Below are 144,179 nucleotides of genomic sequence, written 5' to 3'. Positions count from 1 at the left end.
CATAAAAATGAAATCTCAAAATGGTGGGAATACAAGTCCCTCACGAAATACTTGGAGATAGGGAGGATCCCCAGAGGGTTGCGAGTATTAATAGCACCGACCTATGAAAATACAAACCCTGATATGCTTCGAGAATGGGTGGAAAATAATGCGGAAACATCACAAATAACATGGAAATCCTTATCAACTATGGTAAAATTGATAGAAGTAAGCTGTTGGAAGAAATAGAAGCATTAAGACAAGATCTGGGCAGCAGTACAGATAAGGAAATTTTAGAGAAGTTTGATAAGGTAATTAAAGTGTGATTGTCTGAATATGAACAAGTAATCAGAGATCGAAAAGCAGCTAACTTTAGTCGTGATGAACAAGACTATCTCAAAGGACAAATCTACTAATTTTCCAGGCGATTTGACAATATACGAAGGCAAAAGTTGTTTGAGAAAGCATTGGAAATTCTAAAGGTGTTCCGACTCTCATAGAAGCACTTGGTTTTTTATGATTAGACAGAAATCTGAGGCCCTGTCCAAATCGTACGGAAAACACAAAGGACGGAGGAAGTGAAAGAACCGAAAAAACAGACAGAGCAGAAATAGAGCGAACCCTGCAAGGCAAATAAACTTACAAATCTAAACAAACCAGTATGTGAGGAAATAAAGCAAGAGAATGATTGAACCATCATCAAGTTACCAGATGTTGAATTTTCTAAAAAGGAAGAAAATGTATTATCTTTAGGACTGTCATTCTGTGTGCCTTCTAGTTTAAATTACAGTCAAACCAGAATAGATTTGTTTCAATTTGTCAGAAAAATTAAAAATATAAATATAAAACAACAAAAAATAATTAAAAAAACAGTGACACCATCCTTGTGACCGAGTGACAGACCTCCTTTCAGTGTAATGTAACCCTTGAAACACATATTCAAAAATAGAAACTAAAATATAAAACATATTGATTTTTCAGAAAGACACACATTCCCTGGATGGTGTCATCAGTGATGTCATGAGTGATGTCACTGACCATGTCATGAGTGATGTAATATGTGACGTCATCAGCAGTGCATTGCAGGCGCGCAAGTTATAGTGAGTCCAACTAACTATAACGTGGGAATTTCAATGGTTTTATGTCAGTAAAATTTCCAGCTAACTATAACTGGTGTGAAACCTATGGTTTTTTCAGTGAATTTAATAGGTTTTTTAAATGCTAATTCCTAACTATAACTAGTGTGAAACCTATGGTATTTTCAGTGAATTTCAAAGGTTTTTTTAAATGCTAATTCCTAACTATAACGTGTGTGAAACCTATGGTTTTTTCAGTGAATTTCAAAGGTTTTTTAAATGCTAATTCCTAACTATAACGTGTGTGAAACCTATGTTTTTTTCAGTGAATTTCATAGGTTTTTTAATAGCAAATTTTTGGGCTACATCTGGCTGATATTTGGGCTACATTTGTTTTTTTTTTGTCTCTGGTGGCCATCTTTGGGCTACATTGGGCTACATTTGGGCTCTAACATGTATATAGCCCAATGTAGCCCAATATATATTTTTTCAAAGTTAATTTTCGTAAAAACCACTGGAGCATATATCTTGAGACATAGCAAAGGCACATCGGGGTACCAGTCCCTACAATTTTGCCAAGTGTGGTGGAAATCCATTCAGCCGTTCGGGCTAAAAGTGAGTTCGACCGCCCTATGGAAATTAACATGGGGAAAACACGTTTTGGGACCCCCCTTTTATCTCGGCCCCCGCTTGACAAATCCCCCCCACATTTTCAGGGAAGGAGTGGAGCGGGCCACGAACTTTGAGAAATTCGCGAATATTCGTCCACCGGCGCCAAAGTTATTCCCAATAGAATGTTGCGGATTTCCTCTGGAAAGTAGATCCTAACTATAACTACCTACTGGCGACCGCCAGTAGGTTATATATATATATAAATATATATATATATACATATATATATATATATAGGTTCCAAGTTTATTTCGGCAACCCACCACCTCCAGAACGAGTGGTGCGTCGACGTGAAGGGACCTCCGAAGCCCGCTCCTGATATAGAATTGTTCTTCCAAACAAATGGGAAGTCGACGCCATGTCAATTCTCAAATTATTTATTTATCAGCTTGTAAAATGCTAGACGCGTTTCGCCTGCCCAGCTATAAATATATATATATATAGACAGCTGGAAAGTAAATATATCTTGCTGCTTGACACTAGGATTCCGAGAGGATTGAACACGGGGGAAGACCTGTATTGTTTTTTATAAACATTTGGCAAAAATTATGTACATGATGATATTACATGTTCTTAGTGGCCATTTATAGACATGTATACTCCTGTGTCATGTTATCTATATAATGCACTACTAGTGACCTCCCGAACATAATAAAAAATAAGTCCACACGGGGTGTGGCTTGCAGCCGAGCATTGCGGCAGCTTAGAGGACGAGCTCCGTTGTTAGAGCGGCCTCTCCCTAGATCCGAACACCCATCCGAACAAATACATGCCTCTTTCGGGGCGTACCTGAAGCCCAGGACCGGGCGGTATCGAGGGCAGTGACTCCGGTGGTAATCGAGTGCCGGGAGGGTCGAATTATCACCGATAACTCCCAAAGCCTGCGCGACGACTGAAATCCGGGTGCTCAAGTAACCGAAGACCCCGACGATAAGTGAAGGGTGCAGGGGCAAACCGGACCGGAAGTGCCCGATCATCGGATAAAAGAGCTGCAGCGAGCGGAGAACCAGCCGACGGACAAAGCCAGAACATGGCAAAAATTCAGAGACGATAACGGAGCGGAATGCGGGGGTGAAGGCGCCATGGATTGAGGCCGGACAGTGGGATCAGAGAACCCGACAGTGACGCCGCCATTTTAAACCCAAAAATCAACCGCCATTCCTCCGGATCGGCGACCAGCACAAAAGGCGTACATAACCTACAAACAGTGTTGGAGGCTGGTGTAACTTGTTCTTCTGCAAAGGGGCGCAGCGTTCAGACTACATGAAAGCGAGCCTCGCCGAACTAGAGAGCAGAGTCCGAAGCTGAAGATAGCCATAGACGAGGCCACGCGACCTCCCCGTTGCCGCAGCCAATAAGGGCGGACATGGACGCCGAGAACCCACTGTTTGACCGCAACTTATACAAATTGAAGCCACATTAACACGCGGTGTGACACCAGAGTTAATGGGTTGGCCTAGCAAATTTCATAACGCACCAACAGGCACAAGGCCCCGGATGGGGACTGGGACAGTTCAGTTCGCCTGAGAAATATATGACAAACTGCACTTGAGAAGGGATCGACAGAGACTGGATACGACTACGTCGGCAAAGAAAACTACGTGTGGAGCACACCGTGTTGGACGCCAAAATGGCCGGGAAGGGATCCAGAGGGGGCACGACGCAGGCCCGACTCGAGAAATATGCCTACGATAAGGGTGCATCGTCGCCACCGGAGGGACGGCAATCCGGCGGGAAATCAACAGATGGAGCTGGCGGGGGTAAAAAGGCGACGCTGGATGATGTTATGCGCACATTGACACAGGTGCAGACCACAGTGGGCTCAATCTCCACCGAGATCACCTTACTAAGAGCAGACCTTCATAAAATATCGGAAAAAGTAGGTTCGCTGAAGGTGGTCACGAAATCTCTGATAGAAGATGTATCGGAGCTGCAAACAGCGATGGAACGTGTAACAGCAGAGAACAAAGCACTGAAAGAAGAGTTGGATGACCAGGAAGGGCGTTCTAGGAGGAACAACGTAAGGATCCTGGGAGTGCCGGAATCAGAAGGTACTGATGCGACAGACTTATTCGTTGAAGATCTGATAAAAATGAAATTAAAACCCAAGGGACTGTCTGCCTTCTTCTCGGTGGAAAGAGCACATAGAGTACCGGGGGGTCGACCGAAACCGGGAGCTACGCCAAGACCCATCCTAGCACGTTTGTTTAACTTTCGAGACAGGGACGCCATCTTGCAAGCAGCCCGGAAGTCTCTTCCAATTAAGATACAAAATGCGACACTGGCCTTCTTTCCAGACTACACGGCGGAGGTAGCCCGACGCAGAAGAACATTCCTAGATGTCAAGAGAGAACTGAGGCCAAGAGAAATTCAATACTCTATGATATTCCCAGCCAGGCTGCGAATAGTAGCGGAAAAAAAACTTGTTTTTTTGACACTCCTGAGATGGCGCGGGACTGGCTGGAGGGTTGGAGGCCAGCCACTCAGCACCGTAGATCGGGCAGGACACAGGGTGAACGCAACACAAAGGATCACGCAGGCTCATGGACTCCAGAACATGAGGAGAGGGAGCAGTCACCAATGACCGACAGGGTGGAAGAAAACCCTGGACTGGGATAATGACCAACCGGTGGACAATGAACAATTGTAGCAGGAGGTAGCTGCCTAAAGAGACGGCCATTGGACACTGGGCGGAGGGCCTCCGAAGAGAATATGAGAGGTCGCCGACTGTGGGGTATTCCTCACCTCAACGAGCAAGTATTTTGTTTGGGGAAGGGATTAAGCGCTCTGCTAAGTTGGGGGGGGGCGGGCAGTTGTGAGTCCGTGCGGCATGAGGGCAGGGTGGGGGGGAGTTCATGGTGTGGTGGTTACAGAAGTTCACACCTCGATACGGGAGGTTTTGTTTGTTGACAAATTGACTCACAGTAGAAGAACACGATGCAAGGTTGCTATAAATACAAACACTGTCCTGTTCAGGCGAACATGTGGGAAATCCCTAGCGGCAGGCAAGGGTGCTTTACTCCAAGATATATATGGCTCAAGAAGTACAGGCTGACACCCCAGGGATAGACCCCCAGATGCTACCAGTGACGCCACTACAGCTCATGTCCTGAAATGTGAGGGGCCTGGGGGATAAAATTAAGCGGGTCTAGTGATGCAGGGCATTAGGAGAACGAATCCAGCATTGGTTCTTGTCCAAGAAACACACCTAGTAGGAACTGCAAGTCAGGCATTGGATAGGAAAGGCTACCACATGATAGTACATTCTGACTTCACCTCGGGATCACGGGGAACAGGAATTCTACTGCGGAAATCATCCCCGTTCTTGCTTCAAGCTACAAAAACAGATGATCAGGGCCACTTTGCGGCGGCGAGTGGACAATGGGGGGGTAAACCACTGACTATAGTATCGGTCTACATACCACCAGCGTTGCACATCATTGCGTTTCAGGACCTAGGGAAGCTTCTACTGGAACTTGCGGAAGGTGATCTAATCATTGGGGGAGATTTTAATGCAGTCATACATAACACACAGGATAGATTCCCGGTCAGAACACATACTCCTGGCCCCTCCCGTTTCAGTGAGTTTATAGAGGCACAGGGATTGGTGGATATATGGCGAACCATGCACCCCAATGAGCTGCAGTATACCTACTACTCAGCATCACACAATAGTCTATCCCGCATTGATTACTTCTTCACTCTTGGTGAGGGCCTCCTCAGCATAGAAGACATACAAATTAAGCCAAGGGCTATATCTGATCACTCACCAGTGACTCTTACATTGTCATGTCCGGAAAGGGCCTATAAGAGACTGTATCAAATACGCCCGGGCTATCTTGCTATACCAGCGATCAAAAAGGAGCTGAAAAAAGTGACCAGGTACTATTTTAATGAAAATACAACATCGGTAGATTCCTCCACGACCCTATGGGAAGCGTATAAAACAGTCCTCAGGGGGCAGGCCATATCGACCATAGCGGTGTACAAACGCATACAAGGGAAAGAACTCATACAACTAGAATTAAGCCTGGCAGAGGCACACACAGCACATATGTCAGACCCGTCAACGGACACCCTACATTCACTACAACTATGTCAACAACTGCACGAGGTTCACCTGAAAAAGAGGGCTATGGAACATATAGCGACAACGGCACATACGATTTATGACGTAGGGGATAAGGCCAGCAAACTCCTGGCATGGTTGGAAAAGAGAAGGGAAGGAGGAAGGAGCATATTGCAACTGAAAGATGCGAGAGGGATGATACACACACGTCCGGCGGAAATTGTAGTAACACTGGTGGACCACTTCCAAGCGGTGTATACCCCGGAAGTCGAAGTCACGGAAGAGATGGCAGTGGCGGCGCTAAACAACGTGCCGACACTGACCCTGTCACAAGACGCAATAGACAAGCTTGATTCAGATCTTACAGTAGAAGAAGTGCAAGAGGCCATTAACAAAATTCACTCTGGGAAGGCAATGGGCCCTAGCGGCATTCCGATCGAATGGTGCAAGGCGATGTCGGAAACGCTGAGCCCACACCTATTGGCTATGTATGAGGATAGCCTAGCCATAGGGATCATGCCCCTAGATCAGCGACAGGCCATTATTGTAACAATCCCAAAGCCAGGCAAGCCACCTGAGGAATGCGGGTCTTACCGCCCGATATCACTTCTTAATGTAGAGGCTAAAATATTAGCGAAGCTTCTGGCCACCAGGTTGACTCCGTATCTCACCTAACTGATTCATCCAGATCAATCGAGCTTTATGCCACACAGAAGTACAGCATTGAACGTCCGCAGAGTTCACGGAGCAGTGGCGCGCGCTCATATGCTGACTGAACCAACGGCCATTCTGTCCTTGGATGCCAGGATGGCATTCGATATGGTGGAGTGGCGCTACCTCTTCGCAGTGCTGGCTCATATGGGCTTTGGCCCTAAATTCATCTCATGGATATGGCTTTTGTATAATAATCTGGTGGCACGAGTGACGGCTACCGGGCACATCTCCCGTGAGATACCATTAAACTGAGGGACGAGGCAGGGATGCCCACTCTCGCCGTTATTGTTTGCATTAGTCTTGGAGCCTCTGGCTGTAATCCTCAGGGCCACACCATTGCTCAGAGGGATTACATGGGGGAACAACTGGGAATACAGAGTATTCCTGTACGCAGATGACATGCTGATATATATTACTGACCCGGAAAAGGGCATCCCAGTACTCCTTGCACTGCGCGAAGTGCACGTACAGGCGTCTGGATATACGATAAACTGGACTAAATCTGTCATATACGAACTGAGGGGTCCCTCTCCGGCTCTTCCACATGACTGCCCACTGGAAATGGCGGGCACGTCATTCAAATACCTGGGTATACACGTCACACGTGATGCTTCGACCTTCTATGAAAAAAACCTATTGCCACCGTTGACTAGACTGAATGGGGATGTCAGACACTGGAAGACCCTTCCTCTGACGCTGTTGGGGAGGGCAGCATTATATAAAATGATGGCACTGTCACGATTCTTATATGTGCTGGAGAATGCTCCGAACTTGGTGCCACTGGGCTATCTAAAGAAGGTGACAGCAGTGGTGAACAGCTTATTATGGGACGAGCATCCGCCACGAATTGCACATATAAAACTTAATAGAAGCTGGTATGACGGAGGGATAGTCCTGCCCAATATACAACTACATTATTGGGCACCTCAACTTAAGGTCATCAATCATTGGATACATGCCCCACAGGATGACCTGGCCTATTTAGCGGACAGATCACAACTGGGCACGCATATTTTGCTGGTGCCGTTATACCATAAAGGTTTGGCAGGAAAGCTAATGGGGCCAACCAAGCACACAGTGGCGCTCTGGCATAATGCACAGGCAAAGCTTAATTGGAAGGGAGTCATAACGAAATTAACACCTTTGTGGGACACCAAGGCTTTGGGACACCTACGCCGCTCCAAAGGATTCACCCTATGGGATAAAATAGGTATTTCCACAGTGGGGGACATGTGAGCATCAGATGGGGTGGTTTCCTTCTCACACCTCCAACAGACTTATAACCTAGGCCCCAATGAAACGTACAGATATATTCAAATTAGGCACGCACTTATGACAGTAATACCCGCGGGAACTAAACTCCCGGAGTCCTCTCCGCTGGAGGACCGATTACTGACAGATTATATGCAGACTAGCGCCACATCCCTCACTTACCGTAAGCTGATAAACAACTTGACAGATCCCCTAGTCAAGCTACGGGAAAAATAGGTATATGAAATAGGAGATATGGATGAGACAGACTGGAATGCAGCACTAGCATCCCCGAGGGAGGCTGGCATTTCAGCAAGGTTCCGTCTAGTGCAACTGAAGATCCTGCACCGAATATACTTCACAAGGACCACCCTCCACAAACTACACAGGGTGGAACACCCGAATTGCTTGAGAGGTTGTGGCAGGGAGGGAACATTCCTACATACACATTGGGAGTGCCCCAGTATCTCATATTTTTGGTGACGGATACTTCGCACCATTTCGCAGACGCTAGATATTACACTGGTACCTGACCCATGTATGACCTTACTACATATATGGGGTCCTACCGAGCTGACACGTCAGGGTCAAGTATGGGCGATTATAGGATTCATGGTTGCCAAACGTGATATAGCTCAGAAATGGGGGGCGGTGGAAACTCCAACTCTGGGCCAATGGTGCAGGAACATGGATACGATCATGGTGACAGAAAGGGCGGTGTATGAAAAGAGAGCAAACCCGCGTAAATGGAATAGAGTGTGGACACCCTGGAATAAGTGCCGGGGGGATATATGTGAACCACTGGCGGAAGACAACATTGAAAGTTCGGAGGACGAGGATGAAGATCAGTGAATTGAGGATACTACAGGTCTTTATGGTCTGGGTGATAGGCAATATGCACTAGGGTTAAGCATGGGGGAATTTTGCGAATCTCGCGTTCGCGAATTTGCGGATTTGCGAACTCGCAATCCGCAAAATCCGCGAATTCTTGCGAATTTGCGGATTTTTTTTTTTTTTGTGTTCGCAAGGATTTCTGCCAGTTCGCGAGGGTTTCGTACCAGTTTGCAATTGCGAACTTACATTTCGTCCCGCAACGGTCGCGAATTATGTTGTTTCTACGTCTGGTTCATCATCACAGGTTCCCAGCACCCTCTGTTTCACCACTGCAACCCTCTGTTACATCAATGCCACCCTCTGGTTCATCATTACTGTAGATTATGGGGGGGAAAAGCAAGCACACCAGCCCTGCTTCAACTGAGATGAATTAATTTGGGGTTAGTTTATTAATGTGTCACTGTCTGGCACCTGCTTCCTTATCTGTAATTTTGCTTTCTGTTGCAGTGCATTTTTTTTCCCCAGGACCTTCTTTGTGGCCTACTTGTAGCTATTGTATGAGCCTGCTGTGAGGGTCAGAGCAGGGTCATACAATTGTTGCAACTAGAAACTGAATTCTGGAGGGGCCCCAGTCAGGAAGCACTACCGGGAATTGTTACTAATGATGAGTTTGAACTCTTGCCCCTGCCGAGTGCTTTCACTTTTGAAAAACTCGTTTTTCTGCAATTTCGCGGGGTTCGCGGGGTGCGAACACTCGCAAGATCGGATTCGGAAGCCGCAAATTCGTGCGAATATGCTATTTGTTTTTTTTGCGGCGTGTTAGTTGGCAAGGTTTTGTGCGTTTTTGCGAGCCGCTCGTAGCGCAAGACGCGAAGTTACCCTCGCGGTCGTTCAAGGGCGCAGCCATCTTGTTTGCCTGACGTATTTCCGTTTCCGGGCGCGAAGTGTAATCTCGCAAAGTTTGCGGCTTGCCAGTACAGTCTCGCGCGTGTTCGCAAGGAAAATCTCGCGCGAACTTACCCGCGCGGTCGTGAACGGGCGCGGCCATCTTGTTTCTCATTCATTGCTATGGTTCTGGGCATGGTCTTTGTATCCTCTGTCAATCTCTGCCATCCTTTGCTTGTTTGAAGTTTTTTTTTATCTATTTTACTTATTATCTATCCCTCTATTTTTCTAGCCCTATATTTTTGTGTTTACTGCTACTTTTGGTTAATTTTAAACTACTTTTGTAAACTCTTTTCTTTTCTTCTCTTCCCTATTCTATTTTCTTTATTCCTTTCCGCCCAGACCATGGTGAAGGGAGCCGGGAAGCATCCCGAGAAGGGGAAGGGTCCCGCACCCCGTGTCCGGCTCCCGTGCGGGCGTTTGAGGGGGGAGCTAGTGATGCCACGGGAGATCTTTACCCCGGAGGAGGTGGCCCAACTCATTTTTTATGTTCAGCGCCGCCTCCCCAGGACCATCATGGGAGGCGGCAAGATCAGTGCCGGGTACGGGGCCCGGGAGCGCCGGAAGCGGTGGGAGAAGGTGTGCCAGGCCATTTACCACCACTCTCTGGTCTGGCGCACCTACAACCAGGCCACCCACCGCTGGACGGATGTCCTGACCCGTGAGCGAGATCTGCTCGACCTCCTTGGCCTTGAGATCCCCGGGCTTGGTGAGTAGTAGTAGCTATGTCTTTACTACTATGTTTTCTCCTGCTGTGTTATTATATTGCAAATTTTTGTTTTTTACCAAGAGCAATAATGCTGCTCATTACATTGTAGGTACATTTTATTTCAAAATCTTCTGTGCATTTCAGGTACACTGCTCTCCTTCTCAGTAGTGTTGCTACTATGCTTATTTGTTTTAGATTTTGTGTTCATTTCATTGGCCTGTGAAATTATGTATGAGTGTAGTTGAAAGAACTGCGCAATGCTACACACTAAGGTTCAGATTTTTAATTACCGGCGCATCCCTGCAAAGTTGCAGGGATGCGCCAGTAATTGTGCGTCACGCCACCATCACCCATGGTGCGCCGTATTTACAATGCGGCGCGCCATGGGCCCAAAACGTCACCAAAGCGTTACGCATCTGTGCCGTAAAGGTGGCGCATTGCTGGAGTTGCGTCGCAACGATGGTGCAGCTCCATCAATTCTCTGGGGTGCCCTATCTCCCCAATGCTGCGTCAAGCCGTACGTCTGCTTCAAGCAGGCGCAGGGTTTGAGTCACGCATCATTGTCCTCAAAGTGACTGATTGAAATCTTGTAGATTTCCCTCAGCCACTTTTAGGATGCGTTCCTGCGCAGGAACGCCCTCCCTTGCGCCGGAACACCCCTATTGGCGCAGGGCTTTACAACGTGATGCATCTCCCAGATGCGTCACGTTGTTAATATACGCCGCACCATTGCGCCTCTTTTGTGCTGTCGCTGCGTCACAAAAGTCACGCAACAATGGAGCAAAAGAGCCGCAAGGGCCTTATAAATCAGCCCCTACAGACTCAAGTCCAGTCCTTCCTTTGTACACATGGCGATAAGAAGAAATAGTGGTGGTGGATTAATAGTTTGAGTATTTTAATGACTGGTGAATGTAGTAGGAAACTTTAGTGTTGTCGCTGATCTTCAATCACGATGGACTTTGGCTGTCACTTTGCGTGCTGCGGACTGCTGCCTGCCAATCCTAGGCAAACCTTTTTAGTACTTTGTTTAGTGAGTTACATAGGGTAGTTTCCAATTCGACGGTCCGCAAATCAAGCAATACTAAAGTAATGACGTAGTCGACCACATGAGATTGGTCAATAATATATCCCGTGGAGTCGTTCCCTATTTGCTATTTCGCAAAAATATTTTGTTACTTTGTTAGTTCTTTTTTAAATGTTTGATTTGGTTGAGAAATATCATCCATGTTTTCTGTTTTTCTTTCTTTCATGTTGTACATCAGCTTCCCCCAGGGGCAAGAGGAGGACACAGGAGGAGGAGGAGGAGGGTGCTGTTGTCGATGCAGGCCAGGACCGGGCAGTCGAGGGCTCCTTTGCTGGCCCCAGTAAGTTTTAATTTTAATATAGAGTACTTATTTTTTCCTAGCGTTCCTCATTCGATTTTTTCTAAATCGTCTTTGATCTTCTTGTAGACAGGATCTAAATTCTTATCCTGCCTCGACTATGACTCCGTGTGGTATTACTAGATTATTCTTATTAGTCTGTCTGTGTAGCTAACTAAGATTGCACATTTGGCATTTCCATTGGACTCCCATTCTAGTCAGCAATAGCTCTATGCACTGAGTGTAGTCCTCTGGGATTGTCCATAATGTCTTTTCAAGTATTCTAAATGTTTATGCTTTGACCATTGCCAACAATAAAAAGGTGAATGACCACCACCAAGAAATAATAAGATACTACTTTACTTTTGGTTTGGATAGGAGGACAATCCATTCGACTACTGTTGCAGGGACAAATCTGCACAAACAGAACTATGGACACTAAATAATGCATCGCTTAGCTTATCAATTATAATAGGTGCTGTAACTGTTAGACTTTCCACATACCTCAGTGATAACAGACTTTGTAGTTGAACCCCCAATCTCCTTACTGACTAGATAGTGTGGCAGAGTCATTTAGCTCCCAAAGTCACCGATGGCAGAGGCACGGACTCATGCTTGCAAAAATTCGAAAACCTTTAGCTCATCCACTCTAGTCTGGAGGACCAAAAACCACAGAGTCTATTTAAGTTTAAAAGCTTTATTAAAAGTAAACACATTTATTAAATTCAAGTTTGTCATAAAAGTGAACGTGTAACTGAAAATGGAAAAGTGCTTAGTGCTGACGATTAATTGGACACATTTCTTGTGGTCGAGCCGAGCTCTCACCTGGTTTGAACTTGATCCTGCTCGTGTTCTTAGAAGTCAAGGTTCTGTCTGTTAGGAGAAAAAGTGGTGCGTGTTAAAAAGTAAAAAGCAAACATTCATCAGTTGTGCCAAAAAGTGCAGCAAGACAACAGCCTTCCCTGGAAAAAGGGACATTTTTACTCTAGAGTACACAGTCAAAAATTATTAAATTGTACACTTTTTTTCACATTTCTTTCTTCCTCCTAGACCAAATATTATATAGTAGTGAGTGGTGTATTCTAACATTATTAAATGTACTTTGTAGGTGGAACATCTGGAGACGGGGCCAGCGCGGAGGTGGTGGCATTGGACGAGGAGGACAATTCTGGGGAGGAGGCGGTGCAAGTGCCGGAAAAGGACATGCCTGTGAGGGTTCAAACGGTGGTGGCGGGCAGAGGTAAGCTATACATTCCTTAGTCATTGAGATTGAAGACTGCAGAGTGTGCTTTCTGCACGGGTGTATTATAAAAAAAGCAGGTAGTAGCCTCCTCTAAATGTACTTCGACTTAGCTGTGAAGTTTTTGGCGAGAAGAATCCCAATCAGATCTGAGGTGAACTTGATGGATGGGATGAACGAAAAGCGAAAGAAGGGTGTAAGTAAGTGTGGAAGCACGAGAAATGTAATGATGACTGGCAAAGAAGAATGATATGTGTTTGCTTGGTCCCCGAGGTGGCTGGGAAGGTAAGAAAATGGTATGGTGCATGGCTGGGTGAATGATGAAGCAAGGATGGGTGGAAGGAGAACAGCCTGGGTGGGTGAGACAGAAACTGTATGTGTGCAATATACTTTGAATGGATGGATGCCTGGATCATTCATGGTACTATCTGACTCTTAGATAGCATATGTGAATCTAGAGAGAGTAGACGGTCACTGGATGAACTAAGTGTTACTTTGAAGAGCATGTAACACCGCACCCGCACGTCCGTTCCAGTGTAGGAAAGGCAAGGAAAAGAAGTTGTAACGTTGTCCAAAGACTACCATGAATAGTAGCAGTAGTTTGTATTGCAACTGCAAGCACAGCATATATCCAGTTATTACGGTGGACACTCCCTACCTCCCTTAATAACTTTAGTTTAGTAGTAGTACGTCATTCATGTGTGGGGGTATCACTGTTCACTCAATAATAAGCAAAGCACCTAAAGTCATCCCATATGTCATCAAATACATCCCATGTGAAGTGATAGATAATCAGATAATTTAGCTTCTTCATTTTCCTTTTCTAATACTCATTTGCACTGTAGGGTGAAAGCTAAATTAATTAAGCAGTAGCCCTTTTAACAGAGTATTCTCAGTGCCACCCGTAATAGAAAAGTAAGAGCTTCACCACCTGCATGTACTGGACCGGTACAGTAACGCAAGTCTGTCTCACTCACCATGGTGTGCGTCTGTTTTTCTCGGGTGCAAGTTCACTGCGCTGGCATTATGCCGGCTTGCATAAGATAACGTACCAATTTTCCTAAACAAGAGAGAAGAAGAAGAATAAGAGTGGTGTACTGTCATAGTCGACTGTAATAGAAGTCCATAGTGCTCGTAGAATTTGTTCCTTAAACTCCCACTAATGTTAGAGCAAGGATGAAGAAGTCGGAGGTTACATAGATACTGTCCTCAATAGTTATGCACTGTGCTTTCAATTTGCTACTTGTACTGTGACAACTTTCTGCTCAATCATTTTGTGTTAATCTTAAGGAGCATTGGTTACAGACTATGTCTTTCTTTTTTCATGTAGTTGCTCCTTCCAAATCCAAGACACCATCAAGGAGGAAGGAGCTGGCTCGAATGGCCCGGCAACGGAGGCTGGATGCCACTGTTGCTGAATATCGGCGGCTGGTGGCCCTGGAGGAGGAGGAGACACAGTCTGGAACAACAACAACGTCCACTGGGACAGCTGCATCCTCCTCCGTGCGGGCTGCCAGCCAGCGCAGTGCTCCAGCGGTACGGAGCCGGGCTACCAAAGCCAAACACCACCGCCCAGCAGCAAAGAAAGCAGCTGCCCCTCACAGGATTTGCAAGGCACACCGGCGCCGCTTATCCCTCAGACTGTCCTACCTGGAGCAGGAGGTCCATAATTATAAGAACGTGGTGGAGGGCCTCCGCTTCGAACTTGCCACCCTCCGCAAGGAGCATGATGCCCTGGCTGCTAATTCCAACAGCACCCTGCCATAGTGTCCCTTGCCCCTTTTTTAGAGACTTTTGGGGGGTGGGAATTGGGAGTTGTGATTTTTGGGGACTTTTGAAGGACAATCGTTGGGGTTAGGGAGGGTCTTGCGGGAGATTCTTTTGTTAGGGCTATAAAGATATACTTTTTGAAACTTTATCTGACCATACCTGTTTTTTACTGCTTTTGAGTCTGGTGGGTGGGGGTTTAACATAACAGTAAGTTTGTTTTCCTGAATAGTCCTAGGACTTTAGTAGTACTACCGTCAATCAAATCTCTCGTCTCTCCTAATACTCCATTATACTACCTCCAACCAAACGCCTATCTTACCTGTAATTTCTGTTTGCAAGTAGGGCTAGGCCCAGGGCTGGCTCCACGGAAAAAAGCAAATAAGGTTGGCAATCCTGGGCGGATAAAATTTCCTCATAGCGGTGGTACTAGTGGTGTGACACAGTGGCAGTTGCTTGCCTATGAAAAAAAAGAAAATGAAATCTGGTTTGTCCTCCTGAGCAATACAAAGGTACAATACAGAATATAGCAGGTGACAGAAGTACACTAGAACAGTGCCACGTTGTAGCCTAACAAATGTTAAAGTATAACTAATTCGGTTGAAGTTCTTTGACATTAGCCATGGGTCTTTGTCAAGCAGAGTAAGAATATATCCTCGGATTTCTTCACCAGCCTGTTGCTATCACCTTATCCTCCCCAGCAAGTGTGTGGATTTATTGCTGTAATTTAGTCACACATCAATCAAAACCACACAGCCCGGGGGAAGAGGGTTAGGGTTTGAAAAATGGATGGGTACAGGGGTTTTTGGGAAAGGTTTTGGGAGACAAGAAAAAGTAGCACAGCATGGACGAACAATTGTGAACATAAACAAATCTTTGGGTACAAACCTATCCATCAATCTTTGAAAGTGCATACACTACTGCATGCATGTCAGTTAAAAGTAAGTAGTACTTTCGACAACTGTGGAAGAAAGAATGCGACAGTACAGGGCGTGGGTGGAAATATTGATAACTATATTCAACATAAGGTCTCTGTAGCCAGATACCCGAGAGCCTTGCTGGTCACTATAAATCCATTCACAACAACACTCAATGGGGTTGGTCTGGAAGGTGTCAGGTTTACTCCCCGTGATCCAGTCGATGCAAATATGGTTCCACCTCCAAATGTCACCAACACCCAGAAGTGTAAACACAGGGTGTTCGAGGCATTAGGCGGGGGAGAAAAATAACAAACTAAAATAAAAAATGTGGGATGGGTAAAGGTAGGGTCAGCAGGGAAAGGATACCTGTAACAGAAGACAAGACAGGCATCAGTGAAGTGCTGTCCTAACATACAAGGGTACTCTCATATAGTCTCACTAAATAGTCTGCAAGTCTCCCGCCTACTCATGGGAAATGTAGTTTCATAGTACGGTAGGCGCTTAGGGGCTGCGTAACCTGACAGAAGGTATAGTAGATAGAAAAGGAGAAATTGCTTTTTTTCTAGGTGTCCCCTCACTCACCAGGGTTGCCCCTTGGTGACATGCTTCATCATTGGGGCCATCCCAGTCCTCTACGGGCTGGGGCATGCTGCGACTTGCGAATTACGTAGGAGCACTTACAAATGACTATGTGTGGTGCAGATGTGATAGTGGAGTGGACTAAGTGATGTGTTAAGGGATCAATGTAGAAGCCGAGAGAGAGGCAAGAAATGCAGTCACAGTCAGAGAAAAAGGCAAGGGATACTGTATCTATGTGGTTGTAGTGGTCCTGTTGGAAGTGGTAAGTAAGTTGCCCGCAGAAAAAAAATCCTCCTATTAGCGGCACTCCTCCATTGCAGCCGACGCTTCGTCCATCGATGTTGGTCACCAGAAGACACCCTGTCCACTGCCTGCCTGATGCTGAATTGTGGCTCGCTACTGTGAAGCCTGACTCCATCCTTTTTTCCCCATTGCAGAGACTGAAACCCGGCCTGTAATTATTCAACGAAAAACAGGAAGTGATATAATATTACAACACCACTGATAAATAAATATAAGGTATGTAGGCTGTGGAGTGCAAAAAGTCACAATTTGTTTTTCCTAGTAGACAGTACAATGTTTTTGAAAGTGCGTACTCTGAGTCACCTTTTGAAGGATAAATAAGTATGGGCAAATTAATGTAGCGGATCTTGCCCCTCAAGCTAGGTGTACTGTAAACTGTGTTTTAGAACAAAATTAGATCTTCCTAGCAGTGCTCCCACCCAGACCCTTACTAAAGCCAGTCGCAAAAATGTAGAAGACCCCCAATCAAATCTCAAAAAACGAGGCCTAGCAGAAAACTGGTGACAAAACTTACTTTGAAAGTAAAAGTAGGCCGAAGTACCCTAATTACCCATTACCCACCGTGGATTGCATTCAAACCACTTGCAAGCAACCAAGCAAAAGTAGCCATAGCCAGCATCGCTCCAAGACTCGAAATCCCCCCCACTCAAACACATGCAATAGAAATACTGCTAACCCTAACGAACCCTAAGTTAAGAATAGTGGCAAAGGCTTTCTTTAACTATGCCAAATCCCCCCTTTCCCACCATGGATTTTCTTCAAATGACTTGCAACCAAAATTACACATTCTCACGAGTGCTCTAAGACCCCAGAACTCTGTTTGAAAAATCTAGAACACCCCGAAACACATGCAATCCTGCTGCTAGGGCTAACCCTAACGAACCCTAAGTTACAAAAAGTGCCAAAACTAAAGGCTTTTCCGCGCGGATTTTGTCCCAACCACTTCTACCCGGTATTAGACCTTCCCAGGAATGCCCCAAGACCCGTCAACCCACCCGCCAAGAAGCATAACACCCCCAAACAGGCCAAAAGCAAAATCTCATACTTGCAATATTTCTGGGCCTTCGGTCCAAACGCGCTGCGTAGCTAGGCCATAAGTCGGGGTTGGCACGACGGATTTCCTGAAAAGCAAATGCAATCAAGATTAGAGTGTCCCAGCAGTGCTCCCAGACCACGAAACTCACCCGCAAACACCAGGAAGCCCCCCTAAGAGCACCTCAAAGGCAAGCAAGTCATCAAAAACACAAAAAAAATTCCGCCTGGGATTTGGTCCAAAACACTTTTATCCGGTATTAGAGCTTCCCAGCAATGGCCCCAGAGCCGTCAACCCAGGAGAAGACGAGTAGAAGACCCCCAAACAGCCAAAGAGCAAAAGTACAAAAATGGGGACTTAGTCAATTTTTCACAAATTTCCCAAATCACTCCGCGCGCGCTCTGCAGCTAGGCCCTAAGTCCCCTCTGCCACCATGGATTTGCTTCAAACCTCTTGCAAAGTAAAGTATATATAGCCAGCAGTGCTCCCAGACCACGAAACTCACCCACAAACACCAGGAAGCCCCCCAAACAGGCCCCCGAAAACGCTACATAGAGCAAAATGTCAGAAATAGCCAAAAAAAAAATCGGCCTGGATTTTGTCCCAACCACTTCTACCCAGTATTAGACCTTCCCAGGAATGCCCCAAGACCCGTCAACCCACCCGCCAAGAAGCATAACACCCCCAAACAGGCCAAAAGCAAAATCTCATACTTGCAACATTTCTGGGCCTTCGGTCCAAACGCGCTGCGTAGCTAGGCCATAAGTCGGGGTTGGCACGACGGATTTCCTGAAAAGCAAATGCAATCAAGATTAGAGTGTCCCAGCAGTGCTCCCAGACCACGAAACTCACCCGCAAACACCAGGAAGCCCCCCAAACAGGCCCCCGAAAACGCTACATAGAGCAAAATGTCAGAAATAGCCCCAAAAAAAATCGGCCTGGATTTTGTCCCAACCACTTCTACCCGGTATTAGACCTTCCCAGGAATGCCCCAAGACCCGTCAACCCACCCGCCAAGAAGCATAACACCCCCAAACAGGCCAAAAGCAAAATCTCATACTTGCAATATTTCTGGGCCTTCGGTCCAAACGCGCTGCGTAGCTAGGCCATAAGTCGGGGTTGGCACGACGGATTTCCTGAAAAGCAAATGCAATCAAGATTAGAGTGTCCCAGCAGTGCTCCCAGACCACGAAACTCACCCGCAAACACCAGGAAGCCCCCCTAAGAGCACCTCAAAGGCAAGCAAGTCATCAAAAACACAAAAAAAATTCCGCCTGGGATTTGGTCCAAAACACTTTTATCCGGTATTAGAGCTTCCCAGCAATGGCCCCAGAGCCGTCAACCCAGGAGAAGACGAGTAGAAGACCCCCAAACAGCCAAAGAGCAAAAGTACAAAAATGGGGACTTAGTCAATTTTTCACAAATTTCCCAAATCACTCCACGCGCGCTCTGCAGCTAGGCCCTAAGTCCCCTCTGCCACCATGGATTTGCTTCAAACCTCTTGCAAAGTAAAGTATATATAGCCAGCAGTGCTCCCAGACCACGAAACTCACCCACAAACACCAGGAAGCCCCCCAAACAGGCCCCCGAAAACGCTACATAGAGCAAAATGTCAGAAATAGCCAAAAAAAAAATCGGCCTGGATTTTGTCCCAACCACTTCTACCCGGTATTAGACCTTCCCAGGAATGCCCCAAGACCCGTCAACCCACCCGCCAAGAAGCATAACACCCCCAAACAGGCCAAAAGCAAAATCTCATACTTGCAACATTTCTGGGCCTTCGGTCCAAACGCGCTGCGTAGCTAGGCCATAAGTCGGGGTTGGCACGACGGATTTCCTGAAAAGCAAATGCAATCAAGATTAGAGTGTCCCAGCAGTGCTCCCAGACCACGAAACTCACCCGCAAACACCAGGAAGCCCCCCAAACAGGCCCCCGAAAACGCTACATAGAGCAAAATGTCAGAAATAGCCAAAAAAAAAATCGGCCTGGATTTTGTCCCAACCACTTCTACCCGGTATTAGACCTTCCCAGGAATGCCCCAAGACCCGTCAACCCACCCGCCAAGAAGCATAACACCCCCAAACAGGCCAAAAGCAAAATCTCATACTTGCAATATTTCTGGGCCTTCGGTCCAAACGCGCTGCGTAGCTAGGCCATAAGTCGGGGTTGGCACGACGGATTTCCTGAAAAGCAAATGCAATCAAGATTAGAGTGTCCCAGCAGTGCTCCCAGACCACGAAACTCACCCGCAAACACCAGGAAGCCCCCCTAAGAGCACCTCAAAGGCAAGCAAGTCATCAAAAACACAAAAAAAATTCCGCCTGGGATTTGGTCCAAAACACTTTTATCCGGTATTAGAGCTTCCCAGCAATGGCCCCAGAGCCGTCAACCCAGGAGAAGACGAGTAGAAGACCCCCAAACAGCCAAAGAGCAAAAGTACAAAAATGGGGACTTAGTCAATTTTTCACAAATTTCCCAAATCACTCCGCGCGCGCTCTGCAGCTAGGCCCTAAGTCCCCTCTGCCACCATGGATTTGCTTCAAACCTCTTGCAAAGTAAAGTATATATAGCCAGCAGTGCTCCCAGACCACGAAACTCACCCACAAACACCAGGAAGCCCCCCAAACAGGCCCCCGAAAACGCTACATAGAGCAAAATGTCAGAAATAGCCAAAAAAAAAATCGGCCTGGATTTTGTCCCAACCACTTCTACCCAGTATTAGACCTTCCCAGGAATGCCCCAAGACCCGTCAACCCACCCGCCAAGAAGCATAACACCCCCAAACAGGCCAAAAGCAAAATCTCATACTTGCAACATTTCTGGGCCTTCGGTCCAAACGCGCTGCGTAGCTAGGCCATAAGTCGGGGTTGGCACGACGGATTTCCTGAAAAGCAAATGCAATCAAGATTAGAGTGTCCCAGCAGTGCTCCCAGACCACGAAACTCACCCGCAAACACCAGGAAGCCCCCCAAACAGGCCCCCGAAAACGCTACATAGAGCAAAATGTCAGAAATAGCCCCAAAAAAAATCGGCCTGGATTTTGTCCCAACCACTTCTACCCGGTATTAGACCTTCCCAGGAATGCCCCAAGACCCGTCAACCCACCCGCCAAGAAGCATAACACCCCCAAACAGGCCAAAAGCAAAATCTCATACTTGCAATATTTCTGGGCCTTCGGTCCAAACGCGCTGCGTAGCTAGGCCATAAGTCGGGGTTGGCACGACGGATTTCCTGAAAAGCAAATGCAATCAAGATTAGAGTGTCCCAGCAGTGCTCCCAGACCACGAAACTCACCCGCAAACACCAGGAAGCCCCCCTAAGAGCACCTCAAAGGCAAGCAAGTCATCAAAAACACAAAAAAAATTCCGCCTGGGATTTGGTCCAAAACACTTTTATCCGGTATAAGAGCTTCCCAGCAATGGCCCCAGAGCCGTCAACCCAGGAGAAGACGAGTAGAAGACCCCCAAACAGCCAAAGAGCAAAAGTACAAAAATGGGGACTTAGTCAATTTTTCACAAATTTCCCAAATCACTCCGCGCGCGCTCTGCAGCTAGGCCCTAAGTCCCCTCTGCCACCATGGATTTGCTTCAAACCTCTTGCAAAGTAAAGTATATATAGCCAGCAGTGCTCCCAGACCACGAAACTCACCCACAAACACCAGGAAGCCCCCCAAACAGGCCCCCGAAAACGCTACATAGAGCAAAATGTCAGAAATAGCCAAAAAAAAAATCGGCCTGGATTTTGTCCCAACCACTTCTACCCGGTATTAGACCTTCCCAGGAATGCCCCAAGACCCGTCAACCCACCCGCCAAGAAGCATAACACCCCCAAACAGGCCAAAAGCAAAATCTCATACTTGCAACATTTCTGGGCCTTCGGTCCAAACGCGCTGCGTAGCTAGGCCATAAGTCGGGGTTGGCACGACGGATTTCCTGAAAAGCAAATGCAATCAAGATTAGAGTGTCCCAGCAGTGCTCCCAGACCACGAAACTCACCCGCAAACACCAGGAAGCCCCCCAAACAGGCCCCCGAAAACGCTACATAGAGCAAAATGTCAGAAATAGCCAAAAAAAAAATCGGCCTGGATTTTGTCCCAACCACTTCTACCCGGTATTAGACCTTCCCAGGAATGCCCCAAGACCCGTCAACCCACCCGCCAAGAAGCATAACACCCCCAAACAGGCCAAAAGCAAAATCTCATACTTGCAATATTTCTGGGCCTTCGGTCCAAACGCGCTGCGTAGCTAGGCCATAAGTCGGGGTTGGCACGACGGATTTCCTGAAAAGCAAATGCAATCAAGATTAGAGTGTCCCAGCAGTGCTCCCAGACCACGAAACTCACCCGCAAACACCAGGAAGCCCCCCTAAGAGCACCTCAAAGGCAAGCAAGTCATCAAAAACACAAAAAAAATTCCGCCTGGGATTTGGTCCAAAACACTTTTATCCGGTATTAGAGCTTCCCAGCAATGGCCCCAGAGCCGTCAACCCAGGAGAAGACGAGTAGAAGACCCCCAAACAGCCAAAGAGCAAAAGTACAAAAATGGGGACTTAGTCAATTTTTCACAAATTTCCCAAATCACTCCGCGCGCGCTCTGCAGCTAGGCCCTAAGTCCCCTCTGCCACCATGGATTTGCTTCAAACCTCTTGCAAAGTAAAGTATATATAGCCAGCAGTGCTCCCAGACCACGAAACTCACCCACAAACACCAGGAAGCCCCCCAAACAGGCCCCCGAAAACGCTACATAGAGCAAAATGTCAGAAATAGCCAAAAAAAAAATCGGCCTGGATTTTGTCCCAACCACTTCTACCCGGTATTAGACCTTCCCAGGAATGCCCCAAGACCCGTCAACCCACCCGCCAAGAAGCATAACACCCCCAAACAGGCCAAAAGCAAAATCTCATACTTGCAACATTTCTGGGCCTTCGGTCCAAACGCGCTGCGTAGCTAGGCCATAAGTCGGGGTTGGCACGACGGATTTCCTGAAAAGCAAATGCAATCAAGATTAGAGTGTCCCAGCAGTGCTCCCAGACCACGAAACTCACCCGCAAACACCAGGAAGCCCCCCAAACAGGCCCCCGAAAACGCTACATAGAGCAAAATGTCAGAAATAGCCAAAAAAAAAATCGGCCTGGATTTTGTCCCAACCACTTCTACCCGGTATTAGACCTTCCCAGGAATGCCCCAAGACCCGTCAACCCACCCGCCAAGAAGCATAACACCCCCAAACAGGCCAAAAGCAAAATCTCATACTTGCAACATTTCTAGGCCTTCGGTCCAAACGCGCTGCGTAGCTAGGCCATAAGTCGGGGTTGGCACGACGGATTTCCTGAAAAGCAAATGCAATCAAGATTAGAGTGTCCCAGCAATGCTCTCAGACCACGAAACGCACCCACAAACAGACGGAACCCCCCCTAAGAGCACCTCAAAGGCAAGCAAGTCATCAAAAACACAAAAAATTTTCCGCCTCGGATTTGGCACAAACCACTTTTAGTGCTTCCCAGCAATGGCCCCAGACCCGTCAACTCACCTGCAAAGAGGTAGAACAACACCCCCACAAGTGCTGAGTCTTTCTTCATTGGGCGTAAACCAGCCCTCTGCTTTGATGGAAATAGGAGTCTGGAGGAGGAGGATAGAGGAGCATGTTCTTCTGAACTTGTGAACCTGAGGAATGCAGACTGCGGCACCTTCAAATAAATTAGCAAACAAGTGAAGACAGTTCTGCTGATGGGCTTGTTTTTGTGATTATCTGATTAAAGTTTGAATTATATTAACTGTGCACAACAAAGAAAGACAGACACACAGGAATAAAAGTGAATAAGGATGAAAAAGAAAGTTATTGATTCGTTGTCTCATTTTCAGGGCTCGAAGTCGGTATCACGGTCCAGGAATAAGAATAAGGCTTCGTCATCATACTCTGCGAATTCAGCCAGGGTGAGGTCAGTGCCACCTGACAGAGTAGAAATTCCCTCATCTATGGTGCTGGCCACCTCCTCTTCATCCGGCACGCTCTCTCGTACTCTTATATCTGGTGGTATGAGGTGCTGATTCATCTTGATCATTGTTAACCTCTCCACATTTTTGGGCGAGAGGCGGCTCCGTTTGGGAGTTACAATCCCACCAGCCGCACTGAAAACCCGTTCAGAAGACACACTTGCGAGTGGGCAAGACAAGTAGTTTAAAGCCAGGTTGGTGAGCTGTGGCCACAATTCTTTTTTCCCATGCCAATACGCCAATGGGTCAGAATTAACATAGACCTCTGTGGAGTCATTCAGATAGTCCTTCACCATCGACTCAAGGTCCTCCTCCAAGGTTCCTCCACTTTGCGTAGCTCTTGCTGTGCCTCTGACCTTTTGAGAACCAAACCCACGCAGAGCTAGCCAATCCTCTTCAGCCTCCAATGTTTCTGTTGTCTTTCGTGCAGATGATCCGGTTGCCGGTGTCTTTAACGGCTGAGAGGTCACTTGTGCCACAGCCACAGGTGCAGAAGTGGATTGTTTTGACTGGGGATGGCCTGCTGATGTACTGCCATTTCCTTCAATTTCCAGCCGTTCTGTTTCAAACTTCTTGGCTGACAAGGCTAGCCAACGTTTGTACTTTGTAACATCTTCATCACCAAAAGGAAAGAATGCTCTGCCTGCCAGCGCCTTTTTGTAGCGTGGATCCAGAATAGTAGCACAAATGTAATGCTGTTCTGAGTGGATCTTTTTAAGACGTTCATCACCTTGTAGGAGCTCTAATAATTGCTCAGCCAGAAGCAAAGAGTCTTTCTTTTTGTCATCTTTTCCAAACACAGAACACCCCTCCTTCAGTTGGTCCTCCAGCATGTACAACAATGGGATAGCTTTTCCCAAATTAGAGTCCTCCTTGCTGACTGCACGCGTGAAGACCTCAAAAGGACGAAGCATGCGTGTTAGGCTTTCAACTATGTTCCATTGCGGCCCACCCATCCTCAGCTCCTCTATACCCTCTTTCAAGAAATATTGATCGAGTTGCGTATACTGCTCATACAGACGCTCAAGCATGTAGAAGGTTGAGTTCCAACGTGTTACCACCTCCTGGATGAGTGCTTTCACTGGCATTTGACATTGATATAGCATGCTCCTCAGCTGCTTGCGGGCCTTAAAAGAATGCCTGAAATGCTTGCAAATTTTTCGGCAGTTCTCCAATACACTGTACGCTGCACTGCGTTTATTACCCAAGAATTTTTGGACAACCAGGTTTATACAGTGCGCCAAACACGGCACTCTGAAATAGTAACCGTCCCTCATGGCCTTAACTATATTGGAGCCATTGTCCGTGGAAACATAACCAACCTTGCGTTTTAGTGGGGACAGACAGTTAAGGACCTTTGTGTTAAAGACATCCAAAATGTTTTCTGCTGTGTGACGTTTCTCCAAACCAAACATGGCTAGTGTTGCATGTTTCCGAGCACCTTTAAAAACAATGTTAGTGTCAACACCTGAGTTTAGCTTTGCTTTAGCCCCTGAAAAAGAGACCCAGTGTGCAGTGATGCACATGTAATCAGCGCCTGCGCCACTGGTCCACATGTCTGTTGTCAGATGTATAGTGTGAACAGCACTCTTCTGCAAAGCTGCCCCAATCACCTTCAGAACATCTTCATGTAGTGCTGGAACCGCAACTCGGGCAAAATAGAACCGGCTAGGAACCTTCCATTTAGGGCAGAGCGCTGTCACTAATTCTAGAAAACCAACCCCTTCTACAAAAGAAAAAGGGAGAAGGTCCAGAGCTAGCATTTTAGCCAGCTTAGTGTTATACAGACGGGTCATTGGGTGGTTGCGTTCATATTGCGCTTCTGTAAACAACATCTTTTTAATGTTGCCCTGGACCAATGATTTACGGGATGATGATGATCTCTTCGACCCAGTTACGCTCGCTGATGAACTTTTCCGCATTGATGTCTCACTCTCTCCCACACTCTTAGTGTGGCTCCCATGGGGTGTGCTGCTGACATGGGAACTGGGTGTAAGTGAAGTGTTTGAATCGTCTTCTTCTACCTCCTCGTCATCAGCAGATGACAAATCAACGTTTTCATTACGTGCAATTCCGGCTTTCTTGACCGCCTCTAGGTGCGGAAACCATTCGACAGCGTGCCTTCTCTCAAGATGACCTCTCTGGCCTCCGGTACCATAGTTAGAACCAAGCTTACCACGACTAAATCGAAGCTTACAAAGGCTACAAATGGCTACGTTTTCCTTTTTTGGGCAAACACTAAAGAAGTCCCAAACTGGAGACTTGAAATGTCTTCGGGGGCCGGAGGAGGCGGCGATACTGGTGGTGGTGGTCCTGCTGCTAATGACAGATGAAGTGGAGGATGTGGATTGCCGAACTTCAGTACGTTTTGCACTTTCACCACCACGAATTGAGGTCGAGGACGAGGTGGGTACCTTCTTGCGAAGAAATATGGAAGCGGTAGGTTTTGGTGTACTACTTAACTCCAAATCTAATGATTCCATTTCCATTGCCTCCTCGCCGACATCATCATCACGCTCAGCAGCTTCTCGGGATAGGGTCAAAATGTCTCTTTGCTGCATGCCCGGTGGGGCTGCAGTGACCTTTGTGATGACTGGCTCGTCGTCATCGTGAGAGGCTTCATCACCAGCAGTATCTGCCACTTCTTGTTGAGCCTCATCACACTCCATAGGTTTGAGTTTTTGGACGACCTTCCTTTTACGCTTAGGTTCCGGTGTCAGATCATGGTGTGCCTCACTGTCAGACCGCAGTTGTGGTTCCCAAGCTGGATCTGTATCATCAGAAGGAGGTGGGCTTGAAGAAGATGTAGACACCCCCCTTGATCTTTTCCTTGCTAGGGATGTGGAAGACAATGAATGATCATCGGGAGGAGTGGCTTCCAATGATACCTCGGCTTCATTGTCGATTTCCTGATGTGCCCCTACTTCGGGAGGAACAACTATTGTGGGCACTTGTGAACCTCCATGCACCTTTGCTTGCGCATCTCCTTTTGCTGCCTCTCCTTCCACATGTACTTGGGCGTGTACTTGCACATGGTGTTGTTGTTGCGGCTGTGTTGATTCAGGGACATTGCTGCTACTTTCTTGCGATGAGCCAACATCACTGGTCGATGGTGATTGGAGAAGTACACTGACTGCCTCTGAAGCACTCAAGGGCTTTGACTTAAGTTGGCGTGGTGGTGGAGGCACTGAACCCAATGGAGCAGGGGTGCTGCTCCCAGCTTGGTCCCCAGCAGAACCTGCTGCAGCAGGCGTACTTTTTTTTTTGCTCCCAAAAAACGTGGCGGGTGGCACACCAGCCTCCTTGGTACCTTGCTTCTTCTGCTCCTTACTAGCAACTTTCTTGCTAGAGGAGCTACGGAGAACTTTCTTTGGGGGCGGGGCCATCTTCTTCAGAGCAGGTCAGAGAGCAGGCCGCAGTTGCACGAATTGTAGAGTTGTCTGAGGCCAGACGTGACGTCGCGTGACGTTATGCTGCACACACACACCGCTGCAGGACTTCTTCCTGGCACTGGTGGTTCTCTTGAGTCTTGTGCACCTAAAAAAAATGGAAGACAGAGGAACATCAGTTCAGTTATAGAGCACAAAAAAAAATCGAAAAACACTGCAAAATCAGCACAATCCCAATCCATCCATGCCCTCCATAATGTTTAAATTCAAGACAACCCACAGAAAGACTAGGCCCATGCAAGACTCACTAGTACCCCTGGGCATAAATAAAGGTTGAAAAGTAGGCAAAATGGTTGGAGGCCTAACAACAAAGCCTGCATTCAAAATGGCCACTTGCCTGCCAGCACATGGCCAGTGCCTGTAGCTGCACTCAAAATGGCCACCAGCCACATGGCATGTCCCTCCCCATGAACACACCCAAAAATCGAAAAACACTGCAAAATCAGCACAATCCCATTCAATCCATGGCCTCCATGATGTTTAAATTCAAGACAGCCCACAGAAAGACTAGGCCCATGCTAGACTCAAATACCCCTGGTGAAAAGGCCACAAGTACAGGCCCAAAAATCGAAAAACACTGCAAAATCAGCACAATCCCATTCCATCCATGGCCTCCATGATGTTTAAATTCAAGACAGCCCACAGAAAGACTAGGCCCATGCTAGACTCAAATACCCCTGGTGAAAAGGCCACAAGTACAGGCCCAAAAATCGAAAAACACTGCAAAATCAGCACAATCCCATTCCATCCATGGCCTCCATGATGTTTAAATTCAAGACAGCCCACAGAAAGACTAGGCCCATGCTAGACTCAAATACCCCTGGTGAAAAGGCCACAAGTACAGGCCCAAAAATTGAAAAACACTGCAAAATCAGCACAATCCCATTCCATCCATGGCCTCCATGATGTTTAAATTCAAGACAGCCCACAGAAAGACTAGGCCCATGCTAGACTCAAATACCCCTGGTGAAAAGGCCACAAGTACAGGCCCAAAAATCGAAAAACACTGCAAAATCAGCACAATCCCATTCCATCCATGGCCTCCATGATGTTTAAATTCAAGACAGCCCACAGAAAGACTAGGCCCATGCTAGACTCAAATACCCCTGGTGAAAAGGCCACAAGTACAGGCCCAAAAATCGAAAAACACTGCAAAATCAGCACAATCCCATTCCATCCATGGCCTCCATGATGTTTAAATTCAAGACAGCCCACAGAAAGACTAGGCCCATGCTAGACTCAAATACCCCTGGTGAAAAGGCCACAAGTACAGGCCCAAAAATCGAAAAACACTGCAAAATCAGCACAATCCCATTCCATCCATGGCCTCCATGATGTTTAAATTCAAGACAGCCCACAGAAAGACTAGGCCCATGCTAGACTCAAATACCCCTGGTGAAAAGGCCACAAGTACAGGCCCAAAAATCGAAAAACACTGCAAAATCAGCACAATCCCATTCCATCCATGGCCTCCATGATGTTTAAATTCAAGACAGCCCACAGAAAGACTAGGCCCATGCTAGACTCAAATACCCCTGGTGAAAAGGCCACAAGTACAGGCCCAAAAATCGAAAAACACTGCAAAATCAGCACAATCCCATTCCATCCATGGCCTCCATGATGTTTAAATTCAAGACAGCCCACAGAAAGACTAGGCCCATGCTAGACTCAAATACCCCTGGTGAAAAGGCCACAAGTACAGGCCCAAAAATCGAAAAACACTGCAAAATCAGCACAATCCCATTCCATCCATGGCCTCCATGATGTTTAAATTCAAGACAGCCCACAGAAAGACTAGGCCCATGCTAGACTCAAATACCCCTGGTGAAAAGGCCACAAGTACAGGCCCAAAAATCGAAAAACACTGCAAAATCAGCACAATCCCATTCCATCCATGGCCTCCATGATGTTTAAATTCAAGACAGCCCACAGAAAGACTAGGCCCATGCTAGACTCAAATACCCCTGGTGAAAAGGCCACAAGTACAGGCCCAAAAATCGAAAAACACTGCAAAATCACCACAATCCCATTCAATCCATGGCCTCCATGATGTTTAAATTCAAGACAACCCACAGAAATACTAGGCCCATGCAAGACTCACTACCCCTGGGCATAAATAAAGGTTGAAAAGTAGGCAAAATGGTTGGAGGCCTAACAACAAAGCCTGCATTCAAAATGGCCACTTGCCTGCCAGCACATGGCCAGTGCCTGTAGCTGCACTCAAAATGGCCACCAGCCACATGGCATGTCCCTCCCCATGAACACACCCAAAAATCGAAAAACACTGCAAAATCAGCACAATCCCATTCAATCCATGGCCTCCATGATGTTTAAATTCAAGACAGCCCACAGAAAGACTAGGCCCATGCTAGACTCAAATACCCCTGGTGAAAAGGCCACAAGTACAGGCCCAAAAATCGAAAAACACTGCAAAATCAGCACAATCCCATTCCATCCATGGCCTCCATGATGTTTAAATTCAAGACAGCCCACAGAAAGACTAGGCCCATGCTAGACTCAAATACCCCTGGTGAAAAGGCCACAAGTACAGGCCCAAAAATCGAAAAACACTGCAAAATCAGCACAATCCCATTCAATCCATGGCCTCCATGATGTTTAAATTCAAGACAACCCACAGAAATACTAGGCCCATGCAAGACTCACTACCCCTGGGCATAAATAAAGGTTGAAAAGTAGGCAAAATGGTTGGAGGCCTAACAACAAAGCCTGCATTCAAAATGGCCACTTGCCTGCCAGCACATGGCCAGTGCCTGTAGCTGCACTCAAAATGGCCACCAGCCACATGGCATGTCCCTCCCCATGAACACACCCAAAAATCGAAAAACACTGCAAAATCAGCACAATCCCATTCAATCCATGGCCTCCATGATGTTTAAATTCAAGACAGCCCACAGAAAGACTAGGCCCATGCTAGACTCAAATACCCCTGGTGAAAAGGCCACAAGTACAGGCCCAAAAATCGAAAAACACTGCAAAATCAGCACAATCCCATTCGATCCATGGCCTCCATGATGTTTAAATTCAAGACAGCCCACAGAAAGACTAGGCCCATGCTAGACTCAAATACCCCTGGTGAAAAGGCCACAAGTACAGGCCCAAAAATCGAAAAACACTGCAAAATCAGCACAATCCCATTCCATCCATGGCCTCCATGATGTTTAAATTCAAGACAGCCCACAGAAAGACTAGGCCCATGCTAGACTCAAATACCCCTGGTGAAAAGGCCACAAGTACAGGCCCAAAAATCGAAAAACACTGCAAAATCAGCACAATCCCATTCAATCCATGGCCTCCATGATGTTTAAATTCAAGACAACCCACAGAAATACTAGGCCCATGCAAGACTCACTACCCCTGGGCATAAATAAAGGTTGAAAAGTAGGCAAAATGGTTGGAGGCCTAACAACAAAGCCTGCATTCAAAATGGCCACTTGCCTGCCAGCACATGGCCAGTGCCTGTAGCTGCACTCAAAATGGCCACCAGCCACATGGCATGTCCCTCCCCATGAACACCCCCAAAAATCGAAAAACACTGCAAAATCAGCACAATCCCATTCCATCCATGGCCTCCATGATGTTTAAATTCAAGACAGCCCACAGAAAGACTAGGCCCATGCTAGACTCAAATACCCCTGGTGAAAAGGCCACAAGTACAGGCCCAAAAATCGAAAAACACTGCAAAATCAGCACAATCCCATTCCATCCATGGCCTCCATGATGTTTAAATTCAAGACAGCCCACAGAAAGACTAGGCCCATGCACCACTCACTACCCCTGGTCAAGGCCCCAACAACAGGTCAAAAATCGAAAAACACAAAATTTTACAACAAAAAAAAAATCGAAAAACACAGAAAAATCAGCACAATCCCAATTCATCTATGGCCTCCATGATGTTTAAGTTCAAGACAACCCACAGAAAGAATCAGTCCACCCACCACTGGGCAAAAGGCCCCAAAACAGCCCAAAAATCGAAAATCCCAAAATTTTAGTTGCAGCAACTGTAATGCCCCAAACAAACTTACTTGTAAAATTTCTAATCCAACAGTGATCCAAAGAAAGTCAAAAAGGCCTCAAATCCAAAGATCCAGCAGCATCCACAAAAAGTAATCCTTCCAGGTCCACATCCAAATGAAAAGTGACCAGGAGATGGACAAAGCACTGGGAGGAGCCTGCTGAACAGGAACAGGAAGTTGAAGACTATGGGGCACTTCCTTCCTCCCACCCCCCTGCCCCCCTCCCCAAAATGGACTCCTCGCTAAAAAAGTGCAGGCAAATGTCAAACTAAGGAGTTATTCACATAAAAATCATCATTTCTAGAAGGTTTATGCTGCTTGCTGGTGGATTTCTTGCGCAGAATTGCAAATTTATATTTTCGCTCGCCGCATCTCAAATCTCGCAATTGCGAAGTACCGCAAGACGTGATCTCGCCGTACTCGCGGTGACAAGCTATCGCTGGCAAGCCGCGATGACGTAATCGCGCTCGCCAATTCCCGCGGGATCACACAGCAAGATCCAAAATGGCGCAGCACTCGCAAACTATCGAAAAAAACAACTCGGCAAACAATGATAAACGCCGCGCGCCGCAAAAATTGTATCACCAACGCCGCGCGCCGCCAAAAAAATCCGCTGCGTGCGAATTTGCGGATTTTGCGGGAAATCCGCAAATCTCGCGGATTGCGGATTTCCCGAAAATCCGCAAAATCCGCGAGCGGAACGGATTTTCCGCCCACGCTTAACTAGGGTGAGAGTAGGGAGGTGCGATCTGAACAAAGACATGTAATGCGGGCACCTGGAGGGACCGCTAGGGGGATCATATGCACGAATAGGGCAGAGAAATAAGATGTTTCTTACATTACTGAGTCAAGGAGTCGGAAGTTACGTTATAAAAAAAAATACAAAAAGTAAGAGCTAATGTGATTTTGTAATAAATAAGGTGTGGCATGTGGGCCATTTCAGATATTTCGCTGCCGGACCGTTGGTTGTCAGCCAAACAGCTGTGTAAAATGAGTTTCTCAAACATGTTTCTGAAAAGCAGCCGGCCTCAGGGTTGTAGGCTTAAATCAGTGTTAACTTGGCAATTTTTAATAAAACTCTTACGAACAAAAAAAATAAAAAAATACGTCCACAGTTTTGTTCTATCTGAGACACTACATCCCTTGAGATTGAAATCTGTTTTGGTACTTTTATTCCAGGCACTGGTCTAGATCTCAGTATTATATTGAGTATATACAGTTCTTCCAGTACGAATCTAAAATTCGTGTTATGAATTACAACATTTATTAGCCTTCGCTGCAATACTGAATAGAGATTTCATTTTGCCGAACAATATTATGGGACATGACTTGATTATATAATTAGCAGATATTTATGAAGGTTTTGCTATAACATGGTTGCCCATCTATGCGCCCATTTGAATAAGATTTTTTAACCTAGTAAACAATATGGTGTAATCCTATATCTTATCATCCAAGTTCATTGAGACTTTGCACTTTTTGCACTGATTTGCACATATGCTTTAATTTTTCACTAGCACTTTATGTTTGTTTGGGGCTGGATTCAGAAGGGAGGAATGTGCAGGTTAGGTGTGGGCGGAAAATCCGTTTCGCTCGCGGATTTTGCGGATTTTCGGGAAATTCGCAATCCGCGAGATTCGCGAATCTCCCGCAAAATCCGCAAATCCGCGAGCAGCGGATTTTGCTCGCACTGCTCGCACTGTTCGCAGCTTCCCAGTACAACTTCGCGCCCCGCGAATAAGTGCAAAATTGCAGAAATACGATCTAATCAAAACTGAAACTACTTACCAGGTTCAAAAGTTCAGGCTCATCATTAGTAGCCATTTCCTGTAGTGCTTGCTGAGGGGCCCCTCCAGAGTTCAGTTGCCAGTTGCAACTATTATGTGACCCTGCTCTGAACCTCAGAATAGTTACACGTATGCCACAAAGGTCCTGAATTACAGCTAAGGGAGACAAGCAGGAGCCAGGCTGGCAGTTCAAATCCATTAATCAGCCCCTAATTCATTATTGTCAGTTGGGGCAGGGCAGGTGTTGTAACTAATTTTGCAACAATGAAAGCACTTAGCAAGTGCAAAAGTTCACTAATCAGGAAGCACTAAGGAAGCAGGTGCCAGCTAAAAAAATATTCTGTGACACATTAATCAGCCCCAAATTAATTCAGGTCACTTGAGGCAGGGAAGGTGTGCTTGCGTTGCCACAATAATGTACACTGACTGGACAACCAGAGGGTGCTGTGATGAAACAGAGGGTGGCATGGGTGGGCCAGAGGGTGGCATGAGTAGTCAGAGAGTGGCAGTGGTGACAGAGAGTGGCAGTGATAAAGAAGAGTGTCCCAAACAGGCTGGACACGTAGAAACAACAAGTTCGCGAAACTTGCGACCCGACAGGTAAGTTCGCAATTTGCGACATTGTACAAAACCCTCGCGAACTGGCAGAAACCCGCGCAAACACACAAAAAAAAAAATCCGCAAATTCGCGAGAATTCGCGGATTTTGCGGATTGCGAGTTCGCAAATCCGCAAAATTCGCGAACGCGAGATTCGCAAAATTCGCCCATGCTTAGTGCAGGTTGCACTGTGAATTAGTAGTAAGCACAATCGTGTGGCATTGACAAATTATGATATATATTAACGATTATGAATTGACAATATGATTATTGAGTGTACAGGCAATACAAATGCATTTACAACTAATGTGTTATTTTTAACAAGTGTAATAGCATTGTACATATTTTAAAATGTATCTGTACTGTCATAGTTTTGTTACATCATTTACGAATTGTTCCGTGAAATCTGTCCTCTATATCTATGCACTTTAATCCCAGCCCCTGATTGCACTGTGTATATAAACATCACTATTGATTCGAATTGTCATGTGATTAAGGCCACCGTGACGTAGCCGAAACACGTTACGCTGGAGACGATGGAACAATAAACCACCTTCTTGAGAACTTTTTGCACATTTTGTGGGCTGTACCTGTGGTGAACTTTGGCGATCTTGGGCTGAGGAGCAGGATTCAGAAGTGATATCTATATATATATATATCTATATATCTATATATCTATATATATATCTATCTATATATATATATATATATATATATATATATATATATATATATATATATATATATATATATATATATATATACCGATATGAAGGTTGCTCACCTAGTGAGACACACACGAGTTCAACAGCAAAAGGTTACCATCCTTTTTAATCAGTACAGGCTTGCAAAGTTCGTGGGCAGATTAAAGCAGCTTTCCACAGTGCCTGATGCGTTTCAAGTTTCCCCTTTTTTTCAAAGGCTTGTGGGAAGTTCGTGCTTGGGCGATGCCCAACTCCTGAATAATTGCACATTTTTACGCATTGAATTCTGGGAGTTGTAGTGTCCTTTTGTCCCTACTCAGATTAAGAGTGCACTTGCTGGCTGCTAACGATGAAGCTCCCACTGAGCCCCCACCAACCGCATGCCTTCAATCCACTGCTGTTGCTCCACATACGAGGGCAGTGTATCTTTCCCCATGGCCTCCTGATGATTCTGGAGTGGTGCAATCTCGGCGGCAGAGCCGTCCGCCTGATATTTGCCGATATGAAGGTTGCTCACCTAGAGAGACACACACGAGTTCAACAGCAAAAGATTACCATCCTTTTTAATCAGTACAGGCTTGCAAAGTTCGTGGGCAGATTAAAGCAGCTTTCCACAGTGCCTGACGCGTTTCAAGTTTCCCCTTTTTCAAAGGCTTGTGGGAAGTTCGTGCTCGGGCGACGCCCAACTCCTGATTAATTGCACATTTTTACGCATTGAATTCTGGGAGTTGTAGTGTCCTTTTGTCCCTACTCAGATTAAGAGTGCACTTGCTGGCTGCTCTTCCGCCGAGATTGCACCACTCCAGAATCATCAGGAGGCCATGGGGAAAGATACACTGCCCTCGTATGTGGAGCAACAGCAGTGGATTGAAGGCATGCGGTTGGTGGGGGCTCAGTGGGAGCTTTATCGTTAGCAGCCAGCAAGTGCACTCTTAATCTGAGTAGGGACAAAAGGACACTACAACTCCCAGAATTCAATGGGTAAAAATGTGCAATTAATCAGGAGTTGGGCGTCGCCCGAGCACGAACTTCCCACAAGCCTTTGAAAAAGGGGAAACTTGAAACGCGTCAGGCACTGTGGAAAGCTTCTTTAATCTGCCCACGAACTTTGCAAGCCTGTACTGATTAAAAAGGATGGTAACCTTTTGCTGTTGGACTCGTGTGTGTCTCTCTAGGTGAGCAACTTTCATATCGGCAAATATCAGGCGGACGGCTCTTCCGCCGAGATTGCACCACTCCAGAATCATCAGGAGGCCATGGGGAAAGATACACTGCCCTCGTATGTGGAGCAACAGCAGTGGATTGAAGGCATGCGGTTGGTGGGGGCTCAGTGGGAGCTTTATCGTTAGCAGCCAGCAAGTGCACTCTTAATCTGAGTAGGGACAAAAGGACACTACAACTCCCAGAATTCAATGCGTAAAAATGTGCAATTAATCAGGAGTTGGGCGTCGCCCGAGCACGAACTTCCCACAAGCCTTTGAAAAAGGGGAAACTTGAAACGCGTCAGGCACTGTGGAAAGCTGCTTTAATCTGCCCATGAACTTTGCAAGCCTGTACTGATTAAAAAGGATGGTAACCTTTTGCTGTTGGACTCGTGTGTGTCTCTCTAGGTGAGCAACCTTCATATCGGCAAATATCAGGCGGACGGCTCTTCCGCCGAGATTGCACCACTCCAGAATCATCAGGAGGCCATGGGGAAAGATACACTGCCCTTGTATGTGGAGCAACAGCAGTGGATTGAAGGCATGCGGTTGGTGGGGGCTCAGTGGGAGCTTTATCGTTAGCAGCCAGCAAGTGCACTCTTAATCTGAGTAGGGACAAAAGGACACTAAAACTCCCAGAATTCAATGCGTAAAAATGTGCAATTAATCAGGAGTTTGGCGTCGCCCGAGCACGAACTTCCCACAAGCCTTTGAAAAAGTGGAAACTTGAAACGCGTCAGGCACTGTGGAAAGCTGCTTTAATCTGCCCACGAACTTTGCAAGCCTGTACTGATTAAAAAGGATGGTAACCTTTTGCTGTTGGACTCGTGTGTGTCTCTCTAGGTGAGCAACCTTCATATCGGCAAATATCAGGCGGACGGCTCATTCCGCCGAGATTGCACCACTCCAGAATCATCAGGAGGCCATGGGGAAAGATACACTGCCCTCGTATGTGGAGCAACAGCAGTGGATTGAAGGCATGCAGTTGGTGGGGGCTCAGTTGGAGCTTTATCGTTAGCAGCCAGCAAGTGCACGCTTAATCTGAGTAGGGACAAAAGGACACTACAACTCCCAGAATTCAATGCGTAAAAATGTGCAATTAATCAGGAGTTGGGCGTCGCCCGAGCACGAACTTCCCACAAGCCTTTGAAAAAGGAGAAACTTGAAACGCGTCAGGCACTGTGGAAAGCTGCTTTAATCTGCCCACGAACTTTGCAAGCCTGTACTGATTAAAAAGGATGGTAACCTTTTGCTGTTGGACTCGTGTGTGTCTCTCTAGGTGAGCAACCTTCATATCGGCAAATATCAGGCGGACGGCTCTTCCGCCGAGATTGCACCACTCCAGAATCATTAGGAAGCCATGGGGAAAGATACACTGCCCTCGTATGTGGAGCAACAGCAGTGGATTGAAGGCATGCGGTTGGTGGGGGCTCAGTGGGAGCTTTATCGTTAGCAGCCAGCAAGTGCACTCTTAATCTGAGTAGGGACAAAAGGACACTACAACTCCCAGAATTCAATGCGTAAAAATGTGCAATTAATCAGGAGTTGGGCGTCGCCCGAGCACGAACTTCCCACAAGCCTTTGAAAAAGGGGAAACTTGAAACGCGTCAGGCACTGTGAAAAGCTGCTTTAATCTGCCCACGAACTTTGCAAGCCTGTACTGATTAAAAAGGATGGTAACCTTTTGCTGTTGGACTCGTGTGTGTCTCTCTAGGTGAGCAACCTTCATATCGGCAAATATCAGGCGGACGGCTCTTCCGCCGAGATTGCACCACTCCAGAATCATCAGGAGGCCATGGGGAAAGATACACTGCCCTCGTATGTGGAGCAACAGCAGTGGATTGAAGGCATGCGGTTGGTGGGGGCTCAGTGGGAGCTTTATCGTTAGCAGCCAGCAAGTGCACTCTTAATCTGAGTAGGGACAAAAGGACACTACAACTCCCAGAATTCAATGCGTAAAAATGTGCAATTAATCAGGAGTTGGGCGTCGCCTGAGCACGAACTTCCCACAAGCCTTTGAAAAAGTGGAAACTTGAAACGCGTCAGGCACTGTGGAAAGCTGCTTTAATCTGCCCACGAACTTTGCAAGCCTGTACTGATTAAAAAGGATGGTAACCTTTTGCTGTTGGACTCGTGTGTGTCTCTCTAGGTGAGCAACCTTCATATCGGCAAATATCAGGCGGACGGCTCATTCCGCCGAGATTGCACCACTCCAGAATCATCAGGAGGCCATGGGGAAAGATACACTGCCCTCGTATGTGGAGCAACAGCAGTGGATTGAAGGCATGCAGTTGGTGGGGGCTCAGTTGGAGCTTTATCGTTAGCAGCCAGCAAGTGCACGCTTAATCTGAGTAGGGACAAAAGGACACTACAACTCCCAGAATTCAATGCGTAAAAATGTGCAATTAATCAGGAGTTGGGCGTCGCCCGAGCACGAACTTCCCACAAGCCTTTGAAAAAGGAGAAACTTGAAACGCGTCAGGCACTGTGGAAAGCTGCTTTAATCTGCCCACGAACTTTGCAAGCCTGTACTGATTAAAAAGGATGGTAACCTTTTGCTGTTGGACTCGTGTGTGTCTCTCTAGGTGAGCAACCTTCATATCGGCAAATATCAGGCGGACGGCTCTTCCGCCGAGATTGCACCACTCCAGAATCATTAGGAAGCCATGGGGAAAGATACACTGCCCTCGTATGTGGAGCAACAGCAGTGGATTGAAGGCATGCGGTTGGTGGGGGCTCAGTGGGAGCTTTATCGTTAGCAGCCAGCAAGTGCACTCTTAATCTGAGTAGGGACAAAAGGACACTACAACTCCCAGAATTCAATGCGTAAAAATGTGCAATTAATCAGGAGTTGGGCGTCGCCCGAGCACGAACTTCCCACAAGCCTTTGAAAAAGGGGAAACTTGAAACGCGTCAGGCACTGTGAAAAGCTGCTTTAATCTGCCCACGAACTTTGCAAGCCTGTACTGATTAAAAAGGATGGTAACCTTTTGCTGTTGGACTCGTGTGTGTCTCTCTAGGTGAGCAACCTTCATATCGGCAAATATCAGGCGGACGGCTCTTCCGCCGAGATTGCACCACTCCAGAATCATCAGGAGGCCATGGGGAAAGATACACTGCCCTCGTATGTGGAGCAACAGCAGTGGATTGAAGGCATGCGGTTGGTGGGGGCTCAGTGGGAGCTTTATCGTTAGCAGCCAGCAAGTGCACTCTTAATCTGAGTAGGGACAAAAGGACACTACAACTCCCAGAATTCAATGCGTAAAAATGTGCAATTAATCAGGAGTTGGGCGTCGCCTGAGCACGAACTTCCCACAAGCCTTTGAAAAAGGGGAAACTTGAAACGCGTCAGGCACTGTGGAAAGCTGCTTTAATCTGCCCACAAACTTTGCAAGCCTGTACTGATTAAAAAGGATGGTAACCTTTTGCTGTTGGACTCGTGTGTGTCTCTCTAGGTGAGCAACCTTCATATCGGCATATATATACATATATATATATATATATATACATATATATATATATATATATATATATATATATATATATATATATATATATATATATATATATATATATATATATATATATATATATATATATATATATATATATATATATATATATTACCTACTGGCGATAGCAAGTAGGTATGTATAGTTGGGATTTTTTCTCTATGGAACTTTTGAAAATTCTATGTCTAATAACTTTGGCGTTTGTGGACGGAATCGGTTGAAATTTTGAGGAAAATGGTACATGTTGTTCCTGAGCAGCCCCCGAAAATTTGGGGGGGTTCCGTCAAGGGGGAGCCGAGAAAAAAGGGGGGTCCCAAAACGCGTTTTTCCCATTCATTTTTCCATAGGGCCTTTGGCCTTACTTTTAGCTCGAACGGCTGAATGGATTTGCACGAAACTTGGCAAAATTGTAGGGACTGTTAGCCCGATGTGCCTTTGCTGGGTCTCAATATATGTGCTCCAGTGGATTTCGAGAAATTAACGTTTAAAAAAACAGATATATCTGTGACAGCGTCCCGGGTAGCGCTCCAGATCGCGTACTTTTCGCGTAACGGAGCTTTGCAAAGCGAAGCTGATTGGCTCTCCGGTGTCTGTCAACATTCTAAACAGTCCGGTGCGGCCGCTATCCTGTCTCTCGGTAGGATCGAGAGACAAGAGGAGGAGAAAAACGGAGGGGGAATTTAATGAAAGGCGGCAAGGTAGACCCCTCTTGACCCCCTAGGAATGATGTTTGGGTTATTAAAGGGTCCCGTGGGGCAAATAAAAAAATTTTGATTTTTCGCGGTAGAAGCGCTTCTCGGTTCGCGAACCGGGTCGCAAACTGGTAGCGAAACGTGAATTCGCCATTTTGTGTTTCGATTTAATTAAATTACTAGATGGAGGAAAAGCAATGTGAGTATTGGGTATAAGGGGGTATGGGAGACGTATCCTGACCCCCTATGTTTTCTGAGGGTGATTGAGGAGGCTCATATATGTTGATACTTGTCTTCCAGCGGTTGCGCGTGAGCGTTTTTTTTGCCGCTTGACTTCTGTTAACGTTCGATTCGAAGGAAATTAGGAAGTGTTGATCACCATTTTGACACTGCGAGTAAATATATTGTTAAAAATAATTGTTATAAATTAATCCGTATTGATAAACATTGTCTGCGCCATCTTGCTTTTTTTCCAATGCCACACTTTTGTCGTGCACGGCAGCCATTTTAGATGCCTTGACCAGACCCACTCTCTGCACGCCGCCGATCCTCAGCATGGCTCCCCACCCTCGCAAGCATCTCCCCCACGCACTGGTCACCCCTGCTCTCTCTCTCATGCATGGGCCATAAACTTCCCCCCATCTGCGCTGCTCTTCCCTGAGTATCACACCCTGTGCCCGCCCGACACCTCCCTTTCACCCTATTCACTACCGCACCCTCTGACACTCCTCTTCCTCTGTGTCTGATTGTCCAGGCCGGTCCCAGGCTATCACCTAGCCCTGCGGATGTAGTTTATGGCCCCAACTGTAAAGAATCACCCCTGTTCAAAGGAGTTACAGTAGATCAAGGTCGCCACCTCATGAGATGTCCGTCACACCACACGCGTTCCTACTATCTGATAACGATCCTGTATTGTGATTGGGGAGGGGATTCTCACTGTAAGGGTGTGTGGGACCGAGCCTGAAGCGGAAGATTCCAGGGATGCCTTTATGTACATCAAAGTGTTCATAATTAAGTGTCACATTAAAAATATATAGCACTCCAACAAAGTAGCAGCATTATAACACTTTAATAACTTATAAATATATACAACGCTCCAACAAAGTAAACACGTTAAAAAAAACTTTTTAAACAACTATTTATATGACATTGCTTTAACCAGGATAGACAAAGAAATGACACAGTGATGTAAAAGTTTCTGAAAGAAATGCCAAGAACGTCCCATGTGAAAGTGAATTTTATCTGGCAATTTTTTTCTTTTCCTTCTCATGAAAAGAAAGTTAATGCCAGGTTCGTTACCTGCCTCATCTGCAAAAAAAAAAACTCTCGAGAGGGACCGAAAAAAAATATAGCTATGGTAATCATACCATGCATCTGCACATGGAGAGGTGGCACCCTCCTAATTATTCTAAAGCACAACTTCGAGATTTGGTGGATAACCCCCGACCGGCAAAAACATCCATCAATGACTTAGCAATAAGTGAGTCAGAGGCAAGGGAAACGGTCCCAAATCTGCCAAAGAACTTTGGCAGATGAGATTGACTTGTGTAGCATGTGGAAAATTAATTTCATGCGGAGAGATGAGTATTACTTTAATAAATAGATCATATGAAAATCATCAATGTCCAAAACGTCCTAGAAAGTAATTTTTGTCATTTTTGAGGAAGAGAGATAACCTACAGTGGTACGGGGTCGTTTTCGTTCGTACTAGGGGGGCCAGGTGACATTCCTTCGGGGTGGCTTAGGGGCATTTAAAACAACTTCCCTGATACAGGTAGCATATAAAGTAGAGGCTAAATACCAGGATCTTTATCGATTGCTTTATGCTGTACAAAAAAGAAAAACACATACAACAAACCTGGACCATTCATATTTTCAATGTTTCTGCGTACTATACTTTTTAACCCTTAACTAATTGAGCTGCTTCATTTCACCTGCTTTAAAAAAAAAAAAAAAAAAAAAAAATCGGAAACAGTGGCCATTTCTTCTAAACTTACCAATGTACGCGTTACAACTACGTTTGCTTTTTCAAAAACCTTTAATAAAAATGTTGGTGCCCAAATACGGGCCTACAACCCCGTGGGCCGGCCACGGAGCAGGCTGGAACTGTAAATGGGGGGGGGGGTATTTATTTGTGGAAAACATAACAGAGTCAGTGGTCGTTGATTTCATAGTAAAAAGTGCGACAAGTGCAACAAAATCATATCGATAATTCATTGTGAGCAAGTACCATTAGTGTCGACAATTCCAACCTTCAATAATAAATACAGTAATCAATGATGCATTAGAACTTAATATCAATTCATTGTTCGAACGTGTAATAAGTCTTATCCCATATCAATTCATGTGGTAAAAACTGCATACATATCTCATGATATCAAGGCTGAGCAATCGGGGCACAACAAGGAGTTGAGAGTTTCATTTGTACCGGCGCCATTTTGGATGAGGTCAGGAAGGTCCAAGTATAGTCAAAATGTCTCCACCAACTCGTGGTTGGACCGGGACCTCTTTCGGCAGTCCAAAAGTTTTCGTTGAAGGGTAGCAGAGGGGACTGGTGACATGAAGCATCGATGAAAGTGGGGTGGGAGGAAACAATCTCTCCTACCGGGTCATACTGGTGTCCCACCGGAACTGATCAAGTTGGTAGTCTTGCAGGATTTTGATCATTTCAAGACTGAGGCCGGCGCCGGCATGAGCGCGCCGACGTCCCTCGGCTACGTCGTGGTCGTTCCGTGGGTGATCAAGGCTGTCATTTCTCATCGGTGGTCGGGGGCCCCCGTGGCTCTTATAGAATCTTCAAAGTTGAGGAGAACGTTTCTGGACGTAGGACTCATTTTCAGGCTGAACTGAAAAGCGTCGTTGTACCGCAAAAGTAACCGAGACCCCCGCTGGGTGAGCGGAGCATCATTGCCTCGCAATAGTGGACGAGACCTTTTGTCGGGTGAGTGCAGCGCCGCTGCATCGCAAGAGTGGAGGAACCCTTTTGTTGGGTGAGTGGAGCGTTGGGGGTGCAGCTGAGGGGCCCCCACCTGGGGGGTGGGAGAGGCTCGTTCGCGCCGCCTCTCCCTCCCAGCGCACCCCACGCCGACACCTGGCGTTGATATCCGTGATGTCCGGACCAGGCGATAAGAGGGGGGGGGTGTCGGAGGCAGAGGCAAGACATTCCCCCCGTGGCCTGTAGGGCGCCGCTTCAGGCCCGAACGGGGAGCTCATATCAAGCACACGTGGGAAGCGGTTCAGCGAGCCCGTCTAGAAGAACACCCTCCGGCCTGGCGGACTGAAACTTCATGGATTTACGCCAGGAATTCAAGGCAGCGAGCACGCCGCCAAGTGTAGGAACACCTTTACAGTATTCAGCAGACGCGTCGTGCGGTAGGCCAGTGTCCCTGTCAACAACGAGTCCAGGATACAGGGTGCTGGCGTTGATATCTGTGATGTCCGGACCAGGCGATAAGAGGGGGGGGGGGTCGGAGGCAGAGGCAAGACATCCCCCCCGTGGCCTGCAGGGCGCCAGAAGAGAAAGGGAGGACCAGCATATTCCGGGACGACCATCCCACGACTTCTCCAGCTGATGGCGGCTAGTCGGGCCCCGCCCTGCACGTGTTGAGGCCTCATCTTCCGGATGGGCGTAACCGTGGACCTGTTGCACTTCGGGAGTTTCCGGAATGGGGGTAGGTATCTGCTGATTTGTATCTATTTCATGTTACCGTTATTGGGCGTGGCGGGCGGTGGGACAGACATGCTTGGAGCAGTGGGGGGGTGGCGGAGGTTAGCTACCTCGTGGCTGCCGTAACGTCAAGCTTGGCTTCTCTCACCACTTCCATGTTTCTTATTTCTAGCGAAGTCAAAAACTCATCAGTGGCCTACTGATTTTGTTCGATTTCTTTCCCTTTTTTTTCAAGTGTGTTTCATTGTAAAGTTTCTGTTTAACAGGATACAGTGTTTACTTCGTATTTTACATATGTCTTCTTTATTAGGGGTACTCTCCGGTTGAGCCAGATGATGTACCTCTAATAAATGGTCCGGGTGGAACTAGTTTCTCAATCAGTGGGGAGTAGATGGGCATGACAGATTACAACGGGGGACAAAGGTCCGCATTACCCACCCTTCACTACTTGCAAAGACTAGACAGAATTTTTCTATTCCACGTTATTTGCAAACAGAGAATACCTCGTTAGAACTATTCCTTGAACAATAAATGTCCAGCCAATCAATCAATCAGTGGGGAGAAAAACAGGCATGACGGATTACAACGGGGGACAAAAGTCCGCATTACCTATCCTTCACTATCTGCAAAGGGAGACAGAATATTCCTATTCTTCTCTGTTTGTAGACAGGGAATATCTCAAAGAGCAATAATCAATAAAAAATTAACAACTTTAAGGTAAATACTCACAATATGACTACTCAACGAAGTTAAAAAGTAACGGATATAGGTACTTGAGAGGTTTTCGGTGGCAGATAATCTACAATATACACTTGTACATATGAGTCTGATACAGGGCGGATCTCTGTATAACTATGGATAATTAGATATTAGGATGGCATACAAAGCTCCCAACCTTCTTACTTTTTCTCTTAAAGGGTTTCAAATTGGGGACAAATATTAGGCTGTGCTCTAGAGGTTGACGGTGTTGCTCCACTGGTACTCCGGCCTTCTCATGAAGCAGAAGGAGCCGCTCTCAATCTCCTTAACTCTTCCCTTGCAAAGTTGACCGGATTCTTAGTTTGCAACTGCTTCAGCATACTTGCAGTTACACACAAGTCCTTTTTATTGGGGTCTCCTCTTGAAAGCAGTCTTGCATATGCGGCAAGTAACTTTTCTTGCATTCACCTTTTTTAAGACTAGTGAAAATTAATTTCAAAACATTCAATAAATACGGTGTTACTATGCATTGTGTCAAATGCTTTATTAAAAATATGCAGAAAATGTTCCCTTTATTTGTTGTTAAGGTCTTTACAAGAGAATTTGAAAGGAGAAAGTAGGAGATGAATAACACATGTAGGACGTTATATCTCAAACTGCAAAAATTGATAAAGAGGGTGGTCCAAAGTCTGCATGATGAATGCCAGTGGAAGCGTTTCAGGAACACTGCGAAGATTTTAAAAAATATAAATATTGTCAAGTTTTACTTTGACTTGTGATGTTTGATCTCATTTAGTCACTTCAATCTAATTTTAAACACTAATTTTCTTTTTGTTTTGCAGATTAACTACAATACTTATTTTGGACTCCATATTATATGTTGTTTATTATATTGTTTTGTTACTTATAGTTCTAGTTATTTATTGTAGTGTTATCTTTTAGTTATAGTTCCGGTTATTGTTTTAGTAAAAGTTAATTAAAAAAGTACATATGTCTGTTTTTTTGTGGGGGTAGCAGTCATCAATAGAAATGATATTTATAATTTGAAGTATAATGCTGAAGCTCACTCATTAGCAACATATTGTGGTGAAATTTTAACCTATGTGCTGACGTAAGTGTTCCATAAACTACTACTATGGTAACAGGCAAAATACTGTTTGGGGGTAGGGTATAATACGCAGGAATGCTGTAAAAATAAATGGGCAAGGGCTGTTTTGTTTTCCACTGTTGCAACATAAAGTGATCGATAAAAATCCGATAATCAGGCCTATCAGCGACTAAGACAGCAGGCCGAGTCTCTTTTGCTCAACGGCTCCCTCATGGGACGAAGAAACGCCCTTTTTCACGAAATAGGAATATTTTACTTGCAGGACAGTTGTTAATTTCCCGTGAAAATACATTAGCCTAGAACATTGTTAGTGATAAACTGTAAATGCATCTGGGTCCTTTGCTTAAAAAAAAAAATATATATATATTTGTGAATTAGAATAAGAATATATGCTACAGCTATAGATATTTGCTATTAAAAAACCATTGAAATTCACTGAAAAAAACATAGGTTTTAGGCCATATATAGTTAGGGATTAGCATTTACAAAACCTTAATTTACTCGCACAAAACCATTGAAATTCGCATATATAGTTAGATGCAATAACTATATATCGCGCACCCGCAATCCACTGCTGATGTGCTTTTTCCCACAATGCACGATTTTTCTGTTACAAACTGCTTACTGGATTTAGAAGTACTGATTCAAATCCTTTTTCACTCGGGTCAGGTTTTCATGTCTATAATGTTTTTAACCCATATTTTTCTGCAATATTCATAGCTGTGATCGTGCATTGTGGGAAAAAGCACAAATTATAAAATTGTTTGAAGTACTGTGCCGGGTTTTTGATGTGTCTCCCCATTTCCCCTGAAGAAATTGCATGAGGCAATGAAACGCGTTGGGAAGCATTAAAATGAACTGGGGCTGTGATCGTGTTTTAGTGCAATATTAAAAGGAATGTTTCCTATCCTTGTTGGAGTGGCGTTCTCATGATCTGGGGCATCTTTGGATGATTTATATGCGGTCGGCTCCGAGCCGCAGAGAATGCACCGCCTGAAAAGCCAGGTCTAACAGGCTGTTAATGGAGCAGCCTGCCAGCGCTAAGGATTGCCGAAAACTAACATGAAAGCAGCCCTGGAACCCACTGGAGAGCTATGAATATTGCAGAAAATATGGGTTAAAAACATTATAGACATGCAAACCGGACCCGAGTGAAAAAGGATTTGAATCAGTACTTCTAAATCCAGTAAGCAGTTTGTAACAAAAAAATCGTGCATTATGGGAAAAAGCACAAATTATAAAATTGTTTGAAGTACTGTGCCGGGTTTTTGATGTGTTTCCCCATTTCCCCTGAAGAAATTGCACGAGGCAATGAAACGCGTTGGGAAGCTTTAAAATGAACTGGGGCTGTGATCGTGTTTTAGTGCAATATTAAAAGGAATGTTTCCTATCCTTGTTGGAGTGGCGTTCTCATGATCTGGGGCATCTTTGGGTGATTTATATGCGGTCGGCTCCGAGCCGCAGAGAATGCACCGCCTGAAAAGCCAGGTCTAACAGGCTGTTAATGGAGCAGCCTGCCAGCGCTAAGGATTGCCGAAAACTAACATGAAAGCAGCCCTGGAACCCACTGGAGGGCAATGAATATTGCAGAAAATATGGGTTAAAAACATTATAGACATGAAAACCGGACCCGAGTGAAAAAGGATTTGAGTCAGTACTTCTAAATCCAGTAAGCAGTTTGTAACAAAAAAATCGTGCATTATGGGAAAAAGCACAAATTATAAAATTGTTTGAAGTACTGTGCCGGGTTTTTGATGTGTTTCCCCATTTCCCCTGAAGAAATTGCACGAGGCAATGAAACGCGTTGGGAAGCTTTAAAATGAACTGGGGCTGTGATCGTGTTTTAGTGCAATATTAAAAGGAATGTTTCCTATCCTTGTTGGAGTGGCGTTCTCATGATCTGGGGCATCTTTGGATGATATATATAGATATATATATATCCTATGCTCCGAAGCTCCGAAACCTACCTGTGCCCTTGCATTCTGGCGGGTGCTCTGTATCGAGGGCATACTCGATTGTAAATCCAATGCTCCGAAAAAACTAATCACGGGAACTCACTGGGGTAATCCGTATCAAGATTTAATGGCACCAGTAACAAAACAAATATGTTTCAGCGGGACGCCTCCCTCAGTGTTGGCGACTGCCGCGTTACACAGCCTCACTATATACAACTTAATAGTAATTGAAAGTCAGGCAGTGAAAGGTCAGGCAAAACATATTTACGGGCCACCATACTAGAGTAGTGTTTGCATTGTTTAAATGTACATTATATGCATAATCTCACACATTGATCACTGCGCACAGGCCTATGGCTATAGCTCATTATTAACCAGCAAGACTCCTATTAGAAGCAAAGCATACTGATTACATGCGATCAATACTGCAAATAGACATCCCAACATGCGTGGCATAAGGTTTTACTTATCACATTGATGCTGTGCAGGGCCTTGCTATTGTGCTTATTCCTGATTTCTTTACTGCCTAGTATATCACAGAACAATCAGTAGCATGTAAATACGCATTGACACACCTCAATCTTTACATGCATAATGCAACACAAATGCTACCTTGTCTTTAGGTATTGACGAAATCAAGCCCAAAATGGGCTTGTGAGTGAAAAGAAAATCAAGCCCTGATGGGCTGTGAAAGATAACATGACAACACTGGCAATACATGTGACGTGTGAGAATGGTATCAATCCCTGTAAGGGCTACTGTTTCCACCTGAATGACCCTGAGACAATACCCTGAAAAAATCTCCTAAGATTATCGAATAAACAATTTAGCCGCTTTACCTTCTTACTTTTTATAGGTGCATCCCAAGTTCCTCCCCCATGTTGAGGCCCCTCAGTGACCTCGTCATCATGTCAAGAATATAGCGGGATTCCAATCTGCGCAATCTCTTCTCTCTGTCCCCTCCTCTTGCATCAGGCGGAACATGATCCAACCAAAAATATTGTAGCTTCCACCTATTGCTGTCATGGTGTGCTTGGAAATGTCTGGCCACTGGGTAACTCTGGTTTCGATTTTGGATAGCCGCTGGTGTTCTAAAATGCGTACTTTCACCGGGTGGATTGTACTACCCGCATATCTTAGTTTACACGGTTACACAAAGCAATACACTGTTTATGGAGTGTTACAGTTCATGAATTTGGAAATATGTACTGGGTTTTTTAGCCTGTCACTGTAAATGAAGCTACCTTAGTGCTAATAATGCAAGCCTTACATCTACCACATGTAGAAAAGCCTGTTAAGCCAGCAATAGTAGTTTGTGATCTCTGGGTCACCAGGTGGCTGTCCACCAGTTGATCACTGATGGAACAAGTCTTCCTGAAGGTGATAGCTAGATGCGATAGAAGGTCCTGTCCTATGACTGGGTCAGACTTAGGAATCCGCCAGTTTGTTTGCAATATCTTCCTCACTCTGCTAGCCACCCTGGTGAAACTTGTGATAAGCCTGAAACTGTTTTTAACTTGTGGCTTGAATTTCTGACCTTCCTGTAACATCTTGGCCTCTCTCTCACTCGTTTACTTGCTACACTCAACATGCTTCTCCTGTATCCTCTCACTTCAAATCTTTGCATACATTCCTTACCATCCCTTTCAAAATCTTTGTTTCTATAACTGTTTCTCTTAATCCATAGTAATTCCCCATACGGGATGCTATTGATTAAGTTATTTGGGTGATTGATTTTAGCATGCAACACTGAGTTGCCTGCTGTAGACTTTCTGAAGAGTGCTGTCTGGATTTTCTCCTCTGCTACAAAGACTCTTAGATCTAAGAAGGTAACTTCAGTTGAGCTTATTTCACTAGAAACTGTAAGGTTAATTTCATTGGAATTGAGAAAAGGAATGTACTCAATCGCTGACTCCTTCGTACCTCACCATATTAAGAAGAGGTCATCAATGTAGCATCTTCAACAAACCTTGCGTTCCACCTATCTGTCACAGGTATCTGACCATGCCACCTGCTTCTCCCACCAGCCCACAAACAAGTTTGCGCAGCTGGGGGTGAAGCAGCCTCCCATGGCAGTCCCCTTTTGCTGCTTTTAAAGTTGTTCTTGAAAAATAAATATGTTGTTGTGTAAGCAGAAGTGTAGGAACTCCAACAGCATGTGTAATGCATACTTTAATGGTTGATTTTTCAAAAAATATCCTATGGCTTTGATACCATCCTTGTGTGCTATGCTATTGTTCAAGCTCGCTACATCCTAAGTTATCATTTGAAAATCAGATTCCCGTTCCACCCCATCAATATGTTTGAGGAAGTCTTTGGTAGCTCTTGTGTAGGATGACAGTTACAATACATGTGGAAATAGAAAATAGTCAATGAATTCCAACATCTTCTCCAGTAGACCTCCGACAGAGGATATTATCTGTCGCCCTGGTGGATTCCATTTATTCTTGTGGACTTTAGGGAGGTGGTAAAATGTTGGTATGCGTGGGTGAGGGACCGATAAGAAAGCAATTTCTTCTCTCGAGCGCATACCCTTGGCTTGCCATTTCCAAATAAGCTGCCCATAATCCTTCACACTGTCCATGTATTCTCTAGACGTGATACAAGAATAATTATCAGGGTTGTTCAATTTGCGATACACCTTCATGCAATAGTTCTCATGAGTCTGCAGCACCACATTACCCCTTTATCAGAGGGCTTAATGACAAGGCCGTTGTCAAATTTGAGATTCCTTAAAGCTACAACTAACACATGTGACTGGCACGCAAAACGTAAGGGAAGTATAAATACGATCCCAATGGTCAACTACTTTGATCACCTTTGACCCGATGCTTGCGGTTTTGCGCGTCCGTTTTTCTTTGAGCAAAAAAGTAAGTACATAGTACAATTAGTCTAAGTTAGCGGGGTTTTCGCTACACTAACGGCTGGTATTTAGAACGCTGTGATTGTTAAAGTCGTTCTCTTAAAAACCTTTCACTATATACGCTGAGCGAATAAGCAGCTGTGTTTAAACCGCTATGGCGCTTTGGCAATGTTGCACCAGCTTTTCGCTACATAAACGGCTGACATGTAGAACGCTATGGGTGTTAAAATCGTTCTCCTTAACCTGGGCTTTCATTCATTTTACTCTATACGCCCATTAGCATCTATGATTGAACCGCTATGGCGCCAGGGCAATGCTGCACTAACATTTCGGGCACATAACGTGTTTGTAAACGTTGTCGTCTAGATGAGCTTGATTCTTTTTATGTTTCGAACCCACAAGTACCTTATACTGCTCTGACTTAAAGGTAGAGAAATGCTCTGAAATTTGTTAACAACTCAGTATAAACTTTACGTAGTTCAAATCAGCTACTGTGACAGACTCTACAACTAATTTGGTAACTATCTATCCTGTGTTTTGCTCTATGTGTTGAGCTTATAAACAATTTTGGCTTATGATTTTTCAGACCTCGGGTCGAAATATGCTCTTTAGGTCATTGAAACAACAGTAAACTGGATATATAAATCAACACCAGTTACTCTTACTGACTCCTCTGAATCAGCTAATTATATACAACATAGAATCTATGGGTATCAAGGTCTGCTAACAAGTGAGCATTTCCTTAACCCACGATCTTGTTTCTAGAAAATTAAGATGTAGGTTGAAACAAAGCAATTAAATATACAACCATGAACAAGTCTAATGTTAAAAATATATATTATTCATTTCAGCGTTTCCGGCACTAAACACCCTGAAATAAAATCTGGTTTGAATCACCACCTGGGACGCAATTAAAGGGACAGGTTTTTAAATCCCTGAGGTAAAAATGTTTTTTAATATTGTAGAGATACAAACATACAACCAAGTTAATGCACTAGAACAGATAAGTGAAACTTTTGTTCACTTGCATTCTTTTCCTACAGGGTATGAACTTACACATTGAACTGCACTTCTGAATGTTCGCAGTGCTATCTGTGTTTTTATCATAAGTAAGTCATTCACTGTATTTATTTTAGCCAGTATCCTAAATTAAAACCCTGTAAGCTAGCACTCCTTGTCACCACACTGACTAGTATGTCAAGCTACAACCTATACATATCTCTGAAATGTAAATAGATCCGAAGAAAATGTATATAATAAAATGTATATACCAAATGGCTATATGTCAGCAACACTCAAAGAGAACATTTGTTAATTTTATGATTATATCCTTCTTTAGGGGTCATCCATACTGCACTAAAATTCTCCGTCCTGATGATGGTCTTGGGATAAAAACATAAAAGACCGAAACGTCGACACACCAATCCATGTCTACATCCTGCATCTGACTTTCTGTTTATTCCAATAAGGAGTCAATTCTTCATTTAATTTATAGACTGGATTAATTTTCTTATGTATTGATGGAATGAGTTTGTCGCTTCCCTATACCTAAGATTTATTTGCAATTATTTTGACTGTGAACCCTTGTAAAAATTTTAATTTGATTTGTAAATACAAATAATAAAGTTACTATAAAAATATTTTTCCTGTGTTGCTTCTCATTATTAATTTTTTACTTTCTGAATTTCATTTGATGAACAGAATTGTCATTCCATAACTGTTTTATTTCCTCGGGGCTAGTGTGGTAGCTTCCATGAGGTTCTAAACTGTACTAACAATTATAACAGTGACTGATTTGTTCAGTAGAGGAGTCTTAGTAAGACAGACCCTATTACACTGAAAAACTCTGATCTTCAAAATAAAACCCTTGCTGGTACTTTCCCTAAATACTCATGAGTCTGCAGCACCACATTACCCCTTTATCAGAGGGCTTAATGACAAGGCCCTTGTCGAATTTGAGATTCCTTAAAGCTTGCCTATGTGCAAACGTAATATTCAATTTTTTGCTAGTTTTCTCCATGTCCCTTCTCAGTTTCAAGAGGTCATTGGTTACGTTTTCCGAAAAGATATCAATGGCATCTCTTATCATTTGGTGAAAGACTTTAGAGGTTGGTCGGAAAGGGCTCAAGGGTCTTGACTGGGTGATGCCCTAGTTGACTATCCATTCCATGTCATCACATACAATGGTGCTCCACTGCTGTCCAATTCCTCCAAGACAGCCAGTGTGTTCAAGTCATTGCATCTTAGGATATCTGTGGTTTGGACTGAGGGCTCTGTGATTCCAGTCCTTGGACTCACGCCTTTCAATTTAAAGAATTTAAACAGTTTTAACTTCCTCATAAATATAAAAACATCTATGAAAGGTTGGGCATATTCAAAATAAATTGTGGGACAGAAAGAAATTCCCAATTTAAGGACTGTTTTCTCATCAGATGTTAATTGCCTTGGTGTCATATTTATGATTGTGAGATTTTCTGATTTGGCCAGGGTGCCTACTGCCTGAAATTGACACTGCGTTTTGGGCGGGTGTTTCTGTCCCTGTTGGCCCCTCCTCAGTTGCCATCCTCCCCTTTCTAGTGGTTCGGCAAGTTGTTGTTCTGGCGGCCTGCCCTTACCTCCTCAAAGCCATGTTTGACGGACCAGGCTAAATTCCTCGTGAAAATGGCGAGGTGCCTGGGTACTCGTTCCTGCGCCACCCCCCTCCTCCTCTTATTGCTCTTGATCCATAACTTTGAAATCTGAGGTATACCTTCTTTCTACCTCCTTGCGACTCCTATTATTTCTCAGGTTGCGGTGAGGTGCATCGTACTTTTTAGCAAATGTCAATATTCTACCTTGTTCGCAGCCCTTGGTATCCCGGTCGAACTTCTGCTGTTTGCATGGCTTAATTTTCTGCTCATAAGATTCCAAGCATTTTTTCATAGAAGCCCTCTGTTCATCATGCTGTGCTTGTTGGGGTTGGCCCGGGGTGCCCCAGTATCGACAGAACGCGTGTCTGACCACGTTCTGAAAATGTTTGAGGCCGCTTCATGGCACACTGCCTCGCTGAACATTAATTAATTGAACAGAAATCTGCAGTGCGCACTCCCCCTCACCCTTGCCTCACTGTCAAGTCAAAAGAGAAAAACTGCTAGTTCTTACTGCTAATCATTGTGGTGTCAGTGTGGCAGTGAGCCTTCTCCTGCCCGCTTATCTTCTGTTCGACCAGGTGGTGCAGGACCTTTTAAATCATCCCACGCTTCGGAACCTGCCTGTGCTTCTGCACTCTCTGGCAGGCGCTCCATATAAAGGGCAGACTCAATCGTAAATCCAAACCTCCCAAAAACAGATTATGGGCATCACGGGGGGAATCCTTTTCAAGATTTAATGGCACTAGTAACAAAGCAAACGTGTTTCAGTGGGACTCTTTCCTCAGTGTTACACAGCCTCACTATACACAACGTCATAGTAATTGAAAGTCAGGCTGTGAGTGCCCGTGATTTGTTTTTTACATATAAATATTACCTACTGGCAGTTGTCAGTAGATAGTTATAGTTAGGACCTTGTTTCTATTCAAAAAGCATTTTTTCTTTTGCCAATATCATTGGTGCCGTTTGACAAATCTTCGTGAAATTTTCAAAAAGTAATGGTTCACTTTTGTCAGCTCCTGTCCTAAAAGTTTGGAGGTGATTCGTCAATTGGGGGCCGAGAAAAAAGGGGGTCCCAAAACACGTTCTCCCCATGTTCATTTCCATAGGAACTTTAGACACGTCTACAGCCCGAACTGAGGAACGGAATTACACCAAATTTGGCAAAAAGGTAGCTCTTGGTTCAGAAAGCACTCTTTCTGTTAAATGGTGTAAATCCATTAAATAGTTGCTGAGAAATTCAAGAAATAAAAACATTGATATCTGAGCACTGAGGAGGGTTTGCAAACCATCCCAAGCATGAGCTTTACTCTAATTGGCTGCCAACACTCCAAACCAGAATGTGTTGGCAGCCATCTTGTGACCCGGTTACCAAATCACAAGAAAACATTTTAAAAAAATAAAAAAAGAAGAAAAAGGGTCAGGGTACAAAAATACCCTGACCTCCTAGGCCTGGGGGGTCCTGAATATTTATATACGGGGTTCCGTTGCGGCCCCCCGCCCCAGGGACCACCACCTCCACATTGCTATCTTATCATTGGGAGGGAGGCAGCGCGGCCCCCCTCCTGGATCCCTGATGGCCCTGGGGACCACCACCCCCAAGGGCCAGCCCCTGCAATATCCCTGGGTGGCCACCCCTGGGACATTGCCGTTTACTATGACAGGGCGGGAGCTGTGCGGCTCCCGCCCTGACATAGCAAACTTTGCTTTGCTTTTTGGATGCAAGAGCAGGAAACTCTCGCTTTCAAAAAGCAAAGCAGATTGCTTTTGGGCAAGGGGAGCTGCATGACAGCAGCTCCCCTTCCCCAAAAGCAATTCTGGCTCCCGCGGAGGCGTGGAGCCAGCGGGACCGTGGGGGCATTGGGGCTCCCCCCACAGTTCCCAACTTGAGGGCCGGCCCTGGGAATTTGGTCCCCGGGGCCAGAAGTGGTCCGGGAGGGGGGCCACGTGACCCCCTCCCTTTTAATTAATTATTATTATTATTTTATTTTTTTAAAGGAAGGCCAGCCCTGGGGGATGGGGTCCCCGGGGCCAGACGTGACAAAGGGAAGGGGGGGCCATTTATTAAAAAAATAACAACGAGGCAATGCCCCGGGGGATGGGGTCCCTGGGGCCATTATAGGCCTCAGGAGGGGGCCCACGCTTTAGGGAAGACAGGGCCCTGCCTGCACTCATTGTTATGTTAGCATAGGCTTATTAGAAGTTTTAAGGCCATTTTTCCACTTTGCAGCTTTTGGCGGAATTTGCGAAACTCACTTTCGCAAACGATTGCGAAAATGTTAAAAATCTCAGCGATCACACGGAAATATCGCAAAGGCGCAGACGTTTTTTCCCCACCCGTTCCCGATATTTTCAGCGTGATCGCAACTCGCCAACATACCCATGCAGTTGCTCATGGGTGCGGCCATCTTGTTTTCACTTGTACCACCCGCCCGGGATGCTTACTTCCTGTTCTGGGTCGCACAATGCATGCTCCTGCCCATTCGTGGTACGTATTTCCTGTTCGGGAAAGCTTTTACTTGTTCGCGCCGCTTTTTGCGTGCTCGGGGAGAAAATATCGCGCAAACCTACGCACATGGTCGCAATGGGCACGGCCATCTTGTTTTTCACTCTATTGCCTGGTTCTGGGGCCTGATTTTGAATCCTCCCTGTATCTTTGCCATCCTTTATTTCCAGCCACTTTTTTAAAATCTTTTTTTTTAATTATCTCTCTAACTATTTTCCTGCTGCTATATTTTTGGTTTTTGTCTACTTTTTTGATTTTTTTAGCTACTTTTTCACTCTTTTTCTATTCCCTGCTACTTCCTTTACTTACTTTTTAAATTTTATTACCTTTTCTTTCCCGCCCCGTCTCTCTCTCCCCAGACCCATGCCAAAGGGTAGGGCTCGCCGCAGCCAGAACTGCGACCGCCTTCCTGTGGAAGGCGGCGCCCACAAGGGGTGCAGGCACGGGCCTTATTTGGGGAGGTGGAGTTGGCTGCACTTATCTTCTTTGTGCAGTGCCACCGCCCCTCAACCCTCGGAGCAGGTGGCAGGCCTGGGTCTGGGTACGGGCACCGGGAGCGTCGACAGCGCTGAGGGAAGTTGCGCCGGGCAGTGTTCCTCTGCTCTGGGGTCCGGCGCACCCAGGCGCAGTTGACGGACTGGTGGTCCAACATCTTGGACCGTGAGCAAGACCTGCTGGACCTGCTAGGAGTGGCGGTCCCGGGTCTTGGTGAGTAACTATTTAATTATTACTACTTTGTGTCTGTTCTTCTGCTCTGTGTTATAAATTGCGAATATCTTTTTTTCTTCAAACCAGCTAGAATGTTGCTGCTTACATTCCAGGTTAATTAGGTTTACAAGTCTTCTGTGATTGTTATGACACAGGTGCTCCTCTGCGCTACTACTAATCTTACTTGTTTGCAACTTTGCGTTTGTGCTCGCTTAGCGTGACTATGTAAGAGTTTATTTTAGAGAAATTAAGTTACGTAATGCTATAGTGACTCTAGTCCTTACTTTGTCCTGTCACTAAGAGATAGGGGCGGACTGATACTTAGGTTTAGTTACTTTGTATGAGTTTGTAATTTTTTAGTGGTATGCGTGATGCCCCCTCAGTTACCTCATGTGCTGCTACTACCCCAGTTTTTTTTATAACCTTTTCTAGTTTGTTCAATGAGTGGTGGTAATAGGCTTAGCATTAGCAGAACATCAGCATAAATCAATCAACCCAAAATTTGGTATATACAAAAAATTTAGTCATGTGTCCTCCATTTGACCATATGCATTGTTGAGGACTAAAGGAAGTGGAAATGCACACTTAATGTACAGGTGGCATGCCTGGAATAGGTGGGCTAGGTCGGGTGGTACGTCGTACTTATGCTTAGTTATGGTTCTGGAATCAGAATGGAAGACTGGATTAGCGTTGATAAATAGGAAGTAGTCGATCCGCAAATCCCCCAATACTATTTGTTGACCAGATGAGATCGGTCAATTTAGTTTTTGCAATTGTTGTTTACATAAGTGTTTTTTGACCGTTGTTTAAAAATATTTTATTTGTTTGACACCATCCATCAATGTTTGTCTCTTTCTTATATCTTTCCTGTTCAGCACCCAGGGGCAGGCAGACAGGGAGTGGGACTCAGTCGGCGGGAGAACCACAACACCAGGACGACACCAACGAGGGCTCCTCTGCTGGACCTAGTAAGTCTTTATGTTTTTAATAATAATTCTTATTCCATAACTTTTACCGCACCACGTTTTTCCCGAACTATTGTTTCAGTTTCCTAATGCTATTTTTTACCAACAATTATCCTTCGATCTGTACTGTTTTCGGAAATCTTGTTATCCCTGCCTCTGTACTGTAGTAGCTAAGCTTGCACAGTTGGCCACTCTTTATTTAAAAGGTTGTAAATAAAACTCAGATACACCAGTAGCTCTAGCCATTGTGTCCAGTCCTTTGGGTTGTCCTCTTGTACTAATTCTAGTCTTATTGATCTTGAGTCTTTGTTAGGCCTTGACAATTCACACCAACAAATGCCCAAGCAGATTTCTTACTATTTTGATATGATAGGACATACTACTACTGTTGTAGGGATTTTGCACATACAGACCTTTGCACAAGAAAATAGGATGTTGTTGATGGTAGGTTGGACCTTCCTCACAAACCTCAATCACAATTTCAGAACCCACCACAATCCCCTGCCCGACTAGTTATAGTAGTGTCTTGTCATAACTATTAGCTCTCCGAACCCTCTCCCCAAAATACCCAACAAGTAGACAACCCAGAACAGAACACACCCAACCTCTCAGTCGGGGAAGCAATGCACATGCTTCCTTTAATTTGCTCACTTGTGTAAGTCCACACCAAATACCACCAAGTCTAAGTAAGTTCAAAATGTTTATTGACAAGCTTTGTACATTAACATAAACATTGTTACACTTACTTACAGTTGTTAATTAAATCATGATAACTGAACAGTGGTGGAAACACCACCATCCCCTAGGTAGGAATTTAGTTTATATAAATTTATAACTGAAGATCTCTGAGTGAAGGCACCCCTCACCTTAGAAGAACCTAGTACTGGTAGTTGTTGCATCAGAAGCTCTGCAAAGCTCTAGTTCGTAGAAGGGAATCTTCCGTCTGTAATGCGAAAAATGAAATTGTGCGCGTTAGTATATTGCAAGCATTTCTCAGCCGTCCCAAAAGGGTAGCATTTATGGATAAGCAATATGGACTAACAGTACCCCAGAACTTCATAAAAAAGTGGCTTGTTAATGTTTTGGTTGACCGCTTGTACGCAGCGCTTAGACAGTAGCAGTGTGAGGTCAAGTGGGCTCAAAGGTGTCTTATGCAACAAGCTGAAAGGTAACGTCACATGTGCAAAAATAAAAGACACAAATGTAAAATGGTTGCATGGCTTGGGCTAACTAAGCAAAGGCTAGAATGACCCTAGGGACAATATATAACTACTAGTGTCTACTCAACTACTACCTGATTTGTACTAGTTATATATGTTATATACTATTAACTAATTTTTCAATCTTGCTACTGACCAATAGGGGGAGGTGTATATGACGCCTAAAAAATGTGTAAAGTTTTCTAGGCACACTACCCACGACCACCATTGCCGGGGTCAGCCAAGGCGGCACGGAGGGAGAGGATGCGGCAGTTGCCAAGGATACAGATGGAGTGGTAGGGGGAGTGCCAGCACCAGTGGTGGGCGGTGGTAAGTTAGATTCATAATCCTTAACTATTGTTGACATTATACTCATTGCAAGGGTGTACTGTATGTATACTGTACTGTTGAAACTTAGGGCCCTATTTGGATGGCGGGCGGATTGCCCCCGCCGGGCCAGCGGTAGTCACCGCCGACCTCGCAGGGGCAAACTTCCCGCCATCCCTCTAGAAAAGACCCCCGCCATATTACAATAGCTGGGGGGTCCGTGGCGGATAGAAACCGTCCGCCGATTTTCCGCACAGTCGACATGTCGACCGGGCGGAAAAGGTTTCAATATGGTGGCGGTGTCTGAACACACCGCCAGCCATATAATCTGCATTTTGGAATGCCTTTTCGTGGCAGCATTGCCGCCACGGAAAGGCATGCAGAGTATGCTTATGGTGCCCGTTGCGGGCCCCCATGGAGGGTACCTACCTATGCTATGGCACCCCCTGCCTTTCAAAGCACAACGTGGCAGGCTCCGCGAGGGGCTCGTCACGTTGTGCTTAGAAAAGCATAACATGTACTTTTAGCATAGCGGCGGGCGGTGCTTTCGGCACCGCCCACCACAATGTTAAAAATACGGGATGCACCCACCACTGTGGCAGGCGCATCCTAATTGTCCCCACGGGACCCTGTCCTTATGGCAGGTGGTCCATTTTTAGCGCGAGGATGGCGGGCGGACAAAGTCCTAAGTAAGTAAGAGTTGTTGTGAACGTTTAAAGAGTGAAGAAGACACCCTTTGATTGGCATAGGTCACATAAAACTCAGATCAGATCACCTGGTGTTCAACTAAAAAGTGAAAGACGGGTGGAAGGAAGAAGGATGGGCAAAATGTAATAAATGTTATGTACTGTGCTTTATAGTGCTACCATGCCACTAAGTGTATAATTAACTTGTCTTACTGTTTTTCCAAGAGTATATTTTACAATTGTCTTGTTTCTTTTTGATATACAGCTACTCCTTCCAAGGTTGATCGGAAGGAGTTGGCCGCCAAGGCAAGGCACCGGAAACTGGAGGCAATCCAGTGAGAATACCGGCGGCTGGTGGTCTTGGCAGAGGAGGAGGAGGAGACTGCTACAGCACTTGAAGCCTCCTCCAGTGCCCCTGGCCCCAGCGACCGCCCTCCAGCGGTACGGTGCCACCGTCTGGCGGCCGCCCGCCGTCCTAGCTGCAACACGATCTCTGGTGTCCCCCACCACTGTTGCTCCTGCTGCCGCACTCTCAAGCGCTGTGTCGCCCGTTTAGAGGAGCAAATGCGTGTCGTCCTCCAATCCCGCCACTCCTTTTAGAGTCCCTGTCTTAGTTCTGCCCCTTTTTTAATTCTTGTTTGGGTGGGGGGGAATTGGGCGTTGGGGATTTTTGGACATTTGGACTTTAGTTTCTAATGGACATCGGTTGGGTTTAGGGAGGGGGTGGGTAATCTTTTTTTGGTTTCCGTTTTACATAGTTTATTTTTGTTAGGGTAAATTAAATCTATATTTATACTATACATGCAATGTTGTTAATGTTTTGTAGGTGGGGTTACTGTTTTACATCACACTGTTTCCTTGCTGGTGCAGGTCCACCCATAGCCAGTGTTTGATTTAAATAATTGGCTGACTGTGTAAGACACAAACAGATAGATGCAACACCCCTCATTGATTGAGTTGTCCTACCAGTACTTTGTCTCTCTTTTAGTCTATGCATTCTTTCTCTGGACTCAAAGAATTATGTGAATTCATTGAAAACATACCCATTATTAATTATGCTTCCCCCAAACTTCTCTTACCTTTGCTTGATGTTTAACTTAGGCCCAGAGATGGCTACATGGTGAAGATGGTTTCCTTTTTGTACCATGCCATGATTGGGGTGGTGGTGGTAGTATAGTAGTAGTAGTAGACACTGGCAGGGCAGCAGCATTTGCAAAAAAGGAAAATGAGACAGTCAGTGGCCTTTGAGAGACTGTTCGAAGAGTAGTAGAATGAAGTACACTACAAAACTTACCGAGCAACAATAATATGCTAAAATATTTTACAACAAAACATAATGGTGGTGGGGAGAGCCTACTAGACAGAGTTACAAACTATAGTTGTGTCGAGTCACTTGACTAAACCTACAGTGTAACAGTTAGTGCTGTGTATGTGGAATGACAACAAATCAAATCAATGCCGGCAATTAATGCTAAGGTATATGTTCCTTTCTTAAATAAAGATCACCTCTAAAATGTACTGCTCATGGGTGGGCAAGCAGAAGAAGATCATCGCTCTGCCTTGAAATTGAAGTGCCGTTGCTTTCGCCACATCCCCCCCAGCAAGCGTGTGATTAATTATTGGTGTACATTTAATTTAGTCACACCTCAATAAGTCACACAGCCCGGGGGAAGAGGTTTAGGGTTTGTTGAATGGATGGGAAAGGGGTTTGGGGAAAGGTTTGACAGTGAAAAACAGTACGCATGGACAAACAAACGACAAACTTTGAAGACTACCATATCCAATATGTTAAGGGAGAAAAAGGAAATGCATGCATGATGTGTTATCATGGTCAAAAATGTGGACTGGATTTACATCTCGGTATTCCGACCTCTTGGTCCTCTCGTCCATCAATCTTGGGTGTCGCTACTCGCCGCTGCCCGCCTGGAATTTTTTTTTGATTTATTGGTAAGGTAAGTGTGCATTGTAATGTTTTCCCAAGTATAGGGCAAGGCCCGGCCTGTAATTGTAGATGTAAACACAAAGGGGATATTGAGAAACAAAGTTGAAACAAATGCACAAGTTATGGTGTAGTGCAACACAAGAACACTTTCCGAGGCGGCATGTATGCATCATTTCCACTGTAGTCTGTTTCTCTTTCCAGCATTGACCTTCAACAACAACAGGACAGAGTAGGTCCACAGTGACATGCCTGACGGCACGTTGCTTAGCACATCCTCCGTTTAGAGTTGGACAAAGGCAAAGCACATATCCATTCCAAACATGGCATTTTACAATTTAAGGTAGTTAATGAAAAGCACCGCAGTCATCCCACCGCTACACTTGACTCCACTTCTACGCAGACATTTGGGTCTGCTGTGGTTGTTGTTGACGTGTTTACCTTTAGGCTTTTGTGCCACGCATGAAACATCCTCCTGGCTTGTTTATTCCATCAGTCATCTCCGATACTGGTACTGACTGACTGTGAAGGTCGGCCTGCAGTAGAAGTAAAATTTTGTTATTACACAACAAGAGTAGAACTATTGTTGACTTGAGTCACTCTAGTGTGTACAGTAAGACTACTAGTACACTTTGACTGCACTTCGTGCACAGCAAACAAACAACAAAAACACAAACACCAATCGCTCAGAGTCAGGTGTCCAATGTATGCCATTCATTTTTTCATTACCTGTTCCTTCTCATCTTAGGTTAACGGGCCGTCTTTTTCGCCATCATCATCATAGACGGTGCTGTTGTCATACTCAGTGCGCAGATTGAGGCCCCTTTCTGTATTCAATCAAAAGCAATGTATCAAGCTGCAGTAGAAGTACAAATTTCTTATTTGCAAGAAGGGGAAAATTCACCTTGAGTTACTATTACTGTGTACTGTAGAAAGATGATTAGTGCACAATGACATAACTTCATGCACAACAAACAACAACAAAATCACTCAGTTTGCGACTCTGTGTCCAATGCTTGGCATCAATCATTACCTGTTCCATCTCATTTTCATGGGCAGTCTCTCTCGGCTCTGAAAGGAGGATAGCTATAGTAGTCATCATGTTCCACCTCTTTTGGCAGGACTAGGAAAGTTTTTATTTTTTCTTCTATTTTCCATCATCCAATCATCATGACGGCAATGGATTTATGCGGGAGATTCAATATGATGGAGCGGAGGAGCTGGATTCGGAGGACTGTACTGTCAAATGCAGACACCTGAAAGTTGTATATTGAAATAAGAAGAGCAGGAGATGGTGGTAATGGAATGGATTTGTTGTTATTCACAAGTTTGTAACCGGAACGACAGACACACAAAACAAAGGAAAAAAAGGGAGAAAGACAGCAAGTGCAAGCCTAATTGTCAGGGAAGTATAGCTCGTCCTCAAACACCCATCTCTGAAAACGGAAAGAATGTCTTAAGTCCCAATTTTGCCAGCGGATCCAAAATTGTGGCAGAAATGTAATGTCCTTGTGACAAAATTTTACTTTCTATCCTTGTATTTTGAGCTAAGCAAAGGGTTAAACTCTCCACCAAGTCATAGGCTTCCTTTTTGTCCTCTAAACCTTTGTATGATTCAGACACCTTCTTCAGCTGATGCTCTAGCATTTGCAATAATGGGATAGCTTTTCCCATTGTACAGTCGTCCTTGCTGACTTCACGTGTGAAGACCTCATAACGACGAAGCATCTCAGTCAGGCATTTAACTAGGCCCCATTGCTCCATCTGAAGGGTCATGCCTTTCACAGTAGCATCCCCTCTTTGCATGACATATTCATTGAGTGGCCTGTACTGCTCAAACAGACGATCAAGCATGTAATACGTTGAGTTACAACGTATTGTCACCTCCTGGATGAGTGCTTTGACTGGCATCCTATATTCACGTTGAATGATCCTCAGCTGCTTCTGAGCTTTAAAAGAATGGCTGAAATGAGTGTATATTCTTCGGCAGATGCTCAGTAAGTTGCTGACTATGGGTTCTTTTTTCAGAAGGTCTTGAACTATAATGTTTATGCAGTGCGCCAAACACGGAACCCTGAAATAGGAACCAAGGTCCATGGCCTTAAGTACATTACTGCCATTATCTGTGGCAACAAAACCAATGCTAAGCCCTCTTGGGCGCAGCCATTCAGAAACCTTGCTGCGAAACTCTTGCAAAATGTTTACAGCAGTATGAGATTTCTCCAAGGCGAACATGGCTACAGTTGCATGTTTCTGAGTAGCTTTAAAAATATCAGCTGTGTCAACAGCACCTCATTCTGGTAGCAAGAGACCCAGTGTGCAGTGATGCACATGTAATCTGTGGCTTGGCAACTGGTCCACATGTTTGTTGTCAGGTGGATATTGTGAACAGCACTCTGCTGCAAAGCTTGTCCAACCAATTCCAGCACATCATGATGTAGTGCCAGAACAGATACTCTTGCGAAATAGGACCGGCTGGGAACCTTCTATTTAGAGCAGATGGCTGACGCAAATTCAAGGAAACCCACCCCTTCTACAAATGAAAAAGGGAGAAGGTCCATTGCTAACATTTTAGCAAGCTTTGCATTGTACAACTGTGCCGTTGGGTGGTTGCGTTGGAACTGCCCCTCAAACCTAAGCATGCTCTCAATGGTAGGCTGGATTACTTTCCTTTGTGGTGCTGTTGTTTTCATTAACCCACTTAGGTTCAACGATGCAGTTTGTCTCATTGCGGTACTCGGTCGCCTTGGTGTCCCAGCCTGAACCTGAGTTTGGCTCTTACTGCGGTGCCACTCAGATGTTACTGAGGAGGATGTGGGAGGTACCACTACAGTACTGGGGACAGGGCTCGAAATGCCTCCCTCTTCTTCACCTTCCACCGCAATAATATCGTCCCCTGATTCTTCATGACCAACTTCAATAGGTCGACTTTTTCTACTTTCTTTTAAGTGAAGTAGGTGATTTTCCCACACGATAGTGTGGTGTATTCTGAGATGACTTGCTCGGCCTCCGGTACCATAGATTGTACTGCGCTTACCCCGCTGAACACCTGTGCGACAAATGGAGGCATATAGCAATGTTCTCCTCCTTGGTGCTAACAGAAAAGAAGTCCCAAACTGTAGAGGAGAACTTTCTGGCACTGCTGGATGTGCCACCTTCAATACCAGATGAACTGGAGGGTGTGCTTGGAATGTGATGACTCTGTGAAGGTACACTGTGACTTTTACTACCACTACCTACTAAGATGGTTAAGCTGGAAGAATTTCCTTGCCAGGCCTTGGAAAATATGGCAGCTGGAGGTCGTGGTGGTGTAACCTGTGTTGGTGATATCCGTGCTACATCCCGCTCAGTAGCAGCCTTTCTGGATAGGGTGAGAATGCTGGTCTCCATCCCCTTTGGCTCGTCTTCATCAGTTTTTCTGGAACCTTCCTTTTCAGAAGCATTGTCTTGTGGCATGCGTCATTCTCAGACTCAGCTGGTGGCTGCCAAGTGGCATCACGATCATCAGAAGCGGGGCTTAAAGAAGAAGATGGTATACCAACAAGCATCCTTTTCCTTGATGTTGGTCTGGAAGACAATAGATCTTCCGAAACAGTGGTTTGATCCACTTTGTCTGCAGGAAGCTCGATTTCCTGAAATGCCCCTACATCAGGAGCAACAACTACTATTGCAGGCTGTTCTAGCACCTGCTGCTGTTCTTGCAGCTACTCCTGTTCTTCTTGCGGCTGCTGCTGTTTGGCTGTGGCTGCTGCTGTTCTTGCGGCTGCTGCTATTCTTGCGACTGCTGCTGTTCTTGTTGCGGCTGAACACTTATCTGCTGAGTTTCCGCCTGCGTTGATTGTGTACTACTTTGCGATAATGACATTTCAACATCGCTGCTCGTTAGTAGACTGGCTACCTCTGCAACACTCAAGGGCTTGGGCCTAGGTTGGTGGGGTTGGCACGCTGGTGCGGAGGTGCTGCTCCCAGCTTGGTCCCGGGACAACGCTGCTGCAGGCATACCTTTTTTTGGACCCAAGAAATACATTGGCCGGCACACCAGTCGTGGTTAATGGCACTTCTTTTTCTGTTCCTTCTTCTCACTGGCAACTTTCTTGGTACTGGACCTGGCACCTTTCTTTGGGGCCATCTTCTTCAGATGTCAGGCAGGACACAGATGCACAACAAGTTGTGGTCACACGTGGACGTGATGCGCAGCAGGACTTCTGTCTGGCTGGCAGTACAACGGGTGATGAATGATGATGACACCTCCTCCTATGGCTTTTTGTGCACCTAAAAGCAAATTAAGCCAGGAGAAGAACATCAGTGAAATGTTGCATTTGTTGTTGTGGTTCAGTTACTTACTACTGTACAACAAAAGATATAGTCTAGCCATTTCTGAGACTTTGTCAACAAGGGCTATGTTATACTACTGTTTATACACACACTATACTCTTAGGATGGATAAGAAAGAGAATAAGAACCACCAAAATAAAAGTGCATTGGAAGTGGGATGGACCCTATTTGCCATTAAATTATTAGAGCATCACATCATTCATGGAGCTGCTGCTGGCAAAGGGGGTGGATGGATGGAAGCAGTAAGCCAATAGGAAAACCATGCAGGCATATATGCCAAAAGCAGGACACTACTAACTCCCAACACAAAGAAAGGCCACCAGCCACATGGCCAGGCCCAACAACATCAGAAAGCCCACCACCAAAAAACACACTTCCCAACTCAATCCAATGCCGTCCATGCCCTAAATGATGTCTAAAAACATTTAACAGACCACACAGAAACACTTGATTAATAAAGATGTGGCTACCTGCTCTGAGCCTACTGGATGAAAGCGGACCTGTGGGCAGACAAGGCCAGACAAGCTTGCAGGCCTAGGCTTCAAAATGGCCACCAGCCACATGGCCAGGCCCACAATATCAGAAAGCCCACCCCAAAAAACACACTTACCAACTCAATTCAATGGCCAATACATGCCCTAAATGATGTCTAAATTAAACAGACGACACAGAAACACTTGAATAATAAAGTTGTGGCTACCTGCTCTGAGCCTACTGGATGAAAGCAGGCCTGTTGGCAGACAAGGCCAGACAAGCTTGCAGGCCTAGGCTTAAAAATGGCCACCAGCCACATCGCCAGGCCCAACAACATCAGAAAGCCCACCCCCAAAAAACACACTACTCAACTCAATCCAATGCCATCCACGCCCTAAATGATGTCTAAATTCACCCGACCACACAGAAACAGTTGATTAAGAAAGCTGTGGCTACCTGCTCTGAGCCTACTGGATGAAAGTAGGCCTGTTGGCAGACAAGGCCAAACAAGCTTACAGGTCTAGGCTTCAAAATGGCCACCAGCCACATGGCCAGGCCCAACAACATCAGAAATCGCACCCCAAAAAAACACACTTCCCAACTCAATCCAGTGCCATCCATGCCCTAAATGATGTCTAAATTCAACAGACCACACATAAAAACTTGATTAATAAATCTGTGGCTACCTGCTCTGATCCTACTGGATGAAAGCAGGCCTGTTGGCAGACAAGACCAGACAAGCTTGCAGGCCTAGGCTTCAAAATGGCCACCAGTCACATGGCCAGGCCCAACAACATCAGAAAGCCAACCTACAAAAACACACTTCCCAACTCAATCCAATGCCACCCATGCCCTAAATGATGTCTAAATTCAACAGGCCACACAGAAACACTTGATTAATAAAGCTGTGGCTACCTTCTCTGAGCTTACTGGATGAAAGCAGGCCTGTTGGCAGACAAGGCCAAACAAGCTTACAGGTCTAGGCTTCAAAATGGCCACCAGCCACATGGCCAGGCCCAACAACATCAGAAATCGCACCCCAAAAAAACACACTTCCCAACTCAATCCAGTGCCATCCATGCCCTAAATGATGTCTAAATTCAACAGACCACACATAAAAACTTGATTAATAAAGCTGTGGCTACCTTCTCTGAGCTTACTGGATGAAAGCAGGCCTGTTGGCAGACAAGGCCAGACAAGCTTGCAGCCCTAGGCTTCTAAATGGCCACCAGCCACAAGGCCAGGTCCAACAACAGAAAGTTCACCCCAAAAAACACATTCCCCAACTCAATCCAATGCCATCCATGCCACAAATCATGCTTGAAAATGAAATACATTCAAAAAACACCAAAGGAACAGTTGCTTCATCATGCACACACCCATGAGGCCATGACTAGCTCTGGCATACTACTGACTACTACTACCCACAACATTTAAAAGAAAAGGAATGATAGTTACTAAAATTGAATTGTAGTTGCAACAACTGCAATGCCCCCAATCAAACAGACACAACAACCACTTACTTGTAAAATATCCAATTCAAAAACCCTCAACTTCAATTGCAATGATGCAGCAGACAAAAAGAATGATCTTCCAGCTCAAAATCAAAAGGCAGAATGACCAGGAGATGGACAAAGAACTGGGAGGAGCCTGCTGGACAGGAACAGGAAGTTAGAGATTCTGTGGCACTTCCTCACTCTCCCCACCTTTTAAAAAAAGGACTCCTATCACAAAAAAGAACAGCCAAATGTCAATCTGAGGAGTTTTGTCATCCAAATCATCATTTGCAGAAGGTTTCATGCTGCTAGAACTGATATTCTTTTCCAAATTGAAAATGTCACATGTTCGAGTTCTCGAGCTTCACATTACTTCCGCTGGCGCGTCCAAAATGACTTGATCGCGTTCTCTCGCTCCCTGTCGCGTTGGATTTGACGTGTTCGGGTTCTCTCGCTCCTTGTCGCGTCCGATATGATGTGTCCGCATCCTCACGCTCTCGCTTGCGGTGGAGAATGACGTGTTTGAGAACTCAATTATCTCATTCTCTCGTGGTGCATGATCGCGAGAAGAAAGTCGTGATCGCGCGACGAATGACGTGATCGCGCAACGAATGACGTTAATGCGGGCGCAAACTCTCGAGAGATGGTGCAAAATGGCTATCACAATCCAACATCTCGTGGAGAATGCGACCGGATCGGGAAAACTTGTTGGCGAATGCAGGGATTCAGATAAGGCGATCGCGCGCACGCGAGAAAGTATTTTTTTACAGCGGAGCAAGACAAAAATTTCCGGTAAGATGTCGATTGTGGAAATGTTGACATTTTCGCGCACTCCGCGGAACAAGAACATTTAAAATTATCGCAATTTCCGCGAGCGTAACAGAATTTGGCGCCCAGGCCTACTCAACACTACATGTAACTGTTGTAAGTTAGACTGCTTGGTTTCCTTGCATGAGAACAGTCTGTTTTTCACATCCCCAGACTTACATCGCAACCTTAGTCTGTACACTGCGTGCAGAAGCCTTCAAGGTCACCATAACAATGTTCGCTGTTATTCAGGTTGATCGACCCCCGCTGTGGACACAACACGCACACAGATGCAACCAACTGAAATTCTAGTGCCTTTAATATTGCACTGCATGCATGATTTGGGCACTTTGAGAGAAAAACTTTTCCAGACACAGAGAGCTTTACTGATCCTGAGATGTGATTCACCTCTGCTGATATTGGAGTTATGGGGTTCCCCATTCAAGCCTAAGAGAACTTCTATTATTATTATAAAACCTAGGGGCATATTATCAAGGACCGGTGTTAAAATTATCACCGCTTTATCGGCAGGAAACTGTCGATAAAATGGCGATAATGGGCTTGATAATATGCCTTTGTTGATTCCCATAGAAGCCCATGTTAACACCAGAACATGTGCTTCTATGAGAATTAACAAGGGCGTATTATCAAGCCCATTATCGCCGTTTTATCGGCAGTTTCCTGACGATAAAATGGCGATAATTTTACCACCGGTCCTTGATAATATGCCCCCTAGTTCCTAGCAGAGGAGGGGGGTTCACAAGGCGCAATAAGACCTGTTTCCACTATCATTGTAACATGATTTCTCCCTTTGTGTTTTATGGAATTGTAACAATGCTGATTGTGTTTTTCTAATCACATGCCTGCTTATGTTAGCCAAAATACTGCATCTTAGAGCACGTCATTAAAAATAAACATTTTAAACTTTCCCGTGTCTCTGATTACTCACGTTGTGGACTGGTATGAGAATAAAAACGAAAGAGTGTTCTTGATTCCCACCATTCCTGAGAGTACCCTAAGTCGCATGTTCTGAGTTGTCTAATCATTGGTAGCTTCGCTGTAGGACGGAGAGCTTATGAGACTCTGATGCTAGTCGGTTAGGGGTTCTGGGCACTGAGGTGAGTTTTTTGGTACACCACAATTCTCTGAGGTCCTGGTTTCCTGTGCATAGTTCTATGCATGAGCAGAATCCCCACAACATGGCACACCTACCGTTTGGTCTTATAATCGAGACACTCGAGTTGTGTCTCGATTACACGACACCTTCATTCCTGTTTCTGGTTGACAGCAATGACAGATTAACCTACCTATATGGGTAAATTATAGATTCATTCAAGCTTGAGATTTCAAAAAAAAGGTTTGTATGTTGAATTACTACCCGTTTGTGTTACAATATATGATAAGGACGAAATGCCTTTTTGGCTTGCTGAGAAATTTGACCAACTGGAAGCAGTATTATCTAGTACGACTTCTGTTGAGAAACACAGTATTCTGACAATTAGTCTGCAAAATACTTAGTGCGTGAGGTAACATATTGTGAGACCTGGGGTAAAGTATTTACGGCGGTCTATGCGAAGTGCTTCGGCATGCCGTCTATAACTGTCCTGCCCTCCGTGATCAAGTGTGTTCAAGATCAACACGGTCCGGAGGCGGCTATTGAATTGGGAATGCGACATGTCGGAGTGTTTGACGTAGTTTCCGATCTCATCCTAGCTAATGTCAAAGGAGATGCGGTGAACTTTCAGGTGTCTAATGCTTTGCGCAATGTCCCCAAAGCCGATAAACCCCAGCAGTTGCCAAAAATTATTGCCTAGGCTTATAAGACCATTGGGCGCAATAGTTTGGGTGTTAAGCCTTTTGCTAAGTCAGCAGCTCAACTGCAAACTCAGACGGCAAAGTCTAATAAAGATGACCGTCCCAATTTTCCAAAACAGAGTTGGAAAAATAAAAATCAGGGGAAGCAGCAAAAGAATTAAGGGTTGTGTCCTGCATCACCAATACCTGTGTCTACTGGGCGCACATATGATTTGCGCGACCACGCAAGTATTAAGTAACCTGATAGATTTCAGGTTCCTGATCAATGTTCTCCTTGTTCTTTGCAGGAAACATCGGTCTCACAAATTGGTGGAGGAGACCGTAGCAGAGGTAGTGAACAGCCCCACCAGACTGAAGGTAAAGGCAAGCAGGATGACTTTCAACGTCAACGCCCTCAGTTTCAGAAAAAAAGTTGCTGCCTTAACCGCAAGGTAGCCACGTATAGTGGGAACACAGCTTTGGAACCTGACATGGGCGTTAATGCTGCTAGACAGCATAGCGGGGGTTACAGTAGTGCGGCAAGCACTGCGTCCGTATCTGAAGGCGACAGAATCTGACACTTTACCGTAGAGACAGCTGACACGAGAGTGGCTCTCCCTGACAGATTATATCAGATAGTCCTTTTAATTGAATCTAAATTCCCACTTACTCGTGACAACCACGCAAACCTGGTGATAAGAATTGTGCCAGGTGCAGTGGGTTTCATGTACTTGACGTTTAATGAAGGAGACACAGTCCCTATTGCTTACAAGTCACCTGTAAAGAAGTCGGTTCCAGAGTCAGCAAAGCAGTTTAAAGGAGATTTATTGTAGAGCATATATAATCAGTTCATAACAGTGAACCTGGGTCGTAACTGTCATCCCATGGAATCCGGAACACAGCAGTGTTCCTGATTCCAGGCATGACACAACAACACCACACATTCCCCTTCGTAAAGGAAAATTACAGAGACATAAGCAAATGATAAAGAACAAGAACTAGCAAATAATACACAAAGTGGATACTGGAAAGAAAAGACATAAGTATGAAAACTTGGGAAACAAATGACATAATACACAAATTGAATCACCTATAAAGATGATAGTCTTTGGACCACATAGGAGCATGACATTTCCTTTGTGCACGTTGAACAGGCACATTGTCATCAGGAGAACAGGAAGACTTATTTTCAGAGAAACTGTGAAGGGTTGTAGAACCAGGGAATTTCCTCCAATTACAAGCACCATTGGAAGACTTCAAGCCAGATGGAACTCTAGAGGCCATATTATCAACGACGGGCGAAACATTATCGCCGCTTTTATCGCCAGGAAACTGCCGATAAAGCAGCGATAATGGGCTTGATAATATGCTCTATGAAATTCCAATCGAAGCTCATGTTAAATATCTTCACATCTAACATGGGCTTTGATTGGAATGCCATAGAGCATATTATCAAGCCCATTATCGCTGCTTTATCAGCAGTTTCCTGCCGATAAAAGCGGCGATAATGTATCGCCCGTCCTTGATAATATGGCCCTAGATTCTGGAGACACATCCTTGGGCCACAACCACCTAGGAACCTTAACCACCCTAGACAAGTTTCACACATTACCGTCTGAAAGTTCAACAACTTGTCTTCCAACACGCGTGACCATCAAAGGACTGGAATACCGTGACTCACCAGACTTGACATTTCTACACTTCTTGACACGGACCCAATCATTGACAAAGAACTGGGAAGAACCACTACATGAAGCACGATCAACCTCAACAGTCCTACTGGTACCAAGCATTCTCACCCAAGGTTGAGATAAGTTGAAGCCACTCCTCCTCCCTCTCATCTTCTCAAAAGGAGACAGGTCACCCATACTCCTGGGTGTGTTTCTGTAACACCACAGAACTTCACTAATGGTTTGTTTACAATCTCTTCCATTCTGCAAGGCAAGTTGAAGCCCTTCCTTAAACACCCTGATCCATCTCTCAACGATGCCATTACTTTTGGGATAATACACTGACACACGTTTATGTTTGATACCATGACGCTCCAAAAACTCTCTCATCTCCAGGGATACAAATTGCACACCATTGTCAGTTGTAATAGAATCTGGAAAACTCTCCCTTTCAAACACTTCATTCAAAAACGTGATCACTACACTAGATGTTATGCTAGAAACCATCTTTACCTCAGGCCATTGAGACAACTGGTCTATCAAAATTATAGCATACATCTCACTCTTGTTAAATGACAAAGGACCAGCAATATCCAATTATACACTTTCCCAAACACGTGAAGGCCTGGATATGGGAAACCGTTCACACGGAACATGCTTTTGAGACTTATCACTCAAACAGCAATCCAAACAGTCTCTGACATGCCGTTCTATGCACTTATCCATTGCTGGCCACCAGAATTCACTTCTAATCCTTCTTTTCATGGATGTCATTCCAGGATGTCCTTCATGAGCAATTTCTAAAATCTTAGGTTGTAATTCACGAGGGACCACTAATTGCAGACCTCTAAACAAAACTCCTTCGACAACGGACAATTCCTGAGCGACATGAAATAAAGGAAGAAACTCATCAGACAACAACTCTTTCCGTGGCCACTGGGTTTTTACAAAATTACAAATATCACCAAGAACAGAATCACTACCACACGCCAATTTCCACGCATCCTCATCAATACAACCTTTGGAGATTTCACAAATTGACACAACATTATCATCATCCTTATCTTCTTCAACAACATTGTCATCAGGAATGGGCAATCTAGACAAACAGTCAGCTAACACATTCCTAATACCAGGGATATATTCCACTTTAAAATGAAAATCCTGAAGCTTGTATTGCCATCTGGCAATCCTTGAAGTCGCTTTTCCACAACCTTTGGTAGTAAATAAATTCACTAAAGGGCGATGGTCAGACCAGAGCTTAAAAACAGTGCTGTACACATACTTGCGGAAATATTCTATACCCCACCAGCAAGCAAGAGCTTCCTTTTCTAAAGTGGAATATTTGCACTCAGCATCCCTTAAAGGTCTAGATGCGAATCCAATTGATACCAATTGGCCTTTTTGACGCTGCATTAAAACTGCACCAACACCTACATTACTAGCATCAGTGATGATAAATGAACAATGTGCAGTATTAAACGTTGCTAAAGCAGGAGCAGATACGATGTTTTGTTTCAACAACAAGAACTCTTTTTTGCAATTTTCATCCCAAAGAAATTGAATATTTTTTTCATCAAGTTCCTCATGCTCACAGTCTTATCAGAGAACAGGGGAATGAATTTCGAATAGTATTCGGCAAGCCCCAAGAAAGATCTGAGCTGATCTTTGTTCACAGGGTCTGGAGCTAACTCTATGGCCTTGACTAAATTCATTTTCGGGGAAATGCCTTCCTTACTAATAGTATGTCCCAAATAGTCAACAGAAGATACACCAAATTTACATTTTTCTTTTGTAAGTGTTAGACCACTATCTTGCAACACACATAATACTTTATACAAAATCTCAGAATGATCAGATGGATTGGATGCAAAGATCAAAATGTCGTCTTGGAAGTACAAGACATTATCAAAATCCTTGAAAAGGTTGTGCATCACCCTTTGAAAGACAGAAGATGCTGATATTAGACCAAAAGGCATCCTTTTGTATCTGAAAGCACCCTCTGAAGTGATGAAAGATGTCAAATGCTTACTATCCTTGTGTAAAGCTATCTGGTGATAAGCATTTGACAGGTCTAAAGTAGAAAAAATGGATGCCCCCTTCAATTTAGTGAACATTTCATTAATATTAGGGAGCGGATGTCTATCCACCCATACGTTCCTGTTTAAATCTCTCAAATCCACACAAAGTCTCACTTTGCCGTTGGGCTTGTGAGCAACAACGACTGGGGATAACCAAACAGAGGATTCTATCTCCTCAATGACATCTAAATCACATAACCTTTTGAGTTCAGATTTTACAGCATCTCTTAAATGTAAAGGGACATTCCTAACCTTATGGACTTTTGGTACAGCATCTTCTCTAAGAATGATTTTGTGTTCAAAGTTTTTCAAGAGACCTAATGTGGACGTAGAAAAAACAGAAGGAAATTTCTTTTCACATTCAGAGCCGAGATCAGACTCTACACTCATGACAAGATCAGAATACCCAATGACTTGTTCAGGATGATTGGGATCCAATTTTATGATTAAGTCCCTCTGTTGAGGCCAACCCAATAAACAAGAGCCATCTTTAGCCACATAAACCTTGGACTTAATAGTTTTACCTTTGAAACTTAGGGATGTCGTAAAAAAACCAAGAATATCAATGGGTTTCCTCCCATACCCAAGCAACTTTATGTCTGGAGGAGATAATTTTAAACCAGGAAACTCTTTCACCCATTCTTCACCAATGAGAGTGCGTTTCGCCCCAGAATCCGCCATGACATTGATTTCCTTCCCCCCAACATTTACAGTGCAGTAGGGAGAATCTTTATCACATGCATTGACTTCATACACTGCAAAAATAAATTCTTCCTCTAAGTAATCATCATCAATTTCATTGACATGCTCATTTGAACTTCTTTTTTGATTAAAACCCTTACTTTTAAACCTGTTCTTATTCTTACACATTTTGCTAAAATGACCCTTCATTCTGCAATATCTGCACACTTGACCAATTGCCGGACACTTTCTATCATTTGCTAGGTGATCCGGACTACCACATTTAAAACATGCAAATTCTCTCCTCTCTTGGAATTGTTGGTTTCTGTTTCTGAAAGAAGATCTTTCCTCAAAGTTAGATTTCTTAACAATGTTGACTTCAGCAATACTTTTTTCTGCAAGTTCCTTCACTCCAAGTTTCATGTTTTCAAAACGATGTGCGATATCTAACGCTTTGTCTAAAGTCAGATCCTCAGTATCTAAAAGTTTTCCTTACAGCTTGACATCAGCAATTTTGTGGACCATTTGATCACGCAACATCTGATCATGAAAGGTTGAATAATTGCACTTAGATGCCAAAACTCTTAAGTCATTCATAAATGAGTCAACAGACTCACTTGGTAATTGACCCCTACTTAAAAATTTATGACGGGCAACTACAACATTGACTTTCTTAATAAACTGTTTATCCAACTGTTTGATTGCTTCCTCGAAAACATCAATCGCTTCTTCAGAAGATGATACACCACCTGACAAAGGTAAATGACTTAAGACATGTCTTCCTTAAGCACATAGACAGTGTTTTAAAATGGCAAGTTTTCGTTTATCGGTATAGTCATCTCCACCAATAGCTTCAATGTAAGCATAAAAACCTTCTTTCCATCTTTTCCATTCAAGGATAGGTTCACCTGGGTTTGGTAGAAATGGTGGTGGTGCTGAAAAGCTTTCCATTTTAATAAAGCAAAAGCTTAAAACAATTTGATGGATAAATGTAGTGTTCGTTTTGCTTTATATATCTTCTCTTTTTATTATTTAATTTTTTTATATATTGTAAACCAAAATTAAACTTTCTTGCAAGGTTAATGCGAAGTTCAAACTTTCTCGCAGGATTAATGTGAAAATTCAAGAGTTAATGCCAAAATCAAACTAATGCGCGAAGTTAGCAGATTGTCATTGATTTTCATTTGATTTTGTCCCAAAAGATGGCCGCCATGCGTCAAAATGCGTGAAACGACGTAGTGACGTCACGTGCATGCGCACCGGCTCGAACTGCTAGACTCACATAGACTCGCGTAGACGTTGTGATGTCACGCGCATGCGCACCGGCTCGAGTGCTAGGCTCGCGTAGACTCACCAGAATTCGAATCATGAAAGTGCCCAAAATTATTCATTTTCGTCAAATAAAGGCACAAAACTGTGGGGGTTTCACCTTCTTGATCCTGACACAGTCCGTTACGCAGCGCAGACTCCGCCGACAGCTCTTCTTGCCAGTTCGTGATCCTCCGCATCTGACGAGGAGAAACGATGCAGGTAGGGACTCCAGGTTTGTTTCAAGGTTCTTGCCCAATCGTCGCCAGTGTAAAGAAGTCGGTTCCAGAGTCAGCAAAGCAGTTTAAAGGAGATTTATTGTAGAGCATATATAATCAGTTCATAACAGTCAACCTGGGTCGTAACTGTCATCCCATGGAATCCGGAACACAGCAGTGTTCCTGATTCCAGGCATGACACAACAACACCACATCACCCTTGTACACTTCGGCTGAAAATGCGATTTTCTACTGTCGAAACAGTTTTGCCTGCAGTGCAAATGGCGATTCTGAAAGAGAGAGCGCTGTCGCAGGGGAAACGCATGTTGGTTGTTACACCGTATCCTGCCCTTCAGGCAGTGATGAAAGCCAGTGTACCTAATTCAAAAGCTTTGCATCCACATTGGATACAATAGGCCACATCCTTGACGTCTCTAGATGTCACGTTTATCTTTGATTCCTCATTGCAAACTCAGAAGTACTTACAGTATGAATTTGTTCATCCTGCTCCTTTGTGGAGAGTGTGGCTCACTGGTTAAAGGCGGCAGACCCGAGAGCAGAGGACGGCCCGGAACCAGGGTTCAATTCCCGACGCGGCAGGGTTGTGGACCAGGGTCAGCGGACTCGATAATTCTCATCTCGGTGCCTACTCTAACCAGGGATCACACTCGGCAACTCTGGGCATTAGCTTGCCTCATCTCCACAACAGCCCCCCTCATACGCCGGGGATGCCTGGTTTCACCTTGGAGATACCCAGTAGGGACCATCTCACAGGGAAGGCCAGGACGGGTTCCCCAGCGGTCTACTACGCAGAGATACTCCTTCGGGAGTCGATTCTAGCGCATTACAAACCCACAATAAATTTGTCCTTATGCCCGCTTGAGGATTACCATTGTATCATTTACACTGACGGTTCGGCACAACCCGCGACAGATTCTAAGCATGCTTATTCAGCAGCCTGCGCAATAGTGGTGGGTACCATAGTGAATGACGAATTCAAGTCCGATGTCGTGCACACGCAGACATTAGGGGACTCTACCGCCCAGTTGGCAGAACTACGTGCTCTGGTGCTTGCACTGGAGTTTGCTGATTCTCGTGTGACTACTCTAATTGTAAGTGACTCTTACTACTGTGTTCAGTCTTTCAATGACAATTTATTTTTTTGGACTCAGAATGAGTATCGTAATTCCAAAGGTAGCACAATCAAACACAAAATGCTTTGGGTTTGAGTTGCAGAACTTAAAGAATGTCTGCCTCTCGTGAATGTAATTCATACTCTTGGTCACCAGCGCGTAGGAGTTCATGCTGTTGGTAACAGTCTTGCTGATGAAGCAGCAAAGACAGCAGTGCCATCATATGTAGTAGCGGGTCAAACAAAGGGGATTGATTCAGTTTAGGGACCGACAGAGAATGGAATCCTAATATGTATGTATAAAGCTAAAATACCTCTGACACCATCAATCTAACAGCCAATGATTTTATACCAAAGGATTTTTTAATCATCCTTAGGATATGTTTATCTATATTGTCTGATTTTCACATTTATTTTACAAAACATTCATGCCTGTCACTAGGCAAACTAGACACTGTAATCTTGCCTTCTCTTATCATATCTTCAAATATATACACAAACAATCCAAACAATGTGCCCAATAATTATATACAGTGCAAAACAAATAAGTTGTAAAACATATAGTGCATTAGTCACAACACTAATAATAAATCAAAAAATGAAAAAATTAAGCTCAGGTACATGTACTAAGACATTGCATAAGGTGAAGACTGATCCTGTTACACTCTATCACCAAAGGATGGAACAAAGGCACAATACTACTTTTCTTGTTCTTGAATTGTACTGTTTTTGTATAGCCAGGGGAGAGGTCAATGGTAGGTGTTAGAGCTCAAGGATCATGCCCCTTTAAGGGGTTCTGTTATGTCCAATTAAGGGACCCTATTCCAACTTGGTTCTTTGATGGACCTCTCTCAGGTGAAACTAACGCGTTTCGACCTTCTTAGTGGCTGTTCTTTAAACGAAGGTCTTCATCAGGAATACGGTGTCTTTCAGAAAGAAGACTTGTGTACCTGTGTGAGTTGAGGGGAAAAGGGGGGGGGAGGAAAGGGGTGGGTGAGGTATCTCACGTAGGTTGTTCTAAAACACGGGAGTATGACACCTACCATGTACAAATCTTGGGAGCACAGGGAGGAAGTTGAATTGTCCTTATATTTTTCAGATTGCAGCGGTTACTAAAGGAAAAAGAACAGCACATGACTGTGTGTTAGTTCCATACAGAGAGCTGTTCTTAGTGGATTTCTGTTAATATTGTGCAAAACTGGATATATATCCGAATGGTTTCAAAAGTGAAATGGCTCAAGCAATGGGACATAACTGTGAAGGTTCCAAAATGGCTACACAAAGCAATAACTATGTGTGTGGTTCAGTGTTTGTTAATACCGACTGGGGATAGTGCCTATTTTTTTGGGGGGGGGGGGGGGGGGAATGGTTGTTTTTACCCGTGAATCGGTTTCCTTTGGGGGACCACCAGGGACTGCCACCTGTGTTCTCATCGGTGCCCAACAAAACACATGCAAAAGCGGGTACCTTCTAAGGTTCGAAGTCCCGTGGTGCTGTATTCCTCTAAAGCACGGGTACTCATAGTACGGCCCGCGGGCCAACAAGGGCCTGGCAAGCCTTCCCTGGTGGCCCGCGGACCGTCCAAACATCGTACCCGTGTTTTAATATTTTTTTTTTAAAGTGTGTCAGCAAACACTCCTGCGGCAGCGCGACTCAAGAGATTCTGCTGCTCTGTGGAGGCGGGCGATTCCCGCCATAGTCATGGTGGAGCTGCAGGGGCCTAAGAGGTGAACAAAGCCTCATTAACATGTGAATGGTCTTTCAAAGACCTGTGAAGTGCTCTGGTGCGTCTGTGTGTGTGTGTACGCGGAAGCTGTCTCAGCCAGGGCACACACAGGCAGGGTGAGATGAAGAGGGTTACAGAGGGAGGGGGAGGAGGTAGAGGGGGAGAGAGGCAGAGGCAGACAGAGGGAGAGCGAGGGAGGGAGACAGAGGCAGACAGGGGGAGAGCGAGGGAGACACAGACAGAGGGAGAGCGAGGGAGGGAGACAGAGAGAGAGCGAGGGAGAGCGAGGGAGAGGCAGACGGGGAGACAGAGCAAGAGAGGGAGGGAGACAGAGCGAGGGAGGGAGACCTCAGAGTGAGGGAGGGGGAAGGAGACAGAGGGAAGGAGGAAGAGGGAAGTAAAGAGAGAGGAAAGGAGAGTGAGGGAGAGGGAAACAGAGTGAGGGAGAGGGAAACAGGGAGAGAGGGAGACAGAGAGACAGAGAGAGAGTGAGACAGTCAGAGTGAGTGAGACAGAGGGAGAGAGGGAGTGAGACAGTCAGAGTGAGTGAGACAAAGGGAGAGAGGGAGTGAGACAGTCAGAGTGAGTGAGACAGAGAGACAGAGGGAGAGATAGGGAGAAAGTGGTAGAGAGAGGGAGGAAGAGGGAGGGACAGAGGGAGGGAGACAGAGAGAGAGAGAGACTGAAAAAGAACAAGAGAGAGGGAGAGATGTGTGTATGCCGGGTCTGGTGGCTCAGTGGACGAAGGCGTCCGCTGCAGGGACCAGGGATCAACCTCATGGTACCACTTTTTTTTGTTGTTCTAGCCCCGCCCCCTCCCCCACTGACTTCGGACCCACCGGTGCGGCCCTCGGACACAAACCACACTGTGAATTTGGCCCGCGAGAGAAAGTTTGCGAGTACCCATGCTCTAAAGGGCCATCATCCTGCCCAATGGATGGGCCGTGCTGCACCGATTTCACTTCAGTGCTTGGAAACGCCGGGATTCTCTTGTGTCATTTCGCAGTGAGAGCCCTTCCTTCAATAGCGCGAGTCCTCACTCGGGGCGGCGGAGTCCTATTTCTATTTCTGTTTCTACATTCGAGTTTCCCTGCCACAATTGCTTCCGTTTCCTGTTGCCTGGCCTTGTCCTGACAGAGATCCATGATGGGTCAGGTCATTGTCCTTCACCGGTTCGAGGCTGCTATGTCGATATATTCACATTTATAACAGTTGCTGTGAAGAGGTTCCCAATATTTGCCCATGTCGAGTTAGTTAATTTTGAAAGGGGAATTAACACAATTATGGCATATTATAGGATTGAAATGGGGGAGGACGTACTGAACTGTGGGAAAAACGTGGCAGCTCTTGGCTTTTGGATGTTCAATCTGGGACATGGGAGAGTGTTACTGGGGGTCCCAGCCACAATTGTTTTCATTTCTTATGGCCTTCCCTTGACATGACAGATGTCCATGCGTGGTCTGGCTTGTTGTGTCCATCCACGTTCAGTTCTGGGCCGCTGTGTCACATGTTTTTTCTGTACATGTTGCTGTGAGGCATGCCCAATGTTTGTACATGTCGTGGTAGTTGATTTTGGGTGGTGTGTTTCCACAGTTATGTCATGTTGTAAAATTGAATTGAGTGGGGGATGTACTGCACTACTGGAGGAACATTTGTTCTTGATTTCAATTCATAGTCTTTAGATTTAGAACGGAGTGTGCTGTACACCTTGGAGTGTATTGCTGAGTTATTGTATCTCATGGATGGCGGAGATGGTGAAATCATTTTCTGCATAAAGCAAACACATTTAGAAATATGGTTAATTATACACAATGGGAACATTGTCAAGCCCCTGTTGAAGGCAGCTTGAAAACTCTTTTGAAGAAGTTTACATATTTTACTGATTTTAATCAATCCAATCCTGACACCTTTTATTTTAATATGACTGCTAAGTCCTCTTCCAAAGTTAGCCTCACCCACACTAAATTACTGTATTCGAAGTCCTTTATCGATCAGTTAGCTATAGGGGGCTATTAGCTGTGGAAAGATACTAGTGATCTTAAATCTGTTTGGGGTTCTAAACGCTGGCAAGTGCAAGGCACTGAAGCTTTGGATCGTGCATGTCTCATTCCGATCCACTTGTTGTTTATGAATTCGACTATTTCACAAACTACTTGCTTTGGATTGGCAACATCTAAAAAATTAAATGCCCCTTCCTTTCCTGATTTGGGGGAATAGTCTACATGGTACAATCACACCGATAGGTCCCTGGATGAATTGCGGTCCCTAATTACAAATTCCTCCTTTATTTTTCCAGCTTGGATCCAAAAGGTTGGTTATTATGGCAGAAAAGTTCAGATTCATGCCAACATCGTTTTCTGGGTCTGGCCACTGGCTTTACGCAGGTTAGCGTGGATCCCCGTTTTGAAAACGCCCATTCTGTTACTACCTATTTAGTAGGCAAATTATGTCAGAACTGGCTTAAACATTCCACTTTAGCATCAGTTAAACTTCATTTGTCCAAATTGACTGACGATGTTGATTTGAATGACTTTATTAAAGGTCCTGTGGGAGGCAGGTCAAAAAGATGGATATATGCTATTTTCAACGAAGTATGGAAATTGTCTCAAATTGAAGCTGCGTCTAGATTAAGAGCAATTGATCAAGCTAATTTAGAAAAAGTGCTTGCAGTCATTGATAATAGCATTAATACTCTTTCTTCCAGGATTTACACTTTAGATAATATTGTTTCATCTGTAGTGGATATCGTACATGATGAAGTGTCTGTTTTGTACCATGGTCTGAATCAATTGTGTTCCATAATGCAGTTTGCTTGGACTTTACAAACTTCAAAATCTGGGAAAGTGCCTTGGGTCTACATGAATACATCTTTATTTTTACAGTTTAATTTGACTGATAGGCAACAGTTCATGTCCATGCAGGATGCTGCATATTAACTTTTGCATATTGAAAATTGGAACATTTACCATTTTCTGTTGTCGAATCTAATTCTGCTGTATGGCTCATTCATGGGTTATTAACCCTGCGTTTCCCTTGTTTAAATTCAGTTAATGTATGAAACACTATGCCATAGGCAGATATAAACAATTGGGAAACACCTATCTTGGTAAAGTTTGGTCTTTGCCATTCACATATAGGTACCTGAGAGAGGGTAAAGAAGTTTATTTAAAGGGCGAGGAGTGCACTTCCACACCTGATCACTCACTAGTTTGTAAGACCGTACAATTGCACGGCTCATGTAACACGCAAGCTCCGAATTTAGCCTACATTTTAAAAGGAAATCCAGTGCCAACAATAACACCAACTTTCAGGCTGCTAGCTAACAGTAGCTCTTTACTTTTAAATAATGAAGATTGCTGCAGTATGCTGGCAGGGATTCCGTACATTGTGACCGCTTCCCATCGGGTAGTTTGCTGTAAAAATGTGCTTTTCCCGCCTCTACGTGGGAGACTCGATGTGTCCATCTGGCCTTCCATTCCGACCTTGAAGCAGAGTTCAACAAGATGAGTAGAATAAGGGCTCTATTGTCCCTGAAAGAAGTCGCCCATACTTTTTCCCATGAAACATTTGTCCTTCACGTGGCTAACACCCGCACCGAGGTGCATGCGCTATTTAAATACTGATCTCCCACTTCATTTCAGCGCTTTGATTCACACAATATTTAACGCCTTGTCAACAAGTGGCTTGGCGATTTTTTTTAAAGTAGTAAGCACTGGCCCAGTGACTACATTCCAAACTAAGGGCCTGATTAGGATCGCGGTTTTCCCGCATCCTCCGGGCCGGCGGAAGCCACCGCCGGCCCGGAGGATGCGGGAAAACCGCTGCTGAGGCACAGAAGACCCACTGCCAAATTAGGATGGCGGTGGGTCTCAAAATCCGTCCGCTGATTTTCCGCCGCTGTCGCCTTCCGACCGCGGCAGAAAAGCTCTAACATGGCTGGCGGTGTCTGTCATATTAGGATATCGGAAAACATATGCTTTTCCACAGCGGCTTTTCCGCCGTGGAAAAGCATACAGAGATTGCCTTCGGGGTCCCGTTGTGGGCCCCCTTGGTGACGGGGGGTGGGGGGTGCACATGTGGGGTACCCCCCTGCATTTGCGTGGACAAAGCGGTGCCTGCTGCTTTGTGCACGCAAATGCAGTGCATGCTTTTTTAACATTGCTTTTTTAACATTGCGCGGGTGCAGCTTGAAGCTGCACCCGCCTCAATGTTAAAGATTGAGGATGTGACCGCCACCCTGGCGGTCACATCCTAATCTGCACGGAGGGACCTCCGTAGCCCCTGCGGACGGTCCCTCCTACTCTATGGTGGCGGTCCGTCCGCCATCATAATCGGCCCCAATATTTGGTGTGATACCAGCATTTTTTCATTCTATTTTTTCTAGCATCTCCGGCGAGTTACCATTAATTCTTTCCTTGGCTGCTGGTAAGCTACTGTTGATTTGCTTGCTCAAAAATGGCTTCACAATCTGCGTCACGAGACGACCTGCCCCGGCTGCTCCAGCTTCGCAACCGGATGCTTGAGTACTACGGGACGCCACCCCTGGCCACCTTGAGTGTTGCATATGGATTATCCTTCCGGTTCTCCTACTTTACATGCGTACAACCTGTTTTCCATTGCCTGGATTGCTGTTTTGAATGGGCTCTGGATTTGTGTCTCTGCAATACGGTGTCTCCTGACCCGAATTATGACCGACTAATGAGTCCCTTAGTAACTCATGAGTTGGACTGTTCTGGTATTGGGATTATGGCATGTGCGGCGGCGCATGGAGTCCTAGGGAATTGGGATATATGTGCGGCTGCACATGACTTCTTGGCATGCAGTTATCTTGAAGAACACGCAAGTTGTCCTCTGATGGTGCTAGAGGCTCCACCTGTTGAAGAATATGTATGTTCCCTCGCTTTATTAAATTGGATGGCTGAACTATTTTCTGATGATAACAATGACTTCCTTTAGGAGGCTGTTGTGATGTACTGTGCCTATATGCTAATGGATTAAAATTGGCATTTGTCAATCTTCAACGCGTACTGTACTTGAAAAAGGTTTTTACAATTTTTTCCATATCCATGATGGGCAGTATACTGCCCCTTTTTGGTTTTTTAGTTTTTTCCTTACTGCTTCGAACTTATCACTCCCAATGATCCAGTTTGGCAAATTTTGAACTAGGTTCTTTCTCACTCAAACTTGAACTCTGTGTTCCAAAAATAGCTTCCCTTCTTGTACGTGGTCTAATCAGGGGAGGGTGTAGTGAAGATCGAGCCCTGCCTGCACACATTGTTATGTTAGCATAGGCTTATTAGAAGTTTAAAAGTCATTTTTTCACTTTGCAGCTTTTGCACATGACACTGCATGACACTACATGTAACTGTTGTTGTAAGTTAGACTGCTTGGTTTCCTCGCATGAGAACGGTCTGTTTTTCACATCCCTAGACGTGCATTGCAACCTTAGTCTGCACACTGCGTGCAGAAGTCTTCCAGGTCACCATAACAATGTATGCTGTTATTCAGGTTGATCGCCCCCCCACTGTAGACACAACACGCACAGCTGCAACCAACTGAAATTCTAGTGCCTTTAATTATTGCACTGTATGCATGATTTGGGCACTTGGAGAGAAAACCTTTTCCAGACACAGAGTGCTTTGCTGATCCTGAGATGTGATTCACCTCTGCTGATCTTGAGGTATGGGGTTCCTCATTCAAGCCTAAGAGACCTTCTTTATTATTATTATAAAACCTAGTTCCTGGCAGTGGAGGGTGGTTAACAAGGCGCTATAAGACCTGTTTCCACAGTCATTATAACATGATTTCTCCCCTGTGTTTTATGGAATTGTAACAACGCTGATTGTTTTATTTCTAATCATATGGCTGCTTATGTTAGCCAAAATACTGCATCTTAGAGCACACCATTAAAAGTAAACATTTTAAACTTTTTCATGTCTCAGATTACTCACGTTGTGGACTGGTATGAGAATAAAAACGAAAGAGTGTTCTTGATTCCCACCATTCCTGAGAGTACGCTAAGCCGCATGTTCTGGGTTGTCTATTCATTGGTAGCTTCGCTGTAGGACGGAGAGCTAAAGAGACACTGATGCTAGTTGGTTAGGGGTTCTGGGCACTGAGGTGAGTTTTTGGGTACACCACAATTCACTGAGGTCCTGGTTTCCTGTGCATTCTTCTATGCATGAGCAGAATCCCTGCAATAATGCAGCCTCCCTCCAAAACAAAAATGTAAAAAAATGCTGGCCAGGCCCCGGGGAATGGGGTTCCCGGGGCCAATAGCGGTCCAGGGAAGGGAGGTCACGCAGCCCCCTTCCCGTTTTATTCTAAAATATGCAGGCCATGGGGAATGTGGTACCCAGGGCCCAAAAATAGTAAAAGAAGGGGGGCAACACAGCCCGCGTTCTACAAATATTTAAAAAAATGAAAAGATGGCATCTCGCGGGAGGCCCCGCCCCCCTCCCTGCACCACTCTGCAAACGCTCAAGTTATTGTAAGCTAAACTAACTATAACGGCCGAATTTCTCTGGTTTTGTACGAGCGAGATGTCCAACTAACTATAACGTCCCTGAAACTTATGGTTTTTAGAGTACGTTTCTAAGGTTTTTTAAATGCTCATTTCTAACTATAGCGTCCCTGAAACCTATGTTTTTTTCAGTGAATATATATATATATATATAGATATATATATATATCTTTCATTGGATGCTGTGAGCATGAAAGTGAATAAAATTAGGTACTGTTTTGGATGCCTTAGGAAGAAGTATTATTATTGACTGTTGTTTAAAAGAAGACATGTAATAAAGAGATGGATATGCTGTTGAATCTGTGGAGTAAACCACGCCTGCTGAATTTCATTTGGAAGTAGCAATTTCCTTCTAGAATGTGCTGTGAACTTGTGACCTACTGGTTCCACTGGTTGCTAGGTACACTGAGCTAAGAGTGTATTGGGGGAAGGGTGTTAAAGAGACAGAATTCGTTTTTTTAAGTTGAGGAGTGTTGACACAATTTAAGTACTGGCAAGATTTCATTTCCAACTCACGGCTATGAAATGAAATGTTGTATAGCATTTACATAAAAAAATAAAGCTAGCTATAGGTTTTAACTCCTGTTTTTTTCACGATTTCTCAGTGATTATCGCAAAAACATTGCAAACACACATAGATAGGAATCTCTTTTAAAAAGAGAGCAAAAATGTTAACAGATACTAACCATTCACAAGTGGAGATAGTGTAGTCTAAAAGGAAAGACATGATTTAATTTGCTGCCTTTCTCATGATGATAGAGTGCAAAGTTTAAGAGGTTGCCATTTTATGGTTGCTTTGTATGAGACTGATGTACAATTCTTGTGCTTAGTTTTTACAAATCCTCACAGTGTCAAAATTATCCACAACAAGCTTAAACAACAATATGATCTACAAACTGAGCTCACCTGTATGTACATTCATTTTTAATCCTTTAAAATCCTGTGTAAAACTAGGGCGGCAATCTTAGAATTAGCAAGAATACACAATGTCAAAGACGTATGGAGAAATTTGTTTCCCGATATACCTGGATATACTTATTACTCCCCACCTCATAAACGGTGCTCACGAATAGATCTGGATTGGGCTTCGGATGAAATTATCAATACAGGACATATGGAGATCTTCCCAAGGATCTCATACGATCATAGCCCTATACTTTTCATATTTAATATTGTTCAAAGGGTACCTGAACTTAGACCCTTTACGTTCCCTAGACATTTGTTAACAGACTCAGTATTTGTAGCTAAGCTTAAGGAACATATTAAAGAATTTATCGAAATTAATATCAATACGGCTAACCTCCTATCAGTTTGGGACGCTTGTAAAGCTTCTATTAGGGGAGTTGCGCAGCAATACGTATTCAAACAAAACTTTATCCGCAAGGAAGAGACTAAGGTTATCTTAGCTAATATTTTATTACTCGAGAATCAACTAGACTTAGAGCCGATAAGATGAACGCGCAAAGCATAGCTCAATTAAAAACTAAACTTGTAAGTCAGCGCTCAACTCTTAAAAGCTCTCTTAGGGAGAAAAATACAAATGATCTCAATATGAATGTGGGGATAGAGTTGGGAAGCTTCTGGCATATAAAGTTGTAGATGATCATGCAACAACCCTAGTTAAAGCCATTAAGGGTCCCCATAACATTCTATACACTCAACCAGCACAAATTCTGGGACAATATGTCTCATATTACGGAAATGTATATACCTCCGAGAGTAGATGCACTGAAGTTCAGATACAATCCTATATTAATAAGAACTTGCCTGTAGGAACATACTTGGAACAAACATTAATTGACCAATTGGAAGAGGAGGTTACATTAACAGAGCTTCGCCTCGCTGTTACCTCTCTTCCATCTAATAAAGCGGCTGGCGAGGATACACTTCCCATAGAGTTATACAAAACTTGTGCAGATGAAATTCTACCACTGCTCTGCTTGGTCATTAATTCAATTGCTGCTAATGGAAAGGCCCCGGATTCATGGAAGACAGCTAAAATGATGTTCTTTTAAAAAAAAAAAGAAACTCCTGTGGAGTGTGGGTCTTACAGACCTATCTCTCTGATAAATACTGACGCTAAAGTTTATTCTAAACTTTTAGCAACGCGATTAGCTCCTCTTATGCCCCAATTGGTAAACGATCAACAACACGGCTTCGTTGTTGGGAGAGATACCACCACACATGTCAACATGGCATTTACTGCTTTCAATGTGGCTACAACTAATCTCACCCCACTCGGTATGATACTTTTAGACACGGAGAAGGCGTTCGACCGAGTGGGGTGGGATTATTTGTGGGGAGTCCTAAGGCAATTTGGTTTTAGAGGGCGTTTTTTGAGAAGTATACAGGCATTATATAAGGACCCTAATGCTAAAATTAGCTATGCTGGGGCTCTCTCATCAAATTTTCCAATCCTGCGGGGGACGCGGCGGGATGCCCGCTATCACCCCTGCTTTTCGCTCTCTCCATGGAGCCATTTATTAACGCTTTGGAAGCTCAAACCAAGATTGCCCCTATTTTGCACGAAGGTACAACTCTAAAATTTACCACCTATGCAGATGATTTAGCTATTTACACCACCAACGTTGTGCATGCATTAATAGGGATAACGGCGGAAGCTAAACATTTTGGGACTATTTCAGGCTATAAATTAAATATAAATAAAACACAAGTCATTATGAACTATCAGGCCAACCTACCAGTGCAAGGTCTCTGTCAATCTGCAGTATATCTAGGGGTAAAGATATCATCTAATGTTACTGATATAAATTAATTAAATTATGATCCTTTATTAAAAGAAGTGACCAATCTTTTGAATAAATGGCACAAGATCCCATTAAACCTCATAGGTCGTATGAATTTGATCAAGATGAACATACTGCCGAAGTTTTTATATCTTTTCCATTCCATACCTTGCCGCGTTAATAACTTATTCTTTAAAAATATAGACGGCATTCTAAGTAGTTTCATTTGGGGCTATAAGAAGGCTCGTAGGTCTATGATAAAATTAAAACTCCCATCTGAAAAGGGAGGCTTAAACTTCCCTGATTTCAAAGCTTATTTTTTTGCTTCTTTCTTAGGCCGGCTTCGTAGCCTATTTGTCGCTAACAATCAATATTATTTTCACCAATTCATGCTCGGTGGTCACTCAAAACAATTCCTGGCAAATGTACAAGACCCACATTACTTAAAATGTGTAAAATTTTAAACTGAGAGGGATGCTGTATTTATATTGAAACAGATGCTGACTAAGTGCAATACTTCGTTTTTTCATAAAGAGCTTCCAATATGGGACAATCCTGGGCTTCCAGATATTTTTAGAGATAATATTGCCCGAGAATGGGCTAATTATGGTATTGAGACACTAGGGGATCTCTACGGTACGGATGGTTTTCTACAATTTCCAACATTACAACTTTTGTATAAATTGCCCGAAAAAATGAGATATAAATACATTCAAGTTAAGGATTACTTCATGCGTAAAATGAATCTGGTAGAAATTACCAGCTCAGATATATGGACTTGTTTCTATTCTGTGCATAGAAAATCATTAATTAGTTTGTGATACAAGTGTCTCAGTCAATTCAAAGAATCTTTATTCGGTGGTTAAAAAACACCATAAAAGCACACATATATATACATAGGTAAAAAGTCATTAAACATTAATCAAGATCCTTATACACAGTGTTGATACAAATGGATATACCGACAGGCAACTCCAACAATTTTAAAATAGAAAATCCAAAACATTTCATTCCTCTCCCCTTGTTAGCCTTAATCGGACCGCAACCTTAATAAAGTTCATGATACAGCACAAAGTTAGAGGGTCAGAGGCTTTTTGTAAAAAGACTAATGCCTCCCTGGCATGTTCCTGTTGAGCTTTTTTTAAAATATTTACAAGAAATCTGCGCCTGGGCATAGAAAAATAGGGACAAAGCAAGACAAAGTGAAGGGAGTCCTGCGGAGACCTGTTGTCGCAGCCGCAGGGTCCCTTCTGCTCAATTGATGTGGTGAAACCTGCTGGTGAAGCCAACATAAATGGAAGTAAGTTCAGTCTGAAACGGCACATTAGAAATCTATCCTGTGCGTTGTACATAAGGTACAGATAAGGCTCCATACACTCTACGCTCTTCACCAGGTTATGGGCCCTCACTGTCTTTTTAGCTCCTTCAGCCTCAGCTCTGCATTGGCTTTTCCGCTCTAGGAAAATTTCCCCTACTTGTTTCTTGTGCTGAGCTAAATTGTTGCAGGGTTCGTGAAAAGGTTTCCAAAACCTAATTCCTCAAGGGTGTTCTTTACATATTTGAGCCAGGGAATGCGCATACATTTAGCCCTCTCCAAGCAGTCCAATAGAATTTCTCTGCTGAGAGACGCATCTGGATTAACCCATATTTTTAACCAGGCCACAATTGGCCTAAGTTTTACCAGGTCATCCAAGTATGGCCTCCCTAACTCCCTGTGTGCTATGATTCCAGCGGTACTGGGTGGTGCCCTCAGGATAGATTTCAGATATTTATTTTCTTCCTGTTGGATTCTAGTGGTGTTCACAAAGCCCCATACTTCTGCCCCATAGATTACTTTGGAGCATGATACGGAGCTGTACAAGTTCATCACCTGTTCCGGGCTCCATCTGCCTAACCTCCTGCCATAGCTAGCTATTGCCCCGTTGGAGGCAATCATTTTGCTACAACGTTCCGCCACCAGGGAATTAAACTGCAGGGCGCCGTCAAAGGTTACTCCAAGATAGGAAAACGTTTTAACCTCTTCTAAAATATGGCTGCCTATTGAATAAGTAAATTTAGAGGAAGTTTTTTTGCCAGCCAGGAGCACATACGATTTACCCAGGTTAACAGAAAGATCTAAGGCACCCATGAACTTAACAAAACCGTCAATCAGGATTTGTAAGCTCCGGGGTGTACTTGCAATCAAGACCGCGTCATATGCGTAGAGCAGAACAGGAATATGACGCGACCCCACCCGTGGGAATCTGCCTTTAAACCCAACAGAAACTGCTCCAAATTGTTGATATAAAGGGAAAACAAAAAAGGGGCAAGAATGCTCCCTTGTCTGACTCCGCTCCTACAAGGAAAAGAGTCGGACAATCCCCCCTCCCTGTTAAATCGGACCTTGGCCGTGGTGTCGCTGTGCAAATCCCTTAATATGGTAATTAAACCACTCTCAAACCCCCTGCTTGACATCATATCCCACAGTTTTTCTCTGTTGACGTGGTCAAATGCTGCTGCCAAATCCATGAATCCCATGTAAATCGGTTCATCACTGGCCAAAGTGTATTTGGCAGTCAGCATATACAGGTTCAGGCATTGGTCACTAGTGGACCTCCCTGTCCACTCGGACAGTCTGTTAAGGATTGCCCTGCCCAAAAGTTTGGCCGATACGTCAATCAGGGAACTAGGCCGATAGCACTTGGGATCATCCCTATTGACTTTCTTGAAAATCGGCACCATGATTGCTTTAGACCAAGACGGTGGCAGGCCACAGGTGGTTGCAGTATTTATAACCCTGGTCATTATAGGGGCCCATAGTTCTATATTGCTCAGAAACAGGTCAGGGGGAATTCCATCCGGGCCCGGGGCTTTGTTTTTAGTCAGACCCTCCATCCCTGCAGTAATCTCCTTAAGAGTAAATACTACCGGTGAAGCCTGGCTTGGGGTCACCGGTAACTCTACAGGGGTACCGGGCTCGTGGTTATATAAACCCCTAAAATGGGTGACCCACTGCTCTGGGAGGATGTTAGCCCCTATCTCCGGGGAATCATTTTCTTGGAAGGTCGGTTTGTTAATGATTCTCCAGAAACCCGCTAAATCCTTTCTTTCCCCTACCTCTTTTAGGTCTGCCCATGCTTCTGCCTGCAAAGCAAGTTTCCTCCTCTTGGTCTCTTTTTTGTATTTTTCTCTGCACACCTTAATTTTTTGAGAGTCCCTTGGTTTTAATTTAAGGCAGCATTTCAACTCCCTCAGGGCTTTAGAACAGTCTTTTTCAAACCACCGGGGATTAGCCTGGTTTCGTGTGGGCGCACTAGTTTTGAGTAGGCCATCGATCAGGTTAGCGATCTGGTCAAATGCTTCCAGTAACCTTGATCCATGGACTTCTAAATCTAAACAATCATTAATGGCCGATTTGCCCATATCCACCAAGGCTTTATAAAACTTTTCCCCGTCTATTTTGGACCATTTTAGTCTCCTGCCTTGGTCTGTGACCCTCTCCGTGATTGTGCGATGGACTCTGATTCTAGCGCCCGCCCTATACATCAGCTCCAAAACAAGAGGGTTGTGGTCGCTGAAACTGCTCCATTCTATCCCTATGCTAATTATTTTATTTATCAGGGATCTCGAGGCCAGTATGTAATCTATGATAGATGAGCAACCCCTGCCCTTGAATGTTGGCGGGAGTGTGCCATCCATCTGTGAGCCTATCATGTTAATGGTATGCTCTAAGTCATACTTGAGCAGAAGCAAACTGAGAGCCGACCCAGTGGGCGTATGAGAAAAATGCGGCCCCTTCTCCATAGGGCATTGTGACCAGTCTGTATTGGCCTTGGCCAGTGCCGGGCAGAGATGGCAGTTAAAATCTCCCATTAATAGCAGCGCGTGAGGCTGCCCCTTATTTTGGGATGTTGTTTCTTGTCCCAGCCTGTAATCCAGTTCAGCTACTAGTGGGGTATGGTTATCCGCTATCTCGGTGTTATAGATGTTAAAAACAGTAAATCTTAACCCCTTCCCGAGGAACCGGACTGCCTGAATCCCATATGAGTTCCAATCTGGGGAAGACCAGGTACCTGGGAGGTCTAAATCTACGTAAATGGACAAACCACCCATTGCTCTCCCTGATCTGGTTTTCCGTGCGGGAACAAAGAAGCACTTGTACCCCTGTAAGTGATAATTATTCACCGGGGCCCATGTCTCCTGCATGCAGATTACGTGAAATTTTCTAATGAAGTCAACCCATTCTTTATTATTAAATTTGCCTGCCAAGCCTGCTATATTCCAGGAGATCAATCTCAATGCCTCCCCCCTCTGCTCTGAACCCTCCTGAGGTCTTATTTGTGTCTCCTGCACTAACCCTTGCATGTCCAGCCCAAGTCCCCCTTCTATACATTCTATGTCTGTGACCCTAGATTCAGCATACACAGGTTTCCCAACACCACTCGGTAGGGTTTGCTGAGCCTGAAAGCTTTGCTCCTCCAACACCTCTGCCAAAGCACCCTTTTCCCTGTCACCCAGGGGGGCATTATCCGTTTGTCAATCCACCCCCTCTAGACCATTCAGACAGTTAAACCGGTTGAAGGTATGAAAGGGTGGTTCTGGTCGGCCAAATAATGGCCTGGGGTTAAATTCATGGTGTCTCCCCCTCCGGCCAACCCTCTCCTAGTTATCATGATTTTGGGGCGGCTGCAATGGAACAGGGATAAGGGGAAAAAAGAAAGACACACGAAGGGTTTGGATGGTAGATTCCCTAGATCTGTTCTTTCCTTGGCATATGTAAGACACAGTTCCTGCGTCCCTAAAGCTCACCAATATGCAGTCCCCTATTATAGATTTGTATGTTCTCCCCACCCATGGCACCCTTCTTACCATTATGATTTCATTATTAAGGTGTACCGGGAGGGGTCTATTTATGTTTAACCACTTGATTACCCTACTTTTCAGGGAACAAAAGTCCTCAGTTTCACCTACTTCAAGTGGGGGGACACCCGCCATGACTACAGTGAAATCATTAGTCTCAGGAGGTAGATTGGGCCTCCGTGGTCTCGGGGGAAGCTTCATTAGAGGGGTCAATGTGGTGCTATCTACCGGCTGTGCCGGGGGAACAGGGTCTGCAGGAGGATTGGGCGTATTAGAGTTGAGGGACTTAGTTGGTGCAGGCTTGGTCCTCAAGGATTGTTGCGGGACCGCCGCATTTGCGGCTTGTGGAGGGGCTAGATTTGCTGCGCTATTTAAGGGCTGATGAGGGGCCAATGGAGTGGGAATGGGCTCTGGATGCCTTCCCTGGTGACCAGCCGGGATTTTCAGACTACTTAGTGTGGCCTCCAGAATGGTTAGTCTGATCTCGATCTTTTTTATACTCTCACTAATTGGTAATAATAAAGACCTTAGCAGGAATTCCAGGTTTCCAAGCGGGACAACAGAAAGGGGGACATTAGCGATATTAGTTCCTGTATCTTTTATTGGCACGGGGGCCGAGGCATCTTGGACAATAGGTTTAGGGTGTAATTCGTTCGGTAATTTCCCTACCAATGTGGAGAGTTTTGAAGACCTCCCAAAATCGGAGTGAGGGGTTTTGGGTTTGCTCTTCCCCTGGGCTCCCTTCGATTTCCTCCTACGCTTATTAGGAGGGGGCCCATATACTCCTTGCGTGGTGGCTGGCTTTGGTTTGGCTTTCCTAGCTTTAGGGGCTGGGGGAGGTTGGGAGAGGAGATCAATGGTCACCCGGTTAGGGCTTGGGCTGATGGCTGGGGTTATACTCATAGATGGAACCGGTGGGCTGTTCGTACAATCCCTCAACAGGAGTGGGACATCATCTATTGGGGTCAACTCCTCCCTAGGCGTAGTGAGGTGTTCTCCAGGTGGTCTGTTTTTCAGATTATCTATAGAGCGTCTCCGCTCTGCCCTTAGCCGGGCTAAGTTACTCTCCTTGTCCCCCTCCCCCACAGCCCGGGAGAAATAATTCTCTAAGGTCTTATTTTTTACTCCTCCCTGCTTCAAGGGGGTACTCTCCCTTGCTGGGGACGGCATAGCAATAGATGGTGGATTTTGATCAGCGGGGGGCAGTAACAGTAGATGGGACCAGGGTTCAAAAGACCGACACAAGAGGGTAGGCCCAGCCCGGCCTACTCCGAACTATGACGGCCTTAGACGGTCCCGCCCTTGTCCCGGGCTTCTCCCGGCGCGCTCCCGCTCGCTCCCGCGAAGCGTAAGCTCTGTTCACCTTTATACTCTGCCACACACAGATAGGCGTGGGGCGTGGCCAGCGGGGAGAGCAGCCCGTGTGTGACGGGTTGGGCGCGCAGGGACTCCTGGACGCTGGAGTCCCTGCCTCGATGCTCGCAGCCCGCTGACACACTCGCCTGCCCCGCGCTCCACAAAGCTTCCACAAACAGCCAGCAGCTCCCACAGACAGCAAGGCGCTGCGGGACCCGCAAAGCGGGTCCGGCGAGGCGCTAAGACAATCCTTACGTGCAGGGGTGCACAGGCTTTCCACAGTGCGCCAAGGTCCGCAAACAGGTCTTCACAATTGGCTAGAGGGTATACGGCGGAAGCTAAACATTTTGGGACTATTTCAGGCTATAAATTAAATATAAATAAAACACAAGTCATTATGAACTATCAGGCCAACCTACCAGTGCAAGGTCTCTGTCAATCTGCAGTATATCTAGGGGTAAAGATATCATCTAATGTTACTGATATAAATTAATTAAATTATGATCCTTTATTAAAAGAAGTGACCAATCTTTTGAATAAATGGCACAAGATCCCATTAAACCTCATAGGTCGTATGAATTTGATCAAGATGAACATACTGCCGAAGTTTTTATATCTTTTCCGTTCCATACCTTGCCGCGTTAATAACTGAGGGGCATATTACCAAGCAATAGCGACAATTATCGCTATTGCTTGGTTAGAGACAAAAATTTACCGCAGCGCTGCGGCGATTTTTACCGCAAAAAAACCTTGGTATTACCAAGGTTTAACGCAAATGCGGTAAAAATCGCCGCAAAGCATGAATATCGCTGAAAAGTCAGCGATATTCATGCATTAGCGAGCTAATGCTCTTAGCCATGTTATCCACCTCCCATTGGATAACATGGCTAAGAACTGCTCAGGGCAGGTGTTAGCTTTTGGAGATATTCCCGCTTAGCGCGAATATCTCCAAAAGTTGGTAATAGGAGATAGCGATGTTAGCAACTGTTTTCAGTCTCTAACATCTTGGCACGCCCACCTTGCATCTCATTAGTGATAAATATCACTGACATGCAAAGTGGGGCCCAAGATGGTCGCTATCTCCTACTAGCTGTCGCTAACTGGTGTTAGCAGCAGCTAGGTAATAGGGAGATAATTTTATCTCCGCTTTCTTGGCTTTTAAAGCCAAAAAAGCGGACATAAACCCCCTTGATAATATGCCCCTTATTCTTTAAAAATATAGACGGCATTCTAAGTAGTTTCATTTGGGGCTATAAGAAGGCTCGTAGGTCTACGATAAAATTAAAACTCCCATCTGAAAAGGGAGGCTTAAATTTCCCTGATTTCAAAGCTTATTTTTTTGCTTCTTTCTTAGGCCGGCTTCGTAGCCTATTTGTCGCTAACAATCAATATTTTTTTCACCAATTCATGCTCGGTGGTCACTCAAAACAATTTCTGGCAAATGTACAAGACCCAAATTACTTAAAATGTGTAAAATTTTAAACTGCGAGGGATGCTGTATTTATATTGAAACAGATGCTGACTAAGTGCAATACTTCGTTTTTTCATAAAGAGCTGCCAATATGGGACAATCCTGGGCTTCCAGATATTTTTAGAGATAATATTGCCCGAGAATGGGCTAATTATGGTATTGAGACACTAGGGTATCTCTACGGTACGGATGGTTTTCTACAATTTCCAACATTACAACTTTTGTATAAATTGCCCGAAAAAATGAGATATAAATACATTCAAGTTAAGGATTACTTCATGCGTAAAATGAATCTGGTAGAAATTACCAGCTCAGATATATGGACTTGTTTCTTTTCTGTGCATAGAAAATCATTAATTAGTTTGTGATACAAGTGTCTCAGTCAAAATAGCTCTGACGAAGCCCCTAGATTGGCACTAAAATGGACTGCTATTTTAGGATCTAATGTGACAGCCCAGAATATTTCTGTTGCCTTAGTCAATATCAGTAAAGCCGTCCAGTCCTCCAGTTTGAAACTCCAATCTTATAGGACGATTAGTCAACTGTACTACACTCCATTAAAAATCTCAAAATGAGCACAAAATAATTTCAATAATGATCGTACTAAATGCCCTGAATGCGGTCTGGTGGCAGCATACCTTATACATATGATTTACTTGTGCCCAATATTGGTTGGACATTGAAAATATTTTAACCCAAAATCAACTGATTAATTTTTCATTAAATACTGCCGCGGTACTATTGTCCATATACCCGGTTAGTTCTATCTTTAAAGATTTGCTAAATATTACATTGGCTTGTGCTAGACTGGTGGTAGCTAGGGCCTGGATTTCTCTGAACCCTCCTCATACAACCAAATGGTGGACATTGGTTTATGAAATTTATACTATGGAAGAAGCTATTGCCAGGAATAGAAGAATTAAAGCTAAAATAAAGTTTACCAAAATATGGGGTAATTTTTTGCCTTGCCAGTAATGATCTAAATCATGGATGTTTTTTTTTCTGTTTATGATGTCATTAATTATTAGTGATTTGTCCTGACTAATAATTACTTCTCTTACCTTTTTCTGTGTTCTTTTTTATAATATGAATTTGCACCAAATTGAATTCGATTTTTTTTTCTGATTTTGTATTTGGATATGTTAATCTCCTTGACTTGCTTGTCAAAAAAAAAAAAAAAAATTACATTAGAATTGTAGACCTATATTGGAGTTTGATAAGAAAGTATATCAAAGTGGATGAAAAAATATATAAGGTGAACTGTATCTATTAGGGGGATATTTTTAAGAGATTAGTGGTGAATGTTGTGGGATGTAAGTGAAAAATTAGTTAGTGCCTCTTCATTACATTGTATATTTTATTGAAAACTAATAGTATAGTATTGTGGATAGTTGGATTGAGGAACTAAGAATGTTTTAAATGTCTAAACATCATGTGCAAACATCTGTTATTTGCATTCTGGGAGTTGTAGATCCTTTAGTAACATTATTAAAGAGGAGTAGTGTAGTCACAAATACAAGATGAGAACATGTTGTCCGCGTGTATTAGAAGAAGTAATACTTGTTAGGTATGTATTGGGAAGTGTTTGTCAATGTAGTTTTGTAATTTATATGACCGCTTTGCAAATGCTTAGATGGTAAGATATGGTTTTTGTAGTTGCAAGAAGCTATTTATATGGCCTCTTAAAGATGCAGAGAGGTATACATTTTTGTATTTTGGGAAGATGGCTTGAAGGTGTTTATTTATTAAGAAATCTCACATATGTTAACAAGATGATATATGTTCAGTAAGGGCCAATCAGAACACTCTATTTTTTTTTAAATTGAGTTCGAGTGACTCTCGCAAGTATCCCTTGAACCCACCCATACAGATATCCAAACATTTATGGAACTGAAAATTTTCAAAACTACCGAAGGGGCTTACACCAAATTACAAAAAGCAGAATGTGGGAATCAAGATCTAGCTTCCTGACACATTTTTTGCCATTCTATTCAGCAAGTTGTACGCTAGCACTGCCTAAAGAAGTCTAAGGAAATTCATGGAAATTTTGTGTATGGGAAGCTCCCTTTCTCTCGCCCTTACTGAGTCATATCTGTGACGAAGTCTCCAGGTTTGGGCAAAAAGACATTGGATCCACATACTGAACCTTGTTCACAATACCTCAGCATATATGTTTTAGAGTTGTTGAAAAATATGCGTTATCCGCAAATACCGATGTCATCATGGCTTCTGCTGTCTTCGCGGAAATGTAAAATAGTATTTGAGGACGATTATTATGGAAACTCATTACAAAAATATGAGTTTTTGAAGTACACTAATAAAGCTCTACTGTTAAATATACTGTAGAATATGTCTACATATATGTACTATCCTTTTACAAACTATGCGCTCTTAGCGACTACGACATCACTGCGATTACGTCAGTAGTCGCAAATATAATTTTTTTTGTAAAGGTGGTTTTCTCGTAAATTGATCACAAAAATCAAAGTTAAAACAATATTTGACTTAATATTTATACTTAAACTTTATTTAAAATATTTCTTTAAATGTATTTTTCAGTGTATGAAATACATTTACTGATCACAGATTCTCCACAGTAAATGCAACAATGTTGTGCCGACTCACAAAATTGTTTAAAAAGAAACAAACAGTTATTAATGTACTTTCTGGTAAACACATACATCTTAGAGGTTCGCTTAAAAACAAATCAAAGTTACAATCAAGAGATAAAATTGTTTTTAAAAACGTAGGAACTGAACAAAAAACAAAGGTTATAGGGATGTTATTGTTAGGAATTAGCATTTAAAAAACCTCAGAAATTCACTTAAAAAGACAAAGGTTACAGGGTCTTTATAGTTAGGAAATATTTTAAAACCTTAGAAATTCACTGAAAAAAAGGCTCCAGTGCCATTATAGTTACTTTATATTTCACTCATACAAACGAGAGAAATTCAGCAGTTATAGTTAGCTGAGCTAACTATAACTTGCACACCTGCAATGCACGGATTATGACCTCACTTATTACATCACTCAAGACATTGTCAGTGACATCACTCATAACATCACTGATGAAATCTCAAATTACATCACTGATGACATCACTGATTACATCATACAGTGTCTGTGAGTGTTTTTTAAAATGTTATGAGCGTTAAATATATATACCAAGGTGTATTGCTGAATCAGTGGGTGTATGAGTGCCTGTATCGGTGATTCAGTAGGTGTGTGACTGACTGTATAAGTGAGTGCTTAGGTGTCTCAGTGAATGTATGGGTCACTGAATAAGTTGTCTGAATGTCTGTATGACCTTTTTCTCCACCACTCTGCAAACGGGCCTCCTGGTGCATTGATGGTTGGGGTTGCTGAGGGTCCTTGGGGGCCAACTACCCTTCCTGTTACCTCCGGTAAGAACCACACAGTGAAATTGCTTAGGGGTTATAGGGGTTATTGGAGGCCATGTCCCCTTTCTCTACCACTCTGCAAAAGTGCCTCCTGGCATACTGCTGGTTGGGAGATGAAGTCTCCTTGGCTCCACAAGGCTCTTGGGAGCTGACTACCCCTCCTGTTACCTCCAGTAAGTCCCACAGAGCACGATTGCTGTGAGGACTTCGAAGGCGACGTCCCCTTTCACCTCCACTCTGAAAATGCACCTCCTGGTGCACTGCTGCTAGGGAAATGAAGTCCCCTTGGCTGCTGGGGGACCTAGGGGGCCAAGAAGCCCTCCCGTTACCTAGAATATGTTCCTTACAGTGGGAATCCAGAGAACTGGTCGGAGGTACCGCCCCCTTTCTCCACCACTCTGCAAATGTGACTACTAGTTAAAAAACAATAGAAATTCACTTAAAAAACCAAAGGTTACAGGGATTTTATAGTTAGGAAACAGAATTAAGAAAACCTTAGAAATTCACAACAACAAAAACACGAAGGCTACAGGGACGTCATAGTTAGGCTCAGATTTCACTTGCACAAAACCAGTGAAATTCAGCAGCTATAGTCACCTGAGCTAACTATAAATGTTGACCCCGCAATGCACTGCTTATGACTCACATTTACATCACTGATGACATGGTCAGTGACATCACTGATGACATCTCAAATGACATCACTGATAACATCATGCAAATAAGCACTCACACACCCACTCAGACCTCCATAGGACCTCTCGTATACCCACTGAAACACACACACAACCACTCGCATACTCATTCACAGACCCATACCAGAGCTCATATACCCAATCAGTCCTCCATAGAGGCACTCACACACTCACTCACTCATACAGCCACTCACACAACCATTCACCACTGTCCCATACAGCCACTCACACATACAACCACTCACATGGCCACACACTCACACATACAGCTACTGACACACCCACGTAGTTCCCTACAGAGTCCTCACTCATACATACACTCGCTCACCCATACAGCCTTTCAACACAGCCACTCATTCACTTATATAAGCCCACACTCACTCACATACTCACACAACCACTTATATACCCATTCACACAATCATTCACATCTGCTCAACCACCTATACAGCCATTCTTACTGACACACTCTAATCCAGCCACTCACACACCAACTCACTTAACCAAACACTCACTCAAACAGCCACTCACTCACCCACTCAGCCACTTACACAGAGTCACTCACGCACACAGTCATTCAGACACCCACTCACGCATCCATAGGGCCACTCGCACCACTACTCACTCACTCATACAGCCATTCCCAGCCCATCAATACTGCCACTCACACAGTATGTCACTCACCCAAACAGCTACTCACACACCAACTTATACACCCATGCTGCCACTTACACACCCATTCACACAAGGATGCATACAGTCACACAGCCACGCACATAATGTTGGTTAAAAGTAGTATCACTCATTAGTAGTGCACCTAGTATACTAATTTAAGTTTTGTAGTAGGTTAGTATAGATGTTTTACATGCATAAACTCTTTCAAAAACATACACTCACTTGAAGATGTCATTAGTGATGTAATATGTGAGGTCATAAGCAGTGGATTGCGGGAACATAAGTTATAGTTAGCTCAGAAAAATATAACTGCTGAATTTCAATGGTTTTGTATGAGTGAAATAATAAGCCTAACTATAACACTATAACGTTCCTGTAACCTTTGGGTTTTCAGTATAAAATAAATAAATAAATAAATAATATTTAAAAAAAAAATAAACAAAAAAAAGATATATATAGCCCTGTGGGATCGGGTCCCCAGGGCCTAATGGCTCAGGAAGGGGGCTGCACGGTACCCCCTCCCTTTTAATAAAGATAGGGCCCTTGGGGATGTAGTCCCCAGGGCCTAATGAGGCTCAGGGATGAGGGCCACACAGGCCCCCTTGACTTTAATATAAATAAGGCCCTGAGGAATGGGTCCTCAGGGCCTACTGAGGCTCCGGGAGGGGGCCACATGGCACCATCCCATTTAAAAAAGTATGGCCTTGAGGATGGGGTCCCTAGGGCATCATGAGGCTCGGGAGGGTGGCCACATATCTCCCCTTTACCTTTAACTCCTTCGATGCTCATGACAAGCTGAGCTCATCATGAGGCACGGTTGAGCTGTGCTCATGACGAGCTGAGCTCGTCATGAACAATGGAATAACTTGCGAACCAGCACAGGAGGGTAATACCATCAGCAGCGATGGTGTTAACCCCTTCGATGCTCATGACGGAACGGTTCCGTCATGAGCATCGGTTGAGCTGTGCTGATGACGGAACCGTTTCGTCATGAGCCCGTTGGCTCATTAGAACCTTCAGCACAGCGCGAGAATTTGCGCCGCGCTGAAGGTGTTAAATAAATGCAGCCTGGGGTATGGGGCTCCAAGGGCCTAATGAGGCCCTTGGATGGAGGTCATGCAGCTCCCCTCCCTTTTTAACCCTTTCCATGCTCATGACGGAACGGTTCCGTCATGAGCGTCGGTTGGCCTGTGCTCATGACGGAACCGTTCCGTCATGGTTCCATAGGCCCAATGGAACGTTCAGCACAGCGCAGGAATTTGCGCCGCGCTGAACGGGTTAAACAAAAACTGCCCCGGGGTATGGGACAAGATTTTTGGACTGCAGGAAAAGTTTCCAATAGGGCAAACAATCTACGTACTACATGCTAAGTATTGTAAGTAGATTTGAGTTATAAGACCGAATCGTCTCAGCATGACAATTTGTACATAACATAGTAGACTGTGTACCAGGTACTAACCAATGTACGTGTGCTTGTTTTTCTTCAAAGATGGGCTATCTGTAAAGGTTTCACCACAGTATGAAGGCTGCAGGAAGTATGATCTTTAGCATCTTGAGATCTATCTTAAGTGAATAGTCCCTCTTTGGCAAGTTTTGCATAGAATGTACACTGCTCTTAGTAGATACCTTTTAATACTCTGTGGTGTATTTCTCATGAGAGCTTAACTGTCTGTAAACAGTGTGGTACATTGTAAACTGCCTCAATACCAAAAACAGTATCTACAGTATCAACTTTTCTACTGATAGTCACTTAATTTCTCACTGTAGGTTCTGTGACTGTGATGGGTTGAAACAGGTAAAAACCCCTCCACAGTAGAACATTAGTTATGTGCCAGGGCTCAAATCTCCAGGGGGGCTGAGTTTTCTCTGAACATTTTTATACAGATTGAACACAATGTGCAGTAGAAGTGGTTAGTCAACATGAACTAAGGTAGTCATGAAGTGTATGGTATAGAGCCAATGTTGCATATAACAGAAGCTTGTTTCACTTACAGGGTTTTTGTGGGATGTTTTATATAGTGTGAACTGCACCCAAAGGTATCAGAGCACTTTACATGAGAACCAATTGTGTTACAGATGGATACATTAATTTTGCCCAGAATCACAGGATGTTTATAGTTACGCCAGAGTTTCCACAAGAAAAGTGCTTTTTGTTTTGCTAATATCTTCTGCCCTTCTTAATTAATGTTCATGAAACTTTGCAAAAAACAAAGTTCATTCACCTCAGCTTCTTCCTGGAATGTTATGGTGTGATCCATCGAGCAGGGGCTGAGATTAAGGGAAGGGTCCCAAAACACATTTTCCCCATGAAATATCTAAAGGGAAAATTAGGCTGAGATACAGAAAAGTCAGTTGAACAGAATTGCATTGGCTGGACCAGCCAGAGGGAATTCTGTCAGGATGGTGGATGTAATGTTCTATGCCAACCTGATAGATGGAGTACCGCCTGCCAAACCTGCAAAAGACATGTGCAACATTACACAGAGATGTATGACGTTATGGGACCCCTCCAGGTATTAGTATTGCATCTCCAGATAATACTGGAGATGTTTTGTTAATGATGCAGAGCTGGTAAGAGCTTGGTAACTCAATGATCTGACATACTTTTCTGCCATGCAACATTAACGCCCTTCTCTATAAGATTGGGTTACACTTCAGATCGGTAGTGGAGCAGCGTAATTTTGATTGCATTCTAAGATACTGTAGGAGTGCATTATAATAATGTTTAGTTAGCACTCGAATATATTCTGTGCGATTAATGTTAACAAGAAAGGATGGTGTATTGCATATTTAAAACACTACATGTAACCTTAATGAGATTTACGTATTGTGTATTTAGAAATGCAACTAATAGAATTTTCTGCAATACGTATACATTAGTACTCTGAGAGAAAATTAAGCATATAAAGTTTCCTATTTTAAAGTTAATAGTATGATATGTATGTGTAGACTAGGGTTTAGATCTATGTATGTAACAAGAAATCATATTAAAGTTGGTGATATTTTGAAAATACGTTTTTTCTGAATGTTCTGCATTTTATTGTATTATTTAAGAAACTGTGGGGCACCTGCATCACTGTTTTTTGTGGTTGCAAAGGAGCAGATTAGCAAAATCTGCCCCTTTGCAACCGCAATTTTTGCATTTGCGATGCATCATCCCAAATGCAAAAATCGCTATTTAAGTTATCACAAAATTTGTGATTACTTAAAGTGCGTTGGCATTTAGGGAATCGCAAATTGCAATTCCCTAAATGCAATGCAACAATAACGCCATTTTCGATTTCACTTTTAAGAAACAAAAATTACCTTAAAGTTGATGGTAATTTGCGAAAACACTGAAAAATGCACAAAAGTACATTTTTCAAAGTTCTATGTTGCACACACACATGCCCTTGGGGCATGTGTGTGCGCAACATGTTTTTTAATTGCACTTTAAGGGGGGCATCAGGGTGTCCTTTCGGCAACCTGCACCCTTGAAATTGCATGTGCAATTTGCGAGTACCTATTGGTACTCGCAAATTGCGCATGCAATTCCCATTGATTCCTATTCTTAAAAATCGCAATTTGGGAATCGCAATTCCTACGTTTGATGCATATGGCCCTGTATCTAATACATGTTTGGAAATGTGCACATATTTGCAACCCTTTGCACTATTAAGTTAACATGATTTTGCGAACTTAGGCATAGTTCCAGCACAAGCTTGTGTTAAAGTCTAACATTTAATTCATAGTTAACCCTCAATGTAGAATGTGTTTGCTTGCATTTTGCTTCCACTGCAGGAGTGGACGAACCCTCCTTAGTTTGGGAAGAAGGGTTTTTGTTTAAGTTATGTAGCAAGGTATGCGAAGATGGATCTTGGCAAGGAGAAACACGGTAATGAGCAAGAAGGCGAGTTCCCATGGAGGAAGAGAAAAATGGCCAAGGATGAATGGAATAGCAACTTATCGATGTGGGAAAGGTCGTTCCAGAAACCAATTTGTGCTGGAATTGTGGAAAGTTACTGAAGTTCACTACACGATTTACCTTAAATGCAAGAAATGTCTTATGCTGCAAAGTAGTGAGGATCAGGGAGACATCCTAGGACTTCATGAATTGCAGACCCCTACTTCTGGTTTGTGTGGCTTCATGCCACATGGCCCTTGGTTGACTCTGACAGCTGACACCTTTCTATTATTCATTCTTACTCAACACTTCTCAGTTTAGGGTTGAACCTTTAAAGGCAGTGTAGGGAGAGATAGCAATAGGGGTCGGTGGAATTTGCATAGCCGCGCTACGCAAAGCTTTGCGAAATGGTAAAAAATCCCTGCGAGCACGCAAAATGTTCCGTGAACACGTGGAATTGCTTGTTCCGCCTGTTCGCGAACACGCATTTTGAAAGCACGAAGAAGCAAAAAATTCCACGAAGCAGCGGATTGTGGAATTTTTGGCAATTCTGGGTTCTCCGCGGAACGCAAAATTACCCAAATTGCCCAAATTCCGCAAGCAGAACGGAATTTACCACCCAGGCCTAGATAGCATGCTCATGCTTACCTTTGAAAATCATTTGATGCAATTTAATGTTCAATTTTTTTCCTTATTACTTGCATCATTATAACCAAACTAGATGAATGATTTTTGTTTTATAAGGTACATCTCTTTAGGAGATTTGAACTTATTCTTTTTGTCCTGTATTTTTATATGTATATGAAAATGCTAACGCTGATTTATATCAATCTGTTCCTGAATTTATAATTGAAATCCTTAATAATCTCATTCCTAGCTGTTGAGGAGCTTTTGTGTAACCAAATTGGTTATACTGTAATGAGATTTAATTCTGATTGTTTCTTACCTCTCAAGCAGCCAATAAGACAATATAGTTGAGTAGGGGTGTTCAAGTAGACCCGATCTTTCTCAGTAGCCAATTGCTGTCCATGGCTGGTCTACCCCAAAAAATAATACTGCTTCTAAAAAATGAACAGCACAACAGCTGCTGAAATCACCACCTTACAGAATGGAACTGCAGATTGGAAAGGGGCGACCACTCGGTCCCCCCGAACGTATGGTGGAGTACCCCGATCCCCCCGGGAAGCCATTTTGGGCGGGAGGCGAGTCTCGGCTGGTATGCCCGAAGCGGCGTAGCCGGGGCGCGCCTTTTCCCGCCCAAGAGGGGGTTGTCCTAGACACCAACACCGCTAGCCACGCCCTGGAGGCGGATTGGAGGTGGGTACACGCCCGCCCGAAGAAGGATAAAAGGAGCGACAAGCCAAGGAAGCATCCTCTTGTTCCTGTGCTCTGAAGCTGCACCTCCCCGTTGCACGTGAGCTCGAGACGGAACGAAGAGCCATTTTTGGACCCACCCACCAGCCCCTGATGACAGCGATTTGTGGAATAAAGTCGAGTGTCATGATATTGTTTTTCTTACAGGTTGTTTTGAATAAAGTTGGTAATTTGGTGTGTAATAAAGTTGATAATTTTTTCCTTTTCAGCATGTTTTATTCAGTAAAGTAGTTGCACCGGATGCTCGGTAGAGATTATACTTCGATTCGCTTAAGTATAAATTGTTTTTCTCCATTTTTAGTCTTAGATTGTCGTATTTATTTTGGTCGGGCGGTAAGGTCATGATCGGTGAGCAGGAATTAGAAGATCCCTAGAGGTAGGGCGTCACCCATTATGGATGGGAGCGCCCGGGGGGAGGCGGCCATTGGCCCCTCAAACGGGGAGGCGGTCCCCTCTAAGGATGGGGACGCCGAAAGGGAAGGCGGCCATAGGCCCCTCCCTGGGGAGGAGGGGCTAGGGCCCCTCCTGGGAATTTCCCGGGGCCAGGACATCTGCGACGGCAGATGTGGTAAGTTGTGTGGGGTGGGAGGGGGGTCTACGCTACCTTCTAGACACCTCACACGAGTCCTCGGACGACCACTTAAGATGGCGTCGAGTTATCAAGGGGCCCCCGCTAAGACAAGGGAAATTGGAAGTTGGCACAGAGGTACAGTCCTCTGTGCGACCGCCCCTCACAAGTGAGGGGGGGAGTTCTGGTAGTGGGGATCTGACACCGGTTACGACCTTGCCGTTGGCCCGTAAATGTTAGGATGTACAATTTCAAAGTTTGAGTAATGCATTTGCAGGATGTTTAGTATCGGCTAGGAGAACCTTTGTATTAGAGATGTGTTAAGGTCAGCCAAGAACATCGTAATGTGTAAATGAAATTGTACATGATATGAAACTGTTATTTTTAACGTTTTAATTTTGTTTCATATTTTAATAAATACGGCCAGGAGGGTAACTCCCTCCCGCCTTCCACAAGTTCAGAACTGTTTCCGTCTTCCCATCCTTGGGGATTGTGTTGAGAGGGGGTGGCGGGTATCTCAGCCATATGAGTGCAGCTCGATTTTGGCTCATACTCAAACATGTGTTTCTGCCTCATTATATGCCGGACCTATATTTGGAATGACTTGCCACAGGGGTACCCATGGCACTGCTGATGAGCCCATCTGTTTTTAGATGTTCAACTGCAAAATCAATATCAGCTATGGAAGTCCTACTGTAGTTTCCTTCATTAGAACTCCCAAGTTCAACTGCAAAAGACAAGAGGGAATGTTGTTTGATCTACAAACAGAGAACCCAGTGATTTATGCCAGTTTTTCTGACTAAGCAGATCCCATTTAGAAGAGAAAAAGGAACACAAATATCGGCTTTTCAAGGTCAGATTTCTTAGAATTAGACTATTTATTGTTAAACTTCCGAAAGCCCCGTCTGTAGCAATCAAATTCAACTTAGGGTTACCCGATGTAGTGATTACCTACATAAACCTACTTCACAACTATGCACTTTAAAAGACAGACCATTCTCAAATAGAAGGATAATGTGAGACCCATAAGATGTATCTAGCAGCTTTGATAACCATGGCCAGACCTTTCTAAACCATTAAATTTACATTCTTGGTACACAGTTATGTCTCAATTCATGCTATGATGAAAGTTTTGTAGAGTAGTGGGGAGCAAAATATGTATAGATTATAAAAGAATACATTAATATCATTTTACAGATACATTCACACAGACTAAAAATGAAGTCCAAACTATTGCCTTGAGTGAGATGTTCATGTGATCTGTTATATAACTACCAGGAGCAGCCCGTGCAGGTAAGAGCAGTGGGGCGAAAGGGCGGGGTGGGTGGTCGGAGTCAACAAACGTCGATGAGGGGACATTTATAATTTATTTATTTTTCCCTCTTCGTCGTCTGTCGAATTGCACCCCACCCGCCCTACCGCTTTACCTGCAGGGGCTGCACTTGATAACTACTTATATTCTTTAGATTGTTAAGCTTCCTAATCACGGTTCATATTGACAGCCAACACCTGGTGTGATGAACACCCCACTTTGTCAAGGGTATAAAGATTACTTGTTAATACCTAAGTGTACAATGGTATAAGAATCATTTTTGTATGATGCTCTAATTCTTGTTAGACTGCAAGCATGTTGATTGTGTTGCAATATAGTGGAGCTATGAATGAGAAGAATTGTTAAATCTCAGTAGCCTAGTTGTTCTATGCATGTCTCAATGTAGGCCCATGATAATGTATCCTGCTGAAATTTGATGTGCTCGCTACAACGGATGTTTGTATGATTGATGAAGATGAGTGAAGACTGTAAACACAGTAAATAAGGATGCTGGGAGTAAGGCATAGGTCGTTTTATTTGCAGAAGGCACAGTGAAGAGGCTTGACAAATGTGTCTACTCTCAAGGACCTAGATAAGAACCAGTCATCAATGCACAGAGTATATGGTAGCACATATGTTTTTGGCAAGGCTGGCAGATGAGCCATTTTTCGGCCAGGTAGTGCAGTGTTGCCATTTCCAGTCACAATTACAAGTGACTTCAGTCGATCACAAGTAGCACCCACTTTCGTGCCGCAACGGTGAAGATCCATGAGACAAGACATAGAGGACAACAAACATTACTGGCTGACACAGCTCCTGGTAAGTATTGCAAACATTTCAGTTTCTTCATCTTAAAGCTGGAAGGGAAGTTGGAAACGTTTGTGCATCAAAAATAACTTGTTCAGGCTCTTAGTACTGAATTACATCCATTTTATTCAAGTTTGATTAAGAAGCGATTCCACCCTTAAATGCTTTTCAATCATAAAACTTAAATTTATAAAAATTCATTTAAAAGTCTAAGGAAAACAGGAATTTGGCAACACACGTTCCCCATCTTTTACATTTAAACAGTTGGTTCTTCAGAGAATACAATGTACATGTTCTACATACACAATATAACTCTTATTAGAATGTGAACTCACTGGTGGCAACTTGTATAAGAAGAGAAATAAAGAAAAAACAAAGGATAGAAAAATACAATGCATACTATTTTTAGAGAATTGACATTATTTTCCCATGTCCCACATTGTTCAAATCAAACATAAGCATAGCAAAGCTTAATCATGTGTATTATTCAAAATACACACACTCTTGCAATTTTATGAAAAACTCTGAATATTGTATAGTGCCAGATGCAGTTCTTTAAATAGTTGTAAGGACGGTGTACTATGAAAGTGTTATTTATAACATCAGACTCTTTATTACATAAAAAGTAAATTTAGTGGCATTACGAAATTATAACAAAAATCCAAATAATTGGCATTTGAGAGCACTGAAAAGTCCGGTTTTGCAGGCATTTTTCGTCCTCGAAAATTGTGCTCTTATTCTCTTTTCCCTGCACTTGAAGTGGAGTGCTCCCAAGCTCAAAGTGCAGCATCTATTGGGACTGAGGTGCAGCCGCGGCCGCTGCAGGTAAGAGTGGTGGGGTGTTGGGGCCAGTTGAGGGGGGATTTCAAGAGACGACCACGAGGGAAAATTGAATAAATAGCACATTTTCACTCATGGTCGTCTCTCGAAATCCTTCCTCACCTGGCCCACCGACCCACCGCTCTTACCTGTAGTGGCCGCGGCTGCTGAGGTGTGGGGTGTACTGGCATGCAGTAACTAGCTACTGTAGAAAATAATACCAGTACTATCATTATTCCACTCTGTTTTTATCTTGGCATCAAGAGGAGTTCGAATCTGGGAGCTTTAAATCTTTTAGTGTATCTGGTGCACTCCGGAGCTAAGTGAATACAGGGATTCCCTTAGAGAAATTATTAATTTCAGTAGCATCCGTAAGATTTCCTGGCTCAAATTTGTATTCAATTGGCTGCAAAAGTCAGGCCTGCAAAACTGTGGTATGACCCCAGAATTATATGTAAAGCAGAGATTGATGGATTAAAGTCTCACTACTGGGATAATGTCTATGAACACTATGTTGTGAGTGGCTCCAATGGTCACTTGACTAACGTTTCTCCAATTTAAAATCTCACCATGTTCTGAACCCTTTTTGGACATTGTTACACCGCCTCTGACCAAGTGTATGCTTCCGGCTAGGTATCCTACCATTCAAATCTGTCAGAAGTGGGTGGAAGAATGATCTAGGTGCTAATTCGTCCCAGGCCTGTGGTTTGGTTCTTGAAACAGAGGAAACTGACCTGTTCTTCTGCCCAGAGTATCTTAGTTCCCGCCGGAAGTGGATTCGGCCAGTGTGTTTGAACATGGAGGTGAGTCGTTATTTAACTGCCCTAAGGATCCTGAAAAGTGGCACCTCTACCCCTGTTGTGTTGCTGTGAGTCGTTATTTGATCAATGTATGGTACAAGTCTGGAAAATTCTTATCCCATTCAGCTGTGTGAACAGTGAAATTGTTCATAAGTTTGTTAACCATGCACTGATATGTATATTTAGCACACCTTGGTATGGCACTTATTGCCTCTTTGCACTTAGACTATCTTGCACTTTAACAAACTTGGGGGCATATCTGCAACAATCTATCTATCGCGGAGATAGTCTGCTATCAGCAACGCTTATCTCCAAAGCGATAGAAATCCAAGCGTTAGCTACAAAACTGTGCAATTATCGCTGGAAATTGATAATCGCACTGCGACAGGCGATACCTTGCTGATAGGGCAGGGTGGACTTAGCCATGTAATCCACCTCCCATTGGATTACATGGCTAAGTCAGATTGAAAGAAGGCGTACAGGAACCTGCGTTAAGCGCGGTTAGCGCTTCTTTATTAATCGCTAAGCAGGATAGCGATTTCCTTGCTAATTGGAGAAATTTCGTTTAGCAACATTCTCCATGTAAGTTTGGCAAGGTACGCCCACTTTGCATCTCATTAGAGATGCGAAGCTGGGCATTGGGAAAAAGGGTGCTAGGGCACGGATTCACACGGACGCTAAAGCGGCAAAAATTATATAGCGCCCCCTTGATGATATGCCCCTTGATGAGTTATGATGATTTGCACTCCTTGGCATTGCATCAAACTGATCTCTATATGTACTGTACATTGATGTTTTTAATATATTTTAAATGTGATGAACAGTTTTATTTTATGTGTGCTTTGTTGGTTATGATAATTTAATAAAGTACTATTAGGAGTTATTCCTCCAATGACATTCTTCACTTTTAAAACCTTCATTTCTCTTCAACAATAAGCTAACAAGGTGGTGCTTGAAGATTCTTAAAGCACAGATAGATGTGCCATTGGGTGTGTACACAGCATGTATGAAGATCCAAAAAGTTGGATCGTCTTGATGAGGTTTTGACAAAAGTGTATCTCACATTACCAGAAAAAAGCTCCATGTATGAATGTTTGTTTTTACAAAGAATTTAGTTGACTGGTCAAGAGAAGAGGGAGAGTTTTTGTGGGACCCCAAAGGTTTTTAAATTCCTTTAAAGGTGTCTTACAAAAATAGCTAAAACGCACTTCCTTATTTAATTAATGCTCTTATTTTATTCATAACATAACATGAGCATCTGGCAATTTATGTTATAGAGTGCCAATAAGCTAATACCAGATAAATGGAATGTTAGAATTGAAGGGATTGATACAAAATTTGTCATTATTTCGTTTAAATCTGTTCATTATTTTTTTTTTGTTATTGATAAACAACACATGTATAGGTACCTTGGCAGTGCTTAATTTTAGCTTCAGTACTCAATGTTGGGCCTATAATGGAAATCTAATTGCCTTTCAGGCTGAGATTTGCAAACCATGGCTATGAATCACAATTTGCTTGAGGTCTGATTGGCTGGGGAACTTTGCAATGATTCCTCCATTGCAGGGAGATTGTTTTTGTGCTGGAAGGAACATCTTCCTGCACAAAAATAATCACAAGAGGTGATTTCCTCTAGAAAGAGAAAAAAACGAGGGGAAATGAAAAATTTCTCCTCATTGTTTCTCTTTACACCTACCCTGGGGAAGTGTAGCATTCTGAAGCATTTACAGGTTTACGATTTCTCGTAAATCTGGAAATGCAGCAGAAGCCATGGGTGATGCGTGGGAACAACCACAGCAACACCCATGGAACACCCCTTTCACGTAAAATTCTTCATATAAAGGGGCCGTATTTACAAGGACACGAAAAGTCAGCATGGTGGCTTTCTTTGTCCTTGCAAATATGGAGCAGCAAGGTGTACCACTGGGTCACAAAAAGTGACGTACTGGCGGTGCAAGAGGCTTGTAAATATGCCCCAGCGTTTTCAGTGAAGTCTGGCTTCTGCCAGAAACCAATGAAAAGACCTTCTGACTACCATGTGTTTCAACTTTTTATTAAACAAATTGACAACAAAAGCAGAGGTTCACTAGACTCTCTCTTTTTATTTATTTGTTTGAAAGTTTTATATAGCGCAAACAAGACCTTGCGGGTATCACAGCGCTTTACATGGCACATGACAGAAACAGGTGCAGGCATTAAAAAAATCTAAATATAGGTGATTCCAATACAAGGTGCTCAATAATACAGTAATTATATTAGAGTAATAAATAAATACATCAAGTGAATTTGGCCATGAGAATTGTTTTCACTTCTTTTTTAAATGATGCCGTGGAAGGGTTCAGTCTTGTTTCAGAGGGCAGAGCATTCCAGATACTGGGAGTCATTCCAGAGAGGGACCTGTTGTAAGTTTTCTTTTTGGCAAATCGTTGTGGTCTCAGTAGAAGATTCCTGAAGCTTCTGGAGGCTCTATTACCAGAGGAGAGAACCAGTTTCTGAGCTATGTAGTATGGGGTTTTATGATGTAAGGCCTTGTGCATCATACAAGTGATTGTTAGATGAATTCTAGCCTCGAACGGTAGCCAGGTGAGGGCTCTAAGGTCTAGAGTGATGTGAGAGCTTCTTTTTGAACCAGTGATGAGTCTTGCAGCTGAGTTGATAGAGGCTCTAAGTCGGGCTGTCGTCGATCTGGGGAGGCCGCATAGGGCTACCGCCCAATATTCCACTCTTGGGATTACTAGGGCTTGAACAGTTTGTTGGAAGTCGTTTGCTGGTAAGAAGGGTTTCAGTATTCTCAGGGTGTTTTTGTGGAAATGTGCTCCTTTTGATGGGTTTTCTGATATGTTTCTGCATCTTTAGGTCTCTGTCCAGTGTCTCACCCAGCGATTTCGCTGATTCGACAATGAGAGGTTGCCCATTGAGTACTGTTAGGTGCTTCATCCAATCGAGGATGATTTGACATTTATTGGGGGGGGGGGGGCGAATAGGAGGAATTCCATTTTGAGGGAGTTCAGTTTCAAATGGTTTTCGGCCAACCATTTTTGATTTTTTTGCAGCTTTGAGTTGAGAGATTTGATGTCCTCAAGTGAGTGGATTTTGATGTATAGTTGGGTGTCGTCAGCATACAAGTGAAAGTGGACAATGGAGAGACTGAGAAGTTCGGTGAGTGGCTCTACGAATAGGTTGAAAAGTGTGGGTGAGAGGAGAGCCTTGCAGTACTTCTAACGAGACTGGCACGGGGTTGGACAAGGATTGATTGACCTTGAATCTTTGAGATCTATTTTGGATGAAAGATGTGAACCAGGTAAGTAAAGATCCAGATAATACCATTCTGCATCTCAGGAGCTCTAGCAAGTTGATGTGTTTGACAGGGTCAAATGCTGATGAAAGGTTGAGTAAGATTAATAAGCAAGCTTTGTTTTGATCAAGAATTTTTAGTGCATCATCTATTATGTGGGTCATGGCTGATCTTTGGTAAGATGTTATTTTGCAGAGACAATAGCTAACTACTGGTCATGTGTAACAACACTGAGGTCAGAATATTGACTTCGGTTGGCTTCAAAATATTGACTTCCAATATATTATCAAGGTAAGAAAAGTTTTTGGAATAAGATTTAATATTCTAACTTCACATCCACTTATACTGATGATATGTTGGCAGTTTAATTGTGCAGGGGATATAAATGCAGGTTGACATTTCAAATTAAATATTCTGAAATATCATTCTAAATGTTGCTTAAAGAGAGGGAGAGAGGGAGAGAGAGAGACAGAGAGAGACAGAGACAGAGAGAACTAGCTTTAATTTGTCATTTTAAATATTCAGATATTCTGTGATTTAAAGGTGACATACAGGTACTGCCTCCCACAGTAAGCCCCCTTGCATAAAGGACCTCTTTGTGGTGTCTTGGTCCCGCAAAGGCAGCCGTCCAACGAGGCTCTAATGGAACCAGTTTTTGATACCCGGTTACAGCCATTTCCATCTCCCACATGCTGAATGACAGTTATGTCAACGTACAACACACTTAACATCAGATGTTGCTAATGTCACATGCCTCATAAGAGATGCTGCTAGCTCCAACATGCCGCAATTTACATGTATTTCAAGCTAGCACATGCAATATGAAAATGTGGTACCACCAACCTCCATGCCTACAGTAACACATATCTACAGTTTTGATAGTTTCCCCAGCAATGGGTATTTGCAGGCTATATTTCTCATCAGGGACACGTATTGGCACTTTCTATATGCCCAAGTAACAAGAATTGCCTTCTTCCACACGCTCCCATTAACAGGTAATTATACTTTGACAGTTTCTGTATGCATATTTAGACGGTTTCCGTATACACCTGGATCCAATATTGCCTTCGTCCCATGCTTCCACTAAAAAGATATTGCCTGCTCACCCCGTGCTCCAGGAACATTTTACATTATGCTCCAAGCATTTGTCTAGTTCTGTTCTCCTATTTGTAGGGTTCCATGGGGCTTGTTGAGTCTGGAATCCATTACAGCTCTGGGGTTCTCGTTGAAATGAGACAAGGTGGTTCTGCAAACATTGGTGTTGGACAGGCCCCATGAAGGGCTCGCTCCCTCCCCGCATGACAGGGCCCGGACACCGGCTCTCCAGGTGCTACCCACAGAAGCAACCCGCAACCCGTCCCCTACGGGACGCCTACTCCCGGATATCTCTGTATCACTGGCCCGGGCCACCGTCAGCACCATTGCCCGGCCCAGCCGCCATCTTGGACACTGCACCACGAGGCCGCATGGCCTCAGCTCGACCCCAACCCTGGGCCTGGCCAGGCCCCGACATCCCGGCACCACCATCCACCCAGGAGGTGAACGGACCACTTGGCAGGTCAATGGGAGAAAGAAGTGTCGATGGCTCTCCCCGGCCAGGTGCCGATCGCCCCCAGCCTCCCCGGGCGCTGGCTCCACCCCCCTGCTGGGTGTCTGGACTCCCTCATCCCGGACCTCCCGACCTCCAAGTGCGAGGGTCCGGACATCAAAGGGCGCCAGACCTATAACTGAGGCAGCTCCAGAGCAGGAAGGCAGTTGTATCTTGGAGTCGAGAGACACCGTGAAGAACTCATCCTTGACGGACTGCTGGCGCTGCCGCAGCCCTGCCTTGTGAACTGTCGTCCTGCCTGCTGGCGCTGCCGCGGCCTTCTGCAACCTTCATCCACGTGGGACCTGCTGGCGCTGACGCGGCCTTTTGCAACCTTCATCCTCGTGGGGACCTGCTGGCGCTGCCGCGGCCTCTTGCAACTACCATCTTCGTCGGGACCTGCTGGCGCTGCCGCGGCCCGTTGCTACCTATGACCACCTCGGGACCTGCTGGCGCTGCCGCGGCCCGACCTTCCCGAACGCCGAGCTCGAGGATTGTGGCTACCCATCGATTCATCTCCATACCAGATTGGTAACAAAGACTGTCCCGCTACCCCCTTTCCCTTCCAGAGACTAGAATTGAGAGGATCCTCGTGTCCTGATCTCATTGTACCGTACTACCTTACTACCAGAACTGCATATAAAGAGCGTTAACCTTATCTTTGTGTGGTGTCCATCTGTGGGGGGGGAAGTTACTTGTCTGTACGATCGCTGGAGACGGCTCTCACCGGAGGCCTCTCCCCTTGTCCTCGGCCGACCCTCCAGGTCCCCGTCTAACATTGGTGGCCAGCGGCGCGATCCGAACCAACACGTAATCGTACAGAGAGTAACTCACCCCACGACTAAACCACAATGACGACCAAAGAGAGCGGATCTACAGAGAAATTCCAAATGGAAAAACTAGAAGAGTACAGCCATCGAGAGCTAAAACAATTTTGTATGGAACTAGGCATTGCTACCACCGGTCTGAGCACGAAAGATGACTTTAAACACGCCCTAGAATCTTGGGCAGAAACAAATGCCGCCAGACCCCGGGACCAAAACATCGAAGCACCAGAGACAAGCACCACTCCGACCGAAGAAAGGAGAGCGGGTCTCTCCCGGGAAGAGATCCAAGAACGAGAAAAAAGCAAACTACACGAATTAGAGTTGGCACGGCTCAAGTTGGACGGAGAGCTGAAACTGGCGGAACAAAAGATAAACTTAGAACACTTACGGCTCCGAGAAGAGCGGGAAGAAAAGCAAAGACAGAGAGAACTCGAAGAAAAAAGACTGGCATACGAACACGAGCACAAGCTAGCAGAGATAGAAATGCGGAAACAGAACAAAGACCTAGGGGTGCCCGAGCAACCGCGCACCCCAGGAGCTACAGAACCAAAGGTCCACATCCCCAAAGATGTCGTCCGAGAGTATTATCGGAACGACGACATACAACAGTGGTTCAAGGCCTACGAGATCGCCATGACCTCCCACCGGATCGATCGAAGTGACTGGGGAGCCGGTCTATGGGGGAGGTTCGTCAATGAAGGCCGCGATGCCCTGCTACAGCTCCCAGACCATCAAATGACGTCCTATGACCACATGAAGGCCGCCCTCCTCACTCGATATGGGCTTACGCTCGAAATGTACCGCCAGAGGTTCCGCGACTGCACCCGGATCCCGGGTACAACTTGGGTAGAATATGTGAACTATTTCAGCCGAGCCTTCGAGGGATGGATTAAGGGTAGCCACGTAACAACCTACGAGCAGCTCTTCAACCTCATTGTGTGGGAACACCTCTCCAACAACTGCTTCGTCGAGCTCAGGCAGCACCTCCTCGACAGTAAATTGACTGAACCACGGCAGCTCGCCGCTGAGGCTGACCGATGGGAAAGCACCCGAGTGGCCCGGAGTGGGCCAAACGAGCAGAACAGAACCAACCAAGGTCATCATCGTCCCCGAGGAGGAGGAGGAGGCCAGGGCCGGAGCAGAGACGCCGTCCCGGCCGCTCCCGCTAACAACACCCCGCCCCCGGCCGGCCTGGGCAATCCCCCAATGCACCCAGGGTTCCGAGCCAATGTTACTTGCCACCGATGCCAGCGAGTCGGCCACTATGCCAGTGACCCGAACTGCCCAAAGAACCAGACTCCCGGGCCCGCCAGGTAGCTGCCGCCGCCCTAGGAGAAGAGCAAATCTCCGAAGAGCATGAAGAGTACGAGCAGGAGCAACCCGAGTGGGAACCTGCCGCCATGGTCCTGGCTTGCCTAGGGGGAAGAGACATGATCCCGCGGGCTCCCCTACCCGCCAACACCAGGAAATACAGCCAGTGGGTGAACATAAATGGGCGCAAGGCCGAAGCCCTGCGTGACACGGGGGCCAGTGTGACGGCCGTCCGCTGTCACCTGGTGACCCCCGAACAAATCCTGCCAAACGTTCTTTGCCCCGTCCGATCGGCCGACAATTCTGAGAGCCTGTGTCGGATGGCCTGCGTCCCCTTCGAATGGGGGGGAGTGTCCGGTATGCTAAAAGTGACTGTCCGCGATGATGCCCCCGTGGACTGCCTCCTGGGAAACGATCTCGAGAGTTCCCCGTGGGCGGCCGTTGAAAGAAGAGAGCACCTGGGGATGTTGGGCCTCCCGGACTGGGCGTGCGTAACAACCCGGTCCATGGCCGCCCGCACCATCCCCAGACCTGAAGAACCCGAATGGCCAGCACCTCCTCCCCCGATCGCTCCAGCGGAAGACACCGTCCATACCGACCCCCCGGAACAAACCCAAGGAGGGCCTGCTCAGCCCCAAGACCTTCCAGATCTGGCTCAGTGGCGTCAAGAAGGGGGACCCACCCAGGAGCAATTCCGGCAAGAGCATAAGACCTGTCCCTCCCTCGAGGGACTGCGACAGCAAGCACTCGCCCAGAGCGCGGGAGACACCGCCGGGGCCCACTGGATCTATTGGGACAATGACCTACTGTACAGTGAACAAAGAATCGCGGAGTTGGGAGCCAGTCGAGTGTTGGTGGTGCCCCTCCGCTTCAGAGACTTCCTTTTGAACTTGGCACATGATGTCCCCCTGGCTGGACACTTGGGGCAAGACAAAACCTACAACCGCCTGGTGACCCACTTTTACTGGCCAAAAATGAGAAATGACGTCTCCAACCACTGCCGGTCCTGCCCCACCTGCCAGGCCAGCGGGAAGAGCGGCCGCAAACTCAAGGCACCCCTGCAACCATTCCCCGTTGTTACCACCCCATTCGAAAGGGTGGGAATAGACATTGTGGGGCCCCTGGACCCCCGAACAGCACAAGGGCATCGATTCATCCTGGTCTTGGTGGACCACGCCACCCGCTATCCCGAGGCCGTTCCCCTTCGAACTGTAACAGCACCAGTGGTAGGCCGAGCCTTAATGGGGATCTTCTCTCGAGTGGGCTTCCCCCGGGAGGTCGTCAGCGACAGGGGCACGAACTTTATTTCAAAGTATATGAAATCCCTCTGGCAGCAGTGCGGAGTCACCTACCGATTCACAACCCCCTATCACCCGCAAGGAAACGGACTGGTCGAGCGGTTCAACCGCACTCTCAAGGGGATGATCATGGGGCTGGAAGAACCCCTACGCCGCCAGTGGGACGTGCTACTCCCGTGCCTCCTCTTCGCCTACCGAGAAGTCCCCCAGAAGTCCCTCGGCTTCAGCCCCTTCGAACTCCTGTACGGACACCCCGTTTGAGGGCCCCTCAGCCTAGTTAAAGAAGAATGGGAAATGGCCCCCCTGAAGACCCCTCCAGACGTCTACAAGTACCTCCTGACCCTCCGCAATCAGACCAGGCGATTCAGGGAGATCGCTAAAGCCAATCTCGAGGCCAGTCAGGAGGACATGAAGAAATGGTACGATCAACATGCCTCCTCCATCGAGTTCGAGCCTGGTCAGCAAGTATGGGTGATGTCCCCCATCGAACCTTGTGCCTTGCAGGACAAATGGACGGGGCCCTTCAAGGTGGTCGAGCGTAAGAGCCCGTCACCTATCTCATCGACATGGAATCCCCCCGGAACCCCCTCCGGGTCCTCCATGCCAACAGACTCAAACCACACTTTGTGCGCTCGGAGCTCAGCCTGCTGATGGCTACAGACAGTGGAGCGGAAGAGGACTCCGAGCCCCTCCCTGACCTACTGAGGACCCGTGAAAAAGATGGTTCGGTGGACGGGGTCCGACTCTCCGATGCCCTGACCCCGGAACAGCGCCAAGACTGTCGGGCCCTCCTGCTGAAATTTGCAAACCTATTTTCCCTCACCCCCGGGGTCACCCCCTGGTGCCTGCACGACGTGAACACTGGGGACAGTCCCCCTATCCGACACCAGGTGTACCGAGTACCAGATCGGGTGCGCGCCTGCATCCAAGAAGAAGTCTCCAAAATGCTCACACTCGGAGTCATCGAACCCTCTGACAGCCCCTGGGCCAGCCCAGTCGTACTAGTCCCCAAAGCTGCTGCCCCAGGCACCACCCCCGAGCTCCGATTCTGCGTCGACTATCGGGGTCTGAACGCTGTCACCCGAACCGACGCTCACCCCATCCCCCGAGCAGATGAACTGGTCGACCGCATGGGGGCTGCCCGCTACCTAAGCTTCTTCGACCTGACAGCGGGCTACTGGCAGATCGGCTCAGAAAAGGGGGTGGTGATGAACAGAGTGTCTGAATTAAGCAGACCACTCTTACCCAGTCCAAAGATCAGGGCTTGATCCATCACCGTTATTTATCTCACTGCACCATCCCAGCTCAGAACCTGGCTATATGCAAATCAGTCTGTCCCTGGCCCAGTGCATCATGGGAACAGGGCAGACTAAACTACCAAGCCAATTCTTCACCAGAAAGGAGACAAGCTACCGGGGACCGGTTTCTGGCATTTCAGCCGTCTTCGGCCCGGCTTGCTTGAATCCTGATGGTGCAGTGAGAAAGGGACTCATGTCTGAGTATACCCTGCCACACCTATAGTGGCCAAAATCGATTCAGAAAAGGGGGTGGTGATGAACAGAGTGTCTGAATTAAGCAGACCACTCTTACCCAGTCCAAAGATCAGGGCTTGATCCATCACCGTTATTTATCTCACTGCACCATCCCAGCTCAGAACCTGGCTATATGCAAATCAGTCTGTCCCTGGCCCAGTGCATCATGGGAACAGGGCAGACTAAACTACCAAGCCAATTCTTCACCAGAAAGGAGACAAGCTACCGGGGACCGGTTTCTGGCATTTCAGCCGTCTTCGGCCCGGCTTGCTTGAATCCTGATGGTGCAGTGAGAAAGGGACTCATGTCTGAGTATACCCTGCCACACCTATAGTGGCCAAAATCGATTCAGAAAAGGGGGTGGTGATGAACAGAGTGTCTGAATTAAGCAGACCACTCTTACCCAGTCCAAAGATCAGGGCTTGATCCATCACCGTTATTTATCTCACTGCACCATCCCAGCTCAGAACCTGGCTATATGCAAATCAGTCTGTCCCTGGCCCAGTGCATCATGGGAACAGGGCAGACTAAACTACCAAGCCAATTCTTCACCAGAAAGGAGACAAGCTACCGGGGACCGGTTTCTGGCATTTCAGCCGTCTTCGGCCCGGCTTGCTTGAATCCTGATGGTGCAGTGAGAAAGGGACTCATGTCTGAGTATACCCTGCCACACCTATAGTGGCCAAAATCGATTCAGAAAAGGGGGTGGTGATGAACAGAGTGTCTGAATTAAGCAGACCACTCTTACCCAGTCCAAAGATCAGGGCTTGATCCATCACCGTTATTTATCTCACTGCACCATCCCAGCTCAGAACCTGGCTATATGCAAATCAGTCTGTCCCTGGCCCAGTGCATCATGGGAACAGGGCAGACTAAACTACCCAGTGTAAGAATTGGCTTTTGTAGTTTGGTTTGCCCTGTTCCCATCATGCACTGGGACAGGAACAGACTAATTTGCATACAGCCAGGCTCTGAAACTGGGATGGTGCAGTGAGCTAAAAAACGGTGTGGGATCTAGCCCTGATCTCTTGACTGGGTGAGAGTATTCTGTTTAATTCAGAGACTCTGTCCCTCACCACCCCTTGTTGTAAATATTTTTGTCCACCCTAAGCGTGGAAGGGTATACTCAGATGTGAGTCCCTTGCTCATTGCACCATCAGGATTCAAGCAAGCCGGGCCGAAGAGGCTGAAATGCCAGAAACCGGTCCCCGGTAGCTTGTCTCCTTCCCAGTGTAAGAATTGGCTTTTGTAGTTTGGTTTGCCCTGTTCCCATCATGCACTGGGACAGGAACAGACTAATTTGCATACAGCCAGGTTCTGAAACTGGGATGGTGCAGTGAGCTAAAAAACGGTGTGGGATCTAGCCCTGATCTCTTGACTGGGTGAGAGTATTCTGTTTAATTCAGAGACTCTGTCCCTCACCACCCCTTGTTGTAAATATTTTTGTCCACCCTAAGCGTGGAAGGGTATACTCAGATGTGAGTCCCTTGCTCATTGCACCATCAGGATTCAAGCAAGCCGGGCCGAAGAGGCTGAAATGCCAGAAACCGGTCCCCGGTAGCTTGTCTCCTTCCCAGTGTAAGAATTGGCTTTTGTAGCTTGGTTTGCCCTGTTCCCATCATGCACTGGGACAGGAACAGACTAATGTGCATACAGCCAGGTTCTGAAACTGGGATGGTGCAGTGAGCTAAAAAACGGTGTGGGATCTAGCCCTGATCTCTTGACTGGGTGAGAGTATTCTGTTTAATTCAGAGACTCTGTCCCTCACCACCCCTTGTTGTAAATATTTTTGTCCACCCTAAGCGTGGAAGGGTATACTCAGATGTGAGTCCCTTGCTCATTGCACCATCAGGATTCAAGCAAGCCGGGCCGAAGAGGCTGAAATGCCAGAAACCGGTCCCCGGTAGCTTGTCTCCTTCCCAGTGTAAGAATTGGCTTTTGTAGTTTGGTTTGCCCTGTTCCCATCATGCACTGGGACAGGAACAGACTAATTTGCATACAGCCAGGTTCTGAAACTGGGATGGTGCAGTGAGCTAAAAAACAGTGTGGGATCTAGCCCTGATCTCTTGACTGGGTGAGAGTATTCTGTTTAATGCAGAGACTCTGTCCCTCACCACCCCTTGTTGTAAATATTTTTGTCCACCCTAAGCGTGGAAGGGTATACTCAGATGTGAGTCCCTTGCTCATTGCACCATCAGGATTCAAGCAAGCCGGGCCGAAGAGGCTGAAATACCAGAAACCGGTCCCCGGTAGCTTGTCTCCTTCCCAGTGTAAGAATTGGCTTTTGTAGTTTGGTTTGCCCTGTTCCCATCATGCACTGGGACAGGAACAGACTAATTTGCATACAGCCAGGTTCTGAAACTGGGATGGTGCAGTGAGCTAAAAAACGGTGTGGGATCTAGCCCTGATCTCTTGACTGGGTGAGAGTATTCTGTTTAATTCAGAGACTCTGTCCCTCACCACCCCTTGTTGTAAATATTTTTGTCCACCCTAAGCGTGGAAGGGTATACTCAGATGTGAGTCCCTTGCTCATTGCACCATCAGGATTCAAGCAAGCCGGGCCGAAGAGGCTGAAATGCCAGAAACCGGTCCCCGGTAGCTTGTCTCCTTCCCAGTGTAAGAATTGGCTTTTGTAGTTTGGTTTGCCCTGTTCCCATCATGCACTGGGACAGGAACAGACTAATTTGCATACAGCCAGGTTCTGAAACTGGGATGGTGCAGTGAGCTAAAAAACGGTGTGGGATCTAGCCCTGATCTCTTGACTGGGTGAGAGTATTCTGTTTAATTCAGAGACTCTGTCCCTCACCACCCCTTGTTGTAAATACTGGCAGATCGGCCTCACCCCCAGGGCCCAAGAACGATCCGCTTTCTCCACCCCGGATGGACACTACCATTTTAAAGTGATGCCATTCGGCATAAAAAACGCTCCAGCCACGTTTCAACGACTTGTGAACCAGGTATTGGCGGGCCTTGAAGAGTTCAGCGCCGCCTACCTGGACGATATTGCGGTATACAGCCGCCACTGGTCAGACCACCTCCGCCACCTCCGAGAGGTCCTGCAGGCCCTCCAACAGGCCGGCCTCACAATCAAGGCCAGCAAGTGCCAAATTGGCCAGGGGTCCGTGACCTACCTCGGACACCAAGTGGGAAGCGGTCTGGTGGCCCCCCTCCAGCTCAAGATCGCTGCCATCCAGTCCTGGCAGCCCCCCGTAACCCAAACCGAGGTCCGAGCCTTCTTGGGGCTCACCGGATACTACCGGCGGTTTGTGAAGGACTATGGCAGCATTGTGGGGCCCCTCACGGAACTCACATCCAAGAAACACCCAAAAACAGTCAACTGGACTCCAGACTGTCAAGCGGCCTTCGAGAAGCTGAAGGCCGCCATGTGCACCGCCCCTGTGCTCCAGGCCCCCGACTACAGCCGTGAGTTCATCGTCCAGACTGATGCCTCAGACCATGGCATTGGGCCGTCCTTTCCCAACTGAACCCCGAGGGAGTTGACCAACCAGTGGCCTTCATCAGCAGACGCCTGCTGGCCCGAGAACAGCGCTGGAGCACCATCGAGCGGGAGGCCTTCGCAGTAGTGTGGGCCCTTAAGAAGCTCCGGCCCTACCTCTTCGGTACCCACTTTCGGGTGCAAACAGATCATCGCCCCCTGCAATGGTTAATGCAGATGCAGGGGGAGAATCCCAAACTATTGCGATGGTCCATCTCCCTGCAGGGGATGGACTTCACTGTGGAGCATCGCCCTGGCCAAGACCACGCCAACGCGGATGGCCTGTCACGCTTTTCCCGCCTCGACGAGGAAAGTCCCCAAGAGGATGGGTGACTCTCCCCGCCTTCAGCTGGGGGGGACGCATGTTGGACAGGCCCCATGAAGGGCTCGCTCCCTCCCCGCATGACAGGGCCCGGACACCGGCTCTCCAGGTGCTACCCACAGAAGCAACCCGCAACCCGTCCCCTACGGGACGCCTGCTCCCGGATATCTCTGTATCACTGGCCCGGGCCACCGTCAGCACCATTGCCCGGCCCAGCCGCCATCTTGGACACTGCACCACGAGGCCGCATGGCCTCAGCTCGACCCCAACCCTGGGCCTGGCCAGGCCCCGACATCCCGGCACCACCATCCACCCAGGAGGTGAACGGACCACTTGGCAGGTCAATGGGAGAAAGAAGTGTCGATGGCTCTCCCCCGCCAGGTGCCGATCGCCCCCAGCCTCCCCGGGCGCTGGCTCCACCCCCCTGCTGGGTGTCTGGACTCCCTCATCCCGGACCTCCCGACCTCCAAGTGCGAGGGTCCGGACATCAAAGGGCGCCAGACCTATAACTGAGGCAGCTCCAGAGCAGGAAGGCAGTTGTATCTTGGAGTCGAGAGACACCGTGAAGAACTCATCCTTGACGGACTGCTGGCGCTGCCGCAGCCCTGCCTTGTGAACTGTCGTCCTGCCTGCTGGCGCTGCCGCGGCCTTCTGCAACCTTCATCCTCGTGGGACCTGCTGGCGCTGCCGCGGCCTTTTGCAACCTTCATCCTCGTGGGGACCTGCTGGCACTGCCGCGGCCTCTTGCAACTACCATCTTCATCGGGACCTGCTGGCGCTGCCGCGGCCCGTTGCTACCTACGACCACCTCGGGACCTGCTGGCGCTGCCGCGGCCCGACCTTCCCGAACGCCGAGCTCGAGGATTGTGAGCTACCCATTGATTCATCTCAATACCAGATTGGTAACAAAGACAGTCCCGCTACCCCCTTTCCCTTCCAGAGACTAGAATTGAGAGGATCCTCGTGTCCTGATCTCATTGTACCGTACTACCTTACTACCAGAACTGCATATAAAGAGTGTTAACCTTATCTTTGTGTGGTGTCCATCTGTGGGGGGGAAGTTACTTGTCTGTACGATCGCTGGAGACGGCCCTCACCGGAGGCCTCTCCCCTTGTCCTCGGCCGACCCTCCAGGTCCCCGTCTAACAATTGGGTACTGGTTAAAACAGAAAAAGTATGTCCACAGAACGTCTCTAACACTGGTTTGTATTGCAACGAGGCCTATTAGACAGGCAACAGATTGGTGAACTGCTGCGAGGTTTTCGTTTCATTACCTGAAGCTTAAAGATCATATCTCTTCAGTCACCTTTGGATGGCTTTAAATATGCACAACATGAGCCTTCGACCTGGACAGAAAATACAGACAAGCTAACATTATTCTTTTCATTCACATCCATATCAGATGATAATGTGTATTAATTTCTATGAGTCATTGGACCTATTAAACATTATTACACATTATATGAATAGCTGTTCTATTAAAAAAGCAGCATGATGTTGTTATGATGGGAAATTCTTTTCTTTGTGGTTATTTAATCTCAATTTAATGAATACTTTTTGTTCTTGTTACTTAGGCTGTTTTGAAGCCTATTGATTTTAATCAGATGTCGGATTTTGAATACTTGAACCTTTCAGTGGGACTAATAAGTTTGGAAAGTTTTGCTCGTGGAGGTGGATTTCTGAGAACAACAGGACGCTACAAAGGGAAGAGTGTTAGAGGTTGACTTTCTAGAGTCAGACCCCCAGGATACCGTGGCATAGATTTATTATTATTATTATTATTGGACATTTATTAAGCGCCTGGTTACGCCACTGGCGTGTCCCCGCGCTATGACAAGTGGAGTGACTGTCCCCCTCTTCCCAACCAAGCTATCTACTGAAAAAGATGTGTTTTGAGTTTTTTCCTAAACTGGATTTCGGAGGGTTCAAGCCGAAGTTCCAGTGGCAGATTATTCCAGCACTTAGGAGCAAGGTATCTGAAGGATCTGCCTCCCATACGAGCTTTAGATATTCTTGGAACTTTTAACAGCCCGGTCTGCGAGGACCGGAGACTGCGTGTAGGCTCGTAATAGGCTGCCAGGCTCTGGAGCGGAAGAGGTGCCTTGCCGTTCAAAATACGATGGCAAGTGGCAAGGGCCTTAAACTTCACTCTCCTCTCGATGGGGAGCCAATGGAGCGCTCGCAAGGCTGGCTTAGCAGACGACCTCCTGGGGAGTCTGAGGACCAACCGCGCTGCCGCGTTTTGAAGAACCTGCAGGCGGCCAATGACCCTGCCTGTGGCCCCCAAATAGAGCAGATTCCCATAGTCAAGTCGGGAGGTGACCAAGGCATGCACCAGCGTCTGACGAGCAGAGATGGGAAGCAGATCTAAGACTTTCCTGAGGGCTCTCAGAACACTGAAGCATACCCCCGCCACCCGACCGACATGTGGGCCAAAGGTGAGGTCCTTATCGAGCCACACGCCCAGATTCCTGGCCTCACGGCAGGGAGCGGGGACTTCCCCCAAACAAGGTGGCCACCACGCCGACGACCACGCCGACGGTGCACCCCCCACCACGAGCACCTCGGTCTTGCTCCCGTTCAACTTTAAACAGTTGGCAGACATCCAGGCAGCAAGGTCTTTCATGCAGTTCCTGAAGATGTCTGCCGCAAGGCCGGGCGCGCGCGATAGGGAGATGACCAACTGCGTGTCATCGGCGTATGACACCAGGCGGAGGCCATGACCCTCCACAATAGCCGCCAGGGGGGAGACGTAGATGTTGAATAGAGTTGGGCTCAGGGACGAACCCTGAGGTACGCCCTGGCCCAGCTCAATCTCCCTGGAATAGCACTCACCCAGTCTGACTTGAAAGCACCTTTCCGAGAGGAAGGACTTGATCCAACCAAACGCAGCTCCTGTCACCCCACCTCCATTCAGACACTGTAGCAAGGTGGAATGTGCTACAGTGTCGAATGCTGCGCTTAAGTCAAGAAGGATCAGCGCCATCGTCTGGCCCTCGTCTACTCCCTGTCTGAGTGCTTCCACCGCCACGAGGAGAGCAGACTCCGTCGAATGACGGGGACGGAAGCCAAATTGCGAGTCGTGGAGTAGCGAAGCCGTCTCCACGAACTGCATGAGCTGTATGTTGGCTATTTTTTCCGCCACCTTCGCCATGTAGGGAAGGAGGGAAATAGGACGGAGGTTATCCAGCTTTTCAAAGCTAACGTTGGCCTTTTTTTGCAGGGGAAGTACCACCGCCTGTTTCCAGGCCTTCGGGACCACCTGCAAATTTTACGGCACAAAAATTGAAATTTTGCAGTATTATCGCGGCACTTTATTTTACTCGCAGTCATTCCTTTTTTAGCAGAGTATTCCACTGTGAAATAGGCATATTTAAAGTGCCTGAAAGTGTTTGTTATGTTCGCATACAGTATAGCCACTGTTTTAGTTATCACCCAACCAGACTTCAAGTCCCAGATTGTTTGAAAAGTTTTCATCGAACAGGAATGGGTAGTTTTTAGGTCTCGGCTAGTCGCGCGGAAGCGCGTCTCCGCCGAGAACCTTTTGTCGGCGAGTGTGCTTCCCAGGAGACACTCCTGGCGGCGCGCAGGCGATTCTAAACTGACACGCGCACAAGTACGAGCGCTGCGCGAAGCTCCCACACAACACACGCATGCGCATACATAGAAACACACACAGAAGCGCACATGCACGCACATACATACAGAACCCCCCCACTCATACACACACGCGCACGCACACACGCGCACACACACACACACACACACACACACCCACACACACGTGCACCGCCCCCCCCCCCTCTCCCCTTTAACTTACTGTGGCAATCTGGGGGACTCCGCTCGGGCAGGGAGGGTTGACGCTGCGGCTCTTGGTAGCTCCTTTCCCGGGACTCCCTGTTGGTCAAGGGAGCCCGGCAACACGTGTGCAACGTCCTGTTGTCAGCCCCGGAGCTCTCCACCGCTCGCAGGAGCCCCGGGCCGCTCGACACATTTCCTCCGCCTGCCTCCTCTTCCGGTCCGGACGCGGCTCCGCCCCCGTCAGAGGCGACCTTGCCTGACTTCCGGTGCGGCCGCGGCGGAATTCCGGGGGCAGTAAGAGTTATTTTATATTTTTCTAGTGTGTTTTCTCGTGATGGTGGGGGCGTGATTGTTAACAAGTTGTTGTATTTTCAAACTTTATTTCCCCTTGCACAGGATAGAACGGGTGTTAGAACCGGGACCCTGGCCGGCCAAGACTCGCGTCGAGGTCAGTCAGGGATCGCCAGTTCTAAGTGTCAGGGCAAGGGAGTCACACACCAAGGCAACCCCTACTCGCCCTCTAGGTAACGTGGCGCGAGCAGCAAGGCTAAACTTGGAGGCGATATGAGTTAAGTATTTGCGCACGCACCCCAGCAACAACACCCAAGGCCCACCACAAAGGAAACTCCACACAAGGTTATATAAAAAATAGCCTTTGTATTACACCAAAACACATTAGATAAAACACACACTTTACATTGTGCCAGAGGCACGGGCAGAATTTACAAGGGATATGTACAAGACAGGGCCACCTGGACCACTGTCAGGAATCAGAAGTAGCACTTTCAGAAATAGCACTTAGAAGGTAAAATATAAATTTACTTTAGCACAAAATAGCACACAACCAGTAACTACTGGTAACCAGGACCTCACTAGCACCACCTGCACTAGGGAGAAAACAACCACCTAAGTATTACAATACCTGTAGGGGTCTAAGGAAGGAAACACATGATGCATCACAATACATTCAGAGGTGTAAAAGCAACAACACACATGATGAATACACTACCCATTCAGAGGTGTAAAGGTAAAGCACATGACGCATAACATACACATTCAGCGGTGCAGCGCAGGAGAACACAATTGCGCAAAATCCACATTAGCCACCACCTGTGGCAGTCCCTGTGTCCAAATGTCAGGGTCCTAAACGTGGCAGTTGCCCACAAAGTGCTGGGCAACTGGGTGAGGATGGGGCAACACGAGGGAGCCTCGCAGGCTCTGAGTAAACCACTGTCCCCTTGAGCCTCCTCTGGGCTCTAAAACATCAAGGGGCGCAGGGAGCCTCTCTCAGGCTTTAAAACAATAACATGCCCCCTCAAGCCTCTTCTGGGCTCGTAACAAGGGTGCCGCCTTGGTTGGAGTCCCCCCTCTGGGGGACTCGAGACGCAGAAAATGCCCCTTGAGCCTCTCAGGGCTCAAACAACAAATGCGAGGCCTGGAGCCCTCGTGGCTCTGTAAGAAGAGAAAATGCACCCTTTTCCGTTGGAGCGGCCCTCTGTCAACCGGGCCCGCTCTATAAACAAAAAGGAAACTGGCCCGCACTCACCGGGGCGTCGGGGCTCCCTTCTGACGCTGCTCCGGCTCTCTTTGGGGGACTTGTGGACAATGCTCCACTCACCGGCTGGCTGCGGAGGTCCGGGGCTCTCCTCACAGGCTGCGGAGACTCTGCAGGCGGCGGCTGGGGCTGGAAGACTCCCGCTTCTCCCACGGGACAGGCCAGACCTCCGGGGCTCCCCCTTCACTCGGGAGCCTCGGCAGGACGCGCAGGCTGCTTCCTGCTTCTCCTGCCTGGCCCAGTCACACCGCAATCCGCCTGACTTCCTCTGGGGCCGCCAATGGCAGCGCGGCCCTGGGGGTTGAAGGCGGGACTTCCGGGTCGCACTTGGCAGCGGCCCGGCAACGTTTTCAGAGCACTCCGGGCTGCGGCGGTGATTCGATGCTCTAATGTAGATAGCAGGCGAGGTGGGCTCTCGCTATGGCCACAACAATAGCGGCCCAGTCCCTGGCGAGGTGGGCACTCGCCAGGGGCTTCTAAATTGGCAAATTAGAGCGGGCAAATGCCGGGTGGGCACCGGCTGTGCACAAAAGCGCTCCCAGGTGCTGGGACCTAAAATAAAGCGCTCTCAAGCGCTAAAGACAAATAAAGCGCTTCCAGGCTCCAGGGAAAGTCCAAAAGCGCTCCCAGGTGCTAGGACAGCGCCCCAGCAAACAAGTCCTTGGGCAGGCAGGGGGGGCAAGGCTGGGCCAGGGGCCAGCTCACTGGCCCTCCAGGCAGGGAGGCAGTCCAAGTGGCGGTTCCTCCTGGCCCCAGCAGCAGCCCCTCAAGTAGGATCAGGAAAAGAACAACTTCTGTGGGGACACAGCCCCATTTTTATACACCTCATTCCTTTGTCTAAGGTGCAGGGTGGGGGAGAAACCAGTTGCAGCTGGTTCTGGAGCACTCTTGATGGCCCAACCACCCATTTCTTTCACTGGGGAGGCTAGGGTCATTAGACACACCACAGGGGGGCGGAGCCAGCATTGTGTGGGGAAAACCCAGCCCATCCAGGACACAGGTACACTCCTCCCACACATCACTCATGCTAATCTCCCACTCACCACCGGGCAGACCCATCCAGACTTCCTGGAGCCTGGCATGCCAGCCAGCTCCAGCCAATCACGCTCCAGCACCCTCACTGCACACATATCTCAATGTCCAGAAGTAGCACTTCCCAACTAGACACACACATGCCGCAGACACCATCTCGCAGCATTCACTCTCACGAGTTTATACATACCAAACTCGAGCCTGTACTCCCCACGCATCAGGAACTACCAGGGACACACACATTCCCCATGCATTCCTATGGGAGGGCAGGCCAGCCATACTACATGCGCGCACTTTCACTCTGGGGCCCAGGGAAAAGTGCGCAGAGACCCAAAAATCACTGACACAGGGTCACAAATAAGGCAAAAAGTCTAGGGGTGAACCTGCCCTGCGGGCCAAGTCCAACACAACCCCCTTCCAGCCAAAACGCAGGGGAGAACAATCACCACCGTGATGGACTTCCCTGCTTGGGGCGATAGAACACGGACGCAGGCCCGCCACTGCCGGGACACCCTCCTGTTCTATGCCACATTGAACCCCTAGGGTTCCTTCTAAAGCTACTGTAAGGACCAACTGGGCTACCCCACTGGTACTCCTCAGCTGTCCGCGGCCAGGACCAGGCCCTGGGCCACCCAGGTGCCACCGGTCCTTGCCAATTCGCAGAGCGGGGGGTAGTAACCCCTGGCACATAGTACCCATTCTCCACTCTCCCTGTCTGCAAGACAGGACTAGACTGCCACTGGTTCACCAGCCTTTGGTCTACAACCTCAGGCGGACCAGGAGTCTCAGGGAAGGCTCTCCTCCCCTTACCTCTTCTTCCAGGGTTCCTCCTCCTCCTGCGAGGGGTACCCTTACAACGCCACTCCAACCCAGGGTTTAACCCCTCAGGTTGCACCAGGGTCAGAGGTGGGCTCTCCCACCCTCTGCACCCCCTTCCAGAGGTCTGCCCTCTCCCAACTGGAGAAGTTCCTCTGGAAGAACCGGTCAGGACACTGGTTACAGTCGTCCTACCCTTTAGGTCAGGCTGATCCTGAACCTGGCCATCCACCCGCCGGTCTAAAACCTTTGGTGGAACAATTGCCTGGCACTCCAGGACTTCTGGGGACTCACACGCAATCCCCCTGAGGCTAACAAATGTCACATCTGTTGCGTGACTGTCTGTCTGGCGCAGATCTCCCGCCCTCTGTCCACCTGACAGTGCGTGACGATCCCCCAGACCAGAAGTGGCACCACCCGGGTCCCTCCAAGAAGATCTAGCCCAACTGGCTAGTCTCTGGTCCACTGGTGCATCCACTGGGAAACTCATCCCCCAATCACTCCTCACGCTGGACTCCTGTACCCTCCCTACCGGAGCGGTACTGCCAGCCTCTAGAACCACAGGAGCTCTGTTTACAGACGCTCCAGGTCCTCTACTCACTAGGAGATCCTCCTCAAATGGCCTAACAGGACAGCCTAGGTCCCCAACCTGGTGTTCCCTCAAGAAACCACCCAGGTTCTGAGACAGGGCTTCGGGCCTCTGGGGGCTCTCAGCCACCCACTGACTCCTGCTCCACTGAGCCAGGTAGTCAGCCCCTACACCCTTCTCACTATACTGGGACCTAGCTGGGCTACACTGAGCCTCTTCCACCACGCTGGGCTGGAAGATCCCTGACCCACTACTTTCGGAGTCACTCCCTAATGACTCAAAGGAACCTCTTGCACTCTCCCAGCGCTCTGCTTCTTCTGCAAGGGTGTCCGGATCAGTCAACCCACATTCCAACAGGTGTAGGCGCAACTCTGGCAAACAACTACTAAGCACCTGCTCTCTTAGAACCAGATCAAATAGTTTGTCAAACTCAGATTCCATGTGAACCTCTAACCATTCAGCCAGTGCACCTTGACATTCATCCACAAACTCCCCCCAAGACTGGTGAGACAGTTTCCTACTGCCCCTGAATCTCAACCTATACTCCTCCTCTGGGGAAACAGGTACCAGACTCTGCGAACTGGGAGTGGGATTTCCTGCACTGAGATTCAAATAGCTGCCACCACTGGACTCAACCCTCCCTGGGGGATCCAGAAAATTATGACTGCAGTCAGGGGATAACCTACACTCTAGGGCTATCTTCTCCCTGGCCAAGGCCCTCTCAGCCTCTGCAATCCGCTCATTCACACCCAGCTGCGCCATCTTCCAGGCATGCTCTAACCTGAGCTTCTCTATGGCCAGCTGGTGCTCCCTCTCTTCTCTCCTATCCACCCACTCCTCTGGGGACAGGGAAAGGGATGGGGTGCTACATCTGACACTGGACCCAGCAAGGGACTCCCTATCTAGGGGGTACTCGCTCTCTGCTGGCGCCCATCCACTGTCAAACTCACTCTCCACATCAGACTCTTCAGGGCTCCCCTCAGACCCACCACCCTCATGGTGTGCGGTCCGGGCCCTCTCCCTCTCACTGTGCTCACGCTCCCAGTCACTCTTCTGCCACAGGATCATGTTATCCCTAAGCTTGGACTGGGTGTCTGACTCACTCACTGGGATGTCTCTCTCCTTACATAACCGTACCAACTCATGCACACTGTACTTAAACAGGCCACAAAGGTTAAAAGGAGATTCCATCTTGACAGGATGCTCACAAACACGTGCAACACAAGGGAACTAGCAATCTGAAGTAAAAGTACACAATTCCAAAACTTCCACTCTCCTTAAGAAAAAAAGAACTCACTCATGCGTCCAGGGAAACACACCATTCATCCACACACACCCTCCCCTCGGATCGGTAAGGCAGTTTCTACCACCCCTGACTTCTCAACCTGACCACAAGTGACACAGGTACCAAACTCTGGAAGCAGGGCGGGGGACAAATGTACTGAACACAATTATCAAATGACACTCTTCAGGAGAAGCAATAATGGAACTTCACCAAAAACACAATAATCCCCAACAATGTGGTCATCTAAAAATGCAGAGCTTTGTAGTGGCCAGTTGCTACTGTGGTACAACGCAAACACAAATCCTCATCCCACCGCTGCCACCAATGTTAGAACCGGGACCCTGGCCGGCCAAGACTCGCGTCGAGGTCAGTCAGGGATCGCCAGTTCTAAGTGTCAGGGCAAGGGAGTCACACACCAAGGCAACCCCTACTCGCCCTCTAGGTAACGTGGCGCGAGCAGCAAGGCTAAACTTGGAGGCGATATGAGTTAAGTATTTGCGCACGCACCCCAGCAACAACACCCAAGGCCCACCACAAAGGAAACTCCACACAAGGTTATATAAAAAATAGCCTTTGTATTACACCAAAACACATTAGATAAAACACACACTTTACATTGTGCCAGAGGCACGGGCAGAATTTACAAGGGATATGTACAAGACAGGGCCACCTGGACCACTGTCAGGAATCAGAAGTAGCACTTTCAGAAATAGCACTTAGAAGGTAAAATATAAATTTACTTTAGCACAAAATAGCACACAACCAGTAACTACTGGTAACCAGGACCTCACTAGCACCACCTGCACTAGGGAGAAAACAACCACCTAAGTATTACAATACCTGTAGGGGTCTAAGGAAGGAAACACATGATGCATCACAATACATTCAGAGGTGTAAAAGCAACAACACACATGATGAATACACTACCCATTCAGAGGTGTAAAGGTAAAGCACATGACGCATAACATACACATTCAGCGGTGCAGCGCAGGAGAACACAATTGCGCAAAATCCACATTAGCGACCACCTGTGGCAGTCCCTGTGTCCAAATGTCAGGGTCCTAAACGTGGCAGTTGCCCACAAAGTGCTGGGCAACTGGGTGAGGATGGGGCAACACGAGGGAGCCTCGCAGGCTCTGAGTAAACCACTGTCCCCTTGAGCCTCCTCTGGGCTCTAAAACATCAAGGGGCGCAGGGAGCCTCTCTCAGGCTTTAAAACAATAACATGCCCCCTCAAGCCTCTTCTGGGCTCGTAACAAGGGTGCCGCCTTGGTTGGAGTCCCCCCTCTGGGGGACTCGAGACGCAGAAAATGCCCCTTGAGCCTCTCAGGGCTCAAACAACAAATGCGAGGCCTGGAGCCCTCGTGGCTCTGTAAGAAGAGAAAATGCACCCTTTTCCGTTGGAGCGGCCCTCTGTCAACCGGGCCCGCTCTATAAACAAAAAGGAAACTGGCCCGCACTCACCGGGGCGTCGGGGCTCCCTTCTGACGCTGCTCCGGCTCTCTTTGGGGGACTTGTGGACAATGCTCCACTCACCGGCTGGCTGCGGAGGTCCGGGGCTCTCCTCACAGGCTGCGGAGACTCTGCAGGCGGCGGCTGGGGCTGGAAGACTCCCGCTTCTCCCACGGGACAGGCCAGACCTCCGGGGCTCCCCCTTCACTCGGGAGCCTCGGCAGGACGCGCAGGCTGCTTCCTGCTTCTCCTGCCTGGCCCAGTCACACCGCAATCCGCCTGACTTCCTCTGGGGCCGCCAATGGCAGCGCGGCCCTGGGGGTTGAAGGCGGGACTTCCGGGTCGCACTTGGCAGCGGCCCGGCAACGTTTTCAGAGCACTCCGGGCTGCGGCGGTGATTCGATGCTCTAATGTAGATAGCAGGCGAGGTGGGCTCTCGCTATGGCCACAACAATAGCGGCCCAGTCCCTGGCGAGGTGGGCACTCGCCAGGGGCTTCTAAATTGGCAAATTAGAGCGGGCAAATGCCGGGTGGGCACCGGCTGTGCACAAAAGCGCTCCCAGGTGCTGGGACCTAAAATAAAGCGCTCTCAAGCGCTAAAGACAAATAAAGCGCTTCCAGGCTCCAGGGAAAGTCCAAAAGCGCTCCCAGGTGCTAGGACAGCGCCCCAGCAAACAAGTCCTTGGGCAGGCAGGGGGGGCAAGGCTGGGCCAGGGGCCAGCTCACTGGCCCTCCAGGCAGGGAGGCAGTCCAAGTGGCGGTTCCTCCTGGCCCCAGCAGCAGCCCCTCAAGTAGGATCAGGAAAAGAACAACTTCTGTGGGGACACAGCCCCATTTTTATACACCTCATTCCTTTGTCTAAGGTGCAGGGTGGGGGAGAAACCAGTTGCAGCTGGTTCTGGAGCACTCTTGATGGCCCAACCACCCATTTCTTTCACTGGGGAGGCTAGGGTCATTAGACACACCACAGGGGGGCGGAGCCAGCATTGTGTGGGGAAAACCCAGCCCATCCAGGACACAGGTACACTCCTCCCACACATCACTCATGCTAATCTCCCACTCACCACCGGGCAGACCCATCCAGACTTCCTGGAGCCTGGCATGCCAGCCAGCTCCAGCCAATCACGCTCCAGCACCCTCACTGCACACATATCTCAATGTCCAGAAGTAGCACTTCCCAACTAGACACACACATGCCGCAGACACCATCTCGCAGCATTCACTCTCACGAGTTTATACATACCAAACTCGAGCCTGTACTCCCCACGCATCAGGAACTACCAGGGACACACACATTCCCCATGCATTCCTATGGGAGGGCAGGCCAGCCATACTACATGCGCGCACTTTCACTCTGGGGCCCAGGGAAAAGTGCGCAGAGACCCAAAAATCACTGACACAGGGTCACAAATAAGGCAAAAAGTCTAGGGGTGAACCTGCCCTGCGGGCCAAGTCCAACAACGGGCAACACGAATGTAGCACGCAGGGTGAGTTTATGGTTATTACAAGCTTGCTCCTTTGCAAGGTGACCGGTATATAAAATACATTTGTTTTTGGAGTTGAATCCGCCTCCCCCTGGGAAGATGACCTGCACGGGCAATATAAAGAGCGTTGTAATTCCAACACACAAGAGACATAGGATCTCCAGCACGATGCGATTGCTAATAATAGTTCAGTATTTTGATTGCTGGCTGGAGCTATGCTGTTGAAGTGTTGTTATTGCCTGAAGGTCATTCGTACATTCGATTCGAAACGCGTGGCAACCTGCAGAATGAAAGCTTTGCGTGTGAACTTTATTTATTGAAACTCCCAGTTGTAAGGGAGGGGGGGGGGGTGGGGAGGGATAAAGTAGAATTATTGGCGTCGTGCTTTGTTTCTTCCTAGCGACAGATCACTTCCGTGGACACTGGTTACTTTTATCTGGCAATCGTTTTAATTCAGTAAAAGACTACGTTCTGCAAGCAAATGACCTGCAGTTGTACCACAAGGTCGCCCAGCCTTTTCTCTGGTTTTCGGTTTCAAAGGTCACTCCGGTCTCCCACCAACATCACAACAAAAACTTTTTCATCCATTGGGGTAAGATGGATAAAAGAAATGGTTCAAGACTTAGGGGCGTAATAATATTTTTAAGGTATGTAAGTATCAGGAGGGGTCCCTGGCTTCAATTGCTCATTATAGAGGTAAACGCTATATGGCAGTCAAAGGTTTAAGCAAGACTATTTAATAAAGGGGTTCATGTTTTGCATTTCAAAGTACAAGTATTATTTTTTTACTACAGGGCAACATCTCTAAAATGCCTCCCAACGGCGACAGACAGGTGCACGAGCCGCATAGGGTATGTGGACGCGCTTTGCAGAGTTGTGAGTGCAGAGTGAGTGTGCAGAGTGCAGAGTAGTGAGTGCAGAGTAGTGAGTGCAGAGTAGTGAGTGCAGAGTAGTGAGTGCAGAGTGCAGAGTAGTGAGTGCAGAGTAGTGAGAGGTGAGTGCAGAGTAGTGAGAGGTGAGTGCAGAGTAGTGAGTAGTGAGAGCAGAGTAGTGAGTGCAGAGTGCAGAGTAGTGAGTAGTGAGTGCAGAGTAGTGAGTAGTGAGTGCAGAGTAGTGAGTGCAGAGTAGTGAGTAGTGAGTGCAGAGTAGTGAGTGTGAGTAATGAGTAGTGAGTGCAGAGTAGTGAGTAGTGAGTGCAGAGTAGTGAGTAGTGAGTGCAGAGTAGTGAGTGCAGAGTAGTGAGTAGTGAGTGCAGAGTAGTGAGTTCAGAGTAGTGAGTAGTGAGTGCAGAGTAGTGAGTGCAGAGTAGTGAGTGCAGAGTAGTGAGTGCAGAGTAGTGAGTGCAGAGTAGTGAGTGCAGAGTGCAGAGTAGTGAGTAGTGAGTGCAGAGTAGTGAGTAGTGAGTGCAGAGTAGTGAGTGCAGAGTAGTGAGTGCAGAGTAGTGAGTAGTGAGTGCAGAGTAGTGAGTGCAGAGTAGTGAGTAGTGAGTGCAGAGTAGTGAGTGCAGAGTAGTGAGTAGTGAGTGCAGAGTAGTGAGTGCAGGGTAGTGAGTGCAGAGTAGTGAGTAGTGAGTGCGGAGTAGTGAGTGCAGAGTAGTGAGTAGTGAGTGCAGAGTAGTGAGTGCAGAGTAGTGAGTAGTGAGTGCAGAGTAGTGAGTGCAGGGTAGTGAGTGCAGAGTAGTGAGTAGTGAGTGCAGAGTAGTGAGTGCAGAGTAGTGAGTAGTGAGTGCAGAGTAGTGAGTGCAGAGTAGTGAGTGCAGAGTAGTGAGTGCAGAGTAGTGAGTAGTGAGTGCAGAGTAGTGAGTGCAGAGTAGTGAGTAGTGAGTGCGGAGTAGTGAGTGCAGAGTAGTGAGTAGTGCGTGCAGAGTAGTGAGTAGTGAGTGCAGAGTAGTGATTAGTGAGTAGTGAGTGCAGAGTAGTGAGTAGTGAGTGCAAAGTAGTGAGTGCAGAGTAGTGAGTGCAGAGTAGTGAGTAGTGAGTGCAGAGTAGTGAGTGCAGAGTAGTGAGTGCAGAGTAGTGAGTGCAGAGTAGTGAGTAGTGAGTGCAGAGTAGTGATTAGTGAGTAGTGAGTACAGAGTAGTGAGTAGTGAGTGCAAAGTAGTGAGTGCAGAGAAGTGAGTGCAGAGTAGTGAGTAGTGAGTGCAGAGTAGTGAGTGCAGAGTAGTGAGTGCAGAGTAGTGAGTGCAGAGTAGTGAGTAGTGAGTGCAGAGTAGTGAGTGCAGAGTAGTGAGTAGTGAGTGCAGAGTAGAGAGTAGTGAGTGCAGAGTAGTGAATAGTGAGTGCAGAGTAGTGAGTAGTGAGTGCAGAGTAGTGAGTGCGGAGTGCAGAGTAGTGAGTGCAGAGTAGTGAGTGCAGAGTAGTGAGTGCAGAGTAGTGAGTGCAGAGTGCAGAGTAGTGAGTAGTGAGTGCAGAGTAGTGAGTAGTGAGTGCAGAGTAGTGAGTGCAGAGTAGTGAGTGCAGAGTAGTGAGTAGTGAGTGCAGAGTAGTGAGTGCAGAGTAGTGAGTAGTGAGTGCAGAGTAGTGAGTGCAGAGTAGTGAGTAGTGAGTGCAGAGTAGTGAGTGCAGAGTAGTGAGTGCAGAGTAGTGAGTAGTGAGTGCAGGGTAGTGAGTGCAGAGTAGTGAGTAGTGAGTGCGGAGTAGTGAGTGCAGAGTAGTGAGTAGTGAGTGCAGAGTAGTGAGTGCAGAGTAGTGAGTAGTGAGTGCAGAGTAGTGAGTGCAGGGTAGTGAGTGCAGAGTAGTGAGTAGTGAGTGCAGAGTAGTGAGTGCAGAGTAGTGAGTAGTGAGTGCAGAGTAGTGAGTGCAGAGTAGTGAGTGCAGAGTAGTGAGTGCAGAGTAGTGAGTAGTGAGTGCAGAGTAGTGAGTGCAGAGTAGTGAGTAGTGAGTGCGGAGTAGTGAGTGCAGAGTAGTGAGTAGTGCGTGCAGAGTAGTGAGTAGTGAGTGCAGAGTAGTGATTAGTGAGCAGTGAGTGCAGAGTAGTGAGTAGTGAGTGCAAAGTAGTGAGTGCAGAGTAGTGAGTGCAGAGTAGTGAGTAGTGAGTGCAGAGTAGTGAGTGCAGAGTAGTGAGTGCAGAGTAGTGAGTGCAGAGTAGTGAGTAGTGAGTGCAGAGTAGTGATTAGTGAGTAGTGAGTACAGAGTAGTGAGTAGTGAGTGCAAAGTAGTGAGTGCAGAGAAGTGGGTGCAGAGTAGTGAGTAGTGAGTGCAGAGTAGTGAGTGAAGAGTAGTGAGTGCAGAGTAGTGAGTGCAGAGTAGTGAGTAGTGAGTGCAGAGTAGAGAGTAGTGAGTGCAGAGTAGTGAATAGTGAGTGCAGAGTAGTGAGTAGTGAGTGCAGAGTAGTGAGTGCGGAGTGCAGAGTAGTGAGTGCAGAGTAGTGAGTAGTGAGTGCAGAGTAGTGAGTAGTGAGTGCAGAGTAGTGAGTGCAGAGTGCAGAGTAGTGAGTAGTGAGTGCAGAGTAGTGAGTAGTGAGTGCAGAGTAGTGAGTGCAGAGTAGTGAGTAGTGAGTGCAGAGTAGTGAGTGCAGAGTAGTGAGTAGTGAGTGCATAGTGCAGAGTAGTGAGTAGTGAGTGCAGAGTAGTGAGTGCAGAGTAGTGAGTGCAGAGTGCAGAGTAGTGAGTGCAGAGTAGTGAGTGCAGAGTAGTGAGTAGTGAGTGCAGAGTAGTGAGTGCAGAGTAGTGAGTAGTGAGTGCAGAGTAGTGAGTGCAGAGTAGTGAGTGCAGAATAGTGAGTGCAGAGTGCAGAGTAGTGAGTGCAGAGTAGTGAGAGGTGAGTGCAGAGTAGTGAGTAGTGAGAGCAGAGTAGTGAGTGCAGAGTGCAGAGTAGTGAGTAGTGAGTGCAGACTAGTGAGTAGTGAGTGCAGAGTAGTGAGTAGTGAGTGCAGAGTAGTGAGTGTGAGTAGTGAGTAGTGAGTGCAGAGTAGTGAGTAGTGAGTGCAGAGTAGTGAGTAGTGAGTGCAGAGTAGTGAGTGTAGAGTAGTGAGTAGTGAGTGCAGAGTAGTGAGTTCAGAGTAGTGAGTAGTGAGTGCAGAGTAGTGAGTGCAGAGTGCAGAGTAGTGAGTGCAGAGTAGTGAGTGCAGAGTGCAGAGTAGTGAGTAGTGAGTGCAGAGTAGTGAGTAGTGAGTGCAGAGTAGTGAGTGCAGAGTAGTGAGTAGTGAGTGCAGAGTAGTGAGTGCAGAGTAGTGAGTGCAGAGTAGTGAGTAGTGAGTGCAGAGTAGTGAGTGCAGCATAGTGAGTAGTGAGTGCAGAGTAGTGAGTGCAGAGTAGTGAGTGCAGAGTAGTGAGTAGTGAGTGCAGAGTAGTGAGTGCAGAGTAGTGAGTAGTGAGTGCGGAGTAGTGAGTGCAGAGTAGTGAGTAGTGAGTGCAGAGTAGTGAGTGCAGAGTAGTGAGTGCAGAGTAGTGAGTGCAGAGTAGTGAGTAGTGAGTGCAGAGTAGTGAGTGCAGAGTAGTGAGTAGTGAGTGCAGAGTAGTGAGTGCAGAGTAGTGAGTGCAGAGTAGTGAGTGCAGAGTAGTGAGTGCGGAGTAGTGAGTGCAGAGTAGTGAGTAGTGAGTGCAGAGTAGTGAGTAGTGAGTGCAGAGTAGTGATTAGTGAGTAGTGAGTGCAGAGTAGTGAGTAGTGAGTGCAAAGTAGTGAGTGCAGAGTAGTGAGTGCAGAGTAGTGAGTAGTGAGTGCAGAGTAGTGAGTGCAGAGTAGTGAGTGTAGAGTAGTGAGTGGTGAGTAGTGAGTAGTGAGTGCAGAGTAGTGATTAGTGAGTAGTGAGTGCAGAGTAGTGAGTAGTGAGTGCAAAGTAGTGAGTGCAGAGTAGTGAGTAGTGAGTGCAGAGTAGTGAGTGAGTGCAGAGTAGTGAGTAGTGAGTGCAGAGTAGTGAGTAGTGAGTGCAGAGTAGTGAGTAGTGAGTGCAGAGTAGAGAGTAGTGAGTGCAGAGTAGTGAATAGTGAGTGCAGAGTAGTGAGTAGTGAGTGCAGAGTAGTGAGTGCAGAGTGCAGAGTAGTGAGTGCAGAGTAGTGAGTTGTGAGTGCAGAGTAGTGAGTAGTGAGTGCAGAGTAGTGAGTGCAGAGTGCAGAGTAGTGAGTAGTGAGTGCAGAGTAGTGAGTAGTGAGTGCAGAGTAGTGAGTGCAGAGTAGTGAGTAGTGAGTGCAGAGTAGTGAGTGCAGAGTAGTGAGTAGTGAGTGCATAGTGCAGAGGAGTGAGTAGTGAGTGCAGAGTAGTGAGTGCAGAGTAGTGAGTAGTGAGTGCAGAGTAGTGAGTGCAGAGTAGTGAGTAGTGAGTGCAGAGTAGTGAGTGCAGAGTAGTGAGTAGTGAGTGCAGAGTAGTGAGTGCAGAGTAGTGAGTGCAGAGTAGTGAGTGCAGAGTAGTAAGTAGTGAGTGCAGAGTAGTGAGTAGTGAGTGCAGAGTAGTGAGTAGTGAGTGCAGAGTAGTGAGTGCAGAGTAGTGAGTAGTGTTGGACAGGCCACATGAAAGGCCGCTCTCCCCCGGCCCGACCCGGCCTGAGCCCGGTCCCGCAGGTACCACACACCACCCTTGCACGTCCTCCGTCCCCTCAGGGACCCCTGCCCTCGAGCATGTCAACCTCGTGGGTCCGATCCACTGCCAGCCTACGCGCCCATCCTGGGGCGCCATCTTGGACACTCCACCACGTGGCCACCTGGCCCCCGGCCGACCTCAACCCTGGGCCTGGCCAGGCCTCAGACATCCCGGCACCACCATCCACCCAGGAGGTGAGCGGGCTACTTGGCAAGTCAATGGGAGAAAGAGGTGTCGATGGCTCTCCCCCGCCAAGTGCCGCTCGCCCATCACCTCCCCGGGCACTGGCTCCACCCCCCTGCTGGGTGTCTGGACCCCCTCATCCCGGACCTCCCGACCTCCAAGTGCGAAGGTCCGGACATCAAAGCACTCCAGCCCTATAACTGGGGCAGCTCCAGAGCAGGAAGGCAGTTGTATCTTGGAGTCGAGAGACGTAAAGAGGAACTCATCCTAGACAGACTACTGGCGCTGCCATAGCTCTGTCCTGTGCACCATCGTCCTGCCTGTTGGCGCTGCCACAGCCTTCGCAACCTTCATCACCTTCATCGTCGTCGGGACCTGCTGGCGTGGCCGCGGACCGTTGTAACCGTCATCTTCACCGGGACCTGCAGGCTCCGCCGCGGACCGTCGTTTTCCTTCGTCCATCTCGGGACCTGCCTGGCTCCGCCGCGGCCCGATCATCTAGAACGCCGAGCTCGAGGATTGAGAGCTATTTTTCACTCATTGGTAACAAGACTGTCCCGCTACCCTTTCCCCAAACCAGAGACTAGAATCGAGGGGACCCCTGAGTCCAGACCTCCTTGTATCATACCATCGTAACCTAAGAATTGCATATAAAGTCTCGTTAACCTTCAACCTTGTGTGGTGTCCGTCTGTGGGGGGGAAGTTACTCGTCTGTACAGTCGTTGGAGACGGCTCTCCCCGGAGACCTCTCCCCGTAGTCTCGGCCGACCCTCCCGGTCCGTCTAACATTGGTGGCCAGCGGCGCGATCCGAATCACCGCGTAAACGTACAGAGAGTAGCTCACCCCACGACGAAATCACAATGACAACTAAAGAAGGCGGATCAACCGAGAAATTCCAAATGGAGAAATTGGAGGAGTACAGCCATCGTGAACTAAAACAATTCTGCATCGAACTAGGTATCGCTACCACCGGACTAAGCACCAAGGACGATTTTAAGCATGCCCTAGAATCTTGGGCAGAGACTGGGGCTGCCGGAACCCCCGATCAAAGCACCGCAGAAAAAACCACCACGGCCCCTGAAGGGCAAAGAACGGGTCTCTCGCAAGACGAGATCCAGGAAAGAGAAAGAACCCGACTACACGAGCTGGAAATGGCCCGACTCAAAATGGACGTTGAACTTAAGTTGGCCGAACAAAAAATCAACTTAGAGCACCTGCGTCTCCGAGAAGAAAGAGAGGAGAAACAAAGACAAAGGGAGCTCGAGGAAAAAAAACTGGCGTACGAACACGAACGGAACCTAGCCGAGATCAACCTGCGCAAGCAGAATAAAGAAGCAGGGGTGCCCGAGCGACCCCACACCTCAGGGACCACAGAGAAAAAGGTACACATCCCCAAGGATGTGGTCCGAGAATATTTCCGAGAGGACGACATCCAGCAATGGTTTAAGGCCTATGAAATCGCTATGACTGCACACCGGATCGATAGAAGCGACTGGGGAGCCGGTCTATGGGGGAGATTCCTCAATGAGGGCCGCGACACCCTGCTACAGCTCCCGGACCACCAGATGACCTCCTATGACCATATGAAAGCGGCACTCCTCACCCGCTATGGCCTCACACCCGAGATGTACCGTCAGAGGTTCCGAGACTGCACCCGCATCCCGGGTACAACTTGGGTGGACTATGTAACATACTTTAGCCGAGCCTTCGAGGGCTGGATCAGAGGAAGCAACGTCACGACCTACGAACAACTGTTCAATCTGATAGTATGGGAGCACCTGTCGAACAATTGCTTTATTGAACTCCGCCAGCACCTCCTCGACAGCAAGTTAACGGATCCCCGGCAGCTCGCAGCCGAAGCTGACCGGTGGGAGATCACCAGAGTGGGCCGGAATGGGTCCTACGAACAGAACCGGAACAACAATGGTCAGCACCGACCCAGAGGAGGAGGAGGGGGCCAAGGACGAGGAAGAGACAACGCTCCGGTCACCCCCGCTACCAGCACCACCCCCCCGGCCAACCGGGGCAGCACCCCGGCGCGACCGGGGTACAGAGCCAATGTCACGTGTCACCGATGTCAACGAGTCGGCCACTATGCCAACGACCCAAACTGCCCGCAGTACCAGAGCCCAAGACCCCGCCAAGTGGCCGCTGCAGCCCTAGGGGAAGAACAGATCTCCGAGGAGCAGGAAGAATACGAACAAGAGCAACAAGAGTGGGAGCCAGCCGCCATGGCTCTAGCATGCTTAGGGGGGAAAGACATGGTCCCGCGGGTCCCCCTACCCGCTAACACCCAGAAATACAGCCAGTGGGTGAGCATCAATGGACGCCGGGCCGAAGCCCTTCGTGACACCGGGGCCAGTGTAACAGCCGTCCGCTGTCACCTGGTGACCCCAGAACAGTATCTACCGAACATTCTCTGCCCTGTACGATCAGCCGATAACTCGGAAAGTCTGTGTCGGATGGCCTGCGTCCCTTTCGAATGGGGAGGGGTCTCCGGCATGTTGAAAGTAACGGTCCGAGACGATGCCCCCGTAGACTGCCTCCTGGGAAATGACCTTGAAAGCTCTCCGTGGGCAGCCGTGGAGCGAAGAGAACACCTGGGGATGTTAGGCGTCCCGGACTGGGCGTGCGTCACCACCCGGTCCATGGCCGCCCGTGCCAACCACCGCCCAGAAGAACCCGAATGGCCGGCGCCACCGCCTCCGGTCGCCCCAGCCGAAAACACCGACCGTGACATCCCCCCCGAACCAGCTCAACCTTCCGACCTCGCTAACCTCGACCAGTGGCCTCAAGAGGGGGGGCCCACGCAAGAACAATTTCGCCAAGAACAGAAGACCTGTCCCTCCCTCGAGGGACTCCGCCAGCAAGCGCTCGCCCAAAGCGCAGGGGATACCTCCGGAACTCATTGGGTCTACTGGGACAATGATCTGCTGTACAGCGAGCAAAGAATCGCCGAGCTGGGGAGCAACCGAGTATTAGTGGTGCCCCTCCGTTTTAGAGACTTTCTGTTAAACCTGGCCCACGATGTCCCCCTGGCAGGACACCTGGGACAAGATAAAACCTACAGTCGCCTGGTGACCCACTTCTTCTGGCCCAAAATGAGGAACGATGTGCACCAGCATTGCCGATCTT

The sequence above is a fragment of the Lissotriton vulgaris genome, chromosome 7 (genome assembly GCF_964263255.1).
Source record: "Lissotriton vulgaris chromosome 7, aLisVul1.2, whole genome shotgun sequence".
Classification (NCBI taxonomy): Eukaryota; Metazoa; Chordata; class Amphibia; order Caudata; family Salamandridae; genus Lissotriton; species Lissotriton vulgaris.
The sequence above is the reverse complement of the archived record's forward strand: the minus strand, read 5'-3'. Positions refer to the sequence as shown.